This window comes from Dendropsophus ebraccatus, chromosome 2 (assembly GCF_027789765.1).
Source record: "Dendropsophus ebraccatus isolate aDenEbr1 chromosome 2, aDenEbr1.pat, whole genome shotgun sequence".
Taxonomy (NCBI): Eukaryota; Metazoa; Chordata; class Amphibia; order Anura; family Hylidae; genus Dendropsophus; species Dendropsophus ebraccatus.
In genome coordinates this window covers 32,862,735-33,006,913 of record NC_091455.1, presented here as the reverse complement: position 1 = coordinate 33,006,913, position 144,179 = coordinate 32,862,735, and the positions used below count along the sequence as shown (strand labels likewise).

General features: G+C 44.3%; 3 protein-coding genes across 5 annotated transcripts in view; 1 reads left to right on the top strand and 2 right to left on the bottom strand.

Moving 5' to 3' along the window:
- The window catches only part of LOC138784118 (neural-cadherin-like), a 42,281-nt gene extending 619 nt beyond the window's left edge, over nucleotides 1-41,662 (bottom strand). The window contains exons 1-33 of the mRNA XM_069959633.1: nucleotides 41,005-41,662; nucleotides 35,135-35,329; nucleotides 32,997-33,222; nucleotides 31,646-31,850; nucleotides 30,431-30,542; nucleotides 29,654-29,903; nucleotides 28,969-29,111; nucleotides 28,704-28,876; nucleotides 28,156-28,324; nucleotides 27,420-27,590; nucleotides 27,160-27,332; nucleotides 26,857-27,024; nucleotides 26,080-26,329; nucleotides 24,507-24,634; nucleotides 23,094-23,280; nucleotides 22,739-22,882; nucleotides 19,732-20,015; nucleotides 18,011-19,628; nucleotides 16,286-16,376; nucleotides 15,313-15,497; nucleotides 14,824-15,062; nucleotides 14,409-14,686; nucleotides 14,108-14,322; nucleotides 12,416-12,543; nucleotides 11,605-11,729; nucleotides 11,382-11,505; nucleotides 9,986-10,166; nucleotides 9,740-9,906; nucleotides 8,607-8,871; nucleotides 7,110-7,290; nucleotides 5,655-5,908; nucleotides 5,102-5,247; nucleotides 3,232-3,291 (exon numbers count right to left, since the gene is read on the bottom strand). Of these exons, the coding sequence (XP_069815734.1) occupies nucleotides 3,232-3,291; nucleotides 5,102-5,247; nucleotides 5,655-5,908; nucleotides 7,110-7,290; nucleotides 8,607-8,871; nucleotides 9,740-9,906; nucleotides 9,986-10,166; nucleotides 11,382-11,505; nucleotides 11,605-11,729; nucleotides 12,416-12,543; nucleotides 14,108-14,322; nucleotides 14,409-14,686; nucleotides 14,824-15,062; nucleotides 15,313-15,497; nucleotides 16,286-16,376; nucleotides 18,011-19,628; nucleotides 19,732-20,015; nucleotides 22,739-22,882; nucleotides 23,094-23,280; nucleotides 24,507-24,634; nucleotides 26,080-26,329; nucleotides 26,857-27,024; nucleotides 27,160-27,332; nucleotides 27,420-27,590; nucleotides 28,156-28,324; nucleotides 28,704-28,876; nucleotides 28,969-29,111; nucleotides 29,654-29,903; nucleotides 30,431-30,542; nucleotides 31,646-31,850; nucleotides 32,997-33,222; nucleotides 35,135-35,329; nucleotides 41,005-41,662 (7,893 nt within the window). The remainder of the gene's footprint in view (nucleotides 1-3,231; nucleotides 3,292-5,101; nucleotides 5,248-5,654; nucleotides 5,909-7,109; nucleotides 7,291-8,606; nucleotides 8,872-9,739; nucleotides 9,907-9,985; nucleotides 10,167-11,381; nucleotides 11,506-11,604; nucleotides 11,730-12,415; nucleotides 12,544-14,107; nucleotides 14,323-14,408; nucleotides 14,687-14,823; nucleotides 15,063-15,312; nucleotides 15,498-16,285; nucleotides 16,377-18,010; nucleotides 19,629-19,731; nucleotides 20,016-22,738; nucleotides 22,883-23,093; nucleotides 23,281-24,506; nucleotides 24,635-26,079; nucleotides 26,330-26,856; nucleotides 27,025-27,159; nucleotides 27,333-27,419; nucleotides 27,591-28,155; nucleotides 28,325-28,703; nucleotides 28,877-28,968; nucleotides 29,112-29,653; nucleotides 29,904-30,430; nucleotides 30,543-31,645; nucleotides 31,851-32,996; nucleotides 33,223-35,134; nucleotides 35,330-41,004) is intronic.
- Nucleotides 41,663-49,703: 8,041 nt separating this feature from the next.
- On the bottom strand, nucleotides 49,704-130,680 carry DPY19L4 (dpy-19 like 4). 3 transcript variants are annotated; one of them, XM_069959869.1, is made up of 20 exons: nucleotides 130,428-130,680; nucleotides 75,176-75,343; nucleotides 74,200-74,313; nucleotides 70,022-70,146; nucleotides 67,924-68,014; nucleotides 67,061-67,182; nucleotides 65,044-65,189; nucleotides 64,162-64,285; nucleotides 63,447-63,497; nucleotides 62,674-62,805; nucleotides 61,584-61,682; nucleotides 59,117-59,190; nucleotides 58,867-59,025; nucleotides 57,879-57,998; nucleotides 56,945-57,065; nucleotides 55,416-55,472; nucleotides 54,974-55,056; nucleotides 54,514-54,646; nucleotides 53,304-53,462; nucleotides 49,704-51,185 (listed from the first exon to the last, which is right to left on the bottom strand). In XM_069959869.1, exons 1-20 carry the CDS (start codon nucleotides 130,501-130,503, stop codon nucleotides 51,021-51,023), a joined length of 2,319 nt encoding a protein of 772 aa, XP_069815970.1. In that variant the 5' UTR covers nucleotides 130,504-130,680; the 3' UTR covers nucleotides 49,704-51,020. The 3 variants fall into 3 exon arrangements, with proteins under 3 accessions (XP_069815970.1, XP_069815968.1, XP_069815971.1); XM_069959867.1 differs by having other exon boundaries at nucleotides 63,447-63,581; nucleotides 130,428-130,679; XM_069959870.1 differs by lacking the exon at nucleotides 130,428-130,680 and adding an exon at nucleotides 75,972-76,043 and having other exon boundaries at nucleotides 63,447-63,581.
- Nucleotides 130,681-131,532: 852 nt separating this feature from the next.
- LOC138783074 (GSK-3-binding protein-like) lies at nucleotides 131,533-135,955 on the top strand. The gene has a single exon (XM_069957300.1). It carries the CDS (start codon nucleotides 131,597-131,599, stop codon nucleotides 132,110-132,112), a length of 516 nt encoding a protein of 171 aa, XP_069813401.1. The 5' UTR covers nucleotides 131,533-131,596; the 3' UTR covers nucleotides 132,113-135,955.
- Nucleotides 135,956-144,179: the final 8,224 nt, after the last annotated feature.

Here is a 144,179-nt window from a genome sequence, read left to right as displayed (position 1 = left end):
GTGTGGTATTACAGTTCAGTTCCATTGAAGTGACTGGAGCTGAACTGTAATAAATCCTCGATAACTCCTTTAAATCAGACGCGTTTAGCATTACTGTCATTTATAAAAACTGTTGACATGTTGCCCAGTTGTGTTGAAAGTTTAGATTGCCCTGAGACCCACTGCGATCTGAAGTTATTGCCAGGTGTAGTGCCCGGCAGCATGCTCCGCTCTGTGGTCAGCTGTTCAATCCGACTGATTGTAGGAGCCGGGCTTCATAGACTATAATGCTGCGTTTACACTATACGATAATTGGCCCGATTGTACGATTAACGATGTCGGAGTAACGATTTTTTTTCACAACGGTACGATATATCGTACGGAAATTTGTTTTGCGATCGCTTAAGCCTATCTCACACATTGGTTAAATCGGCAAACTACTGTTTACACAGAACAATCTGCGAATTTTTTACGAATGACGATTTTAGAACATGTTGCAAGATCAAAATGAACGATTTGTCATTTGATCGTTCGCAGCGTTTACACGTACGATTATCGTTCGAATTTAATGGTTATCGTGCAAATTCGCACAATAATCGTTCTGTGTAAACGCAGCATAATGGTGTCTGACACCTGCAATCAGTTGGATCGGGCAGCCGGCCGGGGATCTTGATCACAGCGGGTGTCAGCACTGAGACACAGTGCGAGCTAAACTTTTAACATGTCTGGGTAAAATCTCAAAAGTTTATATAAATGATAATTCTTCCAGACTATCAAACATATATTACTGGGAGCTCCTGATTTACCTGAGAACACACAGGGAACTAGTAAACAGTTCACATCATAATAAGTTGCATTGCTCATCCGGATCCTGAGTTACACTCTGTACTATAATCCACAGCTACATTAACAATTCGGCAGGCCTCAGAGCTGTAATCTTTTAGCATAATACAAAGGTTATCTGGAAGGGGTTGGGTTGGGGGTGCTTAGCTGCTATACTAGGGGCTTCATGGGGAAATATCATGGGCTGCATGGAGGGTTAACTGCAATACAAGGGCTTAATGGGGGGTTAACTGCAATACTAAGGGCTTCATGGAGGGTTAACTGCAATACAAGGGGCTTTATGGGGGTTAACTACAATAAAAGGGGCTTCATGAGGGTTAACTGCAATATTAAGGGCTTCATGGGGGGTTAACTGCAATACTAGGGACATCATTGGGGGTTGTATTAGGTACTTAACTCCAACCTCATCCATAACCCCGCCCCCATACAACCAAAGCTCAACCCCTGCAGGATCATGAAAAAATGGTTTTGCCTGAAGACATTCCCTGGCAGAAGAAAAGTTGGAGACTGTTGGGAGGTCTTAGAGGGGACCCCCTTTGTAATATGTATACAGGGTTTAATTTTAAGAGCTAAATCTTAAGGGTGTTTTCACACACACACATAGGATCCGCAGCAGATTTGATGGCGCAGATTTGATGCTGTGTTCAGTTATTTAGATCTAATCTGCTGTGGATCCGCAGCAAAAAATACGCTGCGATACGGTGTGTGTGAAGCTACTCTAAAAGAGATTTTGCAATTTATAAAGTTTATTTTACAAGTGAAACTAAGAACCTTTATATCCCGATATAATACAAGATTATATAGGCTGCTGTGAAGTAAAGATATGCTGAAAGGGGTTATCCAACATGGCCACTTTCTTCCAGAGACAGCACCACTCTTGTCTCCAGGTCAGGTGTGGTTTTCAATTAAGCTCCATTCACTTCAATGGAACTGAGTAATGCTGCGTTTACACGGAACGATAATTCGCCCGATCGTACGATTAACGATTTCCAAGTAATTTTTTTTATAACGATCAGCGTTTAGGCGGAACGATATATCGTACGGAAAATTCGTTTTGCGATCGCTTAAGCCTATATCGTACATAGGAAAAATCGATGAACGACTGTTTACACGGAACGATCTGCGAATTTTTTGCAAACGACGATTTTAGAACATGTTGTAAGATCAAAATGAACGATTTCTCGCTCGTCATTCGATCATTCGCTGCGTTTACACGTGCAATTACCGTTCAAATTCGATTGTTATCGTACAAATTTGCACAATAATCGTTCCGTGTAAACGCAGCATAAGGGTCCGTTTACACACACAGATTATCTGCCAGATTTTTGCAGCCAAAACCAGAAATGGATTTGAACAAAAGAGAAATCTCAGTCTTTCCTTTATGACCTGTTCCCTGTTTATAGTCTATTCCTAACTTTGGTTGCAAAAATCTGTCAATCTGTCAGATAATCTGTGTGTGTAAACGGACCCTTACAAAACCTGCACCCAAACTGGAGACAAGAGTGGTGCTGTCTCTGGAAGAAAGTGGCCATGTTTTTGTAGCGCTGGATAACCCCTTTAAAGGGAACCTGTCATCGCAGACGTGGGCACAGAGCCCGCCCAACCCCCCGGGTGCAGCCCCAAGATATTTACCCTTTCCGGTGAGTCCCGCTCCTGGAGCCGGTCCCGGGACAAAGATATCAGCGCCTGAAGCTGTGCCCGCGCGCTGCAGAAATGAGTCGGATGCCCATAGAGAATGACGGCTTCATTCATTCTCTATGAGCATCGGACTCATCTGAGGTAATTTGCATAATACAGGGCGCATGGCTTCGGGCGCTGATATCTTCGGCTCCAGGAGCGGGACTTGCCGGAAAGGGTAAGTATCCGGGGGCTGCACCGCGGGGTCGGGCAGACACTGTGCCCGCGTCTCTGGTGACAGGTTCCCTTTAAAGCTGAATGTTGAAATGTTGTTGCCATAGAGGCCTACATCCTATATAATAGCATGGACATAGTAAAGTGCTCCCTTTCGTGATTCATTTCCAGGTAAGACCATGAGATGAGGTCATCACCTGACTTGTCCTGTGTATCCAGACTTGTTTGTATATGCAGAGCATTGTTCTGATGGAATACACCAAGTCTGTGCCAGTCTCTGCCAGCAGTTATTTATCATGTCCCCAGAGTTAGGGTGACACACGCTTGCACGCGCTCTTATATCCATAGCTGCTGTGTGCTCACCTGCTCACTCAGGACTGGCTCACTGTCAGGGGACCGAGTCACAGCAAAAGCATGAAAAATGGCTGCCTGCAGAGACCGGCAAACTCGCATTTTCTGCCGGGATTGTGGGAAAAGTGCTCCCCTGAAACATAAAATAAAGCCGTGTTGTAGCAGGGTCATGTAGCTGGCTGGTGACATGTAGAAGTATATACTTACTATGACTTTTGTGCCTTTGTTGTTTACTGCTCCACTTATTCTGTCCGCTTTCTTCCAGCGCTGCAAATAACAATAGAATCAATGGGGGAGATTTATCAAACATGGTGTAAAGTGAAGCTGGCTCAGTTGCCCCTAGCAACCAATCAGATTCCACTTTTTATTTTCCAAAGAGTCTGTGAGGAATGACAGGTGGAATCTGATTGGTTGCTAGGGGCGACTGAGCCAGTTTCACTTTACACCATGTTTGATAAATCTCCCCCAATGGGTTTTCGCTTCTCATGCTTCATCATGTAACAATATAAATGGGTTCTCTAACAGGAAGAAGTCAGTGGGCCTTAGTGGCTTATTAAAGGGGGGTTCCATCCACAGGATAAGCTGTAAATATCCAATAAATTACAGGTTCCACCTCTCTGTATTGAGGGCTTTGCCATTGGCCTGAAGGTGGTTAGGAAGCCAAATACAGCTGATCAGAGTGCTGTACAAAGTGCATGTAACTCCCATACAGCTTGAGGCTGCGTTCACACTACGTATATTTCAGTCAGTATTGCAACCAAAACCAGGAGTGGATTAAAAACACAGAAAGGATCTGTTCACACAATGTTGAAATTGAGTGGATGGCCGCCATATAACAGTAAATAACCGCCATTATTTCAATATAACAGCCGTTGTTCTAAAATAACAGCAAATATTTGCCATTAAATGACGGCCATCCACTCAATTTCAACATTGTGTGAACAGATCCTTTCTGTGTTTTTAATCCACTCCTGGTTTTGGTTGCAATACTGACTGAAATATACATATACTGACTGAAATATACGTAGTGTGAACACAGCCCGAGGCTGCGTTTACACTATATATATATTTCAGTCAGTATATTTCAGTCAGTATTGCAACCAAAACCAGGAGTGGATTAAAATAAGAGACCTCAGTATGTAAAGAAGGTGGTAGTGTGAAGGTATATATTCAGTAGGGGACGAAGACTAAATGTGGCCTAAATAGTGGAGCCTGGGTTGTGGCCTGGTTTGGACTGTGCTGGGATAGTGGGAGAGTGGGTCTCTGAAAGTCAGGTCTGTAGTAACAAATCCAACCATTTAACAATACCAAACACAGGGTGTGAGAGTAAAAAACAGTCGCCAGATAGACGGCAGGAAGTATCAGACCAATGGGGACCTGTTTAAAGGCGAAAATCAAAACAGAAAGTGCCAGAGATTTGTAATTTACTTCTATTTAAAAAATATCCAGTCTTCCACTACTTATCAGCTGCTGTATGTCCTGCAGGAAGTGGTGTATTCTTTCCAGTCTGACACACTGCTCTCTGCTGTCACCTCTGTCCGTGTCAGGAACTGTCCAGACCAGGAGAGGTTTACTATGAGGATTTGCTGCTGCTCTGATAGTTCCTCTCATGGACAGAGGTGGCAGCAGAGAGCTCTGTGTCAGACTGGAAAGAATAAATCACTTCCTGCAGGACATACAGCAGCTGACCAATACTGGAAGTCTGGAGATTTTTAAATAAGTAAATTACAAATCTCTGAAGTTTCTGACACCAGTTGATTTGAAAGAATTTTTTTAAAAATTATGGCACTATAGAGGTCTCCCCCCACTAGGGATGAGCGAAACGAACCTGAACTATCGGCTTCTCCACAGAGGGGCAGACAGCGGGAATCATACGAACCCGAACCTCAGACGGTTCGCTCATCCCTACCCCCCACTACTGAGGGAAATACTAGACTTTACACCACAAGCATCATAAGCCGAGCTGATGCCATATACTGTTGAAAAGTAGATCCACACTATAACAACCCATATATATATAAAATGTGATATGTACATGATAATGCTGGAGTTTTTATTGCTGTGCTGGGCTCTGTACCTGGTCATGGTCTCCTTCATTATAATTTATAGCAGTCCTCCGGATGTCCTCCCAGCTCTCGTGCTCAGCCGGTATATGGTAAACGCCCCCTTTCCGGAACTTAGACCGTCCCCACTGACTCCATACTGTATAGGAGACCAACAAAGCTGCAACAAGATGATGATTTTTGAGGATGTAACTTTTTAATTATCTGGGTTCACCCCTTAGTAAATCCGGACGGGGCCTAATTTAAGATCGGTGTACGGGTACAACAGTCGTAATAAATGTCACCCAAAGTGTATAATATATATAAATAAAAATACCATAGCTATATATACAGGTAGACCACTGCTTTTAGAGCAGAGTGGCAGAGTGGTGGTCGGTAACCTAGACACCGAGCTGTCAACAATAGGAAGGAAAAACAGAATATCAGAGACAACTTTGCTAGATGATTATGTTAACAAAAATAAATTACCAGATGAATCCTATAACTATGTTAGTTGAGGTGGGACTAGCCCTTTAAGCAGAGAAGAAAACAATCTTATAAAGAAGAGGAAAATGTCTGATACATTACCTATGAAGATTAGAAGGCACATACTGATGGCTAGTATGGATCCTGAGCTCAGGCCTATGGCTTTTCCTGTCCTGGCCGAGTTGCTCTCACAGCTCCTTCCCTTGTAGCCGTCCTTGCATTGGCAGACATACTTATGTTGGGATTGCACTACACAAGTGCCTCCATTTCGACAGCTCCACCTTGTGCATGGTGACGGGTGACACTGCTTCTGTCCTGTCACATTGTTCATCACTTCAACCTTGTCTTCCGGACATCTGAACAGCCAAATAATCATATGGTTTGAGGAACTCAACAAATGTTGCCAGGGGTGTAGCTGGGATTCATGGGGCCCCATAACAAAAAAACGGTACGGGCCCCTACACACAACACAAAGCACTATATATATAATATATATAGGCTTGGTGACTAAAAAATAAAATCTTTTGTGGCCTGAGGCAGAATTCTGTCGGCAGCCACAAGAGTGACATGCAGAGCAGAGAGCCAATGGCTGCTTGCTCTGTCAGTCCACTGTATTTAAAGAGGATGTACCACCAGGTACATCCTCTTGAATTTAACACACCGATAGAACGTTCTATCCAGCGGCACCGGGCCGAGCTGAAGCCCTGGAGGTCGGCCGGCCCGCCCCCAGTGGGAGGGAATTCCCTCCCCTCTATGACGCGACTCAATTAGAATCAATGGAGCCCTTATGGTTAAACACATAGGTGCAGGAGAAGACTACTTTCTGCTTAACCCCTTATGTACTGCAGTGTGTAAGTGACCCAAAGTTCACTTACATGCTGCAACACAAAAAAGGGTTAAAAAGCAGAAGACATGGAGTTCTCTGCTTCATTGCCTGTGCACTGATAACCCATGACCTCTACATGAAGCTCTGAGAACAGAGGTCAGGGGTTATCAGAGCAGTGAAACAGAGATCTCCTTGTCTTCTCCTTTTTAACCCTTTTTTGTGTTGCAGCATGTAAGTCAACCTTGGGTCGCTTACACACCGCAGTATATAATGGGTTAAGGAGAAGGACACAGGACGGCTCTTATCTTCCCTGTGCATCCCCGGGTCCCCCTGCTGCACGGGTCTCATAGCAGCTGCCTGGCCTGCCTCTATGGTAGCTACGCCTCTGAATGTTGCCTCAAGAGATCCCCATAACATATACGAAGTTGGATATGTTGTAAAGCAGCAAAAATAAGTGTCAGCCAATGAATATCAGAAGCTGCAGATTGGCCCATGTCATTGCCTATAAGAAGATCTAAAATCCTGTCCAAGTATCAGTTTCCTTTTACTTAGGTTTTATTCCATGAACCTGTCTACACCTTCAGGGCAGGGAGAAGAAGAAACTGTGGCCCTTCTGGTGTAAAAAAGCTATGTTTCCCATCATGCCTGGACAGCCAAAGCTTTGGTTTTCCCCATTGTACTTTATGGGGTATTTGACCCCCCTATTGTTATGATGCTGAGATATCACATACTTGCATTTATACTTTCTCCATAAATCTATGCAGTTGAGATGAGATTGACAAGGTTGGTTCCTGCAAACCTCCGAGTGACATCCGCTGTTTATCCCCTCGGAACTGACCGCGGTACTGTACTCATTTTCCTCTCCGCCTATTGGCAGCAAGTAGCCATTAATCCACACGTCACGCAGACAACCTGTGGACAAACAATTATATGGATGTGTTCTAGACTAGAAGCATGTTAGCTTGTGTGCTACAATGGTAAATTCACGACTGCTGGATAAAAGACACACTTATGCAGATTTGTAAATTATGTCTATTGAAAAATAAATGAAGCCTTCCAGTACTTATCAGCTACTGTATGTCCTGCAGGAAGTGAAGTGTTCTTTCCAGTCTGACACAGTGCTCTCTGCTGCCACGGAATACGTGACTTTTTCCCATGCATACAGAAGCTAATAAGAACTAATAACTACTTTTTTTTAATAGAAGTAATTTACAATATAATTTTCTTTTACTGGTTAATTTAAAAAAAAAACAAAAAAAACCCAGAATGGCCCTTTAAAGAAAGCCTACTTACAAGTAGCCAACAATAGTAATGGTGCGTTTACACAGACAGATTTATCTGACAGATCTTTGAAGCCAAAGCCAGGAACAGACTATAAACAGGGATCAGGTCATAAAGGAAAGACTGGGATCTATCCTCTTTTCAAATCCATTCCTGGCTTTGGCTTCCAAAATCTGTCAGATAAAACTTTCTGTGTAAACGCACCCTTAATTTGGGCAATTAATATGCATATTATATTGGAAATGATATGTGTGTGTTTATATATATATATATATATATATATATATATATATATATATATACACACACACACACACACACATACTTTTTTTTTTTTTTTTTTTTTCTGAACCCATAATATCTTTTCAATCATTTATGTTCTTGGGAATGGGCTAATAGCACTAGGGCCTAAAGGTGTTATTATATCAGCAGTATTTAGTACATCACTGGCATTGCCACCATACAGAGCTATCATGTAAGGCTGGGTTCACACTATGTTTTTACAATCCGTTCTTGTCAACTGTTTTTGCAAAAAAAAAAAACGGATGAAAAAACAGATGCATTTGTGTGCATCCGTTTTGATCCGCTCTTCCATTGGCTTGCATTATAAAAAAGTATGAACCAAAAAGTATCCATTTTTCTAACGTACACAAAAATGTGGTCGACTACGTTTTTGTGTACGTTAAAACAAATGGATATGTTTTGTTCCTTTTTTTAAAATGGAAGTCAATGGAAAATCGGATCAAAATGGATGCGCACAAATGTGTCAGTTTTTTGCAAAAAACGGATGAAAAAAATGGATTGTAAAAATGTAGTGTGAACCCAGCCTAACCATGGGGTCTACTTTCTGAAATTCAAAAACCAGACAGTAGTTTCCATGAGTGTAAAACACTAAGTGGATCCACTACAGGTGTATAGAATTATTATATCACCACGCTGGCGCTCACCTTGGAAATCATTCTCTGCTTGCTGTGGTAAGCTGTTTCCTAGCAAAACATTGGATGGGTCTACATCAAACAGCTTGTTTTTTCCAATAGTTGATGTTACTTCTCGCACTCCGCCACCTCTTTCAATCCGCAGGGTGAACATGTTGTCATAACGCTCTAGGCTCACCAGCGTCCATTGCCCATGATCTATCCGGATGTGAGGCAGTCTGGTCATAAGGTTTCGTTCTCCGAAATTAAATCGAATGGCAAAATGTCCCTCAGCCACCTGAAAGATATAGGAGCTCAATGCTGCGTTTACACGAAACGATAATTGGCCCGATCATACGATTAACGATGTCGGAGTAACGATTTTTTTCATAACGGTCAGCGTTTAGACGGTACGATATATCGTACGGAAATTCGTTTTGCGATCTTTTTGCGATCGCTTAAGCCTCTCTCACACATTGGTTAAATCGGCGAACGACTGTTTACACGGAACGATCTGTGAATTTTTAGAACATGTTGCAAGATTAAAATGAATGATTTCTCGTTAGTCGTTTGATCGTTCGCAGCGTTTACACGTACGATTATCTACCTGTACGATTATCGTTCGAATTCGATAGTTATCGGGCGAATTCGCACGATAATCATTCCATGTAAACGCAGCATAAGATGGTCTTAGGTAAAGCATTAGCAGTCAACATATATATAGGGTACGTTCCCATGGATTAGTACATGAGAACTTGAGGTGCTTTAAGACGGAGCGTTTATCGTTTGAATTTGCACGATAACTATCGCATTTGAGCGATAATTGTTCCTTGTAAACACAGCGAACGATCAAGCGACGAGCGAGAAATCGTTCATTTTGATCTTTCAACATGTTCTCAAATCGTCGTTGATCGTTCGCAAAAAATTTGCAGATTGTTCAGTGTAAACAGTCTTTCAACAATTTGACCTATGTGTGAGATAGGCTTAAGTGATCGCAAAACGATTCTCCGTACGATGTATCGTTCCGTCTAAACGCTGATCGTTATAAAAAACACATCGTTCATTTAAAATCGTTAATCGTACGATCGGGCGAATTATCGCTCTGTCTAAAAGGACCAATACTCATATCAACTGTGTTTGATTGATGGGCGTCTGACTGCACCCACCTCCAACCGCAAGAATGAAGATCTGTCTTTAGACACCAGATGGAGAATAGTGGAGGAAGCCGTTCGTGTACGGACCAGGAGTTGTATATGAGTAATGTGCGGGCTAAGAGAATGGTGCATCACCAAATGGATCCAACTCCCTCTTTCGAAGCTCCATTCCTGCAACACTAACAAATAAAGGAATGACATCAGCAGGGATATTGTATGTCATTATATAATGCTATTCCGCTCATGGCCATGGCTTACCTGTATCACAATGTTCTCCAGAAAATCCTGGATGGCAGTCACACTTAGCCGAGTTCCATTCACTTCTACAGAATCCATGTCCTCCACAATGGGGCGATCCAGTCGCCCTGCAGTGATCGTCTAATGTAGAGCAGCCGGCAGCACTATTTACTGAGTCTATGGGCTGCTCTAAGTCATAGACCTGAGGAAATACATACAGTAGAATTGTTTATACTACTAATCCAATCCTCCAATAGTCATGCCCTGTATATAGTTATACCAAAAATATATTATTTTGGCTAATATTAGTACAAAACAGAATATTTTCACAAAATTCACCTATAAAATGTATACAATATGGGGGAGATTTATCAAACATGGTGTAAAGAGGAACTGGCTCAGTTGCCCCTAGCAACCAATCAGATTCCACCTTTCATTTTTCAGAGAGTCTGTGAGGAATAAAAAGTGGAATCTGATTGGTTACTAGGGGCAACTGAGCCAGTTTCACTTTACACCATGTTTGATAAATCTCCCCCTATATGCTCAGTTAAAGAAAATCTATATGTTCTATATCATGCTCAGATATAGGAAGTGCATAGGCATGCATGCCTCCTCCCTCCTCTTCCCTGTTTTGACTGATTGACACATAGGGGGGCATTTATTAAGTCCGGCGTTTTTTACGCCGGACTTAAAAATACCCCCGCAGCTCCGGCGCTACGGAGATTTATGTAGAGGCGGACTGCCTCTACATAAATCCCGTGCGCACCGCCGAAAACCTACGCCAGCTGAGGACTGGAGTAGGTTTTCGGCGTATATTTGGGCGGAACGGATGGTAAATCGCGCGGACTCTGAGTCCGCGCCCTCTGTTCCGCCCACTGCACGCCCCCTTTCCGCCCCCCCTGGCATACTCGGCGGAAAGTGCCGATTTGCGAATATTTTATTCACAAATCTGCCATTTGCGTATAAAAAAATACGCAAATCAGCACTTTCCGACGAAAATCATCAGTTCGCAGGATTATACATGTGGCCCATAGGGTTCACTGCTGTATATCAACCATGCAGGGCAGGAGCAGGTGGGGTAGGGAGGAGGCATGCATGTTGCTGCTCAGCAATACTACTTGTGCTCTGAGCAGGGTATAGAGTTGATAGATTTTCTTTCAAGGTACATGTCACAGAAACCACCACATGATGCTTTTGTCTTCTATGGGGTTGGACTGGATTGGGGTTGGACGGAATTGTTGCCAAATCACCAGTTCTCTTCCCTTGGAGCGGCTTTGGTAGGCATTAACCCCTGCTTATCAGGGACCTGACTTTGTGGAGATGTTCTGACCCAGTCATCATCATAATTTGGCTCTTGCATAGTTGCTCAGATCTGTATGATTTCTAGTCTGGATCAGACTGGACTACTTCATCTTACTTTGCTATCAACTTGGAGATTCCTGATGCAGCCAATAAAGCCTTTGAAATGTATAGAAGGATGAATGCCAGCCGGAAAGAGCTTTACTCCACCAAGTTGTAGGGGCTGATAAACGGTGATGAACCTAGGTAGACAACAAATTTTTTTTTTTACACAGTGTGTATATATATATATATATATATATATATATATTTGTGTGGGTAACTTATATATTTATAACCACCTCTTTTTTCCAGGTGTTTCTCCTGAAACTTCGCACCATGAGCGATCTCCAGGTATATCATAGGAGGCCCCTGCTCCATTCACCAATGCTTTTTCTGAACAGTGATCAAGGATCATCTTCACTTTCTAACACAAATATAAGAAAGTTAAAGGGGTACTCCAGAGAATAAAAATTCTTTTAAATCAACTGGTGTCATAAAGTTATATAAATTTGTAATTTGCTTCTATTTAAAAATCTTCCAGTACAAATCTTCAAGTCTTCCAGTACTTATGAGCTGCTGTTTGTCCTGGTAGAGGTGGGATATTCTTTTTAGTTTGACACAGTGCTCTCTGCTGCCAACTCTGTCTGTGTCAGGAACTGTCCAGAGCAAGAGAGGTTTTCCATGGGGATTTTCTTATTGTTCTGCGCAGTTCCTGACATGGACTGAGGTGGCAGCAGAGAGCACAGTGTCAGACTGAAAAGAATACACCAGCTGTCTGTTCCTTCTGTCTAAGTGACTAACACAAAGTTGTTCTATTTGTCTACAGTGTTGTAAACCTGCTGCTACTACTTCTACCCTTACCTCTCCCACTTGGAAGTGGCTGCTTGCTTGAAATAGTGCTGAGGCTGCTGGAATCACAGGACTTTATAAACTAGACAGTTTCCTTTACAGAAAGCAGAACAGTTTCCAATTCCTTGTTTGGTAACTGTCTATTCCAGGGATAGAAAACCTTTGGTCCTCCAGCTGTTGCGAAACTACAATTCCCATTATAGCTACAGCCAAAGCTCTAATCAATCAATCAATCTATCTATCTATCTGATGTTTTCATACCTTTCCATTGCTCACGATCTTTAAGTTATGCCACTGGCGATCCGACACATCTATCTTCTTGTTAAACTTCAGAATGAGGGATCCAGAGCCATGATTAATAGCCAAGGAAGGTGATCCATTCTGAAGCTCTATATCACATAAACAGATATTATCCTCAGACAGTGTATAAGTATTGTGCATTATTTATCAATGTCTGCATTATATGGAAAATTGTTCTTCAAAAAACACATCTGGATGGAATTCAACCTATGATTTCTGATCCGTAATGTAACAATACCATATGGGGTGTGCAACGCAATATGACTACAATTGTACCGGGGTTCGATTCCCCGTACGTGCCAACTAGACATTGCCTTACACAAATACGGAGGAACTACTGAAGGGGTTTTCTCTGGGGGAAGTGATGAAACTTTTCTTCTATAATATTCAGTAATTCATTGCATGATCTGTCACTAGTGTTGAGCGGATCTATTTAACTGGTCAGGTTCGACAATGTTCTCCGAACCCGAATATTCGGCCTTCAATTCCCTGCGACTGCATGAGTTGGATGCAGCCCTAGGGAGTTCTGGAAAACATGGATATAGCCATGAGTTCATCTATCTATGTACTTACTCTATGAACCTGTTTAAGATGTTCCCACATTGGCTTTTTTTTAGTAGTTTGATGAACATCTTTTAGAAGCCAAATAATGGGATGATTATAAAAATAACGTACGGCCTTATAAAATGACATCCATTCTTTGGTGTCTAAGAAGACAGGTGTCAAACGGACAAGAAAAGCTGGTGTGGGAACATAACCATACACTGTTCTCATTCGGTTAACAGTGTCATCTAGGCGGGGCTTCACGGCACTTGAACCCCATCTCCTGGCTGGGGAGAGGGCCCAACTGCTATAAAGCCCCACGTAGGTAACACTGTCCACCAATAAAATGAAGCGATTTTAGGGCAAAAAGAAGACACAGACAAGTGTTATACAGGTTTATATCAAATGTGCAGTAACTAAGTGTGTAGATGTTGCGGAGAACCACACATAGAGTAAGGGGGTAACAGTATCACTTTAAATCAATGGGCTTCCCTTATAATGCATGGACATCTCAGGTAGTGTTATGCAGAACTGTTTGGGTTCGGTCTATGGCTTTATCCATGTTTTCCTGGCAGCGCTAGGGCAAGATACAACTTCTCCAGCTGCTCCAGGGAATGAAATGCTGAGTGTTTGGGTTCAGAGAATGTAGCCAAACCCGAAAGGTTTGACAGGTCCGCTCAACACTGATCTCAGGTTCTTTAGAGTAGAAGTTTATTTACGATTTGCTGTAGCTACTAGATGAGGGTCACCCCATATCTATAGATCATGAATGGCATGCCAATTTGTATTGTGTTGCATAGACATTTACCAAATCCTTCTCTCCTACATTTGGAGGTATAATCTAGTGTGGATTTCCACAAATAGCTCTTTAAGCATCCACGCAATGATACACAATGAGGCTATGTTCACATAACAGGAAAATAATGTCCGCCTTTCTGGACGGCAGTCATTTAACGGCAAAAGATGGCCGCAAATAATGAACATGAACATTTATTTGTGGCCGTCAATATCAATTGACCATCTTCTGGTGCTAAAATGACGTCCATCTCTTTCCCGTTGTGGGAACATAGCCTGATGAAGATATCTCATGAACAAAGCTGACAGTCTCACCTACAGCAATGAAATCTTCCGACTCGCCGCGGTTTTGGGATGCCATAGGACCATTGTAGAGTAGAAGTCCATCAGCTTCTTCAGTGATGAAATCCAAGGAGATCTGACTTTCAAAGCAGAGGAACAGTGGAGGAAACCAGGCGAAGCCTTGTCCTGTAAATGAGCGTTTTGTTTGCTGACATGCTGGTCCATGGTAGGCAGGGGGGCATTCACATCTGGCAAACAAAGAAGATGGGCTAATACCCTAGACCTATTAATAGCAATAGAACATGAATGTCATCAGGCATGCTCAATACAGTACCTATATCCAAGTTCTGTGTCTACACAGATGCCCCCATTAAAACAGGGATTGGTTGGATATGAAGAGCAGGAAAGGTGCTGATGTTCTCGAGAAGCACAGGAACAGTGGACATGGGTCCCAATGGTCACTGACCCAAAGGCAACGCTGTCAGTCCGGACCATTGTTGGGAGATGCTTATACACATGTCTAAGGACGCATCCAGTCTTGTGGTTGCACTGTGCAGTTCTGCACTCCTCTTCTCCAATCTGGGTCACCTGGACGCCCATTGCTGATTCTAACTGTGGAGAATATGGAGTTAGTAAAGCTGCCACATTAATCTATATACATGAAATATAGGTCTACTTATGGAATAATAAAATTGAACGTTGAGAAAACATTGAGATTCATGGACTTAGATACAATGTTTACATGAGACCTTGTCCCGATGCAGAGCCACAATGCCGTTTAACTTTCCAGGTTGGTCATAGGGTAGTCCGGAAATGGAAATCCAAACGTCTGTGGAGTTGGACAGATCTGGAACATTCAGTACACTAAAGAGATGGACATCGTCTTCTGTGCAGGACATGATTTCCGATAAGAGGTTCTTCATCTGCTCGTATTTACTCATCATCATCATCCCTTGTGTCTGGTCTATGAACTGTTCTGCACTGATACCTGGAGCAACAAGAAAGAAGGCTATCGACTCTTCAGCTGTAAATAATGGCATCAAATTCAATTGGTTTTCCCCTTTTCTCTGTCCAGGCATGATGGAAGGCCATGAGTTTGACACCCCTGGTCTATATCCCTGGCCCATGGCCCTTCATCATGCTTGGACAGACAAAATGAAAAACTGCTGGCAAAGACCTTTCAGATGACCACAATCCCCTCTTTTTCACACAATGTTTTCATATGGGACTACACCTACCTCGTAATCTTATGGCAATAGCATTGTTGACTTCTTCTTCAGTTATGGCTATTAGCAAGACTTTGACAGTGGAGACCACATCCGGCCACACTCCATCCGTCACTCTCACTCTGACCTTATAAACACCAGGCATGGCCCCTTCTCGTAGGGTCAGCATACCAGAGGAATCATGGACAGAAAAGATCCTGCCAGGTTAAAAGGAAAACTATTACAAAGATATAGTTTTTAACAGTAGAATATTAAAAGTAAGGGCAAACACTGGGTCTAATAAGATATGCCGCAGGTCTGGCTTCGGAATCCTCCGACAAATAGCAGTCATAGCTGGCTACTTTTCATTCTCAAGTTTTTTCACGCCAATGCAGAGGACATAAGTGACCGCCCATGTAAGTCCACCAGAGTAAATATGACTATAGTGAAGGTCCATTTACACAGAAAGATTATCTGACAGATTATCTGCCAAAGATTTGAAGCCAAAGCCAGAAACAGACTATAAACAGAGATCAGGTCATAAAGCAAAGCCTGAGATTTCTCCTCTTTTCAAATCCATTCCTGGCGTTGGCTTCAAATTTTGGCAGATAATCTGTCTGTGTAAATGGACCCTAATATAGTAAACTATAGGTTATTATAAAAGGGACACATGGAGCACCGACAGGATTCTGGAGCTACTAGAATAGCACAGCAGATATGCTGGAAGATCTGTTACTAGAGAAGAGCACAACTCCAGCATATTAAGGTCCTATCGGATGTAGCCCTAAGGCTGCCTGGAAAACACGGATATAGCCATAGGTCATAGGCTGTATAAATGTTTTCTCAGACCCCCTAGGGCTGCATCTGACTTCTTCAACCACCGCCATTTAAATTTTAAATAATCGGAATCAAGCATGTTTGAGTTGTTCTCATCTCGATCTGTAACATGTATCCCAATGTCTTACCCCCATGCATGGTAGACTCAGTTAGGGCATCTTATATTTACCTTGATTTACTTTCCAGATAATACATTTTGTGCTCCCAGTCATCTAGGTCTGGTGCTGGAACCTTTCCAAGGATTACTGTAGGAAGTATACCTGCATACAAGACATGACAAACTCTCATCACTGTATCTGAGATCTATGATGTTCAACCAGTGAACAAATCTAAGACCAATTCAATCCAAGTCCATAATATTTAACATTGTAAACAACATGAAGACCTGTTGAGAATTTGTGCAAACGTAATAAAACAAGACGCGTAGATGTAATGGTAGACGGTTGCATTGTTAGTGATAGAAGAGGCCAGAAAATAAATTTGTTGGGCAGAATATTTTGTAGGAGCCAAACCTCACACCTATAATAGCCACATACAAGGCCAAATCTAACTTTTCTAAACACTGAAATGTGCCCACCCTTATCGAAAATCATAGTTAAGTGTACAGCAGTGCCTGCAAAGTGTACTGTACACCTCTATAATAGTCCCAGTCATGACTGTCTTGCATTCTACCTCTGTATCCAGCTAACATTTGCAGGTCAAGACACCAATGAAGGTAACAGTGGAGAATAAGGCTATGTTCACACTTGGTTTAACAGCATCCATTGCATAGCAACGGACGCTGTTAAACTGCAGGCCACCAGGCTTCATTCAGGACGTTCCTTCAGCTAATACCTCTGTATCGGCTGCAGGAACGTTCTTCTTTTAACAATCAATTAACCATTCACTTCAATGTAATATGCATCAGATGTCGTATGAACATAGACTAACAGCGTATTTGTGACAACATACTGCCCTCAGTGACCCTAATCTGCTGCCTGAGGCGAGTTACAAATCTCACCTCATGCCATGTATGGCCCTGGCCACATATAAAAATGAGGTGGCTCCATATGCTTGTGGATCTCCTGTTAGGTCCATTAGAGTAGGACCATTGGTAGTGCAGGACCCCTTGACCCAAAAACTCTCTTATCACAAAAAGGTCACCACAACCAAGCAGAAAACCTATCTATCTATCTATCTATCTATCTATCTATCTATCTATCTATCTATCTAGTATACAAATAGTTCGCAGCACTCGGTTGCATGCAGGTGGGTGCCAGCTAGAGTACCAGGATCCGCTGGTGCTTGGCTGAATATGTAACAAATTGTAGCAGCACACCGATGCTTTAGTGAAAACAAAAAGTGATTTATTCCATGAATAAACAGCAGCTGCTGTTGTTCTTGATTCATGGAATAAATCACTTTTTGTTTTCACTAAAGCATCGGAGTGCCGCTACAATTTGTTACATATCTATCTATCTATCTATCTACACAACGAAAGTTCCAAGCACTCCAGCATAAGTGAAAAAAGTAGTGGTTTATTGTAAAGAAAAATTACAAGGATGCTTGTCTACAAGCATCCTTGTAATTTTTCTTTACAATAAACCACTACTTTTTTCACTTATGCTGGAGTGCTTGGAACTTTCGTTGTGTATCTGGGGATCCCTCCTGCCAAGGGACTTGCATCCTACAGCACCCGCTACAGTTTTTAAGAAGTGCGACTCCGACTTCTCCTCTATCTATCTATCTATCTATCTATCTATCTCCTATCTATCTATCTATCTATCTATCTATCTATCTATCTCCTATCTATCTATCTCCTATCATCTGTCTGTCTGTCTGTCTATCTATCTATTCTTTTCTACCTAAAACGAAACAACTGAAGTTAGGCCATCTAGCACTTGTGTTACATTACCCTTATATATGTAGACAGTACAATCCATGAGTCCAGCCGAATGAGGGTGATCATTTCTGTCTCCGATCAGGATTGTTAAGGTATTGGTGGATGTCAGGGGGGGGCTTCCACTATCAGTTATTATGATTGGTAAATAAAAAACTTTTTGCAGCTCCCTGTCAAAACTCCGGAGAGCGGTGATCATGGCGCTCCCATTGTGGAAATCCGTTAGAGTGAAGTCATTGGTGTCTCGGGGATCAGTCAGTAAGTAGAAGGCAAACGGAGGGCCGTTTTCTGTTGTGTCATTGTCTACTGCATATAACAGTGTGGACGTCTTGTTTATTTGCACGACATGTGGATACTCTGTATTTTCCCAAATCATGGGGCTGTATTGAGACTCAAATCCAGGAGCATTGTCATTGATATCTTTAAGGCTAAGGAAGATGGTTGCACTTCCTGTAAGGGCTGGCTCGCCCATGTCAGTGGCCAATACTAGCATCCGGTGGTAGGGAGAGGTTTCCCTATCTAATGGACTGGAGACCACAATATAACCATCATCAAGAAGTGAGAACAGATTCCTAGGATTAGAAGAATTCAAGATGTGGTAGGAGAATATTCCATTCAGTCCTGAATCAAGATCCATGGCCGATATCTGGGTCACTGTGGTGCCAACTGGAACATCTTCAGACAATGGGGCAACATCATAAAAATGTGGGTAGAACACGGGGGCATTGTCGTTTGAGTCTTCGACATGAATAATGCAGTAGGCGACATTAAAGAAGTCCATGTCTTCTACTTTTATGGTGAGATTAAAGGCTCTCTCATGGGGTTTTTCATAATCCATTTTCTTCCTAAGTCGGATGATTCCCCGTTTGTGGATTTTATCTGTTTCTATAAAAAATTTGCGGTCATCATCTCCTCCAATAATACTGAACACCATCATTGCATTCTCTCCTTCGTCATTGTCCCAGGCTTGTAGAACGATCACTTCACTGTTTATACCGGAACTTTCCAGAACCAAGGCCGTGTAAATCTTCTGGGTGAAAACTGGTGCGTGGTCGTTCACATCTGATACTATAATGGTGGCAGTGCCAGTCCCGGTTAGTCCTCCTCCATCCCTTGCTTCTACCACAATCAGGTATCTGTCCTCCTTCTCTCTATCCAAAGACCCCAATACAGTATATATGGAGCCAGTAGATGGATGAATGGCAAACAAATTAAGGTTGATGTCATTCTTGACATTTTGGACTATGCTGTAGGTCAGAATGGCGTTCTTTCCAGCTTTTGGATCATCCAGGTCTAATGCTGTCATCTCCATGACTGTGGTATCTGCTGGCGAGTTCTCTGGGATGTATCCCGTGAAACAGCCATCATATGTGCAAAGGAACACCGGTTGGTTGTCGTTGACATCTTTAATATCAATAATCACGTCAGAAAAACCTGTCAGCCCTTCGCCATTCTCATCGGTGGCAAGAACGAGGAAACGCCATGTAGAGCGTTGTTCTCGGTCTAGCGCCTTGTGCATGAATATTTTTCCATTGAATTGGTCAATGACAAACTCGTTGTTGGCACCCTGTCCATGTAAGGTATATCGGAGGGCACTTTGATCGGCTTCGTGGTCAGGATCTGTAGCTGAAACCTGCATAGAATTTATAAGAGAGAATATATACTCAGTTTCTCAATGAAGTTTGAGTTACAAAGTTACCAATGACCCCCTTGAACCCCTCAAACTCAATGCGTACCTGCAGCACAAGCACCGGGAGATCTGTCAGTTCCTCTAGAATACTGTCATGATATTCGCTCTGTGTAAAAACAGGAGGCTCATCATTGAGGTTGATCACATTGATCACAACATGGGTATGATTCTCCCACTTTCCATCTGATGCCACCAGCCTGAGCTCAAACTGTGTGTCCTGCTCATAGTTCAGACTCTGCGTGATGAATATTCTTCCAATCTCTGGTTCCACATCAAATATTCCTTTGGCATTCCCACTGGTGATTTGATATCGTAGTTTGGCATTGGCTCCTGCATTGAAAAACACTTCATATTAACCAAAGATCTTTAAAAAATCTACATAACATACAGTCATTGTCCACAGGAGGGCCTGTCGACCCAAAACAACAATCATGATAACACTGCTGTAGATATTTATTAGTTGCAGTCATAACATTTCCTGACTACAACTTGTAGTCAGAAGATTTTGTAGTGACAAGATTTTCGGTAACCTGTATATTTTGGGTCTTTTTTCCTACTTTTTTCTGCAAATGTTAAAGGGTTGTGTCATTAAAAAAACTATGCACAAACTTAAGTAAAATTAAACATATTTCAAAAGTACAATCATGTTAGATATTGCCCTGTCAAGAGATATAGACTTGCTAATACTCCATGCACCTGCATTATTCCTAACCTGTTGCCCTTGGTTATGACCCACTAAGGTGAGACAGACATGCTGAGTTTAACTGTAATCTTTAGGAAGAACTGGCAGTTAGTCTCCACTGAGCCTGCAAAAAAGGGGGGTTGTGGGAAAGTGTTTGCTCTGTTATATGGCAACAGCAGGGTCACAGTTCAGAAAGGAAACCAGGAAGTGATTAAATCCATGGGGGAGAAAAACAGTACATGGATGTAAGTTACTTCACTAAAAACAGCATGTTTGTTTTCCTTTACATATACACTACTATTCAAAAGTTTGGGGTCACATTGAAATGTCCTTATTTTTTAAGGAAAAGCACTGTACTTTTTAATGAAGATAACTTTAAACCAGTCCTAACTTTAAACAAATACACTCTATACAATGTGGTAAATGACTATTCTAGCTGCAAATGTCTGGTTTTTGGTGCAATATTTACATAGGTGTATAGAGGCCCATTTCCAGCAACTATCACTCCAGTGTTTTAATGATAAAATGTGTTTGCTCATTGGCTCAGAAGGCTAATTGATGATTAGAAAACCCTTGTGCAGTCATGTTCACACATCTGAAAACAGACTAGCTCGTTACAGAAGCTACAAAACTGACCTTTCTTTGAGCAGATTGTGTTTCTGGAGCATCACATTTGTGGGGTCAATTAAACGCTCAAAACGGCCAGAAAAAAAGAACTTTCATCTGAAACTCGACAGTCTATTCTTGTTCTTAGAAATGAAGGCTATTCCATGCGAGAAATTGCTAAGAAATTGAAGATTTCCTACAACGGTGTGTACTACTCCCTTCAGAGGACAGCACAAACAGGCTCTAACCAGAGTAGAAAAAGAAGTGGGAGGCCACGTTGCACAACTAAGCAAGAAGATAAGCACATTAGAGTCTCTAGTTTGAGAAACAGACGCCTCACAGGTCCCCAACTGGCATCTTCATTAAATAGTACCCGCAAAACACCAGTGTCAACATCTACAGTGAAGAGGCGGCTGCAGGATTTTGGGCTTCAGGGCAGAGTGGCAAAGAAAAAGCCATATCTGAGACTGGCCAATAAAAGAAAAAGATTAAGATGGGCAAAAGAACACAGACATTGGACAGAGGAAGACTGGAAAAAAGTGTTGTGGACGGATGAATCCAAGTTTGAGGTGTTTGGATCACAAAGAAGAACATTTGTGAGACGCAGAACAAATGAAAAGATGCTGGATGAATGCCTGACGCCATCTGTTATACATGGTGGAGGTAATGTGATGGTCTGGGGTTGCTTTGGTGCTGGTAAGGTGGGAGATTTGTACAGGGTAAAAGGGATTCTGAATAAGGAAGGCGATCACTCTGCAACGCCATGCCATACCCAGTGGACAGCGCTTGATTGGAGCCAATTTCATCCTACAACAGGACAATGACCCTAAACACACCTCCAAATTGTGCAAGAACTATTTACAGCAGAAGCAGCAGCTGGTATTCTATCATAGGTAATGGAGCGGCCAGCGCAGTCACCAGATCACCACCCCATTGAGCTGTTGTGGGAGCAGCTTGACCATATGGTACGCCAGAAGTGCCCATCCAACCAATCCAACTTGTGGGAGCTGCTTCTAGAAGCGTGGGGGGCAATTTCTCCAGCTTACCCCAACAGATTAATAGCTAGAATGCCAAAGGTGTGCAATGCTGTAATTGCTGCAAAAGGAGGATTCTTTGACAAAAGCAAAGTTTGATGTAAAAACAATGTTATTTCAAATACAAATGATTATTTCTAACCTTGTCAATGTCTTGACTCTATTTTCTATTCATTTCACAACGTATGGTGGTAAAGAAGTGTGACTTTTCATGGAAAACACAAAATTGTTTGGGTGACCCCAAACTTTTGAACGGTAGTGTATGTATATGGTACTCGGTTTCTACACTAGGCTCAGTGCTCTCTGCTGCCACCTCTGTCCATGTCAGGAACTGTCCAGAGCAGTAGAGGTTGTCTATGGGGATTTGTTACTACTCTGAATAGTTCCTTCCTGACATGGACAGAGGTGGCAGCAGAGAGCACTGTGTCAGACTGGAAAGCATACACCGCTTCCTGCAGGACATACAGCAGCTGATAAGCACTGGAAGACTGGAGATTTTTAAATAAAAAAGATTTACAAATCTACAAAACTTTCTTATACCAGTTGATTTGATTTTCTAAACCAGACAACCCCTTAAAGTTATGATGCATTTCTGGAGGTGCGTAGTACTTTGCACATATCCAATCTAAGAGGGATTCATTGTGTCACATGACCAAATTTGTAAAAAAAAAAAAAAAAACAACAACAACAACCAAAAGACTGGCAAATTGAACAAAAAACAAAGAAGTTACCTTCATCTTCATCAATAGCGCTTACAGTCATTACAACATATCCCACATCCTTATCTTCTTCCACACTGGTCTCATACTTCTGCTGTGGGAACATTGGAGCATTGTCATTGACATCACTTACAAATATCCTCACATAGGCCGTATCTAAGGAGAAGACAGATCACAAGTCATTCTTTATGTTTAGGTGTCCATCTCATTGGGACATGTTCACATTTCATCAAGCGCATATTGTTCGTTGTGCTGTCTAGGCATGATGGGAGTTGTAGTTTTGCAACAGCTGGGGAGCCTAGGTTCCTTACCCATGGTCTAGTGGAAGTGTGGGGCATGTTTTGCTGTACATTTCTGCTGTCCTTACCTGTGTTGGGATGTCCTTGCATCCCTGGCCGAGCGGACTCTGTGGAGTCCTGGGACTGAACCTCGATCAGATAAGACGCTTGTTTCTCCCGGTCAAACAAAGTTGCTGTGTATATAACTCCCGTCTCAGGTTCAATTGTGAAATGTTGATAGTCTTCATTGACATCTTTCAGTATCCTGTATTGAACCTGCGCATAGCAAATGGTAATTTACTAATCGATGGAAACACAACATGGACATCCTGAGCTGAAGACCCCTCCACGACATCTATATGCTCTAATACAATGTATAGACAGGAGATGTATTGATTAGAGATGAGCATGACTAAAGCATGCTCGAGAAGAAGTTGGATGCAGCCCTAAAGGAGTCATAAGCCATAGGCGGCATTCATATTTTCCCAGACTCCCTAGGGTTGCATCCAACTTCTTCAGCCACCGGTTTAAAAATTCCAAATGATTGGACTCCAGCAAACTCAAGTTAATGGGACAACTTCTTTAAAGGGAACCTGTCACCTTGTAAATGCTGCCTAAGCTATCGGCATCATGTTATGGAGCAGAAGGAGCTGAAAAGATTGATATATATCTTTATGGGAAAAGTTTCAGTATAACTTGTAATTTATTGATAGAAATTTCTGATGTTTCCAGGCTAAAGAGTCCAGTCCATTGAGCGACACCGCCCACTGGACTCCTTAACACAGAATGATCAGGGATTTCAATCAAGTTATTCTAAATCTTTTTCAATAAAGATATATATCAATCTGCTCAGTTCTTCCTGCTCTATAACATGATGGGGATAGATTAGATAGCATTGTCTTGGTGACAGGTTCCCTTTAAAGAGGATGTACCACCTGGTACATCCTCTTTAACCTGAACCCAATGATCGATTGGCGCCGGCACGGGAAAGCTGGTTCCGCGGTCTGTTTTTTGGACCACCGCCCGGTTCCCGTGCACGGCGCCTTTCGATCCAGTGGTACCGGCCGGTGCTGAAGCACTGGAGGTCGGCCGGGCCGCCCCCAGTGGGAGGGAATTCCCTCCCCTGTATGACGCGGCTCGCTTAGAATGAATGGAGCCGCGTCATACAGGGGAGGGAATTCCTTCTTACTGGGGGCGGCCCGGCCTGCCTCCAGTGCTTCAGCACCGTCCGGTACCGCTGGATCGAATGGCGCCGTACACGGGAATCGGGCCTCGGTCAGAAAAATGGACAGCGGCACCGACTTCCCCGTGCCGGCGCCGATCGATCCGAGGGTTCAGGTTAAAGAGGATGTACCGGGTGGTACATCCTCTTAAAGTTTTAACCAGTAATAAAGGCATAGTACACCCTCAAACATTACATTGATTTCCCTACACAGTAGTCAGATATTATTGGATAGTCTTATTCATATGAAGTCTCATTTCCTGCTAGAACAATTAAGGACCTTTCCGTGAAGTCCAGAGTCTTGATCGGTAGCTCTAACTTCTCCTATTGATGAACCAATCTCTGCTCCTTCTGGTAAAGTCACTTCATAAGAGGAAGATGTGAAGAATGGGACATTGTCATTGACATCTGTAAAAGAAGAGGTAGGGAACAAATATCAGGAGCAAGTTTACCAGCTCATCATACAACCAGGTACATAAGCAGAAAGGCAACAGGGTTAAAACTACCTCCTCGCTGATGTGTACACTCACATATCACATCTGATGTCCAATCCATAGCAGACACACTTCTGGGGTTAGCCACTCATTCAAGGGGTTATCCAGGCTTTTAAAAAAAACCATGGCCACTTTTTTCCAGAAACAGCACCATTCCTGAACTCAGTTTGGGTGGTGGTGCTGTTTTTGCAAAAAAAATTAGCTGTGTGTTTTCTTATCTTGGATAACCCCTTTAACTATTCAATGCTAAGCATTGTAAATTGTGTACTTGTCTACATTACTGATACCGTATGCAGGGATAGCCTTGAGCCATTACTGGCTTTATGCAAACTTTGCCTAAACTTGGGCATTAAGATAAATTAATGGCCATTTTTCTACTGATCTTTTTTTTTAATTTGTTTCCTGAATGCAAAATTAAGCAACTTTTTATATTATCCTCATTAAAACAAATTTCCTATTGTTTCGCTGCTACTCAAAGAAAGATAGAACACCAACTGGGAATACAGACATAAGGTAGAGAATCCTTGGAGGAGTCCAGGGAGTCAATTTTTTTTTTTATACAAATGAGAAACTTCCAAAGTGTAAGGAGACAGATTAGTTTTATTATGAAATTGTTGGTTAACCCAGTTTATCACTTCTATGGATGGAGAAGTTGGGAATTTCCACCTCTGAGCTACAGCAAGCCTGGTGGCTAGAAGAATGTGATGAACTACAGTTCTATGAGTGGGGGGGATTTTCTTTCAATTCTAAGTCTTAAATGTTTACAAGTATGTAAAGTGTTCCATCTTCCATATATAGAACCTCTCACTCCAGCCTCCAAGACTTCTCTTGTGCTGCACCAGTTCTGCACCCAAAGACCTCAGACTCATACCCAATACTCAATGTTTCAAGCGTGCCCTGAAGACTCATCTCTTCAGGCTTGCTTATAACATTCCCTAAACTTGTTTCCCCTTCTGCTGTATCCTCACTTTCTACTATATCTCCGACTGTTCCAAGCACTTTATACGTTTCTCCCGTAACAAGACATTGGCGTGTAACTGGCTTGTCCAGCTCCTTCTATGTACAATGGCTGGACCAGGGGCAAATAAAGCACTTGTGCCTCGTGTTACCCCCAGTTTATAATCTGTATACTCTTGCGAGCTGGTATCATATTTATGATGTATTTTTATTTATTCTAATTTAATTTTATTTCATGTAATTGTAACCTCTTTACTGTGTATAAAAGAAAAAAAGTGCTGCAGAATCTGTTGGCACTATACAAATAAATATTATTATTATTTTATTATTATTTTGCACACCTGAAATTCCTTAATTTGTGAAACACCTAAAAACTAACCGTAAGACTCTAGAACCACTCACCAGTCACATTGACATAAACGGTTGTAAAGGAAGCCAAAGGAACAGTGGCCACGTTCTGAGCTCTAATCCTCAAAGTAAAGAACTTGGTCCCTTCATAATCCAGCGGTTCAGAAACAAGTATGGACGCTGAGCCATCAGCTCTGTTAGGCTTCAGGTAGAAGCGGATGGGGTTATTTGTCTCTGGTACAAGGCCTTCCTCCATGTTGTATGTGACTCGAGGATCGTCCAGCAGAGAAGTAGCTTTCACAGTCTACAACAAATACAGAGAGTACATATACACGGTGGATAACGCATCCCATAAAGTTTATATGAACCCACTGACATTACATTTGTAAGGCTTTTGCTTTCTCTTTTTTATGATGTGTGTGTTATATATGGGCAGATTAAAGCAATTGTCTATTTTTGAAACTTTTTTTTTTTTAATTCAAAATCTGCATAAATTACCCATGAAGTAGAATTTCTTTCTGGAGGACGCAGCATGTCAGTGCATTACATGAACAGCCTACTTATTTTTAATGGATCTGGTGTATTGCTTCTTTTTTCCTGTGGCGGCGCTACAGTGTAATTGAACGCTTGTTGCCAGGTTGCCCTGCAGATTACAGATGATCACTGGGCTCCCAGTGGTGGGACATTCTCCCAGATATCAACCTATCTTGAGGAACCCTCTAAACTAAAAGGGATTGTAATGTGTGTAGGTGAATGAAGGCCATCGATATACAGAGTCAAAATGTTATTATATGTTTTCTTAATGGAAAAGCCAACATGATCACTACATACCACAATCTTTGAATCAGGAGTAATATTTTCTGGGATGGAGATCCAATATCTTGCCTGATCCCACTGAGGAGGTTGGTTGAGAACATTAGTGATGGTCACTGAGAGCTCCACACTAGAACTTCGGTTGCCTCCATCTGTAGCAATGATTTGTCGAGTGATATGAGAAATCTAGATGGGAAGCATCATATATGTTAGTCCTAGCCTGTTCATACTTCATACCCTTTATACAGAATGAGATGCAAAACCAGTTGGGTGGTACAGTTTTAGAGACCCATTTTACTAAACTAGTGCAGTCATATTAACCTGGGATATTGGATAGCTGACATAAACCCATCCAGTGCTGGGGTTGATCTGGAAATACTCTGGCTGTTGCGCTAGTATTGTGTATGTAATGGCAGCATTGACTCCCTGGTCATCATCTACGGCAGCAACACGAAGGAAACTTGTACCGACAGGGGTGTCTTCACGGAGGAAATCTAGAATGGAGAATATGGAGAGAATGTACATATAAGATTTGTCTGATAAGACCCACTCTATGCCATCAGCCATTGGAGTCCACTCACATTGGTAACGGCTGTTCTCAAATTTGGGGTCATTGTCGTTGAGATCAGCCACAAAAATAGTCATTTGGCAAACGCCGATCAAAGGCTCTTGAGCTTGATCTGTGGCAGTCACTGAGATGGTATATTCCCGCTGCTTCTCCCGGTCAAAGCTCTGAGTGGTAGTGATCACACCTACACATAGCAAAGGAAACATTTAATATGGAGTGACCCCATTCACATCATGTTTTACTGATATGACCAAGAAATAGGTCAGATATTGGCAAAAAGGTGTACTGACTAGGGATGAGCGGATTTACAGTAAGTGATTCACTTCGCTAAGCTTGGCTGTCAGCTTGTCAGATGGCTGCCTTTAAACTCTGAGCCGCTCCGCTTCAGGTGCCTGGAAAAGCTGGATCTAGTCCTAGTAAACTGGGAGAAGTTTCCGAGGACTAGCACAATCAGTTCAAAGTCAGTCGGGTGACAAGCCAACAACCAAACCTAGCGATCCGCTAGTGCTGTAAATTCGCTATTAGTACAGTCAGCATCCCGGCCTCATATCCTGATGTATACTTTGGCCATATTGTAAAATGTGATGTGAATAGGCCCTAAGTTTTTCACAAAAATTGCATGAATTCTGTATACAATAGTCTGAGAGCAAATCGAATTTGAAATTAAAATACTTTTTCTTTTTATTTCGATTATTTTGTTATGTTCTACAAATCATTTTGAATCTGCATTAGCCATAAGTTTATTTTACCTGTATAAGCATCAATAGTAAACGCTGGGCTTGCACCTTCTCTATGCATTAATCCATACTTCACTTCTCCATTCAATCCTGTATCTGCATCATGAGCTTCAACTTGTAAGACAAAGGTACCCGGAGGTTGGTTCTCCAAAATCCATGAATTCTCACTGTATTGAAAACACTATGAAAATATAAAAGGCATATAAAATATAGAAATAGAAAACTGTATAAAAACAAAACAAAAAAAAATAAGAAGAACTACAATATGAGTTTTTGAGAACAAAAAAAGGAACCTTAGGGTGCCCCAGACACAGATTTTTCATGTGTTTGCGGCTTTTTATACTCATCAGACGTCTTCTTTCTTCACCAGAGCCGGCACACTAAGCTTGATGTGTGCCGCGCTCTGGATCCTGAAATGTTCTCTCAGCCAATCAGCAGGTGAGGCAGGGCACTGCAGCAACTGCTGATTGGCTGATTGATAGAAGAAAGACGCCAGACACAGAAAGGGTAAATTTAACTTTAGTAGTTTTTGCCCATAGAAATACACGTGTTCCGCTCACCTCTCTGAAGACTGGCTTGTTGTTATTAACATCATTGATCCCTACAATTACTTGGGTAAAACTGCTCAAAGCTGACGGGCCCCCCGAGGAGTTATCATCCACCGCAGAGATGTTCAGTATATACTGAGTCCTCATCAACCTTGGCAATGGGGATTTGCGAAGCTTTAAAATACCTTCAGGACACAATAACCGGTTATAAAAATGAATCTTTATAGTAAAGCGGTATTCTTATTTTTGGATTTGCTTGGAAACTGTAGTTTTCTACCTTTCTGGCTATCCAACTCAAAGTTTCCCTCTTCATTTCCTTCAACAATGAAGTACGATACATTGTCTCCATCAGGATCCTTTGCATGGACTGTAGCCACCAAGGTGTTTGGTCCGGCGTCTTCTGACAAGAAAGTGTTATATCTAAAAATGATAACATTGATCGTGACTGCCATATCCTAGATGACTAGACTCAAGTAACCACAGTATATGTTTTTGTTCTGTGGAGGAACATAAAGAAAGGTCTACGAGGTTAACATATAGCTGCTGGTGGTTACCAAATGGACCCTCTTTTGGCAACTATTGGGTGTACAGTAGAGATAAATGAACCTTGAGCACGTTCGTGTTCATCGGAACCTGAGCATGTGGCATTTGACTACTGGTGGCTGACGAAGTTGGAGGCACCCCTAAGGCTGCCTCCAACTTCTGTAGCCATCGGTAATCAAAGGCCGTATGCTCAGGTTCAGATGAACACGAGCATGCTCAAGGTTGGCTCCTCGCTACTCTATGGGAAGTTTTGGATTACTTTAGCTCTCAGTTCACTGGTCATGGTTTGCACCCAACCTAAAAAGTAGATAATGTGGCACCACAATTGACTCCCAAAGTAGTTTGAATACAAACCAGGATTGGATATAACCAGCGCACATGGAATCAGTATTGCTTCTTTTCACTAAACAGATTCTTACACATTTTGGGAGAAGACAGGCGCTTCATCATTGACATTGGACATCCGTAGACGCACAGAAGCTGTTCCTGTATGCGGAGGGTTTCCTTTGTCTACAGCTATCACTACAAACTCATACATGTGATTGGCTTGCTCGTAGTTAAGTTTCTGGCTGGACAGGATGACTCCTTGCGGTGTGATGGAAAAATCTGAGCTCTGGACGAAGTAAGAAATCTCTGCATTGCTCCCGGAGTCACAGTCCCGCGCTGTAACTAATATACAAACAGCATGATAGATGTTAGGAACTTATGTTACCTACAAGAGATGAGCGAACCTTGAGTATGCTTGGGTTCTTCTAAACCCGAACGCTCTGCTTTTGATGACCATTGTATGAAGCACTATGGAGTCCTGGAAAACATAGATACAGAATATGGCCTATGGCTGCATCCATGTTTTCCAAGCAGTCTTTAGGGGCGTTCACAAATTCCATGATTACAGTCTGTACACGGAAGATGTGCTATGAACTGATCATTCATTATGATTCATTATGATCCCTGGAGCACCAAAACCGTTTAAATCTTCCGTAATCATGGGATGTGTAAATGCCCACTTAGGACTGCATCCAACTCCTTCAGCCACTGGTAATCAAATGCAGAGCTTTCAGGTTGTGAAGACCTAGGACATGGTCAAGGGGGGCTCATCCCTATCACCTACAGATACATCATAAATTCAGGAATTTATGGATCGGTAGGAATAGATGTACGGAGTGATGTTCAATATTCGATGTAAAACATTGTACCTTGTAAGATAGATGTGCCCACAGGAATGTCTTCCAAAATGCTGTCCTGGCTGTAAATCGACTTATGGAACTCAGGGGAGCAGTCATTGTCATCAGTGATATGAATCATGACCTGAGTATTACGATATATAAAAGATGAAACTATGAGACAACCTTAATAAAGCCAATAGACTCTAAAATCCCTATAGAGAGTGAGTTACTCACATAGTTATGCAGGCTCCACAAATTCTTTTACTTTCCCTTGCAGTGGCAAATTTCTTTCAGCCACCCAGTGCCGAAACAAAAAATCATCCAACCCCGATTAAAAGGGGTTGTTGGCAGTGTAACATCAACAAAGGGAGCAAATAGGGGGAAAAAAAAGTACTGTAACCAAAAAATATAAGAATAATTGAAAACAGTACCAACCAAAGTGAAGTGATGGTGCCTGGCTCCTTGCTGATCTCCACTTCCTGGGAAGCCAATCATAGGATGAGGCAGGTCATCGCAGTGGTCAATGATTGGTGGAGCAGGCATTTCTCTTGTGTCAAGACGTGTATAAGGAAGTGGAGATCCGTGAGGACCTAGGCAACTTCAGATTGGAAGTAGTGTATTCAGTTTAGAAAGTACTTTTTTTTTTGTTAAATAATCTATGCCATTTTTTTTTTTAATTTCCTGCCAACAACCTCTTTAAATCTGGAAGTGTATCCTTTTAATTTTGGGAAAACTGCACTGGCCTAGGCGGCCGAAACCCAGTCTGACCCCTTTTTAATTTTGTCCTACCTTGTTACCCTTTTGACTAAAGTTTCAATCAAAAACCAGTAGAGCATATAGCAACATTTTTCTTTTTTGAGCCTCAAATTAGGTTGAGACACTAGCACCTCTCCCAATGTAATTTGTGCCATACGGCATATGACCATACGACTGGTGTGGTGCTCTTGGAGGAGGTTTCCTGGTCGTTTTATTTCTTTTATTAATAAGTGATGAGAACCAGAACTGGACTCTGTATTGTTAGCAGCAAGGAGTGGGATTTTAGCCCCCGGGTCACGATTAGGGAATAGAGAGGAATAACGACATCAGACTCTTCTTTCCTTTGAGTGAAAACCAGGCATTATTTTAATACTTTCTATAGAGCCACCACCGGTCCAATCCCTTATCTCTCCATTCCCTGATTAGAGCCCCCTCTTTCCCCAGTGATCTAAAGAGGGTTCTCCAGTTAACCCCTAATCTGCCCGGTACCTCAGTAACACTGCTGAGTTCACTATCGGCTTCCAGAGCTTTCACCAACAAGTGATAAAGATGATGTCCGCTCTCATAATCCACAGCATGTGTCAGGCTCAGCTCCCCGCTCTCTTGGTTAATAGTGAACAGGCCACTTGGATTCATCAGTAAGGTGTAGGTGATAGATTTGCCTTGAAAGGATACGGCCTCCACAACTGCCATTCTACAAAAAAAAAAGCCAATGATTTAGCATTAGGGCAATTTATTTTGCAAAAGTCCAGCAATATTCACAGAGCGAGCGCTTACATGCAGGCATAGAGGCATTAGTAAGGAACACCCTGTGGGATTTTTCTAATTTGCATAAAATTTCTACAGCTTATATCTCTGCTGGAGCAATGGATTGAAATAAGAGTTATATCATCTGATTCAGGGTAAGGAGCCCTTAGTGGAGTTTACCAACTGCTACTGTGGTTGGGTCCACCCTATAAAGGAGGTGGGGCACCCCAAAAGGCAGGGCAAGTACCTGGGCATCAGTGTAGAGTGCAATATCCCACCCTCCCCCATCTACCTATTACACTTCCACTCTGTGCCATCTGTGAAACTGCAGTAGCGGCCGGATAATCTTTCAGGCCGCAGAGTTCTGATGTGGGCGCATTCGTGCGCGCCCGCATCAGAACACTCCACTGCACGCTATTGAGCGAGCGGCCGGATACACTCGCTCCACAGTGTGCACTGACATGTCAGTTGTTTGCAGTGCCGCAAGAGATCCCGGGTGGAGCGTATACTATGTGTATACTCTCCAGCATGGATCCCATAGAAGAATAGGCAACATATCTTTTCGCAAAAAGTTTAAACAACGGCCGTACTTTTACAAAAAGATACGTTGTGTGAACATAGCCATAGGCTGCATCCAACTTCTCCATGCCGAGCTTTTGGATGAACGTTGCTGAGCTCAAACTTTCATCAAGTTCACTGAACAACGGTCACTGCAAAAGGTCCAATCAGCCAACAGATGTACATTTTCCCATTCTTCAGCTGATTATTGACCCTTTTACACGGCCGATATAAGGAACGAGCACAACTATGAAAGCTCATTAGGCCAATAATCAGCCCGTGTAAAAAGGGCCTTAAAGGGGTTGTCTTAGATTGGAAAAACATTGCTGCTTTTTCAGAAGCAGCACCTCTCTTACATACAGTTTGGGTGTGGTTATGCAGCTCAGCTCCATTGACGTGAATTGAGATGATTTGTAATACCACACACAACCTGAGGACAGGGGTGGCATTGTTTTTGGACAACCACTTTAAGCTTTTATTCCAATGGGGCTCCTGGATCTCCCTGACAACAACCTAAGCAGAGGTTTCTACTTACTTTTCCCCAATAGCTGTGTTTTCAGGGACAAATAGGCTGTACGTCATATTGGTAAATTGTGGTGGCCGTAATCCAACTAGGATTGAGATAGAGGCGTAAGGACTCTTTTTTCCATGTTTGTCAGTGGCCTGAACTGTCAGGGCATATTCCTTGTTCCATATTAATGGTAATCCAGTTGTACTGATGACTCCAGAATCTTTATCCACTTCAAAGCGCTGGTCGGCACCTTAAAACAATGATAAAAGACGAAATACCACAGCATGTCATTTTTATTAAAGTGTACCTTAAAGTGAAACTGACAGAGATGTAGAGACATGCCAGAAGTGTTGGTTGGGGTCCGGGTGATGAGACCCCCAGCAGTCACTGAAATAAGCGTCCTATTAGACTAAGCGATTTTTCGCTTTCGACAATTACCAATAAATAATTATAAAACAAGCGCTTGTGGGAACAAACTGAAATCATTCATCATAACACAGAGAATGATAGTCGTTAGTTACCATCATAATTATGATCGTTACAACGATTGTTTACTCCTTCTGATTCCAGCGAACAAACGAACAATGTGTACTTACATTGAACAATTAGCGAACAATTAAAGGGGTTGTCCAGGGAAAAAAAAAATCTTTCAAATCAACTGGGGTCAGAAAGTTATATAGATTTGTAATTTACTTCTATTTAAAAATCTGAACTATTCCCATACTTATCAGCTGCTGTATGTCCTGCAGGAAGTGTTGTTTATTTACATTCAGAAACAGTGCTCTCTGCTGACATCTCTGGCCGAGTCGGGAACTGTCCTGAGCAGGAGAGGTTTTCTATGTGGATTTGCTGCTGCTCAGGACAGTTCCTGACTCGGCCAGATATGTCAGCAGAGAGCACTGTTTCTGAATGTAAATAAACAACACTTCCTGCAGGACATACAGCAGCTTATAAGTATGGGAAGACTTGAGATTTTTAAACAGAAGTAAATTACAAATTTATATAAAACTTTCTGACACCAGTTGATTTAAAAGAAATTTTTTTTCGCTGGACAACCCCTTTAACTATGATTTTATCATCAAAAGATGTGATCAATAAAACAAACGACTTCTCGTTAAGCCTCTATTTCACGGGGCGATGTGGAGAGCAAGTGAGCGCCGACCTGTTAGGTCAGCGCTCGCTTGCTCCTCGTTCCCCCGCCCTCTGCTGGTGCTATTACAGGCACTGACAGTGAGCAAGGAGGAGCAGGTGAGCTGTGGGGGAGCAGCCCATAGGAGTCGCGGTCTGCTGCTGCCGCTCCTATTGCACAGAGCAACGGCAGCAGATTGTTAACATCGTGGATGTCAGCTGATCTTTGTCTTCTATTACATTGAATAATTATCGGCCTTAATGGTCGGTATCGGACGAATACGGACGATAATCGCTTTGTGTGATAGGGCCTTTAGTCATTTGATCGTTGCCTGCATACACATGGAAAGATCGTTTAAATTCGAACAATATAACGATTTTCGTCACACTATAATCGTCCCATATAATAAGGTTCTGAAGGGGCAGAAACAATAAACACTTAGAGGGAGATTTATCAAACTGGTGTAAAGTAGAATTGGCCCAGTTGCCCCTAGCAACCAATCAGATTCCACTTTTCATTCTTTACAGATTCTTAGGAAAATGGAAGGTGGAATCTGATTGGTTGCTAGGGGCAACTAAGACAATTCTACTTTACACCAGCTTGATAAATCTTCCCCATAGACTCTCCACCTAAACCTCACCAATCAATACTTCTGACATATCAAAAGAACCGGTGGCGATATTCAGAGGTGGATTTACCATAGGCCCTGGGCTGTTTACCAAGGCTGGGCCCCGCATCCCACTAGCGTGGTGTTCATAGCACAGGATAGATAATATTATGTCTTGATTTGTGCAAAATTGCGGTAAAAAAACAGCAATTTTTTGCAAATCATGGCAGAAGTGTAGGCAGGAACAATACACCACTGAAAGTACAAGTGTGTTTGGGTGGCCATGGGCCCCTAGGAGCTCAGGGCCCCAGGCTACCGCCCGAAAAGGACCTATTATAATCCAATACTGGCAATATATGAGGATTATATGAGATATAAAGAAATGAGTGCATGTAAAAGTAGCTTTTTAGCTCAGTCTTCTGTTACCTTCCATTAGATGGTATGATATGCCGCCCCCGGAGCTCTCGTCGTTGTAGTAATGGGCTAATAACTGGTATACAAAAGTGCCTTTTGGTGCTTCAGGGTCAACACAAGCCAGGTAAGGGAATGGGTACATGGTCCACTCCAAGCTCTCCTCTCTGGGGACCACAATAGTAATGTGGCACAAATACCAGTCACCATCTGCAAGCAAAAATAAATACACAAAAACTGATAAATTAACATAAAATCACAAAAAAGTTAGAAAGTTGTAATCACGGGTGGACCTATACAAGATGAGTAGGTGACTATGGTTTCCAGTGACAGACAGACTGGTTATGCTGGGTTCACATCTGTGTCAGAGATTCCACTTAGGGACCCCAACATAGAGTCCATTCAAGAGCAGTAAATAGAGCTGGTTGCTCTGCCCAACAGACACCAACAGATCCACAAAGACCCATTAACTTAAATTTGATCGGTCTGACTTCATTTTACGTGGACAAAAATATTGATTTCTATGTCCTTTTGGTCTGTTTATTTGACTGAATTCTGCAATGGAGGCCCTGACGCACATGTGAACAACGCCTTAAAGGGGTACTCCAGAGACAAAATTATTTTGAAAAATTAACTGGTTCTTAAAAGTTATACAGATTTGTAAATGACTTCTTTTCAAACAAACTCAAGTCTTACAGCTACTGTATGTGCTGCAGGAAGTGATGTATTCTTTCCAGTCTGACACAGTGCTCTCTGCTGCCACCCCTGTCCATGTCAGGAACTGTTCAGAGCAGAAAAGGGATTTGCTACTTATCTGGACAGTTCCTGACATGGACAGAGGTGGCAGCAGAGAGCACTGTGTCAGACCAGAAAGAATACATCACTTCCTGCAGGACATACAGCGGCTGATAAGTACTGGGAGAGGGGAGTTTTTTTTATATATATATACTGTATATATAAAGTAATTTACAAATCTGTATAGTTTGAAAACCATTGTTTTTCCCAGAATACCACCTTGTACACATACTAAATGTATCTTGAATAGAAAGGCTCCATACATCAAAGCCACAGTATAGACATATAGACATTGTTTTTTTCTGTATTCTGCGAATGGAAAGAAAGGATTGACATTATGGCCATCATATAGATGTAGTATCCTTGCTGCTAGGCTCTGTGCAAAAAATCCTGCTGACTCAACACATACTCATCCACTACGTCCCAATCCAACGGGACCAAACTGGAAAACTTCCCAAAACATTACTTGTACTCTTTGGTCATGTTTCTTTTCAGGATGCAATTTGCCAAGAATATCAAAGAATTACTCATTATGTTAAAGTTGGAGTAATCCATAAAAAAATTTGACAATTTTTTTTTTTTTGACTGAGTCTAAATAGGACTCAGTGTAGTTTGCCATGTGGGGAACAGAAGTTAGAAATATGAGAACCCTGATGGACTATTCTATACTTCCCACTTTTCTCCCTAGGACTCTCTTACCACTCTCCTAGGAGAATAGGATTCCGGCTCTAGATCAGAGGAACATATACCTAGATTTTTCATTTAGCGGTATAATAGGTTGCAGTGCTCAGAGCATATGGGGATCTTTATGACAAAAGGGACCAACAAAAGCAACCGGACGGGGAAAATCTTCTTTAATCCCATAGAGTCTGAAATGAGTCAGATTGAAGCCCTCCTATTCATTTCAGGAGAAAACCATTTCTTCCTTTCTCCGGAGAATGACCGGCCTGCAGCATGGAGGGTCCCAGGATTAGTGAATTTAATAGGAGCCAGATCCAAGGAGTGTCTAAGCTCTTGAGCATGGCTGATTTTCTCCTTTATTGTGACCACCGGGCCTGTCTGCACTTGGCTGGCTGGATATCCTGCCAATGAGTCTTATTGAAAGAATAATTAAAGTAAGCCTGAGTTACCGCATGGGGACAAAGTCACGTTCTGCTGTTTATTCACGCACACAGCTCCACAATAGGATTTATCACTGCCGCCAATGGTCAGGGCTGAGAGGTTTTCTTTGGTTGACATCAGTTCGCATTACTTCACCTATTTACGCTCTTGATCGACAGGACTTTAGCTCTTCACATTCCTTAGACTAATTTAATACTTAAAGGGGCAGTCTAGTTTAGGATACACATTCTTAAAGGGACAGTCCAGTTGCTTTATTTATTCATTTTTTTAAACATCAAAATATTGAGTCATACTCACGTCACTGATCCCCACTGCTTCTGCTCTGACACTTTCCCACCAGTCTCTGTATTTTCGGCTCGATCGTGGTACCAATGTGAGAATGTTGCATTCTTGGGGCACCATGTTTCCAATGGTATTCTCACTAACCACAAATCACCTTTCCTAGATATAGGATTTTTATTTTTTGGTTGAGTATCTGTAAAACTAACTTGTCAGTTGGGTGGGAACCTTATTGCAAAATAACGTGCGAATGCTAGACTGCTTTTTTTTCTAGCCTTTTTTCTGCCATTATTTTTGCTGTTTTTGACTTTATGTGTGAATGATCTTTTTTTTGTGGTTTAGGCGTTTTTGTGTGCTGTACTTATTTTCCTCTGCCATCATATGACCTAGCTGCTGGACCAGAAAAGGTGACAATAGCGCCACAAAACAAAACAAAATACACCCTTTTGTCCCCACAAGCTGACAAAAACTTGTAGTCAAAGGTGAAATCTGGCAAAATCTTTTATTATAGTATTGTATTACCCCTCCAAAATCACCAATATACACTTATTACGGGAAATGCTTATAATGAGCTTTTTTCCCTGCACTTACTACTGCATCAAGGCTTCACTTCCTGGATAACATGGTGATGTCACTTCCTGGATAACATGGTGATGTCACTTCCAGGATAACATGGTGATGTCACTTCCTGGATAACATGGCGATGTCACTTCCTGGATAACATGGTGATGTCACGACCCGACTCCCAGAGCTGTGCGGGCTGTGGCTGCTGGAGAGGATGATGTCAGAGGGATGCTCAGTGTCCCTCCTGTGTCCCTCAGTGTCCCCCTGCCATCATCCTCTCCAGCAGCCACAGCCCGCACAGCTCTGGGAGTCGGGTCGTGACATCACCAAGTTATCCAGAAAGGAAAGTGACATCACCATGTTATCCAGGAAGTGAAGCCTTGATGCAGTAGTAAGTGTAGGGAAAAAAACACTTTATAAACATTTCTCGTAATAAGTGTATATTGGTGATTTGAGGGGCAATACAATACTTTTTGCCGGACTTCACCTTCAAAGGGGTACTCCAGTGAAAATGTTTTCTTTTCAAATCAACTGGTACCTAAAAGTTATATAGATTTGTAATTTACTTCTATTTAAAAATCTCAAATCTTCCAGTACTTTTCAGCTGTTGTATGTCTTGCAGGAAGTGGTGAATGCTTTCCAGACACACTGCTCTCTGCTGCCATGTTAGGAACTGTCCAGAGCAGCAACAAATCCCCATAGAAAACCTCTACTGCTCTGGACAGTTCCTGACATAAACAGAGGTGGCAGCAGAGAGCACTATGTCAGACTGGAAAGAATACACCACTTCCTGCAGGGCATACAGAAGCTAATAAGTACTGGAAGACATGAGATTTTTTTAAAAATAGAAGTAGAATTTTTTTTTTTCCTGAGATACCGCTTGGCTTGAACCTCTCCCAATTAGCTCCCAAAAAGAAAGAGAGAGAGAACTGTGTTAGACTGGAAAGAATACACCACTCCTGCAGCATTTTTTTAAAAAAAACCTGTTTAATTATAGAGGGCTCATCCTTACAAGAGCTTCTATCAACCAAAGCAAGAAGCAGCTATAAAGAGCTTCTCTCCTTCTGGATGTCCATGTTCTACACACACTGCCCATTTATCTAACAGGGAACTAATTGTGTAATGCTACATTTGTCCTATGGAGGCGCTGTAGGAAAACTGAACCCTTGCTGCTGGGTTCTCCCACTGATGAAACCCTTTGATCAGCCTATAGGTTTGGATTTATATATCTCCGCTATTAATTACTATAGCAATACATGTTATTGATACTTCCTGATGGAGTACACTGTTGGCCATGTTGAGCTTTGAATAATCCATATTAATTCATTGCTATTATGGAATAACCCAATACTAGTGCCCTGTGGTGTCCATCCCTGGTGAAGTGCTTTATCAATGGTTACACAACTCAAACAACCTTGAACTACATTGGTCACTGTCAGACCTTCCCTACAGGCAGATGCCCTGTCAATACCCGATCATCAGGGCTGCACATACACTTAGGTGACGTGCTACAACACAGGGTGCAGGGGGGAAAGGGAAAGGTGAGAAGTTCATTCAGGAAACAAAGTGTTGGGGAAAATCAAGGATTTTTTTAAGTTTTTTTTTTTTTTATGAATTATTAGGAATATAAGAATTTTTCATTATCCACAGCCATTGTGCAATTGAGTAAGTGCATAACTAAACTGGTTTCTGTGCCCGAGAAAACTTATTTTACATACCCTTTTTAGTTATTTCAAGTTAATTGGGGAAGGTCAAAGTGGTACTCCAGCAAAAAAAAACAATTCCTTCAAATTAACTGGTGCCAGAGATTTGTAATTTACTTCAATAAAAAAATCTTAAAGGGGTACTCTAGCGAAAATCTTTGACTTTCAAATCAACTGGTTTCAGAAAGTTATATAGATTTGTAATTTACTTCTATTTAAAAATCTCCAGTATTCCCATACTTATTAGCTGCTGTATGCTCTGCAGGAAGTGGTGTATTCTTTTCAGTCTGACATAGTGCTCTCTGCTGCCACCTTTGTCCATGTCAATGAACTGTCCAGAGCAGAAGAGGTTTTCTATGGGGATTTGCTACTGCTCTGGACAGTTCCTGACATGGACAGAGGTGGCAGCAGAGAGCATTGTGTTAGACTGAAAGAATACACCACTTCCTGCAGGACATACAGCAGCTGATAAGTGAAACTTTTTAATACAGGTGAATTACAAATCTCTTGCACTTTCTGACCCCAGTTGATTTTATAGATCCCCCCCCCCCCAGCTGGAGTACCCCTTTTAACCTTTCGGGATTTTCACATTTTTGGATAGTGCATTGCGAATAAAAAATTTTCTGAGGAATGTGAAGGTTGAACTGGTCCAACATTTCTCCTTTTTGACTTGTGATGCAGGTGTGGATTATTTAGGGTGGGTGCTCCGACATAACCTGTGATGGCCAAGCTTCATAGGAAAAAACTGCTATCATGGTGCTATCCAAACACCCTGATATCTGAATGTGAATGGATTCCTGGTACCCACTAGAATAGGGATGGGGAACCTTTGGTCCTCCAGCTGTTGCAAAACTACAACTCCCAGCAGCCTGGACAGCATTTGGCTGTCCAGGCATGATGGGAATTGTAGTTGTGCAACAGCTGGAGGGCCAAAGGTTCCCCATCCCCGCACTGGAAGATGTATTGAAGCTGGAGCAGCCAGAAGTATTCTCTGCCCTTTTGTGATGATAAATATTTTTATAGTTACGGTCATGAAAGTGACTGCAATGTTCCAGCGAGTGGCGTAATTATAGGGGGTCACCGTGGTTGGTGTTACCCCTATAGGCACCCGCTGCCACATCAGGCTGTGACATACAGGATCCAGCATTGTGTACCACAGCTCATTCAAGAGCCTGATGTATTTAGTCTAACCAGGCACAGCTACTTTCTTGCAAAAACAGTGCCACCCCTGTCCTCAGGGTGTGTGTGGTATAACAACTCACCTCTATTCACTTCAATGGAACTGAGCTGCAAAACCACATCCAAACTGAGGACAGGTTGATGCTGTTTGTGGAAGATAGCCGCCATGTTTTTCTAAGTCCCTTTATTGAGATTGTATAGACTGGATACACAATAAGCAGTGATTTAATGTCTGTTCCTTACCTTGCTCCAGATTATGCACTTTCACTTGTATCTCCGTCTGTCCACCTTGCAATTTATGGGTTAGATACAACCGCCCGGAACCGCTTTCTATCCTCACCGGGGGGTTGGAGGGCCAGCTGATTTCAAACCATTTACCCCGATACCTTCTATCTGGGATGGTAAAGATGGTCTCTCCAAGGGCGCCCCCTGCAGGAACCCTCACAGTGTAGGATGAAGATATAGCCTGGGGGTAAATGGAGCGAACAGGTCTATACTTGGAGATACGAAAGGACAGCAAAGGAAAGCTGGATAAACTAGGACTTGGTTTTGGTTGTAAAAATATGGGGTACGCAGTGGAAAAAATTGGAATTTTTGGTGGCAGCTCTGGAATAGAAAGTTGCCTTGAAGATTTTGGCACATTGGAGGAGATGCCTTGGATGTCTACATTTCTCTTCTTGCAGCCCCTCTTAGTCAATCGTCTTGTGCCATCAACATGTATTCCGTCATTGGTAAAATTACCACTCGTCTTTGGAGCTTGCCCTTGATACCCCATATTTTCTCCATCTTCAGAGGGGCAAATCAGGACCCCCGGGTCGAATCCGGTTACTCTGCCAGGATCTTGCTTCAACAATCTTGGTAGCTGAGTGTTTCTAGCCTGACATTCAATGACAAGAAGCATCAGGAAGGTATAAAAGCTTGTAATGCAATAATGTGCTTTGCGGCATCTTACTGATCCTGGGCAGAGAAGCATCATTAGAGCACACAGTCCTCAGCATGGAGTCATTGGTCTGTGGAGCTCCAGCCTCTGGCAGATGCAATGTGAGAGCTCTGAGCTCCTGTCCTGCTGCTCCATAGTGTCAGGACACTCCCCCCACTCAATGACAATGTATACCCCCATAGCAGGGCAGGTAGAATTACTAGAAGTATGGGCAGGTGCCCTCCTGACACAGCACTGGCATCACTTATAAAGCGATTCATAACCAATGTGAATATTATGTTACATTTATATTGTTACTAATCTATGTCACAGAAAAATATATGATCAGTTAAGAGGAGACTTTCTTCTTTTGGATTTAGATTTTATCAAAGTTTTTAAACAGAAAACACAAAAGACTCTAATGCAAAGAGAACATAACAACCACACAGGAAAAACACTGAACCAATGTACCAGAGACAATGGAAATCAAGCAATGAAACATATAAAACACCAACAGATCATGTATTGAGGATTTCCTTAGTATTTCAAAGGTGATATAATTATACTTGTGCATCAGGTATTATCACAGGTATTTTTTTTATAGGATATCCTCAAAACATGACCATTAGAGATGAGCGAATAGTAAAATATTCGATAATTCGAAATTCTATTAGAATAACTCCCGATATTCGTATGTTTGAACAAAGATCGAATGCAATTATACTTGATGGGAGAAAAATCCTTGGGACCTGGAAATCAATATTCGACCACTAGGAGGTCACCAAGTGCCCAATGAAACCTCAGGAAATGATTCCAACACCTCTGGATGCATATGGGACCATGTCTGGGGGCATCTAACACTAGTGATGAGCGAACATCCCAATTTTCCCAAGTGTACGCCAAAGATTCACAAACAAATTATGAACGTAAAGTAAAAGTGTACGTTTCGGTCTAGCAGTACGCACTTGCGTACATATCAGGTCAGGTGCAGTGTAAAATACGTAATAACAAAATTAATGATAACTACAAATCTGTAGTAGCAAGATAACAGGTATTATCCCACATTCACAGTATACAGCTGTATACCGGATATATAATTGGTTTTTACAATAGTAAAATGAAAGAGCCGTTTAACTCCTTTACAGGACGCAGACTGCACAAATCAGTAGTAGCAATATAACAGCTTTTATCCCACAATCACAGTATACAGTATATATCAGTGGGTATCTGAACACACTATCTGAACACACTGCCTGTCTCACAAGAGCTTCTAAATATATGGTTTTAATACTTTTAGCACTAACAAGGGCTTTTGGGGGTCCCTTCCTACCTAACTTCACCTCAAAGCTTTCTCTCCCTGGTGAACAGCCTGTCCCTCTCTAGCTCCAACCAGCAAGTGACACGAATCAGAAATTTACTATTCTTATATTCAGGAGGTGACGTAGTTTAGCCAGCCAATCACAGTTAGAGGTTTTCTGTTAAGTCCTGCCTATTCCTAGTGCCTGTCCCTCCCCCCCCCCTGCATGTTTATTAGCTGGAAAAAAGTGCCAGGGGATGTGGGAGCGCGAATCGAACTTTTACTGCGTTTTCGTTTGAATATTTGAACGAAAACGAATGGTTCGAATAGCGTAGTATTCGATCAAATACTATTCGCTCATCACTAATTACCAATTGGTGGGCCATGAGGATTGGAATTGAGAAGCATTGCTCCAGACCAAAGCTTCAAGGAGCTTCAAGGAGGATGGCTCTGGGTCTCCACAGTAAAAACATGACTTGGGTATACTTGGTTTGTGCAGTGGTTACGTACAGTAGGTGGTATGCATCAAAGTAACATTCACATGATGCCAGGATCCAACTTAACCTGGCAGACCATTGCCCAGAGAATCAGAGAATGTTTTCCAGGACTCCTAGGGCTCCATCCAACTTTTTCAGCCACCGGTAGCCAAATGCCGAACAATCGGGTTGGCAATATCCATGTTTTCCTGGACTCCCTATGGCTGCATCCAACTTCTTTAGCCACTGCTATTCAAATGTAGTGATGATCGCATTTACAGTATCAAAGAAGCAAAGCAAAGGAGGTGGCTGAGGGAAAAGACGTCCACTCACCTCCCCGATTCCAGCAGGGGGTACCACATCGCGGCACTCAGGTGTCCGATGCGGGCCCGAGATCTGACATCTCAGGTCCGCTCAGCCAGTCAGTGAAGGAGGCGGGAACCGTTTCAAGTCCGCTCAGATCCCGCCTCTGTCACTGACTGGCTGAGCGGACCTGAGACGTATCATCTCGGGCCCGCGTCAGACACCAGGAAGCGGCCGTGAACCGGGGACCGGAGCGCCGCGATGTGGGACCCGCCGCTGGAATCGGGGAGGTGAGTGGACGTCTTTTCCCTCCCCAGTCCTAGCAAAAAAGTGCCCCCCGCTGGAGTACCCCTTTAAGGACTTAAAGAGAACCTGTCATCACTTTTATGTGGCCTGGGGGGTTCTCCCCATCTCTGGGGATGGCCCCAATGACTCATGATTTAGGCAAGCAATGACAGTTTCTCTTTAAAGAGGTTGAACCATATCAGTCTGCATTTTTCTAGAAACTGCGCTCTTTGTATTCATGGACTCTACAACTCAGTCCAATATGCTGAGCTGCAATACCACACTAAGCCAATGGTCGAGGGGGCGCCAAAAACAATTTCTATCTATAAAATACACTAATGGTGCGATTACACACACAGATTTATCTGACAGACAGAAGTCAAAGCCAGGAATGGATTTAAAAAGAGGAGAAATCTCAGTCTTTTCTTTAGGACATCTTCCCTGTTTATGGTCGGCTCCTGGCTTTGGCTTCAAAAATCTTTCAGATAAATCTCTCTCTGTTAATGCACCATAAGGGTGGTATTACACGGGAGATTCCAGATTCTATCAAACGATCAACGTTTTCTTGACGGTCGTTTAATTGTTGTCTATTACATGTAACGATTATTGTTCCAATCCAAACGATCTAACGATTTTTTGAACAATAATCATCCCGTGTAATACACTACTATAACATTACGTCATCTCCCTTGATACACCCATAAGAATCAATATTTATAACATTAGGACGTCAAACAGCCAATCAAATTAACCCAAGGAATCTGCCGACATTAGATATGTCATACATTCCTTTCCCAGGACACAATATGGAGGCCAATGATTCCCCCCCCCCCCGACTATATGGACTATCCACGCTGACATTGTAATAATCCCTGAAATAAAAGGAGTTACAAGTAATTCTGTCATCTTGGTCCTAAGAACCCGTTGAAATCTGCTGTACAATATACGTAATAACCGACTCCTCAATTTGTGTCCATTATGGGGAATCTGATATAGGATATTAAGAGGAAATTAAATTCTCAGTTACCAAAATAAGCCCATAATGTCCGACGTACAGAGGCCGATCATGTCTAGCAAATAGGATTAGGAATGTCAGGACGGCAATGATGATGACAGCAGGACACATTAGTGGAGGAAGGGAAGGAGCTGCCATGAAAGCGTTACCTGATGTGATAACATTGTGATAGTGACGCCATTGGAGCTTAAGAGGTGGGAACCTGGGCTGTATATGACAGATGTCTCCACATTATACGAGCTGCTGGTTAGGACACGGACCTGGTTACACTATCCGTGCACACTGCATACCCATCGGTCCATGCTTGAGCATTCTGTCGGAGATATATGTCAGGTCAGTGGAGCCTAACAGGTATATATAGATATAGTATACATATTTCTATATAATATACAGTATTAATATACTATATATATATATATAGCTATATAAACACCAGCCAGACCCCTTCTTTTAAAGGGAGTGGTGGTCAGTAACAGAAAGCTTGCTAAATTAATATATTTGCAAAAGAATTTAATGATGAGCCTTACAGTTATAAAATAAAATTTCTTTCAAATCAACTGGTGTCAGAAAGTTATATAGATTTGTAATTTACTTCTATTTAAAAAAATCTCAAGTCTTCCAGTACTTATCAGCTGCTGTATATTTTGCAGGAAGTGGTGTATTCTCTCCAGTCTGACACAGAGCTCTCTGCTGCCACCTCTGTCCATGTCAGGAACTGTCCAGAGCAGAAGCAAATCCCCATAGAAAACCTCTCCTGCTCTTCAGACTGGAAAGATTACATCACTTCCTGCAGGCCATACAGCAGCTGATAAGTACTGGAAGACTGGAGATTTTTAATTGGAAGTAAATTACAAATCTCTGACACTAGTTTATCTGAAATATTTTTTTTTCACTGGACCTTTAATAAGTTGTGATGGGAATATCCCTTTAAGCTGGCCATGAAGTTCAGAAAAATTTCAGGCTACCTGTGGCATACACTGTGTTGTGTCATGTCCCACCCTGTATTATACCTGAGTATCATGCAGAACACATTACGCAGTGTTGTGCCCAAATTGCCGGTAGCGTTCCTTTAATTGTGAAAAGAAAACCAAATAAACAGACGAAGCGTTGTGCAATCACTTATATAAACCTCAAGACTTCTTAGGTCGGGTACATAAACCAGCAGAACTGCAGGGTAGAGAAAACATCTTGTTTATTAGCAACACGTCCATGTTTTTCTAGTTTTGCAAGGCAGATGTGTGTGTCACATTCACAGGTTCTCACATCTACAAGTGCTGACTTTACTTTGGCAAAAAACTTTGGTTCTAAGACGAATACAGTAGAAGTACAGTTATCATCCAACAAAGCCTAAAGTAACAATCAGGAAAACTAACATAAGGGGGTCAAATTTGTGGCCCTCCAGCTGTTACAAAACTACAATTCCCATCATGCCTGGCTTTAGATTCGGCTGTCCAGGCATGATGGGAATTGTAGTTTTGCAACAGCTGGAGGGCCGCGAGTTTGACACCTGTGATCTGACAGCCACATAAACACCTTATGATAAAGGTAACAGACACATAGACAGGAAGTGCTGCCCCCTACTGATCAGATATGGAAGTGCTATTCTGTGAGTGGGCAATTAATATAAAACTTTAAAAATCCAAATCTGTGACATATAAAGTAGTTTTCCTTAGCGGCTCCCATTTTTCAGGATTCCTGGCTGTTGGTGGTTATGGGCAATGGCTGCACTACTTCCTTTGCAGATTTCATATATCTCCCCCCAACTCTTAAAAACTGCACTGTATGAACAAGGTCTATGTATGCAGAATAAAAAATGTGTGCAAGTGTGACCTAACGAATTCACCATAAGGCTATGTTCAAACACTGTATATTTTCATAAAACCACGGCCGTTATACAACAGCTGTGATTTATACGTCAATAAACGTGCCATTGCTGCCTATGGGATCTCGGGCGGAGCGTATACACATAGTATACGCTCCGGCCGGGATCCCTGACGTCAGTTTTCTGCTATAGAAAACCATGTTAGCGCACACTATGGAGCAAGCGGCTGGTTTTGATGTGGGTGCGCCCAAATGCGCCCGCATCAAAACTCTGCGGACAAAAAGATCATCCGGCTGGTACTGCACTATGTACTCTTACATGGTGTGCACATAGTCTAACACTGCTTACTGGGCATGGGGTCTTAGTAAATGGACTAGTGGGTTCCAGGCTAGGTTCACACACAGCATTTTGGTCAAGACTTTAACCCAAACCAGACCAAAACACTATGGGGGGTGTATTTATCCTTGTGAAAGGAACGATTTAGGGTTGCCCATAGCAACCAGATTCCAACTTTTAGTTTCATTTTATAAAAAAAAAATAAAAACTAGAATTTGATTGCTATGGGCAACAGATCCTCTGCAAGCTTTCCATTATAGTTTTCCTTTGTGTTGGTTAAAAACACTGACCGAATATTATAGAGCAGTTGCCCATAGCAACCAATTAGATTTGAACTTTAATTTTTTTTTAAAGGGCTCTAAAAATGAAAGCTGGAATGATTGGTTGCTATGGGAAACTGCTCACTGTTCCTTTGCACAAGGTTTGATAAATCTGTCCCATGTGTGTTATCCCAAGCTTAGTGTTCAGACAAGGGGCCCTTGGAGTCTTATGTAAAAATGGTCTCAAAGCCCCTATAACAGCTTTGGCTGTCCAGGCATGATAGAAAATGTAGTTTTGTAACAGCTTTGGCTGTCCAGGCATGATGAGAATTGTAGTTTTGTAACAGCTGGAGGGCCTGAGTTTGACGCCCGTGCTATAGAGGCCTCAGTGGAAACCTACCAGTTACCATTACAGGTGTATGGGGAAAGGGGGTCATTCTATGTGATGGCCGAGACCTGCTGAGATCTGAAGATACAGCGTGGCAGTGTACCCCACCTGGCTGGGCAGAGAGACCGACTCTTCTGCTTCACAGACTATCACTATTCTTTTTTCTTTTTTTTATTCCTTATTTGGACATTAGTATGGGGGCAGCCATCTTGTTTTTAACACCAGTTAGAGATATGCTTTACGGCCCACCCCATGGACAGAGGTAACAAAAGACAGGAGGTGTCCCATTAACATGAACGGGAAAATGTCTTGTCTACATGAAAATCACTTTAAATACAACTATTGTCATGTTATGCCATATTCGGTCATAGCAGTTGCATCAAGGCAGCGGTACAGCCTTAATTAGAGGTTCGAGTCCATCCGAATCCAAACATTCGCCATTTGATTAGCGGTGGCTGCTGAACTTGGATAAAGCTCTAAGGTTGTCTGGAAAACATGGATACAGCCAATGACTATATCCATGTTTTCCACATAGCCTTAGGGCTTTATCCAACTTCAGCAGCCACCGCTAATCAAATGCCGAAAGTTCGGGTTCGGATGGACTCGAGCATGCTCCAGGTTCGCTCATCTTTAGCCTTAATACATTCAAAACCACAATGATTATATCCATGTATATCATCTCCTGCTCTATAACACGATTCCAACAGATTGAACTACATTTAATAGGGATTTAAATACATTCGACGATCCTATGACAAAACCGAAATACAAGATGTGATATCACATCAGATTAGTGGGGTCATCAATATATCAGTGAGGTGCTGACACCCATCAACTGTTTGCCAGAGCTGTGCCACCAGCATTCACGGTGAAATGGAGCTGAAGGCAGACAGCTCCATACATTGTGTAGTTTCCAAATAGAGTTACTGCAGCTCAGCTGTAATTCACTTTCATAGTATCTGAGCTAAGGCTACACACCTTGGCCACAACACCTTCCTGCTTTGTATCGCTGTGTACGTAGGCACCATGGCTTTGGCAAACAGCTGATCGCGTGGGTGTTGGCACCTCATCAATCTGATATTGATGATTTATCCTGAGGATAGGTCTTCAATAAATTTTGCAATAACCACCAGCTTATAGTCTACCATTTCACTATGGGACAACCATGGGGGCCCGGACCTGTCTGTTTTAGCAATTTTTTTATTCCCCATGTAATACTAAGGATCTTGCATAAATCTCTGCCCTGTGCAATCTCTCTGGTATTCCTCCAGGAAATGTATTTAAAAAGAAAACCTGTGTGTCATTTCCTCTTTTAAATAGATTTTGGGAAAAGCGCCTGGCAGTTTTCTCACATGTAGTTCCATTTCATACCTATAAATATACCAGCCATAAAAAAAACATGGTACCGTTTAAAGTGACTCTATACCCACAATCTGACCCCCCCAAACCATTTGTACCTGCAGATAGCTGCTTTTAATCCAAGATCTGTCCTGGGGTCCGTTCGGCAGGGGATGCAGTTATTGTCCTAAAAAACTACTTTTTAAACTTGCAGCCCCGTGCTCTATGGCCGTGGCTTACATTGTGTATGCATAAGGCTGGCACAACCTCTCTGTCCCTCCTCCCCACCCTCCACAAAATTAGAAATGATCCAGGCAGATTGTCTCCTGTGTGAACATTGTACAGGTGCCTTAACGATTCAGCCCATGTTCAGTATTCACACAGCTGCCGAATAGTAGGAAATCTGCCTGGAGCGTTCCTAATGATGAGGAGGGTGGGGAGGAGGGACAGAGAGGTTGTGCCAGCCTAATGCATACACAATGTAAGCCACGGCTATAGGGCACAGATTCGCTTTAACATCCAAAAAAAACATGGTGGTGCTTTTTTGTGCATAAAAGCTTCCAAAGACTTGAATATTCAAGCAAGGACATGATATGCATAAAACACGTATAATATGCCTGAAAAAAAATGTAAAAAAACCCCAAAACACTAAAACATACAAAGGGGGACATGTATCATCGGGTGTTTCGGGGGTATTCGGCGGAAATTGCCGATTTGCGCAATATTTTATTCGCAAATGGCCGATTTGCTAATAAAATAATCGCAAATCGGCACTTTCCGCCGGTGGGGCGGGGAGGGTGTGTGAAGGGGGCGGAACGGAGGGCGCGGACTCAGAGTCCGCGCGATTCACCATCCATTCCGCAAAAAGATACGTCGAAAACCTACTCCAGTCCTCAGCTGGTGTAGGTTTTCGGCTGTGCGCACCACAGCGCACGGGATTTATGTAGAGGCAGACCGCCTCTACATAAATCCCCGTAGCGCCGGAGATGCGGGGACATTTATAAGTCCGGCGTAAAAAATGCCGGACTTAATAAATGTCCCCCAAAGTCTTAGGGCGTTGTGCTCTCTGCTGCCATCTCTTTTAATTTTAGGAACTGTCCAGAGCAGGAGGTTTTCTATAGGGGATTTCTACTGCTCTGGACAGTTCCTGACATGGACAGAGGTGGCAGCAGAGCGCACTGTGTCAGACTGGAAAGAATACACCACTTCCTACAGGACATACGGCACTTGATAAGTACTGGAAGACTTAAGATTTTTTTTTTTAAAAAAGAAGTAATTTACAAATCTGCATACCTTCCTGACCCCAACTGATTGAAATGTATCCCTTTAAGGATTTCCTTGTAAAACAAGTATACTTTTGAGCCTCAAAATTACATGGAGAATACAGGTATTGACTAAAACAGACGTATCAGGAGGGATGACCTATCCTCTTTATGTGAAGTGATCACCAGTATAGACCAGTAAACTGACATGACCCACTTTGTTTTACTGGCAAAATAACACAAAACACTGTTGTTCACACTTTCATAGTTCCATCCATACAATGCGAAACATTTTATCACCAATAAAATAAATTGTAAAAATGAAATAAAATAAAAATGGAGGTCCTTTAAAGCTTATGTGAAGCGCAATGAAGAGATCAGGACCGTCTTTGGACTCTTCCGGGTTATGACCTTTCGAATGACCCCACAAGCTCCTCAGTGCAGACAGGGCCCTTCATAGATCCAATGATTGCATCTGGTATTAGACCCGTCCGGAGAGGAAGATTGGCGCAACGCAGAAATCACATGGGCAGTCCTCCAATGTAAGGAGTCTGGCTTTCAGTATTGGAAAGATATGATTGTGTTGATTTTGTATACAAAGTACGATCTGTTCCAGAACACTCGGGTGAAATAGTTCACATAGGGAGAATAGTTCATTTTGATTTCATGGCAGAATCGTCCATATTTAGAGTAGGCGTAGACATCCCCGTCTTCAGTCACCACCTGGTCAGTATAGGGAACACATATGTGAATGAGCACAGTCTCATAGAACCTCATTGGTGTTACAGGCTAGGTGTAAAATGTGCAACTTGGGAGGAGGAAAACTTTTTTTTTTTTTCTTTTTTCTTTTCAAGCAATGCTCAATGGAAAGTGGGAAAAAAGGTATGCACATACAGTGAAGGAAATAATTATTTCATCCCTTGCTGATTGTGTAAGTTTGCTTACTGACATGACCAGTCTATAATTTTATGGGAAGGTTAATTTTAACAGCGAGAAATAGAATATCAAACATAAAATCCAGAAAATTGTATAAATTATATAAATTTATTTGCATATTGCAGAGAGAAATAAGTATTTGATTGAGTGTTGCAAAACTACAACTCCTACCATGCTTGGACAGCCAAAGCCTAAGCTTTGGGTGTCCAGGCATGATGGGACTTGTAGTTTTGAAACAGTTGGAGAGCCAAGGTTCTCTTCCCCTGCATTAAGAGTTCTGGCTCAGGGTGCGTTTACACAGAAAGATTTATCTGACAGATTTTGGAAGCCAAAGCCAGGAATGGATTTGAAAAGAGGAGAAATCTCTGGTTTGCTTTATGACCTGATCCCTTTTTATAGTCTGTTCCTGGCTTTGGCTTCAAAGATCTGTCAGATAAATCTGTCTGTGTAAACGCACCATAATACAGACCAGTTAGACGCTCCTAATCCACTTGTTACCTGCATTAAAGACAGCTGTCTTGCATTGTCACCCGTATAAAAGACTCCTGTCCTCAGACTCTAACCTCAACAACATGGGCAAGACGAAAGCGCTTTCTAAGGATGTCAGGGTCAAGATCATAGACCTGCACAAGGCTGGAATGGGCTACAAAACCATACGTAAGATGCTGGGTGAGAAGATGCTTGGTGCAATAGTAAGAAAATAAAAAAAATCCAAAATGACTGTCGATAAACATCGATCTGGGGCTCCATGCAAAATCTCACCTCGAGGGGTATCCTGGATCATGAGGAAGGCGAGAGATCAGGCTAAAACTACACAGGGGAAACTTGTAAATGATCTCAAGGCAGCTGGGACCACGGTCACCAAGAAAACCACTGGTTACATAGTAAGCCGTAATGGATTAAAATCCTGCAGTGTCCGCAAAGTCCGACTGCTCTAGAAGGCACATGTGCAGGCCCTCTGAAGTTTGCCAATGCTGGGGTCAGATGAGACAAAATGAGCTCTTTTAATGTCTTTTTATACTGAAATATACGTATAGACTAAGGGTACTATTACACGGAACAATAATCGGCCGATTATCACTCCGTGTGATAAATACAACGATCATCGGCTGATCATTGATATAGGTTTGAACCTATAATTGTCAGGCGCCGACCGCGCACTGCTACGTGTAATAGCGGTGCGTGGCCAGCGACTGACGATATACTTTACCTATCCAGGCTGCAGGGCTCCTCTTGCGCTCTTCTTCTCCCTGGGTCCCGCGTGCTCCAGCTTCAGAGCGGCCTGTCTGAGCTGTCCGGGACCGCCGCGGACAGTGATTGGCTGAGCGGCCTGTCAGCTGAGACAGGCCGCTCTGAAGCTGGAGCGCGTGGGACCTGGGGAGAAGACCGCAAGAGGAGCCCTGCAGCCTGGATAGGTAATGTATAAAGTTAAGCAAGGGCTGCAAGGACAGCAGTAACGATGTTCCTGCAGCCCTTGTTAAACGATAATCGGGCCGTTTAATAGGCCCAGTAAACGAGCGCCGATCTAGCAGATCGAATCTCGTTTACAGTTATTATCGGGCCTTCATCGGCCTGTGTAATTCTACCCTTACTCAACTTGCCGTGTTTGGAGGAAGAGAAATGCTGCCTATGACCCAAAGAACACTGTCCCCACTGTCAAGCATGGCAGTGGAAATATTATGTTTTAGGAGTCGGGTCGTGACATCACCCTGTTATCCAGGAAGTGACATCACCCTGTTATCCAGGAAGTGACATCACCATGTTATCCAGGAAGAAAGCACTTTATAAGCATTTCCTGTAATAAGTATATATTGGTAATTTGTATAACTTTTGGGGGGCAATACAATACTTTAATAAACATTTTCCGCCGGACTTCTCCTTTAACCTATAATATAAGAAACTTACATGGTCATTTGCAACATCAAGAAGATCTTTAACTCTGCAGCCGTTCATTCCGGCCACCTCATTGCAGATGGAATCCTCAATCACCACATAGCTGGCTTTATAGGAGGTGAGTATCTTATAGATGTCCTCTGCTGACCTCATACTGTAGATCTGATACATCTGTAGGAAACAAACAATAGTTATTTCATCTATTACATTATTCAAGGTCACATTCAGTTGTGAATGGACGGTGGGGGGGAGGCTAAGGGTGGAATTACAAGGGACAATTATTGTTCAAAAAATCGTTAGATTGTTCGGATTTGAACTATAATCGTTTTCTGTTTCATGTTGATCGTTTGTTAGAATCTGGACCTATTTTCATCGTTCAGAAATTGCTTGAACATCGCTTGGTGTAATAACACGTCGTTCAATCATTCCCTGGTCTATCAGCCAGAAAAGAACAAGAACGACCGTGAGTAACGATCATCGTGTAATAGGGTGAACGATTAAGATTGTTTGTTCGCCGAAAAATCGTCTTGTTTAATACCACCCTTAGTAGGCTCATCTTGGTGAAACCCACATAGTGACTAGTAGGTGGCTGGCTCCGCTTATCTAAAAGCTGTGAAAATCAAACATGACCGGTCAAATTCCTCCCAAATGGGTCTGTCAGTGATCCACCCTATTGTTACTGGGGTATAAACATAATAGTCATGGCCAGGTTATCTGCAGTGGCCCTCATATACTATTACAGCAAAACCACAAAGTGTGCTGGCTCCATCTAGTGGGCAAACGCAGAAAAACACTTTCCAAACTTATAGGTTATGTTATTACAGTCATTTTTTATACAATATGTGCACTGACGGACACTTTTTTTCCTATTAGATTAAAAATGTCCTTTTCAATACTTTTTTTTTTTTTTTTTTTTACTGCCTTTCTGTATGTATTTTACAGTGTTTGAACCCAGACCAAAGCATTAAACATTTAAATAGGTCTTAAGTATAAATTAAATTATATTAAATGATTTAACTGGTTGTCCCATCAAGTCACTGGGGAATGGGATTACCCGAATAACCAAGATTTTAAAATGCAGGCACCCCAACAGGAACTGTCCCGTCTCACAGACACAGCAACCATCCCTATGTGACATCCACTTGCCCTATTAGGGTATATAGCCAGAGAGGGTCTTCATAGGAAAAAAACCTTAACATTTGCAAATAAATTTGGTAATTACATTTTCATTCCTCCTCATTAGGTCTTCATCATTGTAAACCGGTAAGCTGGTCACCATCCATCCTGTACATAGTTTTATAGCACCCATAAGCTGAGGGCTTCCAGCAAACACTGCTGTAAGGGGAGCCTGACTTCTGGGGAGAGAGAAAGAAACATAAGTGTCAGGGTTGCATACAGCCTGAGTCTACTTAGGATAGAGACTGCCATAGGACCCTTCTATAGAGAGGCCAGGTGTGGGTATGCTTCAGGTAGGTACAGAATACACTGTTCTGCTCGTGTTATGCATTGTTGGAGTTCAGAAGACAATAGCAACAACAGACAACATTCCTATCAGTATGGGGGGTCTCTACCTATGTGTATGGGGGGGGGGGGGGTCTCTTCCTATGTGTATGGGGGTCTCTTCCTATGTGTATGGGGGTCTAAAGACCCTTTATTTGCCCTGGAGATAATACACCACTTACTTTATCCAGTTCATGAGCTCAAGAGTGTCAGACTCATAGTGTTCCTCCAGTTCTGACAATTCGCTCACTATCTTGGGTAGAAACTATGGAACATACAATAAAATGTTAGTGGTCAAATGATGGTATTGTGACCCCAAACCACAGGGTCACATGTTAACATTATCAGCGGGAGTAAGACCCTGTCTAATACACATTATGGCAGTGTGTTACATCCAGGTGACCACTTGTAGGCATAACACAAGACCTAGAAGGAGACCAGCGTGCCAGTCCGCCTCCCCATAGCTATTTGTAGAGGCTGTATATGCATCTCAAGTGATGACCATGATGGCACAGGGCATCACTGCCACATCTGCTGAGTACCCTGACAGTGATCAGATATTGCTAGCCTATACTACAGACATGAAGCACAATGTGCAGCGCCGTTCTGTAATCTTTTTCCTACCTCTCTCCATAAACTGAAACCGATCACAGTGGGGACAGCGGCACTTAACACAAAAGCCTGAGGAGAAAACAAAAAGAAATTCCAGACATTGTGATATGTGTCGTATTTTGAATAAAGTGACAACTGTAAGATTAATCATTCTGGCCACCTATGCCAAAATCAGATCTTAAAGAGTCACTGTCGTATTTTTTTTTTTTGCAGAAATCAATAGTCCAGGCGATTTTAAGAAACTTTGTAATTGGGTTTATTAGCCAAATCTGCCATTATCTGCATGTAAAAAGCCTTTTCCCAGGTCCCCCCCTCCTTCCTCTTTTTCATCCACTCTGAAAAATCTGAAAATTGTGACTTGTTGCAGGAGACGTCCCCTGTCTGCTCTAGGGAGAGGGGAGGGGGGAGGAGGAAGGAGGGAGTTAGCCGCAGCAGAAAGCAGATAACAGAGGATTACAGGCAGGGAGCTGGGTGACAGCTGTAATCTGAGCTCAGACAGGTCACTGGTGATGGTCAGAACAGATATCCCTTGAGGGATTTGTAGATTAACTCTTTGTTGTCCTGTTTTGGTCTTTTCTTTAGCTCTCTCCATAGGAGAACAATGAAGACAAGGGGGAGAGCTTCAAACTGCTTTTTCATGATAAAAATGCATTTTTCGGATAATTAACCCAATTACAAAGTTTCTTAAAATCGCCTGGACTATTGATTTCTGCAAAAAAAAATTCACGACAGTGACACTTTAAAGCATACCTGTGGTCTTAAAAAACAAAACAAAAAAAAAACACCTTTCCATGTGTCCTGTGATGACATTGTGATGGGTGGGTAGTAGAACCCAACCCACTTATAGAGAGAAGAGCACAGACCTGGAACACCACAGAGCCCCGGCAGGGGAGTGGCCAGGAACACCACAGAGCCCGGGCAGGGGATGGGGCAGGAACACAACAGAGCCGGGCAGGGGATGGGGCAGGAACACAACAGAGCCCGGGCAGGGGATGGGGCAGGAACACAACAGAGCCCGGGCAGGAAAGTGGCCAGTAACACAACAGAGCCCGGGCAGGGGAGAGGCCAGGAACACAGAAAATCTGGGCAGAACCGTGGCCCAAGACACACAAGATCTAGGTAGAGGCATAGTCTGGGACCTAGGAAGCTGGAGTTGGTCCACTTCCGCCTCCGTTGCAGGTTCAGTCATAATTAGTGGACAAAATAGCGCAGGCTAAGGTATTGTACTATTCTTTCTGTTAAAATGTTCTGCCCCTTCTTTCCTAACACCCCACAAGTAAAACCCCACTCTGCTTAGACTGAAAGGTCGAATGTTACATAAAGCTTATATTTCAGTGCTGGATTTAAAAAAAAAAAAAAAAGAGTTATATCTCCTGATTGAGAGTAGGAAGCCCTATTGTATTTAATTAGGAGAGGAATCAGCCATACATACTCGGCATTATTATGGTTAATTGTAAATAATAACTGGGTAGTACATAAATGGATGGCGCCCAGAGGTTTGCGGCAAATCTCCATTGCATGCTATACATGTGTAGACTTACCAGCACAACTGGATGTACACTTTTCAGACGAATCCACCTAAAGAGCGTTAACCAAAGTTCTGGGGAACAAACGCCAAAGGCAGCGAGAACACAGACATAAGGCGTCCACATGTACTTCATTCTGAAACAAATACAACACATTTCAGTCTGATTTATAGGCAACATTCACAGGATATCTGAGCAGATCTGCCATTCAGGAGATTCCTACACTGCTGTGCTTGGAACATATAGAAGTGAGATACAGCTGGAAAGACAGGGAGAGAAGGGATTGGGAGGGATGAGAGGGATTTTGTCACTATGGCCAGGGAGGGGGTGGATGAAAGCAACAACGTTGTGATCCAGTGCTGGGTCCCGCATCGTGCTGCTTCGGTCCCCATTCCCCAGCTGTTTCCTGCCCTATGATTCAGCATGAGACAGGACCCTGCTACAGCCACTGAATGGCTAAGCGAGCTTAAAATGTCATGTCTCAGGCCAGGTAATAGCCGGGGAACGGAGTAGCATGACACGGGATCCAGCACTGAGACCGCGGAGGCAAGTGGACGTTGTTGCTTTCATCCACCTCCTTCTTGGCCATAGGGGAAAAAAAAGCCCTCCTTCCCGGCGTACCCCTTTAAACAAGTGATGTTTGGGCAACCTGATTTTTAAAGGGGGAACCAAAAAAGAAAATGATTAAAAGGGGTTATCTAGGATTACTAAAAGCACAGCTACTTTGTTGCAACAGCATCACCCCTGTCCTCAGGTCATGTGTGGTATTGCAGATCAGCTCCATTCACTTCAATGGATCCAAGCTGAAAAATAACACCCACATCTATATCTCCTGTACACCCATGCAACACAGGGTCAGGCAAGTATATAGACAGACAAACATTTATTGATTGCTTTTGATTATTATTTTTTTTAATTGTTCCTATGCGGTAACAAAAAGACTTCTCACCCCTCAAAGGCCATGGCCAGTAAACCAAGGATAAGACTTTGGATGACATGGTAAATGACCTCTGGCCTTTCACCAACTCGTCCATCCTCTGGGGTACCATTACATGTGACTGGATCACCACTGTGTGCAAGAACAACATACTTGTTAGTGTAAAGAAATAAGAACATGACATACTGAAATGAAGTTGTATCAGACTCAGATCAGGACATTCTGGTACAGATCGTGCAGGAAGCCCTAAGCTATATAGAGCATTTCAGAAGGGCTTTCTTTTTTTTATATAGTGCAGCATAGACTATTGTTATAGAAAAACATAGGGGGAGATTTCTCAAACATGGTGTAAAGTGAAACTGGCTCAGTTGCCCCTAGCAACCAATCAGATTCCACCTTTCATTTTCCAAAGAGTCCGTGAGAAATGAAAGGTGGAATTTGATTGGTTGCTAGGGGCAACTGAGCCAGTTTCACTGTACACCATGTCTGATAAATCTCCCCCATAGTTCTTGCATATGCACGTGGCTGGCATGCATTGGATGTCTGCCATCTTGATTCCTATTTTCCCTCTGATATGGTTTCCTCTTGCTGCCTTCATTTCCCATGATGCATCTGACTTTGCACAGAGGAAGGGTGCAGAGTCAACAAGTGATAGATCAGTGAAATAAATCTTCTGCCCCCAGACTCACATTATAAGTAGTATATAAGATGCAGCTACAGTCTTCTTTTCTCCCTGTTACTGTAGCTTTTACAAAAGGACATCAGTGTCAGGCTCCATAGCATTGGACACATAACAGAGGCAGGCGGCGTGATCAGATGAAACAGATATAGCTGGTAGGGGAGGCATCTAGTATCTACCTAGGAGGATCAGATTATGTGATCCTGCAGTTCACAGCAAAAACTACTTCCTGTACACATAACACCCAGTAATTTTCTGGAAGGTCAGACTGATGGTCACATGACCCAGCTACAATAATGAAACGTAGAGAGGATGACTTACCGAAACCTTCTAAATATTCCCTGGGATATAGAGAATGTGCATATAAGTAAAACCAGGATGTAAAAGGGTAAAAGTGAAGACTGCGTGAGCCGTAAGAGACAGTCCTGAGACGGCGGCTGGAAGGATTCCTGACACAGCAGCCAGTTCACTGTGAAGTTCCTGCATCACAAGGCAAACAGATAATGCAATAAAGAAGCAAGAACAAACTAAACAATCAAGTAGAGGAAAATGTAGACTAAATGTAACTCACTTGGTCATATTAAGTCCAAATTTTACTTCCAGAGACTTCAGGATTTGATGGTTTTCTTTATGAGGAACCACGGTCTGAGGAATAAGAGTAATATATACTTACACATACTGTATATGCCCAATAGCATTCATAGCCTTTGTGGTGAGTGTAGCACCACCTAGTGGAGAATAAACAATGTGCTCGCTTTAGCCCATTCCTACACTTAAAGGTGAAGTCCGGCAGATCATAAAATCTGCCAGCCGGCGGGGGAGAAATTGATTACAAGTACTAACTTACCTCTCTCTGTGCCAACGGTGAGCGGCGGGACAAGCCGCAGGACTCCCACCGGAAGGAATTTCCAGAGTTTTTATGACATTACGACTCCGGAAAAAGGCCTGTTCTGGCTGTTGGACTGGCCGCTCAACCAATTAGTGACTGGAGCAGCGAGTCCGTGAGCTGGGTCTTACATGTCAGCTCCGGAGATTTCAGCGGGGTACCGTGGCCGATCCTGACGCTCACCGCAGGCACGGGGAGAGGTAAGTGAGCACTTTCCTCTTCCCCCCGCCAGCTGCAGGATTTTATAATTCGCCAGACTTCTACTTTAAGGGTGCGTTCACACATACAGGATCTGTAGCAGATTTGATGGCGCAGATTTGAAGCTGCAGATTCAAAGCAAATCAATTCCGGGCCATCAAATCTTACGCAGATCTGTTGCAGATCTGCTGCAGATTCTAATCTGCACCATCAAATCTGCTGCAGATCCTGTACGTGTGAACGCACCCTAAAGGGGTTATGCAGGATTAGAAAAGCATAATTGGTTTCTTCCAGAAAGAGAATTACTCATGTTGTGTGTGATATTGCATCTTATTTCTTTTGAAATTAATGGAGCTAAGTTGTAATACCGCACACAACCTTAAGACAGGGGTGGTGCTGTTTTTGGAAGAAAGTAGCAATTTTTCTCCAATCCTGGACAACCCTCTTAAAAGGGATAAAACAAGTTAAAATAACCTATCCTCCCTCAGGATTGGGCATGAATATAAGATCATTGGTCCCCCCAATCTCAAAAATGGGGTCTGGAGTATTTGTTATGAATGGAGCAGTGAGTCACCAGGGGTGTCCAGCAGCAGCTTATCCCCCTCTCTATTATAAACATATGCACGCTCGGCTGACAGCTATCTTATATATATAGCCAACTTAAAGGTGATGGCAAAAGACATGTCCAGGTGATCATTCTGGTTGCTTAGGAAATAATATGTTGCTGATAATACTAGTGACTGTCTATCCAAGGTCTGTTACACCATGACCTCTCTCTTTCTCAAACTTAATTTCTCTAAAACTGAACTTCTTGTATTCCCTGCCTCTAATCAACCTAAACCCGACATCTCCCTCTCAGTCTGTGGTACTAGCATAACTCCTGTGCATCAAGCTCGATGTCTGGGGGTTATGCTAGACTCTGATCTATCCTTCACTCCCTATATCCAAGTTCTTGCACGCTCCTGTCATCTTCATCTCAAAAACATCTCCAGAATCCGGCCATATCTCACCAGCGACACTGCTCAGACTCTGACTGTCGCCCTGATCCATTCCCGTCTTGACTACTGTAACTCCCTACTAATCGGTCTTCCTCTCTCTAACTTCTCCCCTCTCCAGTCTATCCTGAACGCAGCAGCCAGGCTCATCTTCTTCTCCAGCCGTTATACTGATGTCTCCCCTCTGTGCCAGTCACTGCACTGGTTACCCATTAAATACAGAATACAGTTCAAACCCCTCACCCATAAAGCTCTCCACAACTCTGCCCCTCCATACATCTCCTCCCTCATCACCACCAACCATCCCTCCCGTGCTCTGCGTTACACTAACACCTTCCTTAATCAGAATCTAACACTACCGCCTCCAAGACTTCTCTCGTGCTGCACCGGTAACGCTTTACCTAAAGACCTCCGACTCATTCCCAACACTCATTTTAAAGCGTGCCCTAAAGACTCATCTCTTCAGGCGCGCTTATAACCTTTGCTAATCTCGTCTTCCTCTCTGCTATCCCTTCTCCATCCACTCTATCACTTCCTTGGTGCCATGTAATTTGTACCTGAAACAAGACAGCGGAGTGTGACTGGCTCGCCCAATCACCTATAGGCACTTGGCGACTATGTACAATGACTGGAACATTGGAAAAATAAAGCACTTACTGCCTCTTGTGTCACCGCCAGTCATCCTAGTCTGTAAGCTCATCATTGTTATTTTATTTATTGTATAGTTTATTGTATAATGTATTATAACTATTACCTACATTGTACTTATATATTAAAAAAAAAAAAAAAAAAAGCGCTGCGGAATCTGTTGACGCTATACAAATAAATAATAATTATTATTATATTCTCTGTTACAAGGCACCTGCATAGTCCGTGGCCCATAATGTCACCCCCAATCCAGTCCATGGACTGTGCATGGTAATCCAGTGACCATAGACCTTTAACTTTACAGTACTTACCCTTATTAAAAAGTGCAAGGATACTGCAATTGTAAATGCCAGGTAGAAGTACATTATCTTCATTACTTTCGCTCTGAAGGTGCCCCTCTTCACGCTGATCTGAGGGAATAAAAGGACATTAATCAATATTCATGATTTTTTTTTCCATCTACAATTGTGCACAGGAACATTCAGTTAATAATTTGCCATCTTCATTCCTGTATCTGGCTGTGTCTTTATACAACCCGGGCAAGATAGGAAGCCTCCCTTACTGATGTGTAAGAGACACTGCCTACTAAGCAAACATCACCAGCTAATAGGGGAGATATCTAATTCTTTGCAGTGAGAAGGTGTCAGCCATTACTGCTGTGGTGTTGTATATAATGCCACACAGCTAACTTGTCCATTGGCTGTGACTGCTATCACATCCCAGTGCCATGCAGATGAAGAAGACTGACTTGCAGCAATACCAGTCACAGCCACATGGTGGTGCTGTAATCTGTGTGGATTCTGCATGGGGTAGTCTGGATTTTAATTAGTCTCAATCAATGAGGCTAGCCCCTGTACTTCTGGAAATCCATAGCAAAGCATGCTGGGAATCCAAGGATGGATATACACTCATACTAACCTCAGGCACTTTTAAGGGAATGTGGAATTTAAATGAGGTCTCAAGCACTTGTGGAATTTATTATCCTTCCTGTAAAAGATTCACAAAGCTATACAAACACTGCACGGAGTACTCAGAGTGTCTGTATACAGATGGGAGAGGGAAACGGATACTGAGCCCTTCTTATATGTGGTCTATGGAAGATGATATTACAGGTGGCCAGCTTCTCAGCTGTCATAAAGCATAGAAAAACACACATTAGACAAAAACACAAATTACATAATGATGGCCTTTTATTAAAGAGTCACTATGGAAAAAAAAGAATTGTCCTACTATCTCATTACTCATTGTGTGCAGTAATGAGTGAGCTGGGGAGAGAGGTAGGGGACTAAAACACCCAAAACAGAACAGATCAAAACTTTAGACATGTTAAAATGTTTTTATGGGTTTTTTTTTTAAAGTGATACTTTAAACGGTATCTGCTAAAAGCAAAACAATCCTTACCTGGAGGCTTTTGGCGATCATTGAACCTACTACAAGGCTTAATAGAGGAGAGGTCAGCAGCGCAGAGTTTTCAAACTGGAGTAAATATCCCAAAAATACAGAGAACAAGTACATTTTACGTACTTCATGCACCTGCAGGAAGAAAATTATAGCTAAATAATAAATATTTATAGTACATTTCGTGTATATATATATATATATATATATATATATATATATATATATATGTTTATTTGCATAAAAATGAATCCCCTTCCCTCTCTCCACTGCTGGAGGCAATGTAAAAGAATATATGGTGCCACCCTCTTAGTGTACAGACTGCAGGGTGCAATGTGTGTCTTCTCAGCCATTTGCATATAGTTCATATTGCTGCTGCCCCCTATGGGTTTGGCATACACCTTACACCTACTGACTTGTCTTCATAGGGACATGACAGAACAGTGAATTATTATATATACTATAGGGGAGATTTATCAGACTGGTGTAAAGTAGAATTTGCTCAGTTGCCCCTAGCAACCAATCAGATTCCACATTTCATCCTTCACAGATTCCTTGGAAAATGAAAGGTGGAATCTGATTGGTTGCTACTTATTGGGCATCTGAGCCAGTTCTACTTTACACCAGTTTGATAAATCTCCTACATACATACATATAATATATACGTGTGTTTGGGGTATAAACTCCCACTTTCACCTTATATTGGAGTGCTGTCTCTTCTTCATCTTTATAGGATATATATTATATGTCCTAGATTCTGTTATGTTATAGTTTACCTTCTCCTTCTTTACTAGAGAGAGCCCGTCCAGCAGACACAAGGATAAGGCCTGTATAAAAAGCAGGTAATGGCTGTACTCCCACATCATTATGAAAGTATATGTAGATGCACACATTAGCAGGTAGCAGAACCTCTGAAAAAACAATACATAAAAGTCATATATGAGATGAATAGAGGTCACTTCCCTCTTCTGGACCTTTATTCTCTGAAGTGCAGCTACAAATAGTGCTCTGGATGACCTGTCATATGTATAGCATATATATAATATATCTTATATATATAATATCTTATATATATAATATCTTATATATATATATATATATATATATATATATATATATATATATATACACACACTGTAGCCCATTGATTTGAGTGGTCACTGTCTAATGCTTTAATTTACCCTTAGGTGGTGCTGTAGGAAAATGGAACATTTATTACCAGCTTAAAGTCGATCACTAGGCAATGAGCAATGGCTGTGTACCCCCATGCCGCTGCCTTCTTCCAACCAAATGTATGTGTGTGAGTTAAAGGGAAACCAGAGGGCAGAGTCACCCTGTATAACTTTTTGACACCAGTTGATTTATAAACATTTTTTTTGGGCGGACTACCCCTTTAACTTTCTAGACTCCAGAACAGCAAATATACATTGGTATACAAGGATTTATGAGCTAGGAGACACCTCAGGATGTCTACAAGCCTGTCGCCCTTACCTCTGCAGACAAATTACTGTTGTTCCTTAAAAACCCTGTAAGGGCCGCTACTTGGCATGCAAAGTATGGAAGAGCCCAGTTCTCTCTTAGCGGAATAGAATCATCCATCCGTGTGGTGTCTGTCCTGTAATAAAGTGTGAGACAGCAAAACATACAGGTCATTATCCTGAAGAATCCCCCCACCTTATACTTTACTGTTAAAACTTTATTGGTCTTATAAAGTTATTTACAATGTGTTATCTGCGATATGAAATCCCTATCTATGTGCCTGCAACCCACTACTAAGAACGGACAAGGGGGAATGGGGCAAATCCTGTGAATGAGGAACTCTTGGAAAGGTACCGATTCCTTGCCGGATAGTCTTCAGGGCAAGGCTTCTTGGGAAAAGTATGTAAAATAGCTTCCCTCCAGAAACAGGAAAATGCTCAACAGTGCCGCCTATAGGTAGGTACCATCTCAGTAATGTTTAACCCTTTTATGAACACTAACCCACGTATAGGCAGCACGGTTTTGGACTTCATTCTTATCCGTACAGTACAGAAGGGTTCTGGTTAGCAGTGCATAGTATCGATATGGGATTGACAATATAGTTGGCTACAGTGTCAAACGGTGGGGGTCTGATCACTGGGACCCCTACTAGTCACACTCACCCCAAGTGAACGGAGCAGCAGTGCACACACTCTTCCTCTGCTACATTCACTTGTGTGTGTGTGCGCACTGCTTTTCCGTTCACTTGGGGTGAGTATAACCAGTAGGGGTCCCAGTGATCAGACCCCCATCGGTCAGACACTTACCCCTATCTTGTGTTTAGAGAGTAAGTTTTCATCATGGTATAGCCCCTTTAAGGACAGTGTGTATGCAAATGTTAATTGCTGATTGTACCTATTAATAATAAACCAGGCAGCGGTCAGCATCCCAGCCAGCCAGGTCCCGCTCATTATCCAGCTGGTGACAAACAGGGCACTTATATAGATCCCCTGCAGGCCAAATATGATCCCAATGTAAAAATACACAGGATCCACAACACCCTACAAATAGAAAGACAAAAAGGTGGTGAGGAGCACAATACAGAAGGGTTTTATGTGCAGAAGGATACACAATCAGCTATGAGAAAAGTATAGTTCTGTCCTGGAAGCCTAGACAATTACCTAATGGCTACGGGCACCTTTTTTTTAAAATTTATTTATTGTTGCATTCTAGTATCCCCTGATACAAAATGAAACAACTTTCTATGTAATCTTCAGCCTGTCACCGCCCGAGACAAGTTTGTCTCGGAAGCGACGGCAGCTGCGACCAGCAGGGGACACCAGAGACATCGGAGAAGAAAACCGGGGAAGAGTGGAGAGGTAAGCATAAAAGCATGGGCTCTTGTTATTTTTCACATGTCTGCAACGTACTTAAAGAGTGGACAGGGAGGAGAGAAACCCTGGAGGGCAGCTCTCACATGCTGTAGATAGAGAGTAGAGCAGATCCTAAGAAGTCCACAAGAGAGAATCACATAGGTTGTGACAGCACAGCAAACTGCAGACAATGTAGAAAAGAAACTAAGCAACATTTTTTTATTGAGATCTATGGAGGTTAAATGTTTTTACCATCATAATAAGTGGGAATAAAAAATAAAAAAAAATAAAAAAAAGTTTCTCAAAAGGTGTCAATGGCCTTTAAAGGGATAGAAGCATCTAACCTTATAATATGTCCCTATAGCACACAGGGCGCTGAGGCTGTAGACAACTTTCTTACCATGATTCTTGGAGATGTTTTTAGAACTTTGTTGTTTATTAGATATGTAAATGAGGTGGTTTGGTGCACTGGGGGAGGGAGTGCACCAATCCGCTTCAGTCAGCCCACCCCTTCTAATGAGTATTGGGGTGGCGCTCTGCAGTGACGTCACTCCATCGCTCATCACTGCAGAGCGCAAGATGAATATTCCTTAGAAGGGGAGGGGTGGTACAATGCACTGGGGGTGGTTGTCCCACCCCCAGCATTCCAAGCCACCTCATTTACAAATCTGATAAACAAAGTACCCGAAAATGGCGCAACATGTGCTATAGGGACATATCAGCAGGTTAGATGCTTCTAACCTGCTGATAGATTCCCTTTAAGGAAAGAAGCAATGTAATCATAATCTGACTAGATGACTGCACTATGCTTCCCGACACTACGCTTAGCCTTCACATTGGGGACCTGGGAACCTGGACATTTATGTAACTATTAGATACAATGGAGATTATTTAATCATTGTAAAACAACCTGAGACATTATGTATGAACCTATTAACCTCCAGAGATAGATACTATGGGGGAGATTTATCAACCCTGGTGTAAAGTGAAACTGGCTCAGTTGCCCCTAGCAACCAATCAGATTCCACCTTTCATTTTCCAAAGAGTCTGTGAGGAATGAAAAATGGAATCTGCTTGGTTGCTAGGGGCAACTGAGCCAGTTTCACTTTACACCATGGGGAAAATTTATCAAACATGGTGTAAAGTGAAACTGGCTCAGTTGCCCCTAGCAACCAATCAGATTCCACTTTTCATTCCTCACAGACTCTTTGGAAAATGAATGGTGGAATCTGATTGGTTGCTAGGGGCAACTGAGCCAGTTTCACTTTACACCATGTTTCATAAATCTCCCCCTATATTACTATATAGACACAAAAGTGTTATTTATAGGTTTTTAAGGGTTTATCAAGGACTAGAAAAAAAGCCAGCTAGTGTGTGTGATATAACAACTGTGTGATATAACAACTCACCTCTATTCCCTTCAATGCAACTAAGCTGCAATACCTCAAACAACCTGAGAACAAAGAGTGGCACTGTTTCTGAAAGAGCCTGAATAACCTCCTTTAAAATCACTTGACCCTGGGTTGTATTGAACCACTGGATCTGGATATATGGTTTACCTGACTTCCAGACATATGATAGAGGGCGCTGGCAATAAGTTCTGGGTACAGAGTCATCTGCTGCACAGCATTAATAGTCTTCATAGGGACAGTCCTATTATTGTACGCCAGCTCAAATATACCTGGAATGAACAGAAACAGAAGAGATAACTCAGCATTTCTATACCGTCCATTTTGAAACAGAAGAGATAACTCAGAATTTCTATACCGTCCATTTTGAAAGAAATTTTTGGGAACTTCAGAATACACTTAAAGGGGTAATGCGGCGGTAAAGAATTATTCACAGACTAACACACATTACAAAGTAATACAACTTTGTAATGTATGTTATGTCTGTGAATGGCCCCCTTCCCCGTGTCCCACCACCCCCACCCGTGTTCCCCGGAAGAGTGGTGCGCTATACTCACCTGTCACGTGCCGACACCAGTCTCCGATCTTCAGCGAGTGACGTCTTCTTCGGGCGGCCGGCGAACAGCTCCGACTGTCCCGAATGCCGGCCGCCCTCTGCAGCGTCATCCGATGCTCAGCGGCGATTGGCTGAGCATAACTGTGCTCGGCCAATCGCGGCTGAGTACAGTTGTGACGCGGCGGAGGGGGGACGGGCGGCAGCGACACGGCCGTCCGTCCGAAGATGACGTTTGGCACAAGATGGCGGACAGCCCTCGACACGGATCAGGTAATGTATAATGCACCACACTTCCGGGTACACGGGTGGGGGTGGTGGGACACGGGGAACGGGGCGATTCACAGACATAACATACATTACAAAGTTGTATAACTTTGTAATGTGTGTTATTCTGTGAATAATTTCTGAGCGCCGCACTACCCCTTTAAAGAACAAAAAAAAAATCACACTCCTTTACCTCTTTCAAATGACGGCGCCCGCAGCATGTCCTTATAAAAGGAATAGTAAACAGCTCCGTCCCCCTGGAATGTGATTTCCCGCTCAAGATCCTAAACAAAGAGAATATGATAGGGGATTATCTCTAAATCCTCAGTACACAATACTTGGCAAAAAATAAAAATCTGACACTATGCTTCTACAAGTCTAATAGATCCAGTCCTCTCATGTCCCCAACACAACTGCAAAAGCATGTATACTTAAAGGGGTACTCCGGCAAAAATCTTTTTCTGTCAAAGGAACTAGTTTCAGAAAGGTATATAGATTTTTAATTTACTTCTATTTAAAAATCTTCAGTCTTCCAGTACTTATCAGCTGCTGTATGCCCTGCAGGACAGTGCTCTCTGCCGCCAACTCTGTCCATGTCAGGAATTTTCCAGAGCAGGAGAGGTTTTTTCATGGGGATTTGCTCCTGCTCTGGACAGTTCCTGACATGGACAGAGGTGGCAGCAGAGAGCACTGTCTCAGACTGGAAAGAATACACCACTTTCTGCAGGACATACAGCAGCTGATAAGCATGGGAAAACTTGAGATTTTTAAATAAAAGTAATTTACAAATCTATATAACCAGTTGATTTGAAAGAAAAAGATTTTTCACTGGAGTACCCCTTTAAAGGGGTAGTCTCGTCATGTCCCACAAAGCACTGGAAGCATAAAACCATCATTACGGTCATTACTCTCCTACCTATAACCATATAGTTAGAGAGAGGTTTTTAAGTTGTTTCAGGTAAGAATACATCTCACATTATCATTAGACCTGAAGCAACTTTCAGCTTTATAAACTGTATTGTGGCTAAAGTGTTAAATATGTGGACTAGTGTGACCACTTCCTGCAGCACTTCCTGCACATCCTGCGCAACACGCCACCTTGTGTGACACCCATTATACACATAATACTCTAGTCTGCCCGGCTTCTTGCTTGTGTCTTCCCCTAACATGGCTCTGCAGCTATCTAATGCTCTGTTCTCACAGGCGTCATGGATCATGGGACCTTCTTTAATTACAGCCATGATGGATCATTTGGATTATAATGGAGCTGTCCGGTGGCCAATTTTTTATTTTGACAAGAATGGATGGCCTGAAGACTACACCCTGACAGAAAGGCCAAAGCCAGTGTAACCAGAGCCTTCCAGAGACTGTTTGATACAGCAAACCATTACTATATAGTCTAATAGAGAAAGCATCTGTAGAAAACCCAGGACGTCCATCCATTATATGGACAGCACAGCTATTATAGTTATTATTGTGTAATACTTTATTTCACCTGTGGTGGTGCTGTTAGGAAACTGAACACTTGTTGTTGGGCTGTCCTAGTGATTGCAGTCAATTGCCGGTGGTCTCAGTAGTGGGATAGCCTGTGATTAAAGGGAATGTGCCACCTACATTCTACTAAAACTTGTTATTTTGTTCTAATCTGTTTCTATTTATATTTCACTATTTGGATATTGTTATGGGGGCTGCCATCTTGCCTGGGCTGTTCTTAACAGCATTTAGTGACATGCTTTACAGCAAGACTCATGGACATAGACAACAATAGACAGAGTCTGCCCCTTGAGATGAATGTAAAACATAACCGAGCGTACTCTGTGACCTTTGAAGAGGTCATTCCAAAGGGAGCTGCTATTGTCTCCTCTTTCTACTGGTGTCACATGACGCTGTAAAGATTACTTTACAGCAGCCTCCTCTTATCACCACAGACAAAACAGGAAGTCACCAAAATTCTTTATAAATATGTGGAACATAAAAACATTATTTACACAACAAGTTATTTTCTGCTGACACATTCCCTTTAAGGGCCCTGTACAAGGACTGTTCCTAAAAACGCTTATTCGTCCGATAATGGCATGAAGACGTCCAATTTTTTACAGGATCCTATACAGACATGGGGTTTGTATTGTAATGGTCCCCTATAATACTGTCTGTCAGATTATCATTTGGGGTTTTCTTTTATTGGGTAGAGTAGCTTACGATACTATTCTACCCATCAGAGAGAACAGGAACATGATGGAGCCATGACCCTAGTGACACTAGAGCCCTACATTGTAAAGAAGACCTCTTACCCTGCGGCTGGAAAACCAGAACTTGCGCTCATGATAGGTGGACAGGTAGACTGCATACATCATGCCGCTCGTAGCCGTTACGAGACAACCGACAAAAAGCTTTGCAACCCGCTGCAATGTAACACCTAGAAAAAGAAAGAAGGCATGACATGTTTAAAGTGTACCTGTACTTCCCAAATAATGTTACATCAACCCTTCAGAGCGGTGACGGGTAGAGCCCACAAAGGACTTCCTTTCCTTCTCAGGCCAATCCGAGGACAGCACCTGCTCCTCTCTGCTATGCCATGACATCATGCCGGATAGAGTGAAGTTCAAATTATATACCAACATCCTGGCGTTGGTTTTTAAACATAGCCTAGCGACATTAGTATCAGCCATAGGTGTGATGTGCAGCAGCTCCTTTCTCTCCATGACGTATTTTATTTTTCTCCCTTTTCTGAGCAGTTGGCACTCCCCTTCACAAGACCCACATGACCCAAATTAGCAGGAGACACCTGTGCTCACATGTCAGTACCTCCTATTTTTCCCATTCTATCTGCAGCAGTAATGGTGAGTGCTATACCATATTCATACTTGTGTTGTTTGGGGGCAACCTTCTCTGCTGGTGTTGCTGGCTGGGTTTTGGGGGGGCACTTTGGGTTTGGTCCTATGACACTGGGGTTGTGGGGCCATTCCATGGCCTCCCTTCCCTGCTTGTGCACGCTTTGCGGGGTTGGCGGTCGCTGACCGACACAGTGTGGAGTTAGCATAGGGATCCACGTGAACAAGGAGACCGGCACGTGGTACATGGGGCAATATGGTTTGATCAAATTATATACCAACATACTGGCGTTGGTTTTTAAATATAGCCGAGAGGCATTAGTGTCAGCCATAGGTGTGATGTGCAGCAGCTCCTTTCTCTCCATGTCGCAGTGCCCAATTTATCATTTGCGACTTTAAAAAGTTGCACAAACAGGTGCAGATCTACACTTAGTCAGTACCAGGTGAATATGCTGGCGCAGTTATACTCCTTAGTAAAAGTCCTATCTCTGTTTGATGTGTTCTGTCTTGATTTCTCTGCTGTTAGAGACAGAATTGCTTGGAAACGAGACACCTAGTGGCCATGACTTCAGATTTTTTTTTTCTTTTTCCCGAGGCGTTTCCTGAGAATTTTTTTTTTTTTTTTGGGAGGGGGGGATTAGATAATTTACAAACATGTTAGGAATCACATGGGCTATTACATGGATGGAAATAATAATCGGTACCAGTTTTGCCCTCAGTTTGGGTGTGGGTTTTGAAGCTCATTTCCATTGAAATGAATGGAGGTGATTTGTAATACCACACACAACCAGAGGACAGGGGTGGCACTGTTTTGCAAAAAAGTAGCTGTGTATTTTCCGATCCTGGGTAACCTCTTTAAAATGTTTTTTTAGGAGATCCTGAATCTATAGCACCAGAGCTTAAGTGAAGACACAAAAAAAGTACATTGCAATACCGTCTGATGATACTCTCACAATACTTTGCTTCCTCCATCTACATAGGTGTCTGGGATTGGGGTTTATTTCAGGTTATACAAAGAATTATGCAACTATACCAGCTATTTCACACCTGAGCAGAGACAGACAATGGTGCGGAGGATGGGAAACAGAGATGTGAGAATTTACCAGAGATGAAGGTTCTGGAAATACCCAGATAATGTATGCTACACCCACACTGCCGACCACTGCAGATTGTATTCAGCAGGCTGCGATATAAGCCAGCATTTCAGGGTTCCTCTTAAAGAATACGGTTCAGTTCTCGTACTTCCAGAGCGTTATCTCCTCTATATACAACCAATCCCTTATTTCAGACATCTGTTTTACTGTACAGATGAGTATATGGCCATCTAATATAAAGTCACTCATCAGGTAAGGTTTAGGGGTATAAAGTTTTACCTGAAACAGAAGTAAGGACTGGTAAAGTTCCCCTTTAAGAAACCTTCTAGGTCATACATCAGTTGACAGTTTATATCATGTGACAGCAAACTGTTTGCTTAACATGTAAATATTTTGCTTACAGGCAAAGTGATGTGTATATCTGTGTATACACCATCTCAGCTACATGCAAAGTCTGCTGATCTACCTGTATTATAGCTTCATGTCTGCTTCAGGGAATCCTGGGTGACAACAAACATGGCTGGGGTCTGGGGGTGACTAATTTACCTAATAACACAGTGGGTGGGGGGGCACCAGTGCCAATTGTGAGTCTGAGAAGGCCGGAATGGCGGCTATGTCACTTTTCTACAAAGAGATAATACTATGAAAAGCTCCACCGAAACCTAAAGGAGAACTCCGGCCATTTTTAAAATCTATAAACTGGCAGAGGCAGGGGGAGAATCTGATAACAAGTACTAACTTACCTCTCCCTGTGCCTGCGGTGAGTGGCGGTACCCCTGCCGGGCTCCGGGATCTCCGGCACGGACATGTCACGGCCTGGCAGCTCAGTCAGTCAATGACTAGGGTGGGACACCGCTCCAGTCACTGATTGGCTGAGCGGCCAGTCCATCAGCTGGAAAAAAAACACGGGAAAAAAAACCTTCTGGCAGGGGTCCCTAGGCCGGTCCCACCGCTCACTGCAGGCACTGGGAGAGGTAAGTTCGTACTTCTTATCTAATTCTCCCCTGCCTCTGCCGGATTTAAAAAACGTCCGGACTTCTCCTTTAGAGAGGTTATCCCCTATTCACCGATTTCAAGAACAGAGGTTAACTGAGTGGTGGAGCATGTACCCTGCCCCTCTATTACCTCATGGTGGGCAACTGTCCTCTATTCCCGTGACCAAGAGGGGTACCACCGATTAGCTTGTTATAATGTGGATTGAGTATAATCCCTTTAAGAATTTTTACGTGACACATATATAGGACATATTGCTTCTAGCCTAGAGTTATGTGTTCTTATCTACTAATGTTATAATTACAATATCATTGTGCATCTTCTCCCCCATAGGGACATATTGTAGCTGTAGCGTCCAAGGATTTTACAATCAAAGTCACTATGGAGCCCTAAGCTTCTCAACTGGCCACTAACTGAATAAGACTGGCTCCTATAGTGGGCTAAGCCTGGATTCTACTAAATGTTGTATATGGCATTATATTGGTGCACGTATAAAGCCGGTGGCATCCTGCAGCTTAGGTTTATAAGGGCAACAAATAGATCTTCTAATATTGAGGTCTGTCCGCCATGACAAAGCCTCTTTATAGTATTAGTTTCCTATTAACTGCTGGAGAATAAAAAGCTGGATGTCTACAGCTCGGACAAGTCCCGGGCACCTACATATGATACAATAGGTGGTCTGTATCTGCACGGGAAGGTCCTGCGTAACTTGAGAGACCTGAACTTTACCTTCTTCAATGGCCCAGGCTACAAGAAGAAGGAAGAAGGTTTAGAAAAGGAGGGGGGGTGACCCACAGATGTAACTACAAGGAATGGACTTCAGGATGTATAGGGTTACACGGGACAGGGGGGTCAGGAAGAACCAGGAGAAGAGCTGTATCAGAGAAAATCTACCTGTTTGCCCTATAGGGCTAAAGGGGTACTCCAGCAAAGAGGTTTTTCTTTCAAATCAACTGGTTTCAGAAAGTTATACAGATTTGTAATTGACGTCTATTTAAAAATTTCAAGTCTTCCCGTACTTATCAGCTGCTGTATGTCCTGCAGGAGGTTGTGTATTCTTTCCAGTCTGACACAATGCTCTCTGCTGCCACCTCTGTCAATGTCAGGAACTTTTCAGGGCAGTAGTAAATCCCAATAGAAATCCTCTACTGCTCTGGACAAATCATGACTGAAAATAAAATCCTACAGGACATACAGTAGCTGATAAGTATTGGAAGACTTGAGATTTTTAAATAGAATTAAATTACTAAATTTATATAATTTTCTGAAACCAGTTGATTTTTATTGGACTACCCCTTTAACCCTGTAAGGGGCACTAAAGCTGGTGCCCGAGACAAACATCCCTGGGCATAACAGCCCCATAGGGAATTTATGCGGAGTCTATTACATACAAGTACTATACATTATATGATATAAGACATCTCCTTACAGTCAGTGGTATATATATATATATATATATATATATATATATATATACACACACACACACACACATATATATATATATCTATCATAGATCAGATTTTCCTGTACAGAAGGAAGTCATCTTACATTTTGAAGATTTTCCTGCTTTTCCGGTAACCTTGGTTTGGTCACTTTCTTTGGCATCCTGGGTTTCTGAGAAAGAAGTCGTTCTCCTCTGCCTCAGCTCATCTCCTTGTGAACCTTAAAGTTAAAGAGATCAGTATCAGATCATCCTGATATAGGAAATAATAACACAAAGTCACTGGCATCAACAAAATGCCCTTAAAGGGGCAAAATTATTTCTTTCAAATCAACTGGTCCCATCAAGTGCCAGAGAATTGTGATTTAGCTCTTAATAAAAACAAACAAACAAACAAACAAACAAGTCTTCTAGTACTTAGCAGCTGCTGTATGTCCTGCAGGAAGTGGTGTGTTCTCTCCAGTCTGACACATTGCTCCCTGCTGCCACCTCTGTCCGAGACAGGAACTGTCCAGAGCAGCAGCAAATTCCCATAAAAAAAAAAACCTCTCCTGCTATCCAGACTGGAAAGAATACACCACTTCTTGCAGAACATACAGCAGCTGATAAGTACTTGATATTTTTAATAGAAGTAAATTACAAATCTCTGGCACCAGTTGATTTAAAAGAATTTTAAAGTGTTCCTGACATTAGGAAAAAAAAACTTTTTGACACATTGCAGAGACAAGTCAAAAGTTTAGATCAGCCGCAGTCTTAAGGCCCTATTACACGGATAGATTATCGGGCGATAATTGTCCCGTGTAATAGAAGGCAACGATCAGCCGACATGAATGATGTTGACTGATCTTTGCTGTTGTTTGTCTTTCAACATTTTGAAAGACAAACAACTGAGCAGTGATCTGCTGCCGTCACTCCGTGGAATAGGAGCGGCGGCAGCAGATCCCCGCTATCCTCAGATCTCGGCCATCTCTCTGCCACCTGTTTTATAATGACCGGGACACTGCTTATGTAAGGAAAGGAAGTGATGCCATATAATGCAGTATACTAGCCGTGTAACATGTCTATACACCTGCTTGTACTCACCGTCATCCTCCATTGTAATACAGCCCGAGAGGCTATAAAGCAGCCTGGTCAATGGGTGTCCTGCAGACCTGGTGAGTACTGTTTGCCTATGGAGTCCAGCATGAGCTGACAGTGTGCTCACAACATTCAGGGATACAGCGGTATATGGCTTACCATCAGACTGCAGACCTGAAACACATTATACATCCATTGTATACACACACGGGTAGCATAGTCATCAGCATTGTCTGTGTATAAAGTTTCTAAAAACTGACAACCCCAAGTAAGGCTGCATTCAGACATGGCAGAATGGTCGGAAGTTTGTATCCTGGAATATTCCGGTAAAATCGGAGACGACTTCGCGACAAAGCAGTAAATGATAAGATACACAATGGGACCTAAGGATACGTTCACACACTGCGGATACAGGTCTACGTATGTAAAATCAACCCACACAGCGTGAGCGTTCGCACCCTTAAGCTCCCATAGGGGGCGTCACCCAGCTTTCCCAGGCTCCTGATAAGAATCCTACCAATAAACCAATCCTACTATAAAGCCTGAAGTCAAAAAACATTTGGAAGGAAGAGGCCGGAGCGGAAAAGTCAAAGACGCATCTATAAAGGAGAAGAGGCAAAGAAAAGCAACGAAAAACACTAAAAGGGAAAGTCCTGAAAGCCACAACCCCCCTGATGTGATGGAGTTACTGTAGCTGACACTTGGAGGGAGTTCTCATCCACCTCATATACAGTAAGCAGCCAGCAATGTCACCCAGGATAAGAGTCTGTGCAGATCTACACCCCCTGCTGCCCCCCATTACCAGCTGCAAGTGCTGCTCCCCCTGCTGCTGCTGCAGCGATCACTCCGCACTCCGCACGCCTGCCGCCTCCATTCACAGCCAGAGAAGCAGGAAGTAGGCGGCGGTAATCAATTACCGAGCGGGGATGGGGACGCTCATTCTGAAAAGGTTCTATGCCTGAGAGCGGAGCGCCGATGCAGTGCAGCCTGTATACTGATACAGCGCGGACAGTCACTATGTATTACAAACCTTTGCAGGCTATCAGTAAAGCCAATGGAAAAAAAAAGTTTTTATGCGGTTTTGCAGCGATTTCGCCAGATGTGCTTTAAACTAGCGCCACTTTCCCCTGAAATCGCAGCTAAAAACGCATCAAAACGATATGTCTGAATGCAGCCTGACTAGTTTGTCTCCCAATATAGACGCAAAACTAAGTTATTAGACAAGATGTCAGCACAGCCCTAAGGTTATGTTCACCAGAAGAAAAAAAAAATAGAAAAACTAATGGTTTTAAAGTAATGAAAAAAACCTTTTGATAGGTTTTTGTACAATGTTATTGGTCAGGGTCTGAGTGTTCACAATGAGCTTAAAGGGAACCTGTCACCCCCTGTGTCGGGGTGACAGGCTCCCGACCCCCACTACAGCCCCCTACACTCACCTGATCCCGCCGGGTCCCTCTTCTGGATCCGGTCAGGTCACGGAGATCTCAGCCGCTGCAGCCCGGCGCGTGCGCTCCTCAGATGAGTCCAACACTTATAGAGAATGACGGAGCGTTGGACTCATCTCTCAGCGCACGCGCCGGGCTGCAGCGGCTGAGATCTCCGTGACCCGACCGGATCCAGAAGCGGGACCCGGCGGGATCAGGTGAGTATAGGGGGCTGTAGCAGGGGGTCGGGAGCCTGTCACCCCGGCGTGGGGGGGGGGATTTGGGTGACAGGTTCCCTTTAAAGCCCCCCCCCCAAAGTAAGGGTCCATTTACACAGAAAGATTATCTGCCAAAGATTTGAAGCCGAAGCCAGAAACAGACTATAAACAGAGATCAGGTCATAAAGCAAAGCCTGAGTTGTCTCCTCTTTTCAAATCCATTCCTGGCTTTGGCTTCAAATCCATGGCAGATAATCTTTCTGTGTAAATAACCCTAATACCTAGCAAAGTTTTATTTGGAAGCATGCCCACCGAACAGAACACCAGGGCATGCAGCTGTGATTCTTTTTAGACCGCTGCTATCATCCCCTACCTTCACCCTCCATTACATTGCGCTCCTGATCACTTCTGTGGCTCCCGTAGATCCCGCTCAGCCAATCAGTGCGCTGTCCTGCCGCAGCCACTGATTGGCTGAGCGGGATCTACGGGAGCCACAGAAGCAGGCCAGAGCACTGACCACTAAAGTATTCACCGGGCCGCAGTGGGTTAAAGGGGACTGGGTTTACATACTCGCTGCAGAGGGAAAAATCAGCTGCGAGTACAGAAACCCATACAAACTGACAATGCCGGGAATCACAGCGAATTTCACTGCAAACTTACAGCGTGAAATCTGCAGCGATTCCGGTATATGTGAACCCACCCTTAAAAGAGTATTCTGCTCAAACACAACTTTTCATATATTGCTGCCCATAGTGAGACTAACAATTCCTTCCAAACTTGTTATTATCTATTCTGTCTCCTTCTCCCAGTTCTGAGCTGCTGCTTTCTGCTGAAGATACAAAAATCTGTGTGTGAGCTTTTCTTTCTGTCTCCCCCTCCTCCCCGCTCCCTTCTGAGACAGATGATGTAAACAAGTCTCCCACTGTGATAATCCCTCCCAGCATTACAAAGTTGCAGATAGGGACTTGTTTACATCAGCCATCTCAGAAGGGAGGGGGGACAGACAGAAAGGCTCACACAGATTTTTGTGTCTTCAGTAGAAAGCAGCAGCTCAGAACTGGGGGAAGGAGACTGAATGATAACACGTAGGGAAGGACTTGTTAGTCTCACCGTATCAACAGCACCATATCAAAAGTTATGTTTGAGTGGAATACCCCTTTAATGTTGCCGGCATTATATAAATTGAGGAAGGAAGGGGGTTATGTTCACCAAATTACCCAGAAAGTACCCTGATTGTGAACATGAGGTTTACATCGTGTGTACGTGACCTCTGTAAAAACTTTTCTGCAGCGTCCTGGATGCAATGGGTGGTGGCTGCCACCGAGGCCAGGACTAGAAAAGCTCTGACTAGTTTAACTACTCTATAAAATCCGCACATCCAGCAGTCCAGTGATTTACTGTTACTATGTAGAACTCTCATAAAACAATATCCATGGCTGGTCAAGAAAACACTTGAACTATGAACTGTATTGTAGGATGTAACAATAGCGTCATTTCTTTAACCTCGTACAGCTGCAGCCACTTCTGACCTGTAGGCTGTGTTCACACATTGCAATTTTGCCAAGATTCTGCTGTGATTTCAGCACCACCCCTGTCCTCAGGTTGTGTGTGGTATTACAGTTCAGCTCCATGCACTGAGGACAGGAGAGGTGTGGCTTATGAAAGAAAGCAGGCATATTTCTCTAAGCCTGGATAACCCCTTAAGGGCTTAGTCCAAACCGTGGTCAATCTAACATCCAGCCTTACATCCATACCTCCTAACTGTCCCGGCGGGACAGTTCTGATTTTGGGGTCATGTCCCGCCGACCCGGGACAGCCCCCATGTGTCCCGTTAGCCCCCCCCCCAAGCCTAGCCCTCGCACCCAGTTACACTAGCAGAGCAGGAGACATCGGCTTCCTGCTGTGGCAAAATTCTTGTGGCCGAAGGTGTCATTCTGCCTCCGGCCACAAGAGGCCGCTCTCTCCCCCATAGCTTCGGCACATGAGTGACGTCACTCATGTACACAGAGCAGAGAGAAGAGACGCTGGAGGACAGAGGAGCTCAGCTGAGGTGAGTATATGGCTTTTTTTTGTTGTTTTACTGTACAGGGAGCATTGTCCACATGGGAGAGAGGAGTACTACCTACCAGGGAGCAATGGCCACCTGAGGGGGGGGGCTTACTACCAGGGGGCAATGGCTACCTGAGGGGGGCTTATTACCAGGGGGCAATGGCTACCTGAGGGAGCTTACTACCAGGGGGCAATGGCCATCTGAGGGGGGGGGGGCTTACTACCAGGGGGCAATGGCTACCTGAGGGCGGGGGGGAGGGGGGCTTACTACCATAGGGCAATGACAGCTGCATACTGCTCCACAACTACAACCCCCAGCCTGTCCTGACAGCTGCATACTGCTCCACAACTACAACCCCCAGCATGTCCTGACAGCTGCATGCTGCTCCACAACTACAACCCCCAGTATGTCCTGACAGCTGCATACTGCTCCACAACTACAACCCCCAGCATGTCCTGACAGCTGCATACTGCTCCACAACTACAACCCCCAGCATGTCCTGACAGCTGCATACTGCTCCACAACTACAACCCCCAGCATGTCCTGACAGCTGCATACTGTTACCTGAGGGGGGGTGTACTACCATGGGGCAATGACAGCTGCATACTGCTCCACAACAACAACCCCCAGCATGTCCTGACAGCTGCATACTGCTCCACAACTACAACCCCCAGCATGTCCTGACAGCTGCATACTGCTCCACAACTACAACCCCCAGCATGTCCTGACAGCTGCATACTGCTACCTGAGGGGGTCTTACTACCATGGGGCAATGACAGCTGCATACTGCTCCACAACTACAACCCCCAGCATGTCCTGACAGCTGCATACTGCTCCACAACTACAACCCCCAGCATGTCCTGACAGCTGCATACTGCTACCTGAGGGGGTCTTACTACCATGGGGCAATGACAGCTGCATACTGCTCCACAACTACAACCCCCAGCATGTCCTGACAGCTGCATACAGCTCCACAACTACAACCCCCAGCATGTCCTGACAGCTGCATACTGCTACCTGAGGGGGTCTTACTACCATGGGGCAATGACAGCTGCATACTGCTCCACAACTACAACCCCCAGCATGTCCTGACAGCTGCATACTGCTCCACAACTACAACCCCCAGCATGTCCTGACAGCTGCATACTGCTACCTGAGGGGGTCTTACTACCATGGGGCAATGACAGCTGTATACTGCTCCACAACTACAACCCCCAGCATGTCCTGACAGCTGCATACTGCTACCTGAGGGGGGCTTACTACCATGGGGCAATGACAGCTGCATACTGCTCCACAACTACAACCCCCAGCATGTCCTGACAGCTGCATACTGCTCCACAACTATAACCCCCAGCATGTCCTTACAGCTGCATACTGCTCCACAACTACAACCCCCAGCATGTCCTCACAGCTGCATACTGCTCCATAACTACAACCCCCAGCATGTCCTGACAGCTGCATACTGCTCCACAACTATAACCCCCAGCATGTCCTGACAGCTGCATACTGCTCCATAACTACAATCCCCAGCATGTCCTCACAGCTGCATACTGCTCCACAACTACAACCCCCAGCATGTCCTGGCAGCTGCATACTGCTCCACAACTATAACCCCCAGCATGTCCTCACAGCTGCATACTGCTCCATAACTACAACCCCCCAGCATGTCCTGACAGCTGCATACTGCTCCACAACCCCAACTGCAGCCCTTCAGATGTTGCAAAACTACAACTCCCATCAGGCCTGGATATCTAAATCTTTCTCTGTCCAGGCTACTACCAGGGGATAGAGAGTTTTAGCTACTATATAGGGAAGACACCGGGGTCATACTACTATATGAGGGCACAGAGGTGGCTTATCTACTATATGAGGGCACAGAGGTGGCTTATCTACTATATGAGGGCACAGAGGTGGCTTATCTACTATATGAGGGCACAGAGGTGGCTTATCTACTATATGAGGGCACAGAGGGGCCTAAGTACTATTTGAGGGTCCACAGTAGGCCTAAACCCTACAGGGTGGCAAAGAGTAAGCACTGTTACAGTGCAAAGCAATATAGATGGGGACTTTGTATAGATGGTGAGGATGGTGCAAAAGCAAAAAGCCTAAAATATTTGTCTGGCATTTCTTCAGGGACGAGGCATTGCCAGGAGTGGTTTTCATGATGGACTGTACAAGATGGAGAAGAGGAGAAAAAGTGAGCTATTCCGATCAGAGAAGACGCCCCCTGTGAGTCACTGAATGTAGCTGTAATGTAATCACGTATATGGTGTTAAGTATATGGTAGAAAGAGCCTGTGCACCATTTGTATCTACCTCTATGTGGGTCAGTGTATGGGGAGATACTGGTCTTTGTATAGTGGATGTTGTGTAGTAATGGTATGGGGGTATAAGTCACAATGTGGTGATAATATTTGTTTTTTTATATAATGGTAATAGGTGATGTGGATATGAGAGTGTGGCTATGGGGGCATGGTTATGGGGGGCGTGGCTATAGGGGGCGTGGCGCATTGCCGTGACTGTCCCTCTTTCCTCCCAGCAAAAGTTGGGAGGTATGCTTACATCACTTCCTGTTTCCTGTCCCATGTGCTGGGGCTGCCTGCTGTATGTCTGTCTGTCTATGGCTGTGCTCCTTCCTGCCTGCAGGTGGCAGCAGTTTAAAGGAAAGTCAGCCTGCTCCACATTGTAAAGGATAAACACTGCACTGGTACCTCTAGGGACTAAGCTCCCGCAGCAGTGAAAGGAAAGCAGTCTGTCGTCTACCAGGGCCCCTGTCCTGTAATGTAATACAGCCGCCATACGGTTAAATTTCCCATTGCTCCTTCACCTTTCATTAATGTAAAGCTTGTTTGGATATTAAGAAAGAGAGAGTGGAAGGAGGGAGAGCTAATGTAACTGAAGTCTGACCAGGGAGACATCGAAGAGCAGATTAGAACAATTAAAGGGGAACTCCGGATAAGGAAAACTTGTTTTCTATTAAAAGTACATTAAAAGTTATATAGATGTGTCTATACAATGTATGGCTGGGTTCACACTACGTATATTTCAGTCAGTATTGTGGTCCTCATATTGCAACCAAAACCAGGAGTGGATTGAAAACACAGAAAAGTCTGTCCGCAAATGGCAAATATTTACTGTTATCTTAAAACAACGGCTGTTATATTGAAATAATGGCAGTTATTTACCCTTATATGACGGCCATCCACTCAATTTCAACATTGTGTGAACAGATCCTTTCTGTGTTTTTAATCCACTCCTGGCTTTGGTTGCAATATGAGGACCACAATACTGACTGAAATATATGTAGTGTGAACCCAGCCTATTACTGTATCTGTACGGTTCTGCCATACTGGTAGCTGATAGAAATCCAGGAAGTGGAAAAAATGGCCTCTGTGCCAATCCACATTGTCTCCTGCTCCCCCTGCTATCCCCCCTTAGGAGACAAATTTTCCATGCCTCTGTCCCACATTGTGTGTGTTTGCTGAGGACAGGCTGATGATGCAGAGAGGGGGCAGGGCGTGATTCACCATCTCTGACCGGCCAGAAGCAGGTGTTTCAGCTTCGCTGATTTTGCAAAAGTCTACAGAGAAATTAGGGCTGTGTTCACACATGTTGGAGTGTCATTGCAGTACTGCAGCATCTGCACAAAAATGATGCAGTAACACAAGTAGATAATGCTAAACAGCAGAGAGGATAAGAGCCGGCACTGCCAATCCCACCTGCACAAAAAACAAGGCATAAACAGTATATCCCATGGAAGATAATATTGCATAAAGTCCTTTTTGTGGGAATCAACTTCAAAGATAAAAGATGCTTGATCATAATATGTGTGTGGAAAGGAAAAGGAAAAAGTTCTTTGCTTTATTCCAATATCAGCATTACAGGTAGAGAATACAGTGTGCTGTGTTGTGTTACAGGTAGAGAATACAGTGTGCTGTGTGGTGTTACAGGTAGAGAATACAGCGTGCTGTGTGGTGTTACAGGTAGAGAATACAGTGCGCTGTGTGGTGTTACAGGTAGAGAATACGGTGTGGTGTTACAGGTAGAGAATACAGTGTGCTGTGTGGTGTTACAGGTAGAGAATACAGTGTGCTGTGTGGTGTTACAGGTAGAGAATACAGCGTGCTGTGTGGTGTTACAGGCAGAGAATACAGCGTGCTGTGTGGTGTTACAGGTAGAGAATACAGCGCTGTGTGGTGTTACAGGTAGAGAATACAGTGTGCTGTGTGGTGTTACAGGTAGAGAATACAGTGTGCTGTGTGGTGTTACAGGTAGAGAATACAGCGTGCTGTGTGGTGTTACAGGTAGAGAATACGGTGTGGTGTTACAGGTAGTAACTGTGTGCTGTGAGGGTGGGACCACAATGAAATGATAAAGTACTGCAAATAATTCAGTAACACAATGAAACTGCAATGTGTGAACACAGCCTAGATGTTCTGCAACAGCTTTGGGCGGGGAATAGGCAGGGTGGGGGACTGTGATGGAACAGCTGAGGGAAAGCATTGCATTCTGGAACCTGTAGTACTGAGTACATCTGCTCAACCAGGAAATACAGAAACACAAAACAGAACAAACCACCCAAAACAAATGGATTTTTGGTAGTTTCAAAACTGGGATAGATAGGAAAATAATGTTATATGCTTCTGCAGAATTTTCATTTTTTTTTTACCTCTACCCGGAGTTCCCATTTAAAAGTTTTATAGTCCTGTGCCCCCTCCCCCAATACACATCAGATGGGGCTTCTCCTGATCCCTGAGCTTCAAGGGACCTTAACCTTCATGGACAATAATCTGTTTGTGTAATAACTCATGTTGAAAGGCAATAATTAAAGGGGTACTCCCCCCAAGAGCTAAAAAAATGAAATGCTCCCAAACCTAGCTGTGCTTACTCACCAAGTCCCCCTGAGTATTTTGAGCCGTCTCCCATCTTTCTAGCTGCTGCCGTTCCTGAGTTACAAGTTTTTCTAAAAGCCAATCTATATCCAAGATAGGAAACTACATTTCCCATCATGCAATGCTTCTGCCTGATGATGGTGAAGTAGCAGAGCTGAGACAATGAAGGAGATGATGACAGTGTAGCAGAGCTGAGATGGCGGTGTCGGTGTAGAAAAGCTGAGTTGGAAGAGACGTTGTAGCAGAGCTGAGTTGGGGATGACAGTGTAGCAGAGCTGAGTTGCGGGGGACGGCGTAGCAGAGCCGAGTTGGGGGGACGGCGTAGCAGAGCTGAGTTGGGGGGGGCGGCGTAGCAGAGCTGAGTTGGGGGGGACGGCGTAGCAGAGCTGAGTTGGGGGGGACAGTGTAGCAGAGACGAGGACAATTGGGGGGCGGAGCTTGCTGCGGGCGATGGGGGCGGAGTTTGCCGCAGGCGATCGCGGGGGCGGAGCTTGCCACGGGCGATGGGGGGTCGGAGCTTGCCGTGGGCGCTCGCGGGGGGCAGAACTTGCCGCGGGCGATCGCGGGGGGGGGGGGTGCAGAGCTTACCGCGGGGGGAGGGGGGTGCCGCGGGTGAGTGCCGGGGCTATGCCTCGGGTGAGTGAGGGATGCCACGGGTGATGGGGGGGGGGCGGCTGGTTGTGGGCCAGGGGGCTGTGTGCTGCGGGTGAGTGCTGCCGGGAGGCTCTGGACACACGGGGTGAGCTCTGGGCTGGGGGTGACCGGGTGGCTGCTGTTAGAGAGGGAGACAGTCACAGCTGCGCTGATCACTGTCTCCCTCTCTAACAGCAGCCACCGCATCAGTGTTCTCAGTCACTTCACTGTGCTGGGACTGAGGACACGTGATGCCGACACGGAGGGTGGGGGCCAGGAGCAGGGAGCGTGTCGGTGTGGACTGAGGTCTGATGATTCTCTGCAATCCATGGGGGTCAATGCAGCTGGATAACAGCAAAACTGTGCAGAATCCGTAATAACTGTGTATTGGAAAGATGGAAAGCTACGGGTGGGCAGCGTATTAATGGAAAAATTATTTTGGGGGGAATACCCCTTTAACCGACATGATCGTTGTCTTTCAGCATGTTCTGCTGCCTATTGCTCCATGCGATATGAGTAGTAACAGCAGACCACTGCTTTCTTCTATGGGCCATCTGGACAATCTAAGGATGGTCTAGGCAGCCTTCCGCTGAATTACCGCTCAGTGACTATATATTCTGAGAGTGGAAGGGCTATTTAACAGGTAGGTTTCTAATTCTGTGGTTTAAACTTTGAGAGCGGGGTCACAGCTCAGTGATGATACATTCAGGAACTGCTGCAGGGACTGGGGACACTGGGTTTTAGCTAAGTGATAGGTCCTGAAACTGGGTTACTGCTTAGTGGTGATACATTCAGGAACTGCTGCATTAAATAGTCCCCATACAAGCTGACATGAAAATTATAGTAGCAAATCCCCATAGACAACCTCTCCTGCTCTGGACAGTTCCTGACAAGGACAGAAGTGGCAGCAGAGAGCACCATGTCAGATTGGAAAGAATACACAATTTCCTAAAGGTATACAGAAGCTGATAAGTACTGGAAGACTTGAGATTTTTAAATAGAACTAAATTACTAATTTATATCACTTTCTGGCACCAGCCCTCTTTTCTTCTCTACCTATCTGTATGCTCCTTTCTCTTTATAAGTTCTTCTCCACCACTCACAGGAGACATCACACCTCCTGTAGGAAGTCATCACATGGGGAGAGAAAGTACACACCCACACTTAGTGAGTCTTACCTAAGTCTTGGTGGAGAGAGGACGCAGAAAAAGTTGGTCCCTGCTGTAGTTCAGCTGTGCCCTGGCTCTGCTAGGTCCCCACCTAGTCAGTGTGTAGTCTAGTCGGTGGTAGTGAACAGCCGCACATGGGAGACGCAGACAGGTTTCTTGAAAGCAGCACTTCTACACACAATGAAGTGTTGAGCTACTCAAGAGAGGAAAAGTCAGAGAACACCCCAACCCCTGCCGAGAACACGTCTAAAGTGCAGGACAGTATCCTGATAACCAGAGGAACTGATCCGGATAGAGCAAAGTTGCTAGAAGCCTACGTACTCTATCTCGCAGCGCAGGTGTCACCAGGGAATTCTGACCACTGTGCTTAACAAGGTCTGGGGCTTGTGTCACCCTGGTATTACGGGTCACCCAACACTGTAGGTGAAAAGGTAGTATAACGACAGCTAAGGTCGAAACACAGGCACAAGTATACTTTTACTTTTACAGGACTCAGTGATTATTGCTCCGGTACATACACAGTAGATACCACATGCTTGGGCCATCTCTCCTTTCTGTGGGTGGCGGTACCGGACCACAGTGATTAGTACCCAAGGGACCCCCTCCTAGCCCGGCAGGTCACCAACCACCGGGGAAAAGGTATAGCTCGCCACTCTAAACTAAAAGCAGCTGTGCCTCCATACCTGTGTGCCTAACTGGCACTGGCGTCACGACAGAATAACATTTGGCTGAGCTATACTTCGACCAATCACCACATGGGGCGTCACAGATCACCATCTGGCAAGTGACCGATCGACCGCCCACATGGGCGTGCACCACACTAGGTTTCTGTAATATGAAAATTTATAGTTCTATCTCTGCTTGCTCGCAAAGATAAGTCACAGCAGCACAAACAACCTGATACTCCTGGTTTCCGCCAGGGTGCAGTGCTGAGACTTTGGCGTGCTTTTGGTAGAGGCTTCCCACGCTTTTGAGCAGTTTTCCCGCGGTTTGGCTGACGGCGATTTGAAAGTAAATGCAGAACACAGTCCTGGACTTGCGGCACTTATCTTCAGGGCAATAGGAGGTTTGGTACTTAGTACTTTGCGACTTGCGTTCGTAATAAGGAGCACACAGTTCTTGGCAATCCTTATACAGTGAATCACACAGCATACACTGTTCTTTAAGGTAGCGACAATAGACAGCAACAAGGCTTGTATCCTGTTTGTGATGCCAATTCTGTGGTGACCCCCTGGGGTGTTATGTCGGAGGTACGGCCGGTCACTTGCTAGATGGTAAGGTGTGATGCCAGTCCGGTGGTGGTTGTCCAAGATGCAGCCGGGCCCAGTGATGTTGTATTGTGACGCCAGTGCCGGTTGGGCACAAAGGTATGGTGGCACACCTGCTTTTAGTTTAGAGGGCCCGTTGTACCTTGTTCCCCTGTGCAGAGTGTCCTGCCGGACTGCTACGGGGACCCTTGGGATGTGATCACGGTGGGCCGGAGTGGTGTAGTGACCCTTCCGGGTTATCGGAGCTGTCACCCACAGAAAGGGGAAATGTCCTAAGAATGTGGTATACACTGTGTTGGTGTGAGGTGAAGAATCACAGAGTCTCTTTAGCATAAATAATCTTGTTTTTACTTGGAAAGTACTTGTGTGCAGCAAGTTATACAGCTTTCCCTGGATAGGGTACGTTTCTATCGAGAAAGCACTTGATAATACAGCAACCAGATCTGTGATAGGAATACAGCGAAGAGTACAGTCATGCTGACTAGCTGAGTAGCGTGTTGAAATATACAAGGAATCAGAGTAGCAGAGAGGAGGATGTCATGAGAGTCCCAACCCAAGTAGTACTGTGCTCTGCCGGGATGTTGGAGGATTAGGTAGAAGAATACTTAGAAGAAGAAGAGAATACTTGTGCTCGTGTATTGACCTTTGGGTCTTCACACCACCTAATGCCCTACCAGTATCGGGGGACCAGTCCTAGTGGGTGACACAAGGTCCCAGACCTTGTTACCTGGGATGAGCGGAATGCTGAGGATTTCCTGCTGACAACCATGCTGCAAGATAGAGTTCCTAGGCTCTTAGCAACTTTGCTCTATCCGGATTAGTTCCTAGCTTCTTTGGCTTTTGTGGAGACTGTTCTGCATTGTGACTCTCCTAGTCCACGGAGTGGGTTGAGCTTATCTCTGACTTGTCCTCTCGTGTAGGAGCTTAACACAGCATAGTGTTGTGTATGGTAAACTGAGGAGAAACTGCTAGTTGTGTCTTGTCTTGCTTCCTACCCATACAGGAACCTGACTAAGACTGACTCTTTAAGGTAGGGGGACCTGGCAGAGGGCCTGGGCCCAAATAGGACCGCTGTAGGGAGCTGTCTAGCTTGCGTCCTTCCCCTACAACGTCCAAACCAAAAGACTTGTGCACTTCCTCTACCCATGTGACTTCCTTCCTTAGCGTATCTAAAGTGCGCTGTAAGTGGGTAAAGTGTGCATTAGAAGAAGTAAAGTGAGAGATCATATGATAGAAGAAGACATCCCCATAGGTTCACAGAGCCATGTGACACACAAATAAACATACTTGTGCAGTATCTAAATACACATACGTATAAGAGCGACATCTAGTGGCAAAACTTCATCACCACTCATCACCACTTTTGAACAATAAGTACAGGCTTTTGCGTAGGATGTAACTAATAGCAATACCCGTGGTGGGACACCACACACTGTCACCCACAGAAAGGGGAAATAACCCAAGGAACGTTTGTGTACTGTGTTGGTGCGGGGTGACAAAACACAAAGTCTCTTTATTATAAATAAGGTCTGCTTTACTTTAGAAAACACTTATGTGCAGCAGGTCATACAGCTTTGCCTTGAAACAATACTTCACACTTAATAATGTAGATGTGTAATCAGCTGATTACAGGACCAGAAGTCGAATCCACACCAGAGTATAGTAAGCGCAGAAGTATATAAATTTGCACGCAGCAGTGCAGCCAGGAATCATCCAAAAGTAGATGGCGTAGTAAGCATATGTTCTTTATTGTTATTGCAACGCGTTTCGGCCCTATTTCATCTAACATGGGTCTTTATCAAGCATACAAAACAGACACTGCATGGAAAATATATAGGCACTATATATTTTCCATGCAGTGTCTGTTTTGTATGCTTGATAAAGGCCCATGTTAGATGAAATAGGGCCGAAACGCGTTGCAATAACAATAAAGAACATATGCTTACTACGCCATCTACTTTTGGATGATTCCTGGCTGCACTGCTGCGTGCAAATTTATATACTTCTGCGCTTACTATACTATGGTGTGGATTCGACTTCTGGTCCTGTAATCAGCTGATTACACATCTACATTTGCTTCTCCCACCGTTGGTGGTGACGTCCCCCAGTACAGCTGCGGAGTATATTCTTTCATGCTACATATAGAGTTGTGCCTAATTTTTGCACAACCTACCCAGGTGAGTGGATTCCTGAAAAATGTTGTTGTCCATTCACCTGGCTATCTTTTATTGCTCGAGGAAGCGCCCCCTGTCTCCCTTTTTCTCATCACACTTAATAAGACACTTGATAAGTTAGACCCAGATCTGTAGTGAACAGGGAAGGAGTAGTACAGTTGTGTGGACTGTGTTGCGTGCTGAGAGTATAGTCAGAGGAGTAGAGAGGAGGATGTTGTGAGAGTCCCAACCCATTTAGTACTTTGCTCTGCCGGGATGTTGGAGGATGAGGTAGAAGAATACTTGAGAAGAAAGAGAATACAGTGGTACCTTGGTTTAGAAGTAACTAGGTTTAAGAGCGTTTTGGTTTAAGAGCTCACAGTTTTTCGAAATTGTGACTTGGTTTAAGAGCATTGCTTTGGTTTAAGAGCTCCCTGTACTGGGTGGGAGCACAAGTGGGGGAGGGACATGGTCTGCATAACGGGGTCTACAGCTCTGTACTCTAACCCAGGAAGTCTCCCTCACCTTCCAAATCATAGCAGATCCACTTCAGGCTGGGGCTTGCATCAGGGGACAGGACTGTGAAGGTAATCTCTTTATAGCTGTAATCCCTCTCTCCCCAGACATAGAGTGCTGCTATACTGTGCCCACATCTGCCATGCTCATTCCTTCATGCTCCCTGCAGTCTCTGTCAGTCCTTGTGTGCCCCATCCTCTCCATTACTGTACAATAATTTATAATATCACATATTTGGCTGTTTCTGAATGTTTTTTTCATTTGTTTTACATGTTATTCAGAATAATAAATCATTATTTTTGGGGTGTGGAACCAATTGTTTGCATTTGAATGATTTCTTATGGGAAAATTTGCTTTGGTTTAAGAGTGGATTTGGATTACAAGTATGGTCCCGGAACAAATTATGCTCGTAATCCAAGGCACCACTGTACTTGTGTCTGTGTTTTGACCTCTAGGGACCTGTCCTAGTGGGTGACACAAGCCCCAGACTTCTAGGACTGTGCTGTCTTGCTTCCTCACTGCCCAGGAACCTGACTAAGACTGAGCTACACTTTCACTACCCAGGTGACTTCTTGTCTCCAGCCCCTGTAAGGTGTGCTGTGAGTGGGTGAAAGGAGAGTGTGAGAAAAGAGAAAGATAGGGATAGGTAGAGAAGAGAGCGAACTCTCATTGTCTCATAGATCCATGTGCTACAACAACAAAAAACAGTAACACATCAGTAACTACAGTATAGCTGTGCAATACTGACATCTAGTGGTGGACAATAAAATAACCTCAAAATATGCTCAGTGTCCCCCTGCCATCATTGTGACATCACCATTTTATCCAGGAAGTGAAGCCTTGATGCAGTAGTAGTGCAGGGAAAAAGCTCTTTATAAGCATTTCCTGTGTAATAAGTGTATATTGGTGATTGGTATAACTTTTGGGGGGCAATACAATACTTTAATAAACACTTGTTAAGGTGGGCATCAGCTTAAAACTTTTTTTTCCCTTCATGATCTACACTTGTTTTTTGCATCAAAAACTGCATAAAAACCACCTGATTAAAACCTAGACATGTAAATGCAGCTTAAAGGGGAATTCCAGGCTTTGTATAAAATTGCACAACAACAGGGAATGGGAAGACATGGAATAATTAGGGTATGTGCACACTATGCATAATACGACGTAAAATCTGTTGTGGAATCCGCCGCTTGCGGACTGTGACACAAGCGCGCGTCTCTGCCTGTGTCATAGACTCCATTCTATGCATGGATGGATTCCGTCGTCCGTCTAATGAATGAACGTGTTCAGAAAATACACACTGGAGAGAAGCCGTTTTTATGTTCAGAATGTGGGAAATGTTTTACGCAGAAATCAAAATTTAATCTACATCTGAAAGTTCACCCAGTTTTTTTTTAGGAGGACAGGGCTTTTCAAACCAAGATTAGATAAAGAGACCTGTAGTTGATATGTGCCACATTGTACGGCCTTCAGTAATCAGCATTTGTTTATTATGTTTATTTATTTATTATTCAACATTTCTAAGTTCATCAAACTATAGCTGCACACAAGCTTTGACCATGTGTTGGTTTTTATATAGATGTATTATTGACAAGGATAAATCACTCATACTGCCCCTTGAAATCAAACCCCACATACTGTATGGTAATAAGGCTGGGCTGCACTTTGCAAGTTATGGGTTGAAGTTTAGTTTGCAATCCACCACTGAAAACCATCGATCCTAGCATAGCTCAAGCACTACTCTACTGAAACTGCATTAACCACAGGCTCGCGCCATTAGGCTATGTTCACACACTCTATCTTTTCGTAAAAGTACGGCCGTTGTTGCAATCGGCAACAACGGCCGTACTTTTTACGAATAGATACACGTCCTGTTTCTTTATGGGATCCCGGCCGGAGCGTATACACATTGGGGGAGATTTATCAAAGGGTGTAAAATTTAGACTGGTGCAAACTGCCCACAGCAACCAATCACAGCTCAGCTTTAGGCAGTGCTGAAAGGAAAGAGGAGCTGTGATTGGTTGCTGTGGGCAGTTTGCACCAGTCTAAATTTTACACCCTTTGATAAATCTCCCCCATAGTATACGCTCTGGCCGGGATCACTCGCAGTTCTGGCCGGGTCACAGAACGGCCAGTCTCTTACGCCATGTGAACATGGCCTTACTCTGTTCCCTACATGTCAAATCAATTTTAATATTTAATTAAAAAATAAAAAGATTTTACTCTCAACAATAAATGAAAGAAAGTTGCAAAGTATTAGTAGTCTTGAAATTATTCTTGATTTCACCAGTAGATGGCATTGTGGTCCTGTTTGCAGGATCAAAGGGTAAAAAAGAATAACTCATGTAGTGTTAGTATTTTAGCACTAGAGGTCACTGTTGCATTCATACAGAGTACTAGAAGATCACTGAAGACAGAAGAAGATTATGATCGTGGATAACAAGTAAACATTTTTCTTTTTAGCAGAAGAGAGAAAAACATACAAGGAGCTATATAGGTGTACTATTCATTGTAGAACAGTCATGTTCACTCTGTTATGGATTTTACTACCTAAATACTGAATAATAAACACATTTATTTATTTATTTTTTTGTAAATTTAATCTACATAATGCACAGCAGAACATCCACACTGAATCTGCATGATGTGTTGTGGATTCTCTGCTATGGATTTCAGCATTTTCATTTTGATATGCTCTAATTACAGTATCGGTTGTTCTGTGTTAGTGAAGACTTCAGAAGAGAAGGATTTAGGGAAGTGAATCCTGACACCTTATCTCACTGGGATGATGCAGCAACTGGAACTTGTTCGGGTTCCATTTGTGCATAGTCAGTATCTGCCCAATGGTGGTCTGACTTTGCTCTCCGGTTCCAGGTGCTATAATGTGGGCTCTTGCTTACGGACATTAGGATTGCTATTATTGTTGCTTCATGGCAGTTTTGTTACATCCACTTTTTCACTGGTCTAAGGGCCCTATTACACCGGACGATTATCGTTCGCATAATCGTTATTGATTAACGATCTCAAACGACCCCTATTGGGAAAGACCTGAAAACGTTCACTCATTTCCATGGAACGATAATCGTTACTTATGATCGTATTTGCGATCGATTTTTCTTTGCTATTTCTTCGCTATTGTGTTCGTATCTATTGCGAATGACTGAACGACGTCTTATTCAATGCGAACGATTTGCGAATGAGCAACGATAAAGATAGGTCCAGGTCTTATAAAGCGATCAACGATTTTTCGTTCTGTCATTAATCGTTAACTGCATTTCAACCGAATGATTATCGTTTAGATTCGAACGATTTAACGATAATCTGAACGATGATCGTCCGGTGGAATAGGGCCCTAACACAGAACCTGTTTAGCAAAATTTATCAAGCAATTTGCTAACTGTGCTAAGGGTTTCTTTAATAGTAATGGTAACGGCTTGCTAGAAGACCAAATAATGGGAACTTGCTCCAAAGCCGCATAGGAAATCAATTATTATCCCAACACCACAAAATATAATTTCATGTCATTTTAATTAACCCGCTAACCAGGAGTTCACATCCTAGTTGCAGAAGTCAATGTGGAGCCTAGAATACAGCTATAGGTGTATAAACAGTGTTTATTCTACTTTTTGACCACTAGATGTCCTCGTAGTAAGCTTCTTACCTCAATACTGAGAGATTAAAGGGGTACTCCAGCGTGGGGGCACTTTTGCGCTCGGACCGGGGAGGAGGTGGCCAAGGGAAAAGACGTCCACTCACCTTCCCGGTTCCAGCGGCGGGTCCCGCATCGCGGCACTCCGGTTCCCGGGCGCTTCCTGGTGTCTGATGCGGGCCAGAGACGTGACGTCTCAGGTCCGCTCAGCCAGTCAGGTCAGTCAGCCAGGCGGGATCTGAGCAGACTTGAAACGGATCCTGTCTCCTTCACTGACTGGCTGAGCGGACCTGAGACGTCACGTCTCGGGCCCGCATCAGACACCAGGAAGCGGCCGGGAACCGGGCACCGGAGCGCCGCGATGCGGGAGCCGCCGCTGGAACCGGGGAGGTGAGTGGACATCTTTTCCCTCGGCCACCTCCTCCCCGATCCCAGCAAAAAAGTGCCCCCCCCCCCTCGCTGGAGTACCCCTTTATAGGGGTTGTTCAGCGAAATTTGTATTGTTTCAAATCAACTGGTGTCAGAAAGTTAAATAGATTTGTAATTTACTTCTACTTAAAAATCTCAAGTCTTCCTATACTTAGCTGCTGTATGTCCTGCAGGAAGTGTTGTTTATTTACATTCAGACACAGTGCTCTCTGTTGACATTTCTGGCCGAGACAGGAACTGTCCAGAGCAGGAGAGGTTTTCTATGGGGATTTGCTACTATTCTGGATAGTTCCTGACTCGGCCAAAGATGTCAGCAGAGAGCACTGTTTCTGAATGAAAATAAACAACACTTCCTGCAGGACATACAGCAGCTGATAAGTATGGGAAGACTGTAGATTTTTTAAATAGAAGTAATTTACAAATCTATATAACTTTCTGACACCAGTTGATTTGAAAAAAAAAAAAAAATTCCGCTGGACAACCCCTTTAACATTGTAACCTAGCAAGTATCAGCCTAGATCAATACTGTTATAAACCATTGTAACAATATAATTGACTTCCTGGGTAAACTATTTTTGTTGTAGTCTCCTGTAAAACCACCAGTAATAGCAGCATTAACAGAAACATTTGCTTCTCTCCTTAGATAGATGCATATAGTCTGCTGATTTGTACCTAAAGCGCACAGAGAGCTGAGGATGAGGGTCATTTTCTTACTTCCTTAGAGCCCCGTATGCCGTAGACTAGATGTATCTAACCTGCTGAAAGTTAGCTACATCACCTGTCAACATGAACTGTAGTGCTGGACAAGCCCTGCTCCCAGCAGTTACATATCACTAGTGCTGGAGTATTCTTTCCAGACAGACACAGTGCTCTTTGCTGCCACCTCTGTCCATGACATGAACTGGGTTTTCTATGGGGATTTGCTACTGCTCTGGACAGTTCCTGACATGGACAGAGGTGGCAACAGAGAGCAGTGTGTCAGACTGGAAAGAATACACCACTTCCTGCAGGACATACAGCAGCTGATAAGTACTGGAAGACTGGAGATTTTTTTTTATTTGAAAACTTTTTTTTCTGGAGTACCCCTCCTATACATGTGAACGCACCCTTAAAAATCATTTGACATATCCTAGGATGAGCCAAGAGAAGACCATGCTAAGCGTTTTCTATCCCTGGTCTGTACCACATGGGTGGAGCATCAAGACCCCATCCAATCAAAACTTTTAAAGGGTAAAGTTACCCTTTAAGGCATCATTCACTGCTGAGCTATTTGGTGAGTTTGCTGTATGTGCAATAGGACCCCCCAACAATGAGCAGATCATGAGGGTCTCCTACTACTGATAAACTCATCAGATGTGATGGAGTCAGAGGTGCACCTTTGCAGCCACTCTAAGTGACCACCTTTAAGAACTCAGAATTCTCTCATAGAGTATTTTTTTAAACCAGGCCACAATGTGCACTGTGTAAACTAGGCCATAGGAATACACCAATGAATTCCTGCCGCTTCTTAGTCACCATGATACCACAACAACTATTTCCTGTAAAACAAAGCTTTCTGTTTTTCCCCTGTAAACTATTCCAGCTATGCCATTAACAGCCTGTAGTGTAGAGGCGGCCATACACATCAGACATGTAGGCCAGAGCCGCAGATTTCTGCAAGACCTGTTTGCATATAGGGGGAGATTTATCAAACATGGTGTAAAGTGAAACTGGCTCAGTTGCCCCTAGCAACCAATCAGATTCCACCTGTCATTCCTCACAGACTCTTTGGAAAATGAAAGGTGGAATCTGATTGGTTGCTAGGGGCAACTGAGCCGGTTTCACTTTACACCATGTTTGATAAATCTCCCCCATAATGTATATGAGGGGGTCCCTTATTTCTCACCTTTGGCAGATGTCATAGCATTTGACTGACAGCTATCTAAAGAATACTGCCGCCTTAAGAAAATGGTCTTCAGCACGTACGCTCCACATATTCTTCATACTGTACATAGCACCAATAACCACTATCACCTAGAACACCTTGTACATTGCTGTATGGGGAAAACATTCCTGAGTTGTTTCTCCCGCTCTTGTTTTTCGGTATCTGACACTGTTTTTATAGCCTCTCCGTCACAGCATTTCCAAGAAAGCTTCACAATCAATGGCTGTACCTTCTAGGTGACTACCTGAGGGTGTTATCTCCCCCGGCCTCTCCCAGCGTGCAGACTGTACAGCACAGAATCTTATCGCTGGCTGATAGTGGCCCTTTCATAGTACATCACAGACTTTCCTTTTCTTACTACTGGACACATTAAAATAAATAAGTGAACATTAAAGGTTATGGGTACTATGAGCAGTATGTTTTTCACAGAAATACGTGCGTTTTTGGCTAAGGAGTGCGTTCACACTTACAGGATCCGCAGATTTGATTTGCTTTGAATCTGGAACTTCAAATCTGCTGCGGATCCTGTACGTGTGAACGCACCCTAAAAAACTATTTTGTTTTGTATTAGGGTGCATTGCAAGCTAAAGAAAGCACCAAGACCATGTTCACATGGTGCGTTTGTTTGTTGGGTATTTTTGCAGTGTCCTGGTACTGGTCTACCTGCTATAGGTTGTAGTATGGCTGCACTGTCACTATAGTTCTTTATGGATGTCGTGCTTTTACACATATCAAACATGTATTAGTAACATGGTAACATAGTTAATAAGGTTGAAGGAAGACAAAAGTCCATTAGGTTCAACATAAAGAAACCCTACTGTGTTGATCCAGAGGAAGGCAAAATACGGCGTAATGTGCATACACTGGGGTGTATAGCTGTGCACTGATTAAAGGGAAAGATCTAACCTGCTGATAGCTCCTTAATGTGCACAGGGGGTTGAGGATGAAGGTAAGTTTCTTACCTTCATCCTTGGTTACATTTCCATGCTATTAGGAGTTAAATTCCTATGCTAATTAGCCATTTTGGTGCACTGGGGGCGGGACTACCATCCCCAGTGCACTGCTCCGCTGATATTCACTAGAAGAAGCAGGCTGGCCAGGGGCGGACCCGTCTCCAGTGCACTAAAATTGCTAAATAGTATAAGGATTAAACTCCTATTTGCATGGAAATGTCACTGAAGATCAAGGAAAGAAACTTCCTCAGTGCCCTGAACACGTTAGATACTTTTCAGGTTAGATACTATCAGCAGGTTAGATACTTTTAACCTGCTGATAGTTTCCCTTTGTGCTGCCACCTCTGGTAAGGTGTATGAGGAGTAGGTCACATAACCTTTCCCAGCGAATCCCTCTTTCAAGTTCTGTGGAAGGAGTTCCCAAGTCCAACCCTCTATACCTCAAGGGATGGAATCGATCACTACAGATTGAAGTCAGTCTGACTAAGAAATGATAAGGAGGTCTAGTCTAGTCTGGTCAGTGATAGGCCATAATCACACATGTTTGAACCTCCTCAGACCTTATGCTCTGTCATATGCTCTGTCCAGGCATGATGGGAATTGTAGTTTTGCTACAGCTGGAGGGCCGAAGGTTCCCCATCCCTGGCTTATACAAACATAAAAGCATCGCCTTTGTATAAAATAATAAAACATGCTGCGACTTTGTTATAAACCCCCAAGGTGTCACCGCACAGAAGCAGTTTATTACAGTCCAGCGGGAGCAGCGCTGCGCCATATCAGCCTATGGTAAACAAGCCGGCCTATGAATAAGTCATACATACAAATGTGTACAAGAGGCAACGTCGGGAGGCTGAAAGTCTATTTCTGTACAAATAAATGGAGGCAGATGCATAACATTCACGTTACATAAACACGTCTATTATTAATGAAGAACCACTGAGTACACATGTAAATAATGCATCCAAGATTGGATCCATGGGTAAAAGTGCTGGGAACGTCTGCAGTATGCAAGGAATCTAAAATATTGTACTTCTTCGATACTGGCGATTAGATTGGAACTGGCAGAAGAAAAACTAGGTTAGGTTGGGTTCACACTACGTTTTTGCAATCTGTTTTTGTCATCCGTTTTTACAACAAGACAAATGGAAAACGGATACATTTGTGTGCATCAGTTTGGTTCTGTTTTTCAATTGATTTCAATTATAAAAAAAATGGATCAAAATGCATTCTTTTTTTAATGTATACAAAAACATAGGTGACCAAATTTTTGTGTATGTTAAAAAAAAAGGATGCGTTTTGAACCATTTTTTTTTTTTTTTTATACTGAAAGTCAATGGAAAAAACTGATCAAAACAGATGCACACAAAGGCATACTTTTTTTTCAGTCTTTTTCATCCGTTTTTGCAGAAAAAACTGATTGCAATAACGTAGTGTGAACCCAACCTTACTGTTTTATTTTGTGTTCCCATTCACCATTTTCACTTCATTGAAGCAGGGAATGTGGTGGCTTTTGATTGACACTTAGGCTATGTTCACACTACGTAAAAAACACACAATTACGGCCGGTTTTATGAATTACGGCCGGGTTTTTTATGTAGTGTGAACCCGGCCTAAGGCTGGGTTCACACTACGTTTTTGCAACCCGTTTTTTTTTCATCCGTTTTTTTTAAAACCGATGGAAAAACGGATCAAAATGGAAGCACACAATTGCATCTGTTTTTCCATACTTTTTTTTTTTTTTTGCAAAAATGGATTGCAAAAACATAGTGTGAACCCAGTCTTACAGGGGGGAAATACATCAATAAACCAAACTATCCTCGCTGTTGATGAATAGTAAATCTATTGCTCACTGTGACCTAGTAACAGTATGTTCCCGTATAGTGTGATGCAAATTAATAAAAATATGGGTGTGTGTCACTACAAGCAAAGACCTGACCATGTTCAGGGTGCAGCTAGAAGTTTACATTTCCCTGCGTTTATCAGGCAGGAATGGCCGTCCAATGCTGAACTATGAGTCAACAACTTCTCCTTCTATTCTTTCGCCCCAAAGGTGTTTGTCAAGAATTCCTGTTTCATAACCATTGATGCTTGTTGCTGGGATGCCCCTTTAATAGGGGGTATAGCAATGTTCCTAAATAGAAGTATTATGGCATGCTAGTGGTCCGCCTGCTCCCCATCCAGCAACCTGATTGTTGGATAAACATATTAGTGAATGTGGGACAAGACCAAATCCCCCGTATATAATTACAAGTTGTCAGCACATTCCATTTCTGACGTTTGACAAGGAATATGGATTGACAATCCCGTGTGATTATATGAAGACTCTTTCATCAGATGAGGGATGAAGTTACATAGTGAGGTATGCACTGACATTCAGGGGACAGCAAGTGCAACCAGAAACACTATATATGTATGTGAGAGAGTGTGTATATTTATACAGTGGTTCCTTAACATACGATATCAATTGGTTCCAGGACGACCATTGAATGTTAAGACCAAAACTCTATGGAAAACTGGTAATTGGTTCTGAAGCCCCAAAAATATCATCCCAAAATGAGAAAACAATTTAAAGGGGTTATCCAGCGCTACAAAAAGCCACTTTTCCCCCTACTGTTGTCTCCAATTCAGTTGCGGTTTGCAATTAAGCTCCATTTACTTCAATGGAACTGAGTTTCAAAACCCCACCCAAACTGGAGACAACAGTAGGGGGAAAGTGGCCATGTTTTTGTAACACTGGATAAGCCCTTTAAAGGAAAATAAGCAGATAACTAAAAAAGATAAAGCAAGTCCTTACATATAACAGTCAGAAGGAGCTAATGGGGACTGTGTATTACTTTCTATGTAGAGGACTGGAGCATTTTCAGGGTCTTGTACAGTTCCATCAGGGTACCGGAAAAATAAAATGAAGTCGCCCTCACCTGGTGCCCAAAGGGGTGACTTATTCTGGCGCAGGTAAAGAGCAGTGCAGGACATGTAGTATCAGGCTATGTTCACATAACGTATAATTTCATAAAAAATTATTGCGAAAATATATGTTACCTCTCCATCTATGGGATCCTAGCCGGAGCGTATACACTCAGGCCGAGATCCCTAGCGGCGCCGCAAACAACTGACATGTCGGTTTTTTGCGGCCACTATTCAGTAAATAGCGGCCGCAGAAAACCATGTCAGTGCACACTGTGGAGCGAGCAGCTCCGGCCGTACGCTCCATAGCGTGCAGTGGAGAGTTCTGATGCGGGCGTGCACGGATGCGCCTGCATCAGAACCCTGCGGCCGAAAAGATCATCCGGCCTGTACTGCAATACCGGACGGATGATCTTTTGAGAGACCAGCCGTTCTGTGACCCAGCTGGGTCCCGGAACAGCCGGTCTCTTACTGCATGTGAACATGGCCTCACACTGTACTGTATAGAGGTGCTATTCAGTGCGTGCACTTCAGGAATACTGGGGATTTACTAGTAAAATGGCCACTCTCATTGGTCGATCATCTAGTTATTCACATGTTCCGCAAATCTGGACTGTCAGAGGTCTGTGTGGTCACAAGACAAAAATGGGGAAGGGGGGTGTTCAGCCTGGACCAATCAGGAAGTGAGAATTGGAGCTGTGCAGGAAGGCAGTGACAGAAACTTCTATATATAACAGTGTGACTAGCTGAGTGTAAGTGCAGGCACATTATAGCAGAAATGGAGAGGATGGGAAACACAAGGGCTGAAAGAGACAGCAGGGAGCAGGAAGGAATGAGCAGGGCATATCTGGGCACATACATGCAGCACTATCTGTCCGGGGTTACAGCTATGGAGAGATTACCACCACAGTCCTGTTCCCTGATGTTAACCCCAGCCTGAAGTGGATCTGCTACGATTTGGAAGATGAGGGAGACTTCCTGGGTCAGAGTACAGGGCTGTAGACCCCGGTATACAGGCAATACCCCTCCTGCCCTCCCCCTTCTACCCAGTACAGGGAGCTCTTAAACCAAAGCAATGCTCTTAAACCAAGTCATAATTTTGAAAAACTGTGAGCTCTTCTTGCAAAACACTCTCAATCCAAGTTACTCTTAAACCAAGGTACCACTGTATATAATTTTCATATACATATATGTATATATATGAAAATCAAAGATTTCCTTTGTATGCGGCATATATAAATATATATATATATATATATATATATATATATATATACATATGACATATTGCATGTTTGTACTGTACGTAGTAACCCTCTTATTTACAGTGACCTATATCCTCCAGGGTCTGCTACAGGTGTATGTGGCCTCTTGGGCAACAGAATTCCCTGTTTATTACAACCTTGTCTTCACAAAAATACACAGCAAGTTTGCCCAGCTTGCTGTAATTGTCTTCGAGCTCAGTCATTTTTGGTACTAACATCTTGAGAACCACTTTCCACTGAACCCATCTGGCAGTGCCTGAAATGATCAGGTATACAGCTATCCACAGACATGTTATACCACAGCAGTCTTGTTCAATTAATAAGCAAATTGTCTGGTCTTTTCTCATGTTGCGTCTTTTCGACTTGCTAGAAACGCTCCTTCAGCCAATAATTGGCCTATGTGAAAGTGTCAGCGATCAAAGTGTCGGCCTACAATACCTTGCCTGCAGATTATATTATACCCTGATACTATTTATGCTTCATTCCTTGCATTTGTTGCCTGGTACCTGTTATGCTACTCCTCGTTTTGACCCCTTACCTGTTTTCTGCCAACAAATTTATCCTAATTATTTTGGGACCACTGGAAAAATCCATGACTCCTTTCAGGGGTTAAAATTATATTGTCACCCCCTTTCCATATGAGGAGTTCTCAGTCCCCTTCTTAAAAGGAACCAATCAGCCCAGTTGGGCTGATATGGTTCCCAGGAGTGCTGTATAAAGCTCCTGCAGCAGCCGCGGCACGTACCGGCCGCAGCTGCTTCAGGAGCTTTATACTGGAGGAAAACCGCTCGGAAGGATGATTGACAGGCAGAGAGGCCAGAAAAGGACCTCTCTGCCTGTCAATTATCCCCTCTGAGCGCGCTGACAGGCAGAGAGCAGTGACTACACATTGGCAGGGAGCCGCCCAGATGACTACCTCCCCGCCTCTGCCTATCATGCGCCCAGGGAATAAAACTCGTTTTTCTCCGGTACCAGCCGCGGCTGCTGCATAAGCTTTATACAGCGCTTCTGGGAACCATATCAGGGCCCCAGGCTACCGCCCAAAATTGACCTATTGTACTCCGCTACTGGCCCCATCCCTTTTGCAGCGTCATGAGAATGAGCCTACCTAGAAGCATAGTCCCCACCCTCCTAGTGACAGCCAGATTAGAGGGGGGGGGGGTTAGGCATCAAGGTCAGCCCATTACAATGGCTGCGGAGGGTGCAGGGCCTAGACCCCCGATGATGTCACAGAGGGGTCGACAGGGGGGTGACAATATAACCTTAAGTGTCAAGGAGGAGGGGATTTCTTAGACTAAATACCCCGATCTAGCACAAAACCAACTGCAGCTCAGAGAGTCTCTAGAGAGAAGTGTACCACCTGGAAAAGAAAAGATGGCGATGACTAGGTAGTGTTCCTTTAAACAATAGGTACAGAGTAATACCTAGCTCTCTCTGTGCAGGTTTAGGTTCAGGGCTTAGTGTACATAGGTTTGAATGCAGTTCCCGTGACTATATAATTACCCGGCTTTGTTGTATAAACAAATATTGCCTCACCTCAACCTCATCTTTAATGATGGCAAAAAAAAAAAAAAAGTCCTGAAATTCTCCTGAGCTGCCCTCACACACCCAAGGATTGCATAAAGCTGCGGGAAATAATCACCTCCTCTGCTTCACTTACATACAGATATGTTTGACGATGACAAAGCAATTCATTCATGACGGTAAAAAGACAAGGAAGTCACCTTCCCGGCCAGCGATTTCTACATGTGTGTGCAAATAAACTACGTTTATGGATGAATTCCTTCCTGTATAAGTAATAGTGGCCATTTCCTCCACTATCTGGAAGCTGCTGGGCCCTGATGGAAAATGTCTACCGGCTTAAGCTCCGTCTTACAATCATGGGCCATTTATAGCACTACTGACCGCAGAGGTGGCAGAGGGGTCATGGGAGTAACGTCAAATGATTCCCATAGCATTAAAACCAATAGCAGGTGAAGTGAATAATATTGCTTATCTGGTGACTATGGTGCCTATCAAGGAGTGTGATATATTAAACTGGTATTGCCATCTGGGGTAGTTATGCCCTATCCACAGTATGCATTTGACAGGATCATGGGGGTGGGGGTGCGTTCTGACCACTGGGGACCCCGCCAGAGTAAGAATCTAAGCTAATCTGATGGGTGAATGCACTTGCACATGGTCTGGAAAATAGAAGGTACCATAGGTAGGTACTATGAGAAGATAGCAAGCAGGCAATGGTAGTATGATACGCTGAGCAATGTTTTGCTGGGAAAGTTTGCATCCTGCCATTCAGGATCCATACACTGTGTAACATAAATGTTCATGGTAGCAACATTCACAGAAGTGGCCTTATTCAGGGAAGATTGTTCAGTAATAGAGATGAGCAAACCTTGAGCGTGCTCGGGTTCACTCCGAACCCACTCCAGCCCTAGGGTTGCCTAGAAAACATAGTTTTCATGTTTTCCTGGACTTCCTAGAGCTGCATCCAACTTCTTTAGCCACCGATAATCAAATCTCACACACTTGGGTTCGGAATATGAAAGAATTTAAGATGTGGTCTCCAAATTCTTCAGATCCCAATATGACTGAGCATCAATGGGTGCTAACGTCTTGGTGCCGTATACCACAGGATACCATCAAAGGTCTTGTGGAGTCCAGGCCTCAGTAGTTCGCATGAAGAGCATCTACACAATATAAGTCTTTATTGTTACAGCTAATCTGTGCATAGTTCATACTGTATATTCTGTTTGAAAGTAAATGGGGGGGGGGGGGGTTGTCAGGACGAATTTGGCCAGCGGGGGTACCCATACCTTTATATCCTATTAGAGAGTCCAAATGAAAAAAAATTCTCAATGGAGTAAAGCAGACAAGTGCTAAATGATCTTTCTGCTGTTGGGGATGGAGATGGCGCCCAGCACAGAATCATGGATGTGGTTGCTTCTATATCCATAATGATTCTGTTCTGAAGCTGCAGGAGTTAAATAGCTGCCGGTGTCATAATCCTGGATTAACACGCTTGCTTCTGTCTCTGTTCCTACTGTTTGCAAACATGATCAGCGCTCCGCTCAGCAGCCAGCCTTCCCAACCAGTAGCCGTCTTCTCTCAGAGATCAGATATTACCTGACTCACGCTATATTGTTCCTAGTTAAAGACGGAAACTAGGTCACAGTTGGCCGTCCACCATTGGCGGCACATCTGCTCTTTCTATGTATGTCAATACTAATATTAGTCAGAATGACATTTGCACTGTGTCATCCTGTTACTGATATTGTTTTATTCTATTGTCAAGTAAGTCACAGGCCACTGCATACTGAATCACATGACATCTCATGGTTATTGTATTAGCCTTTATTTATAGAGTACAGATATGTGATTCATGGCTACAAAGAGAGTTGATTTCCTCGCATTAGTTTACGCTCTATTGGAGATCACAGTTTGAGGCTCATGATAGGGTCATTTTGCAAAGATTGGCAAGATGGGGCTTTATGGGCCACAACTGCCCTCGGGGACGCACCTACAGTCATCATTCATCATATTTAGTGTTGGGGGTCTAGCACCATCTTGGCAGCATCAATGGATGGATCAATGGAGCATCCTACCTATGCTGCCCACCTTGATTCCCTGCCTTCATAATATATCATTGCAATAATTCTAGTAAATACTGATTGTAGCCCCTTGGATTGCTATGATACAGAACTTGAATTATCAGTTGCTTTGGATGAATAGCGATAGGCGCCGATACAAAATATTTCATCTGGGAAATTTCCCAATGGATTCTCCAAGTGTTGATCCGATGACTCCTTCTTCATACATCATGTATTAGCTCTCTACATACATGAGTGTAATAGTTGTCCTTTCTCCAGTATCCAAGGACTTCTTAACCCAGGATAACAAACATCCACTGGCAAACTCTTAAAAAGCCATTTAAAGGGATATTCCTATCTCAAGACATTATTCCTATCCATAGGAGAGATGATAACAAGATGACTGATGGGGGTGTGACTGGTGGGGGTCCAACCACCAATCTTAAGAACAGAGATAAAACAGCCCCCCCATGAATGAACATGTGCGACCAGTGATCGGTTAACTCCTGTTCACTCTCTAGGTCGGCAATGTTAGGAAGATTTGTAAAGAATAAATGGAAGAAGAAGGCGTTACACTTAGGTATATTTAAAGAGGTTGTCCACCCTAAACTAACTTGTCCCCTATACACAGGATAGGGGGCAAGTATGAGATTGTGGGGGCGGGGGGGGTCCGACCTCCGCAGCTGTATTCATAACAAAGGAGCTGGGGGGCAATCTGGAGACCGGCAAGGGGTATGGAGGTCGGACCCCCCACAATCTCATACTTGCCCCCTATCCTGTGTATAGGGGACAAGTTAGTTTAGGGTGGACAACCTCTTAAAGCAATAATGTACTTTGTAATATCCTTATTTGCATTCAGGGTAATAACTACTATTGTGCAGGGTGTTTTTCTTTGCTCAGGTCCAGGTAATGTCACTGTTCCATATGATTCACATCTGTTTCACTTCCTGAATGATTCTGATTTCCTCCAAACTATCAGCCCTCAATAGCATTTCACTCATTGTCTTACCTTTAATAGGATCACACTCTGATTAAACATCCCAGCTTCTTATGCAGTGTCCCAGAACACGCAGACTACTACTCCTATTATGGCCATTTCTCTTGCTGTGTCAATGCCTGTTCTGGTAAGTGTTTGCACTGCAACTGCTGCTGGTTTTCCCCTAGTATTCTCTGGTATTGTGCATTCTCATGTGTATTCTCATGTATTCCTGTATATTATTACAGTGTACAGTGGTATGCAAGGCTGTTGATCACGTGACCTGTAACCATGGTTCCTCCAATGGCCGACTGGTTCTGGCCAGGAGCAACCATGTGACCTCCCACTTCCTCCTAACAAGTTAGTCTTCCCCCTGCTTCCAAGCAAGGAGGATGTGTGTCGTCTCTCTCCTGCCTCAGAGGAGTTGGGCTTCTTCTCTGCAGCCTCTTCACCATAAGAAGAGTGACTGATTCTGCTGCTGTATTCAAGTCTTCGGCTGTATCTGCCTGCTCAAGTGACCGGATTCTTCTCTCTCATCTGGGTGTCATTCCGTTATCTCTCCTCATCGCTGCAAGGATTCACAGCAAGTATTACTCTCAAGCTAATCCACCCAGCAACGCTATTTCTCTCATACTCCTACTCCCATCATCCGGCACGTATTCTCACAGCCTATGCAGCACCACTCCTGCTTTATTTGTCAAAGCCTGCTATATACCCGGTTGCATCCGGACAGAACTGTTGCTACTAGTTACTTCATCTATAATAAAACCGCTGTTACTGAACCCTGGCATTGGTGTCCACTAACTGGTGCCCTGACTAAGTGCAGCGAGGAATCGCATGCCCATCATCACCCGCAGATTCCTCAGACCGGCCCTACAGCTGTGCTGCCCTCAGGCCTATACCGTGACAAGTATACACCCTGCAGCTGCCCCGGTCATTGCCCGCTCATAACACCAGCACTGCGGAAGTGGCCCCCAGGGGCCAGGGCATCGCATTTGGCGTCACGAACAGGATTCACCCGCCACGCGGTGTATGAGATCTATAGTTTATTATCGTCTCCAGAGACTTTGCTAAAATTGCCATGGGAGTTCTGATAACTGAGTCGCTGCACGGCTGGCACTGTACACAAAATGGCCGTTTCTTGCTGTTATTTCTACCTGCGCCATCCCCCAGTGACGAGGGGGTTAACTGCCATGCGGCCGAGAAGCGGGAATTGCTTGGCGCCATTGATAATGACTGTGTCTCTCCTGATTGGCCGGCCGCTTCCACTGACGTCATTGTTGCTGGGCAGACTTTGGAGCCTGATCCTCCAGCCTGGCGCTCCTCCCCTTCCTGCTACAAGTTCCGGCCAGTGGAACGCAAGATGGCGGCCTATGAAGAGCACCCGCCTGCAGCCCCAGCGCTTGTGATGCCTACACTGCCTGAGAGTCTGCCTCTGCTCAATCCTGCGTGCCTGCTAATGCCGCTACCCTCCGACAGCGATATCAGTTGGGGCTCTACACCAGTCTCCAACGGTCCGGAGGAAGAGCCTGTCTCCATCGCCAGCGTCTCGCCGGGATCTCGTTGCTCCAGCACTCCCGAGGTTGCCTTCTCCACAGGAGGATCGACCTCGCCAGAAAACTATGGATCCGTGAGTACCGGGGTTCCGGGCGCCCCTCTTCCTGCCTCTAGCCAGGGGGATAACTTTAAGGCCACCTGCTACGCCAGTCCCTGGAGGCTCCCCGGGCCCGGGACACCATCCCTGCCTCAGTGGGTGTTTGGGGATGACCCGGTTATCAAGAAGTTGGCGGATGAGATCAAGCAGGCCCTAACCTTGCTACCTCCGGTGGCTAAAGCCCCCCTCACCATGGCTACTACGGTGACTCCCCCTACCACTGCCGTGGCTAAAGCTGCGACCACCACCACTACCTACCATGTGGCCCCTACTGTCTCTCCTGTGACCACCGTGACCCCTAGCCTCGTGGTCACCACCGCAGCAGATGATGCTCCTGCTCCGGCTTCCTCCCGGTATTATCCCTGGGAGAAAAAGAGGGGTGCCACTTGGGGTCCTCCAGGACATTTCTGTTAAATGTCCTCCCAAGGGCTGAGTTCTATGACTGTGTTTTTTTTGTGTGCTGTTTCACCATTTAGTTCATGCAACGTTCAAGGTTCGTGCCTGGTCCTCCTGACCAAGTTCCCTGTACTAACCAGCCATGAGCTGATGGACACTTACAGTAACAAAAGGTTCTCTAGTGCCTGTCCCAGAGCCTTTTACATGGACGATGTCTAATTGCCTAAAAGAGACTCTACCTAACAGAGACACTTAACCCATTCCTTCCTAATGCACTTTCCTGTGATTGTGTGTTCCACACAGGGTATTATTGCACTTATTTCATTATTGCATTTTTTTTTTTTCTACCATTGCATTCCAGTGTTATCAAAGTCTTTGTATTTCCTCCTCTGAGTAAGCACAAGGTTACATAGATTGCCTCAGAGTAGAGTGCCTCTTTTGTAAAACAGTATATTTTCCAGTGTCTAAGACAGATAGCTCCTCCTCTGAGTAAGAGAAGTCAGTATATATATATACCTCAGAGAAAGTCCAGTTTATGTAGGAGTGTATTTTCTCAGCCAGTCTCATTATTGTGTATTATTATCATATCTATAGCTGGAAAAATTTAGTTGAGCCAGTTCGTATTCAGATTTTTTCTCAGATTTTCATTCAGATTTCTCTCAGGTTTCATTCAGATTCATGTGAGCCAGTTCTCCTCAAGACCTCGCAGTATTTGTTGTCTTTTGTATTTCCCTTCCTTTTGTCTCCAGTGTTTGTTCACCTCTGTCTTGTCCCAACACAGTAGTAATCACACATAGTCTTACTTAACATTCACACTGGTCCATACATATTGCACCTTGGATACCCTTTCGTGTGTTTGGCCTATTGAGTAATTGTGTTGTATGATTGACCGGTATGTAAGGGGCCCCCATGTATGTTTGCTTTTATTATTTTGTTCTTTTCTCTTCCAGGTATCCAAGACATTTCACAAACACGCCAAGGTAGTACACAGGTCTTCACAGTTCTCTTTTCCAGTCGGGTAACACATTTAACAGAAAACCTACTGTCTAACTGGCTGGAATATTGAGGGTCACCCGCCAGCAGTTAAGTTGTCCTGGCTTACACGTCAGATGGTTCACGCACTAGCTACCTGGTCGCCAGAGTACGTTAGGCACCCCTAGGTGAAGTCCTGCCACTAGGGTTTCTCATTCTCTCTCTTCTCACCTGTGCCTTGGGCGTGGGAAACACACACCTCATCACACTCACTCTCATCATTCATTCCTGTTGTTTGATTGTCCAGTCTATTCATGTTTGCTGCCTTCTAGATTCGCCGAGGTCGGCTCAAATTTGCTAGGGAGGTATGCAGTGTCCCAGAACACGCAGACTACTACTCCTATTATGGCCATTTCTCTTGCTGTGTCAATGCCTGTTCTGGTAAGTGTTTGCACTGCAACTGCTGCTGGTTTTCCCCTAGTATTCTCTGGTATTGTGCATTCTCATGTGTATTCTCATGTATTCCTGTATATTATTACAGTGTACAGTGGTATGCAAGGCTGTTGATCACGTGACCTGTAACCATGGTTCCTCCAATGGCCGACTGGTTCTGGCCAGGAGCAACCATGTGACCTCCCACTTCCTCCTAACAAGTTAGTCTTCCCCCTGCTTCCAAGCAAGGAGGATGTGTGTCGTCTCTCTCCTGCCTCAGAGGAGTTGGGCTTCTTCTCTGCAGCCTCTTCACCATAAGAAGAGTGACTGATTCTGCTGCTGTATTCAAGTCTTCGGCTGTATCTGCCTGCTCAAGTGACCGGATTCTTCTCTCTCATCTGGGTGTCATTCCGTTATCTCTCCTCATCGCTGCAAGGATTCACAGCAAGTATTACTCTCAAGCTAATCCACCCAGCAACGCTATTTCTCTCATACTCCTACTCCCATCATCCGGCACGTATTCTCACAGCCTATGCAGCACCACTCCTGCTTTATTTGTCAAAGCCTGCTATATACCCGGTTGCATCCGGACAGAACTGTTGCTACTAGTTACTTCATCTATAATAAAACCGCTGTTACTGAACCCTGGCATTGGTGTCCACTAACTGGTGCCCTGACTAAGTGCAGCGAGGAATCGCATGCCCATCATCACCCGCAGATTCCTCAGACCGGCCCTACAGCTGTGCTGCCCTCAGGCCTATACCGTGACAAGTATACACCCTGCAGCTGCCCCGGTCATTGCCCGCTCATAACACCAGCACTGCGGAAGTGGCCCCCAGGGGCCAGGGCATCGCACTTACACAACTGAGGACTCTTCTAGAACGCTGAGATGTCTGGCACGCTTAAGGCATCTAAATGGTGTGATGAAATGCCATTTTTATGAGCTGTCGCTGAACCTTTCTTAAAGGGGTATTCCAAGTTAAAGCACAGGATGTGGCATAAATGTCAGATTGCGTAGGCCCAAACACTGGGGCCCCTGCGGTCTGAATGGAACCTGAGTGTTTGTTTTGAGTGGAGTGGCACATAAATTCCATTCATTCATCTGTGGCAGAGATAGCTGAGAACAGTGTTCACGGGGTCTAGTTTTTGAAATTGTGGTGGTGGGGAGTTCCTGTATAAGAGATGGCCAAGAGCACTGCTGTGCAAAGAAGAATGATGACACCCATTTACGTTAACTAACGGCACACTTCCCCCATTCTGAGCAGTTGGACCCCTCTGATCATTATGTTATTGTGCTGCTTTGCCAAGACGTCAACCCCACTAAATATGAGAATCCATACTTATTTAGGTACTACGAGGTGTAACTGTGGGCTAAATCTGTAATAGTGCCTATCAACTATTGACTGTCTTTTACCATATACCGTAGTCCTTTTCATGTAGCAGGTGGATCCTCCCCTCCCCAAATTCAACAACTTATATTAGTTATAACATTGCACTATTATGTGAAAAAGCCTTGTGACCTGAAGGGGCACCAGCCCACAATGTACTTTCCAATCTCTATTCAGTGTTATAGAGTTTCTATTGCCTGGCGTGTCACCTCTGTTTTTTTGGTCCACTGAAGCACCTTATTCTACAGGCCTCCATCCATGTTCTGCCATCATTTATCTCACCCGCCTGCCGTCCGTCCTTCCCATACTCAGGAACATTCAACATGGCAGAACGTTCCTGTGTTCTCTCCCGAAACAAAGGGATGAGACAGTGATTTTGCTCCTATCTCCATCAGCATCATCTGTTGGTGGACGGTTGAGAGAGCCCATACACCTAATAATAATAATAATAATAATAATAATAATAATAAAAAATAATAATAATTCAAATCAACTGGTGTCAGAAAGTTCCAGAGATTTGTAATTTACTTCTATTGTCATACTGGCAGTCTATGGGAGGGCTCGTGCGCCTCCTCTCTCTGTGCCTCTCCACTTGGAAGAATTGACATGTCAATTCTTCCATGCGGAGAGAGGAGGCGCACGAGCCTCCCATAGACTGCCAGTATGACACAGAGGCTGGCGGGATTCTGCGGCGGAGAATTCTGCCAGTTTTACTCTGTGTGAACTGGCCCTTACTACTAGACAAAATAACTTTATTACTATTGCATAGCATCTCAGTATGGTGGGCAATGGAACTATGACATGGACTATTGAACACTAACTCTAACAAAGGGTCAGTACCACATGGCGTTTTTCACATTGGTTGGTTGTTTCATTGGTTCCTAGGAGTTATTGTGTACACAGTAAATCATTGGGACATGTAATACCAGCATTCAGCCATGGCTGTGATAGAGCCGATAGCCGCGTCTATGGAGCACTCATTTCCTTTCTATATACTATTCCCTGCTCAGTCATTTTCTCTATTGACTCAGGTTATTGACTCACAGCTTTCACAGTAGTTATGTGATTCTTTTACTGGCCAACTTAGTAGATTACAGATGCCACTCAGCCAATAAACAAGCCACTACGCTTCTTGTTTCTATGGATTACTAACAAAGAACAAACAACACTATGATGGGGATTGCGGTTTCAGCAAAGGAAGCTTATTCTTTGTATGATGACAAATTACACACATTTGCTATATACTTTCTGGGTCAGTTCACGGCTTGCTGTCATTGAATGGAATCCTTTATTATCCTTGCTTCTATCACATGACTGGGACACTGGAAGTAAACAATGAAAGTTCTTACTGGATGACTGTAAGCTGAGATCTGTAAGGAAGTGATACTGTAAGAAGGCTATGATCTCTTGTGAGAGTACCGTGCCACCAAAATATCCCCCCGCATATATCTAATTCCTGGACCGGTTGTCACGCCAAGCCAAAAATGTCATTAGGCTTTGTATGGTTAAAGGTGGTTACTGTACCTTTATATGTGACCTATTAGGACATATGAGTGTCAAGGAGGTGTCTGAGCTAACAAGTGGTGGGTTTAGTGGACCCCACATTTATTTGAATGGAGGCATATAAGAGTATATTTCCCTTGTAGTGGTTTAATGTCTCAAAACCATTGCTATTAAACCATTCCTCTTATTGAAAAAAAAAATTGACATGTCCTAGGTACAGTATATAATCAAAAAGTCCAACAGCACCAAGGAAGTCAGACCAATGTAACCACAGTAGAGAGTAGACGCACCATGGGAACCATGCAATCTCAAATGCAGACGTATGGAACTTGAAGAGAAGAGGGTCCAAAAGCATCCATAATGGGATCAAAACCAAGTCCAGTACAGAAAATGCAACGTTTCGACCCCTGAGGTTCTTTGTCACAGGGATATGTCAAAAGTTTTGATTGGTCAGGGTCTCACTGCTGAGACCCTCAGTGATCAAGAAAAAAAGGGGAGCAGAATATGTTAGCATGCTTCACTATTACTGTCAGTCATCCCTGTGCAGCGGCCCCTGGGCAGAGATTGCTGCGAGCCAAGGAGTGAAATGCACTACCACACTCTTAAGGCCCTGTTAAGGCCCGTATTTGGCCGATTATCGGCCGTTAATCGCTTGGTGTAATAGCTAGTTTTAAAAGCTAACGATGCACAATGTCGGCTGATCCTGAACATGTTGAAAACAAAAGTCTGCTTGCCGTCGCTCCGTGTAATAGGAGTGGTGGCAGCAGACCGCCGCTATCTCCAATAGGCTCCCTTCGCAGCTCCCCACGGTCCTCCCACTCTTACCTGCTTCCAGTTGGCACATGTAATAGCACTGGCTATTACAGGTCGGCGCTCGCTTGGCCCTCCAGATTGGCCCGTGTATTAGGGCCTTTAGGCTATGTTTACACACTGTGCTATTTTCAAAAAGTTTTGATTGCCAAACAACGGCCGATGTTCAATGCATTGTGTAAAAAGAACAGCCATTGTTCCATTGACTTCCATGCATTTCTTTTCAAAAATAGTACAGTGTGTGAACATAGCCTAAAAGTGTATCATCACTTCAAAAATCTTTTGACATGTCATAGAGACATATCAAAATTTTTGATCGGTCCAGGTCCAAGCGTTCGGATGTTTTTACAAGTTTTTGAAAGTGAAAATCAATGTAGTTTCCGCATCTAAAAACCACATGGCATGTGAACATGTCCTTAGCGAAGGCCGAAAACTACAACTCAGTTTAAGCAACAAGGGGTTAGTATAAGGGACTTGTCAGAAGAGCTGACTCTTTATGTAATTGCCCTTTGGCAGAAAAGAATGCGCTATATATAGACAGGACAAGAGGCGGATATAGTTTAACTACAGGAACCAACTATGCAGAATTATTCATACCATCAGTGAGTACAAAAAAAAAACTTTTCGCTGATGATACATACCATTGGTTTCATCTGAGAAAAGTCAAGTGATAATTCCCCCCTCCCCCCCCATTGGATTTGTTAGGGGCCTTGTGCTTTGTGTTGTACTATATATCACCCATAGTGAGTTACATCAGGTCACAATGATTGATGACAGAGGTTGTTGTTCTCAGCGTGGAAAACCTACAGCAACATTTGTACCAAAACAAGTCTGCCTCCCAGGTGGCGGTTGTGATAGTGAGTAATCTGCCCGAGGAAACCCGAGAGCTGTTTACTGAGGAGACGTCACAGGATGTCGGTCACCTTGTTCTTGCCGGTTGTGTCAGCTTCCCTTTTCATTCATATTGCCACATTTGTTTTCTTGATGTGATGAGATAATTGACTTGTTTGTGACTCTGCAGAAGCCAATGTGTTGATTGCAAACCCTGACTTAATGACATTACCTTTAAAGGGGATTAAAAGGGACAAATCCTCCTAGAGAACAAAGAGGTATAAACCCTTTAATTCATACCAGGAAGCCAGAGTGCTATGTGTAGGAGACTAGAGAACGGGGCATTCACAGACAAACACAGTATAGATGTAAATGTAAAGCATGGTTATATATATATAATCCCCTGTGCTGCCCCCATAGTAATAATTCCCCCCCCTGCTCTGCCCCATAGTAAAAAAAACGAACCCTATGCTGTCCCCATATTAATAATCCCCCCTGTGCTCTTCCCCCCATTGTAACAATCTCCATCACCCTGTGCTTTCCCCATAGTAAAAATCCCCCCCATGCTTTCCCCATATTAATAATCCCCCCCCCCCGCATTGCCAAACACACACACACACACACACACACACAAAGAAAACAACATTATACTCACCTTCATACATACAGCAGGTCCCTGTTTCCTCTTCTCCTTCAGCCTGCGAGGACCAGGCCGCCGCCCCTACACACATTTTTTCCCTCCAGCAGGCGCATTGATGGAGTTAGAAGATGTGTGAGGGGGCCAGGCAGGCAGTCGGGAAAGGTGAAGGGGCGGGCAGCCGGGGGCTTTGCGCAGCAAAGTGAGGTCCGGGGGGTGCCACCATTGCCTCCTGTGCGGTCGCCCGGCCCGCCCGCCTCTAGAAACGGCCATGCTGTTAAGGCCCTATTACATGAAACGATTGTCAATCGTGTAATTGTCTTGTGTAATAGAAGACAACAATCAGTCGATATGAACGATGTCGTTTGCCCTTTGACAAAATAGGAGCGGCAGCAGCAGACCACTGCTATCTGCTATGGGCTGCCTGGACAATCTAACTATCACCTGGTCAGCCCCCCGCACCTCCCCGTGGCCCCCTCTGCACTCACCTTCTCGCTGCCGGCGCTATTACACGCAGCAGGGAAAGAGGAGCAGTTTAGTCCATACGCAGATTGGGTGTTTTGGAGCATGTATTGAAGTGTGATTGTGTGTATTGTAGTGTGTGTGTATTGTAGTGTGAATATGTGTATTGGAGTGTAATTGTGTGCATCATAGTGTGACTATGTGTACTGTAGTGTGATTGCATCATAGTGGCTGTTCGGTTCAGGATCTCCATAAACCCTGCTGACGCCTACATTAGTCTGTGCTTACTTTTACATCTGTCTATCATGTAAATGACCGGGCGGCCACACTACCATTATCTCTGCTCCTCCAGGGATCATACAGCTGGGGCCTGCACTTACATCATCTCCTCTGAGATATTATCACTTCTTCCTGTTGTTTACAAACCATCCAATATAGAAACACCAGCTCCATAAAAATAACTGGGAAGCGAATAATATTTTCCAGCATGTAACTTCACTATTTTTCTAGCGCATACCCAACTATTAATACAGCGCACAAACAAGGTAAAAGATTCAATGGGCATTTACACAATGAAGGTATTCTACCAGTGGTCCCAAGGGCAGAGGCTAATGTCATGTCGTAAGGGATATATAACTGCTGATGTCCACACAGCGCTCAGTATATACTTCTCCCCAGTTTACTATTTTCATCAGCATTTCTGTCTTTACCAACAGGATGCGGCACTCTGCTTCCGGGATAGGATTACAAGGTCAGAGCACACTGGGTTTGTCTTAGGGACTAGTATTGCAACCTTCTGTCATTCTGAAATTGCTGTGCTATGTGGAAAATGACAGAAAGAGGAACGGAAGGAAAGAGGAAAGCAAAAATATCCTAAAACCAAACTGTATGTAGAGCAAACAGATCAATAGTCCATATAAAAGTATATAAAAATTAAGTTGCAGTTAGAAATTCTGCTAATAGGCTTGTAGTTTCTTCACTCAACTATGCAACATTTCAGCCCCATACTAGCCCTAATGTGGGGATGGAACGTTGCTTCTATGGAAATATGAGTAAACACGGCTTCTTGAAGTGTTACAATGTTGTTCCAGAACATATATACAGTGAAACCCCTCCAAAAGACTACTTATCTAGACCGGATTTCATATGACGGCCACCAACATTATACCAAGTGGGGGAAGACCATCCCCTGTAGATAGATAGATAGATAGATAGATAGATAGATAGATAGATATGTGGTACGAACTCCCAGGGGCGGACACAGATTGGAAAGGGCCCCTGTGCAAAAAATGTGTCTGGGCCCCCATAACCTATTCATTTCTCCACCTTTCTGCCTTAATGGCACACACATATGTATGGCCGGGTATCCGGTACATGTGTCCTGGTTTCTCGGGAGGGCCTTACAGCACAGATGCCAGGGCCCACTAGAGGACTGTACTGCTGACCTGGTCCCATCCTGCACTGATGTATCTGAGACCACAACTCTCGGAATAACAATAACTACAACTCTGAGAATGCCTTACACTTATGAAGCTCTCAGAGAATGATGGGAGTTGTAGTTTCTGAGAGCACAACCACTTGAGTTGTCTGCTCATTTGTACTTTAAATCCCAGCACATCCTGAGGACTTTAGACTGCAGTAAATGCTGGGAGTTGTAGTGTTTGCAGCTGTTGTACTTGGAGGGTTCTAGATGCATTATACACTGGATACTGTGTGGGGATGTGACCCCAGAACAGCACTTATAGCAGGGGTGGGGAACCTTTTCCATGTCGAGGGCCGGTCGGGCATTAATAAAATCATTCGAGGGCCGCATACCGTGTGCGGCAGTTAGTAGCGTGGGTTTGCAGCACCCGGGGCAAGGCAAAGTATTGTTCCCCTAGTTCCCCTGCTATTGTAGTTAACCCCCAGTGATGCCCTGCTATTGTAGTTAACCCCCCAGTGATGCCCCTTGTAGTCTAGTTAACCCCCATCAGTCATTTCCCTGGTAGCCTAGTTAACCCCCATCAGTCATGTCCCAGGTGGCCTAGTTAACCCCCATCAGTCATGTCCCAGGTGGCCTAGTTAACCCCCCCAGTGATGCCTCTGGTAGGCCTAGTTAACCCCCATCAGTCATTTCCCTGGTAGCCTAGTTAACCCCCATCAGTCATGTCCCAGGTGGCCTAGTTAACCCCCATCAGTCATGTCCCAGGTGGCCTAGTTAACCCCCATCAGTCATGTCCCAGGTGGCCTAGTTAACCCCCATCAGGCATGTCCCTGGTGGCCTAGTTAACCCCCATCAGGCATGTCCCTGGTGGCCTAGTTAACCCCCATCAGGCATGTCCCAGGTGGCCTAGTTAACCCCCATCAGGCATGTCCCTGGTGGCCTAGTTAACCCCCATCAGTCATGTCCCAGGTGGCCTAGTTAACCCCCATCAGTCATGTCGCAGGTGGCCTAGTTAACCCCCATCAGGCATGTCCCTGGTGGCCTAGTTAACCCCCATCAGGAATGTCCCTGGTGGCCTAGTTAACCCCCATCAGGCATGTCCCTGGTGGCCTAGTTAACCCCCATCAGGCATGTCCCTGGTGGCCTAGTTAACCCCCATCAGGCATGTCCCTGGTGGCCTAGTTAACCCCCATCAGGCATGTCCCTGGTGGCCTATTTAATCCTCCATCAGGCATATCCCTGGTGGCCTAGTTAACTTCCATCAGGCATGTCCCTGGTGGCCTAGTTAACCCCCATCAGGCATGTCCCTGGTGGCCTAGTTAACCCCCATCAGGCATGTCCCTGGTGGCCTAGTTAACCCCCATCAGGCATGTCCCTGGTGGCCTAGTTAACCCCCATCAGGCATGTCCCTGGTGGCCTAGTTAACCCCCATCAGACATGTCCCTGGTGGCCTAGTTAACCCCCATCAGGCATGTCCCTGGTGGCCTAGTTAACCCCCATCAGGCATGTCCCTGGTGGCCTAGTTAACCCCCATCAGGCATGTCCCTGGTGGCCTAGTTAACCCCCAAATAAAAAAAATAAACATCCCACTCACCTTACCTCCGCTCCCACGCTGCCCATGTCCTCTTCTGTCCCAGGTCCTCTGTGCAGGTCTTCTCCTGCAGGCGGCGCGCGATGAAATGACGTCATCGCCCGCGGCCCGCAGGAGACTGAAGACACGCGCCGCTCTGCTGGGGAAGAAGCCGGCATAGACAGCATCCTCCTGTGGCCGGCAGCTGTCACAGACACCGGAGGATGTTGTGTATGCCGCCTCCTTCCTCCTCCAGAGCGGCGCACATCACAGGGGAGCTGCGGGCCGCGGGCCGCATCGGGAGGTCTCAGGGGCCGGATGCGGCCCGCGGGCCGGAGGTTCCCCACCCCTGACTTATAGGGTATAGAACAAATGGGCCCTTAATCACTGTTGAGGCACAGGTGGGATACATGTACTGTATGTGGCTGCACAGGTGGGAGACATATACTGTATGTGGCTGCACAGGTGGGATACATGTACTGTATGTGGCTGCACAGGTGGGATACATGTACTGTATATGGCTGCACAGGTGGAAGACATGTACTGTATGTGGCTGCTTAGGGGGAGATGAAAAAGAAGAACAACCATGCAGCAGGGAGAGGGGGGCACAGATATTGGAAAAAAAGGCATAAACTTACAATCAAACATCAGCATCTTACATAGTCCACTCTTACAACTTCCAGCAGCCTGACAGACACACTGACAATAATCACTCGTTGTCAGAGCTGCTGCTGTTGCTCCTCTTCACAGTCCCGTCCCTGGCAGGACCCCTCCAGCCCCTGTCACCACATGCTCTCTCTCCTCTCCTCCTCACACAAGGTATGTTGGACAGTAGAGTACAGGGGAAAGGGGGGTGTCAGCAGCAGCAACGTGCAGGATGAGAGAGGAGAACCAGCCCCGGCTGGGCACAGCATCCAGTGACTAAGTGGGCCCCCCAGGAGCAGGGGGCCTGCACTTCCCGGGTGGGCCCACTACAGACATGTGCCATGGTGAGCTGACACTTTAGAGTCTGAGATTGGCGGGCCCCCTCTATTGGCCTGCTTCCCTGTGCGGCTGCACAAGTGATATGTCCGCCTCTGTGAACTCCGTTGCTTGACCGGTCACTTACTAGGTTGCTATGGGTGATGCCACTTCTGTGGTGGTTGGTCGGCTTCGTACAGCTCAGCCAATAATGGTACTGTCGTGACACCAGTACTAACCCAGCACAGAGGTTTGGTGTTACAGTGTTACACCTGCTTTGAGTTGTGCCTGGCTGTATTGATCCTCAATGGTCAGTGACCTGCCGGGTTGAGATGGGTCCCTTGGGCTCTTGTCACAGTGGTCCAGAGTGGGGAGATGACCCACCTGGACTGTCGGTACCGTCACCCACAGAAAGGGGAAAATAAATCACCCAAGAAAGGTGTAGCCGGTATGTGTAGGTGCTGGTGCAATGATCACTGAATCCCAGAAGAATAAATAAAATGACTTTACTGATAGTCTCGCTTTGGTCTATCCCAGTCAGTTCCTCTGCCTTAGGATACCCTGCACTTTCAAGAGAGGTTCACGGCGTGGGCTGGGGTGATCTCTGACTTGTCCTCCTGTAGGGTTTTAACACTGCATAGTGTCGGTAACTAAAGTCTTGGAAGGGAAAGTATCTGGGTTCCCCATACACGTGTGTCTCGGATCACTAACACAACTCAACAGGAATGTCCCAGACAGGGAACCTGGCAGAGCCAGGCCCTGGCTAAGTTCAGCAGGAATGCCTGTTCTGTGTGTATCCTACAACTCTGAAAATCAGAGGGAAACTGACGCTACACTTCTTCTCCCCAAGTGACTACTTCCTACAGGGTATGTAAGCATCCCTGTGAGTGGTGAAGAGAGTGTGCATAGAAAGAAGCTGAGAGATAGGTAGAGAAGAAAGAAGTATCTCCACTGGTCCACATAATCACAGAATACAAAGAAACAGTAACCCTTTTTAGACATAGAATACTGACATCTGGCGATGTCACCACCTTACTTTGAGTACAAGGCTTTTGCGACAGGTGCCAGAAAACAAACACCTGTGGTGGGACACCGTAGATAGATAGATGATTGATAGATAGATACTGTAGATAGATAGATAAATAAATAAATAAATAAATAAATAGATAAGCTCTGTAGCCCCTACATTTAGGGATTGTCCTATTCCTACTTATCCCTCTAATGCCTGCCTATAAAGGGTTCAATAGTAGAATTGTAAAAGTGCTGTATATACAATTCCACTATATACAAGAAAAGGCAATAGAAGCTGGAATATTACCAGGATATGCTCTATGCCATCAGAATGGGATTAGTGCTAAAAATCCCATTTTCCAGTTTATAAAATCATCTTTGGTGAGTTCAGCCAACTATCTACCTGTGTCCTCTATGGAGAGGCCAGCATTAAAGCAAATGTATCACTATCTTTAATAAACAAAATTTCAGTAAAGCCTGATCGACACAGCCGCGCAGACTGTAACAGTGCCGTCCATTCCTCATACTACTGTGCCCAGTTGACAAGATCTTCTTCCCCCATTTGCTAGTTTGGTGCACTGGAGGTGGCCCCAGCAACCTTTGCACCGATATTTTCTTCTCTCTGTGACACACTGCCTTTGGAATCAAGTAGACAGCACGTCACCAAAGGGAGGAGAGATCGGTTTGCTGGAGGTTCTGGGCCCACCTCCAGTGCACCAAACACAGCACATACAAAATGGAGGAGATCTTGTGAGCTGGGCAGCGGTATGAGGAATGGACGTCGCTGTCATAATCTGGCTGTACTGAAATTTCTAAAGTCTACCTGTCATACAAAACCTTTGACATGTCATAGAATTTAAAATTTTTAGTGTTCAAATATGTACAGGTCTGGAAAACAAGCTGGGGAAGGACCACTGCTTGTCTAAACAGTGCACATGTGCCTCAATGATCCAAAGTCACACATGTGCACTGATTAGACAAGTGATGAATAGGAGAAATCCGGCCCAGGGGCGTTCCTAATGATCAGGAGGAGAAAGGGGAGAAGAAAGGAGGGGTGTCGCAGGCCTAGGGCACAGACACGCTAGGCCACACCACATTGATTAGGCTGCTGCAGATTAAAAGATCATTTTTTACCCTAACCAAGGGACAAGGCGCATTTTAAAACACAACTCAGGGGGAAAATGCCTTCCATTGGGGGTCCCGCGGCCGCTCCAGCTGCTCACTGTGGGCAAGGGGAGAGGTAAGATCCTGCCTTAGCCAGATTTTATAAATCGCTGGACTTCTCCTTTAAGGACCTGGCATAGCAGTGTCCTGTGCTGCGACAGTCCTTGAACCTCCACCACTAGCAGAGTAAGTAGAGTAGAACTGAGGCGTCATGTCATGGTTCTGCCTGGACTGAATTGCCACTCACCAGGTGGAGGAAAATCTACAGTGCCTCATACTGAACATCTGCTGACAGGTGGCATGTTGGATTAAGATATGATTGTATAAATATAGTTTTCAATTTACAATATTTTTGTCCACAGCTACAGGTATTTACTGGGAGTAGTAGAATTGAATGGATAAAAGAGGTAACAAAGCATATTTGTACCTGACAAACAACAAGTCATGTGCCTGGACTTCTAGGAGAACATGGCCTGAAATGCATGACCTCCCCATGCTCTGTCCCTCCCAATAAAGAGCAATTTTTAAAGAAATATATATATATAATCTTTGATAAGAAACCATTACCATGGTACTAGTAAGGGGGAGTGTGCAGGGAGTAACGTGCTGTAGACTCCACGTGAGGGCTGTGGACCGTGTACGCTGCCGTTACTTGTTTACTTGGAAAACTATGATAAGAGTTTACTGTCCTTTACTTTCATGGAAGTGATATAGGTGGAAATAACTTTCCAAGAAGGCATGTTATACATTCCGCACACTGTACTGCAATACTCACTCTGCTGTTACAGCAGGTCAAATCATGACTAAACGCTCTTACATAACAAGGGGGCTCGGGTTACCCAACATATCAGCAACTAGACCTTTTACTTTTATACAAGTTTTTTTTTTTTTGCAGAAGATTACAGATATACTTAATAGAAGATAGATAATAGATAGATAGATAGATAGATAGATAGATAGATAGATAGATAGATAGATAGATAGGAGATAGATTGATTGATACAATATAGATAGATAGATTATAGGTAGGTAGGTAGTTAGGAGATAGATAGATAGATAGATAGATAGATGATAGCTAGATTGATTGATACAATATAGATAGATAGATTATAGGTAGGTAGGAGATAGATAGATGGATAGATAGATAGATAGATAGATAGATAGATAGATAGATAGATAGATAGATAGATAGGAGATAGATAGATAGATAGATAGGAGATAGATAGATAGATAGATAGATAGATAGATAGATAGATAGGAGATAGATAGATAGATAGATAGATAGATAGATAGATAGATAATTTTTATTTATATAGCGCCAACAGATTCCGCAGCACTTTACAATTCTGGGGTACATACATGAACAAAAAATAGACATTACAGAGATACATATAATTATCCATACATGAGGAGTGAGATCCCTGCTCGCATGCATGAGCTTACAGACTATCAGGAGGGGGTGCAAGACAAAATGGCAGAGGGGCAAAGTGCATCATTGTTCTTATGGTCCGGCCATAGATAGATAGATAGATAGATAGATAGATAGATAGATAGATAGATAATGGGAGATAGATAGAAGATAGACAGATGATAGATAGATAGATAGATAGATAGATAGATAGATAGATAGATAGACAGACAGATGATAGATAGATAGATATATAGATAGATAGATAGAAGATAGACAGATGATAGATAGATAGATAGATAGATAGATAATAGATAGATAGATAGATAGATAGATAGATAGATAGATAGATAGGAGATAGATAGATAGATAGATAGATAGATAGATAGATAGATAGGAGATGGATAGATAATAGATAGATAGATAGATAGATAGATAGATAGATACGAAAAATTGCCATACACTCTTTATGTTATTTCGGTTATAATATGTAACAATGATATATTACCGCTTAATGCGCTTATCATCACGATTTGTACAGTTTTACCCCTCTATTTTTTGCACTTTATTGTCACTAATTGCTTACTGGCTTGATGTGTATAAAATCCCCCCACAGAGGGGTGTGTGTTCACTGCTTGAGAAAGGCTCATATTGCTTGAGCTGAAACGTTGCAATTCCTCACATGGGTAAATAAATCACTTTTTTTCATTGCAATTGTGGTGTGCTGCGGTATATTTTTGATTTAGATAGATAGATAGATAGATAAATAAATAAATAAATAGGAGATAGATAAATAATTGTAAACATTTTTGGTGTCTGGCATTTCTATCAGGAGAAGCAGAGAAGGTTGGGCAGTCCTGCCATTGCTATACATCAGGTTTCATCAGACATAATGGATTGCAGTGTTAGTAAGAGTTATGTTTTCTCATTGAGATCTTTTGTTGCACAATGTTTCATGTTTACACAGACACAAGGACTGAAGAACCTGTCATTGTTGTTACATGAACGTTATCATGCGTCTAGTAAGTGGTTGCACAGGATTTTCTGCCAGCAGATCCTGTTTAGAGCAATGTCAGCCATAACATATGTCCCCAAGAGATATTCATTTCTGGCAGCTCTTCCAGTCACACCTCCTGTACCTACACTCATCTACTGGAAGTGTTTTTTTTTTTGTTTTTGTTTTTTTAAAACATAAGCAAAACAACAACCCTTATATAGGGGCATAGCAGGGGTGACTCTCATATTCCTTTCCTTAGGATAGGCCATTGATATGTGATGTGTGAGTTCTGGCTGACAGCAGCCTCATCCATCAGATGAATGAAGGGACCGCAGTGCTCAAGCCTAGGCCCTCAATACTGCAGCCTCTTCAATAAGCTGATCGACATGGCTGCTATAAATCAGGCCCTCATGGATCAAATATAAGTGGCTTCTCCTATGAATAGGCTGAAATCTAGACCTAAAGACTTTTTTTTAAATTAACCTGAATAATTACCTGCTTATACAGCAAGTATCATGAAAATTATAGTAGATCCTTGTTAGGGCCTGTTTGGCGGATAATAGCCCATTGTGATGGGGCCCTAAAGGTCCTAGAGATATGTCAACAGTTTTGATCAGTCAGGGTCTGGGTGTACTATAGATACAGTGGGGACTAACCTGTATATGAGGGCACAGACGGGGCAAGGCAGATGTGGAGGATGATGATGGAGCATGATTGAGGAGCCTGAAATATTTTTCTGACATTCTATGGGGATGACTTATGGCTAAGAGAAGTCCTCATGATGGCCCAGGCCAGATGGAGAAGAAAAAGAAAAGTGAGAATCTCTGGAGAAGATGCCCCCTGTGATTCACTCAAAGGAGACTCCTTCTGTGAGTCATTGGCTGTAACTTCACTATAATCACCTATGGTGTGCAGGGTCTGTGTGGAGCTGATATCTGCTGCTCTGGTCACTGTATGAGGTGATATTGGACTTTGGGTTGGTCGGGGGGGGTCACAATCAAAAGTTTGCTATAGGGCCTAGCCATTTGTAGTTATGCCCCTGGAAATAAGGCCACAGAAAGAGGCACTTTTGCCTCGTCCAAGCCTCTGGTCCACTTAAGTACCTGCAGGAAAATCAGTCCCACAGTGAAGAGAAGATTTTGCCTCATGGGGCCCCTGAACCTGATCCAGCTACCCTGCTACTAGCAAATTATTCTTCATTATATTCCAGTTACTGCTTTTGCTACAGGTCATAACTGGTCCTTAAACATGGGGAAATCATGGTATATGGGGTTAGGAGGTTTTGCCCAAAACTGCAGTAGTTTTAAATCCACCCAGGGGAAAATGGCACTCAGGAGAGCTAACAGTTCCTCAAGGACTCTCTTCTGCTACTTCTTTCTCTAAATTAATGCTTAATTTTGTTTCCAAAAATCTCATTCCAGCATTCTGCATCATTGAAACAGCTACTGACAAAAAGTATGGATTACACATTGGGTCAGCAACACCATCCTCCCAGATGACATCACAGAGGAACTACAAGACCCAGCTAACCTGGAACATACCATCAGTACCCCCCTTGAGCACTTTACCCCTGTGCGGTCCCTCTGGCCTCCAACCTAGTTGCTGAAATCCTGATAAGGAAGAAGCTGAGCACAGGATCTGCTTGAAGTTCCAGGACCACAGCCAGATTCACATCCCAGTTTCAGAGATGATGTTGTACACAGGAGAATATCAAGTCAACCAAGTTCATGCGAGGCCATTGGCCGCACCAGCATGGTCGACTGCACCCCCCCCCCCCCCCTCCCCATCCCGCACCAGAGCCAAGCAGGTCACATTGGCCTAGGACATCATTAGGCACACCAGTCTAAATAAGGACAGATCTCAGTTTTAGGACCCTGCCTTGATTTCTACTGAAAGTCCCACTGAAATACTCGGGTGACTCATGCCACCCACACTGAGATCCATTTCAAGATCCCTCACTGTGTATATAAATAAAGTTATTTTATAGAAACGTCTCCTATGTGTTACAACCATACAACCTTTAGGTATAACCTGCACATTACTCATATTTGTTAGCATAATATATAGAGAAGTGATGATTATTCTGTGTGCAGTCTATCTGTGAGAGTGGCTCTATGTCCCGGCTCAGCTATGCCGGGTTGAATTTCAACATAAGTGGTACGACCTGTATCCCATAATTCACATGCCTGACCGCAGTCTGCCAAGATGGTGCTACAGCTGCACCCTCACAGCTTCTATTTTGTTATGCTGCCTGAAATAGCCTTTATAGCATAGGGCCCTGACTCAGGAAACTGACACATGTTTGGGTTTCGGCAACAGGGAAATCTTAAGGACTCTTTGTTAGCTTTGATGAAATTGACTTCTTTGTATTCAGCGTCTCAAAAACTACTTACCTTAGACATTTATAAAGAGTCAACCAAATGTAAAGAGTGACATCCCCCATAGAAACCACATTCTAGGCTATAAAATACTATAATACTAGATGTTTACTATATACTATATACAACATTAACACTAGCCCTGATGGGTAGATCAATTATTCTTTCTGGTCGTATCTATGATAGGGGATGGGGTTGCTCCTGTAGGTTTGGTTTCATATATAGAAATGTTGCATGGAGAATGACAGTCATCTCTAGGCTACCATGCTGCACAATCCCAATGCCTGATCTGACCTGATCATACATGGACTCCACCCCTGTAAAAGTGGTCATAGATGTAACAGTAAGCATTAGCAATACAACTGTTAAAGGGCTTGTCCCATCATTACAACCTATGAATAGGGAGATAAGTGTCTGAACTGCTAAGACCCCTCCAGTTCAATCTTATGTGGACAGCACCACTCCATGTATTCTCTATGGTCACTGAGTACAGTGCCCAACTATCTCCGGCAGCCTCCGCAGAGAACGAACAGGACAGTGGTGTGCACCTATAACAGTCACCCTCTTGTGGTGGGAGACTTGAGTTCCCATGCTTAAAGCGAATCTACCATCAGGTACATCTTTTTTCAACCTTAGCTGCTTAACACTGATGTGGGGAACCCCGGTGGCGTGGTCCTTTTTTTAAAACGCCACCTGATTCCAGTGCTAGACGCCATTTTTTTCCTGGGCACCGCCCCTCCCCGGAGCACGGGGAGCAGGCCCCCCCCCCCCCCCCCCAGGGTAACCATATCCCCTCCCATCTGTGACACGGCTCCCTTGATTCTAAGGGAGGTTTCCTGATACTGGGGGGCTGCGGACCTGCCCCTAGTGCTCCGAGCAAGTGTTTAGGAAAAGACCGCCGCTGAGCGGCTAAGGTTAAAAAAATATGATGTACCTGATAGTACATTCACTTTAAGATTAACAGGGGACTCAGTCGTTGGACTTTGCCGGAAACTGTCTACTCTGTGTTGCAGGGTTAGAGAGGAAACCAGAAAGTGATTAGATCCATTGGGAAGAAGAACAGTACAGAGATGTAAGTTCTTAGTACTTAAAGCGTAACTGTCATTTCAGGGTAATTTTTCTGAAAACATTAAATATCAACAGTACAAGCGATTTTAAGAAACTCTGTAATAGGTTTTATGTACTAAAAGAGTTTCCTTCTGTACTGAAAAAGCAATCTCCCAGCCTCCCCCCTCACATCAAATGAAGCCGGATTTCTGTCTCCATTATGTGGCTATGGAGAGGGGAGGGGCTGTTAGGAGTGACTGAGCACTGAGCAGTCCTGCACAGCACAACACCCTGCAATCTTCTCTCAGTAAGTTCATAGATAAGCACTGACCTTTCTGACACCTGAATTTAGCGTTTTAGGTGCCCAGAGAGTCTACAAACAGCTGACCTTCATGTCACCTCTTCCTGCTCCCTCATCTCCCTCAGCCCCTCCCCCCTTCATAGGCTTACAAAGGAAAGAGCAGAGCCCGTCTTCACTGGCTTCTCTGTAATGAAGACGTGTTTGCCTGATAATGCACAGATAAGAAGTCAGGGGGGGAGGCTGAAAGATTGCTTCTTGAGTACAGAAGGAGGCTTTTTTGGCTGATAAAACCTATTACAGAGTTTCTTAAAATCGCTTATACTACTGATTTCTGCAATAAAAAAAACATGACAGTTACGCTTTAACTAAAAACATATGTGGATGTGTAATCAGCCGATTACAGGACCAGGAGTCAAGTCCACACCAGATGTCGTAATCGCAGAAGTACCACAATATGCGCACAGCGGGGCAGCTAAAGATCATCCAATGGTAGATGACATGGTAAACATATACTCTTTATTGCAACACGTTTCTGCCTTATAACATCTAACATAGGCCTTTTTCAAGTTGCTAAGTTATGGGGAGCTGACTAGAACCAATACACATTTGCCAGCCATTGGATTCGATAGATATCCAACAGACAAAAAAGAAGACTGTTCTAGCTGCAGTGTCACCATATGCCCCCGGTACAGGCTCTACGCACATTGCTCCATCCAGGATATTTATATGGCTTTGCCCCATGCAGAGCTGATAGCTAAATTACAGGCTTGTTTTTAATAAGCTCCAATAACTTGTAAGTGTCATGGTCATGTGATTTATGAGCTCCGTTATATATTGCATTATCTTTTAAAGGGGATAATAGCCTTGAATTGACAAGGTTGGAATATCAAGGCTGATATGTTCCATGTAGTGTTTGCAGCTGCATCTGGCCCATCCATGTGAATGAGGCCTGCAGAAATCCATGCACCTGCTGCAGAAACAACTGTATTGATATACAATACTATACACAATGGATTTTTCAGTTTCGTACATTTTTGCAACAAACCCTAAATTCTGACCTGAAATCATTGTCCGAAGCAGAGAACCCCTTTAAGGGCAGAGGGGTCTATTTACTACATTGGGAGCTTTTCGGATTTTTATTTTCAGGACATTCTTTCTAAAAGGAATCACTGACACTAAGGTTGTGCTGAATCTGCCCCAAGCTGTATAATAGCCAGAATGTAATCTCAAGCCAGGGAGAAGATTGATGTTGGTCACCTGCTGCTTACAGACAGAATCCATCCAGTGAGTCCTGCGGAGCTTACAGCTTGTTACCGATAAATCACTCAAGTGTCTGTCTCTGGAATCACTTTTCCAGGAAAACATTACAGAGCGACTTCTGCTTTATACACATAACGTCCATCGGAACACGCAGTGAGACATACCTTGGTGGGGCTCTGGTGGCTGAGCTGTCGTCTACTGAGATTTACCTTCTGGGCCTTGTGCAGTCCTGTGGGACAGGCTGCTACTGTGGAAATAAAGGCTAAAAGTACTAAACGTTACATAAAAAGCACAGTTACAATGCTGAGAGGGCTTATTCCTGGCGATTTGCAGAGCAAAGTTGTATCATCTTACATGGATAATTCTACTATGGTAGTTGGCAGTATACACCTCTTAGCTGGCCGCTATCTCTCCTGGTCCCTCCATATACTGGCCACTCTGCCAATCCCTCCATACACTGGCCATTCTGCCAATCCCTCCATACACTGGCCACTCTACCAATCCCTCCATACACTGGCCACTCTCCTGACCCCTCCATACACTGGCCACTCTCCTGACCCCTCCATACACTGGCCACTCTCCTGACCCCTCCATACACTGGCCACTCTCCTGACCCCTCCATACACTGGCCACTCTCCTGACCCCTCCATACACTGGCCACTCTCCTGACCCCTCCATACACTGGCCACTCTCCTGACCCCTCCATACACTGGCCACTCTCCTGACCCCTCCATACACTGGCCACTCTCCTGACCCCTCCATATACTGGCCACTCTCCTGACCCCTCCATACACTGGCCACTCTCCCAGTCCCTCCATACACTGGCCACTCTCCCAGTCCCTCCATACACTGGCCACTCTGCCAATCCCTCTATACACTGGCCACTCTCCTGACCCCTCCATACACTGGCCACTCTCCTGACCCCTCCATACACTGGCCACTCTCCCAGTCCCTCCATACACTGGCCACTCTGCCAATCCCTCTATACACTGGCCACTCTCCTGACCCCTCCATACACTGGCCACTCTCCTGACCCCTCCATACACTGGCCACTCTCCTGACCCCTCCATACACTGGCCACTCTCCTGACCCCTCCATACACTGGCCACTCTCCTGACCCCTCCATACACTGGCCACTCTCCTGACCCCTCCATACACTGGCCACTCTCCCAGTCCCTCCATACACTGGCCACTCTCCCAGTCCCTCCATACACTGGCCACTCTCCTGACCCCTCCATACACTGGCCACTCTCCTGACCCCTCCATACACTGGTCGGGCTATGAAATACAATCTCTAGTCTCAGTGGTCTCTGCTCACATATAAAGTGTTACCCCGGGGGGCAGTGATTGGCTTCAATATTAGGTTTACTGTGTTCGGGGGACACCAGAGTGGTGGTCAGCAGAGGGGCCAACGTGCCAATACAATCCTTAGCCACATCACAGCTCACTTACACAAATGGGCTAGAACTTCCTTCCCACTATGGGAAACTGTGCCCTCAGGATTAGAAGCGGCTGTATAGAGTGGGAGGACTGGTGACCTATCCTAGCAATGTGCCACTAGTGACTGCAATAAGACTAGGGGGAACTTAGCCAACATCATGATTAAATTGGGTTTCATTCACATGGATCCTGAATACAACAATAGCACCCGGGAAGATTTATACATTTTCATAAGGATTCCAGTGCAGATTGTGAGAAATCCACATCCCATTGTTTTCACTGTAGGTCACCTGACCTTAATGTGTTGGGGGGGGGGGGGGAATTAGTGACTTGTATAAATTCCTTGTGGAAACTGCACAAACCTGGACGATTATCAGCTCCACTGAACGGACTAATTCCTCCCCATCACAAACATCCACGTTTTTCCACGTGAAAAAGATGTCACAATATTTGTGTTGGATCAAGTACAACAGACTTTGGACCGAGCCTGGGGAGACGCGTTCCCCTTCCTCATCCTAAAAATATCCAGAGGATGTCGGTGGAGATAGGGGTCCAGCATGATGGAAAATCACTGCCCAACCCCTTTGTTCTGAGAAAGATAAGCTGTTGTCAGAGCTCTCTGGCTGCGGCTTACCCCTCCCCATAGAGAACACAAGAATGCCCTGCTGTGCCAAACATTCCTGTATATGGGGAGGACGGGCAGCGGAAGGGAGATATAACTAACAGCTGTGAGTTATTGAAGGTGTATGACCAGCTTGGCGGTGGAGAGAAGCAGCAGGCATGTTCGATTTTCACTTCCCAACCCTATTGTTCTGTTAGAGATAAGCTTCTGCTAGAGCTTCCTGGCACCCCACAGGCTAAATGTCCATCCAACATTTATATAACGTGTATGTGAGACAGCTAGCAGCTGCACGATTTATCGATGATCGTAACTCATTTGCGGCCACAGACGGTCAAAGGTCGCTAGATGTAAAAAGACCCTTATTTCTCTTAGAACAGAAGGATCAGGCAGTTCAAATCCAACACGACTGATGAGTCTCTCCCCGACGTAGAGTCAGGAGCCTTTGTCTTTCCATACTGTTGCAAAACTACAACTCCCATCAGACCCAGGAAGTTTAAAGAGACTGTCAGTAGCTTTATGCTGTTCTAAGGGTTGTATATACTATTGACAGAGAAGCTGAACAGAATCATGTATCACTTACATTGTACTGTGCAGCTGATCCAAAGATCTCCTCCTGAATAACCCGGACAGTACGTAGTCCTCTCTATTATGTGCATGAGCCCAGTAGTCCTGGATATTCATGAGCACCAGCACACTCAGCCTGCCAGCTGCTTATTGGCAGTTGTCTATTTATACTGTCAATCAACATCTGGAGGCTGTGGCGCAGAACTGAGCCTATTCTCCTGCATATCAGGAGAACGGCATAAGTAATGCACCAATACATTCGGTCACTAGTTTAGACTTCTTAAAAATGACTTGTACTATTGATTTCTGCAAAAAAAATTAAAGGACGGGTACACTTTAAGTTTTGCAGCGGCTGAAGAGTCATGGGTTGGGAATGGTTGGCCGGGCAGTGGGTGACCATTGTCTAAGGAATAGGGACCTTTGGCCTTCCAGCTGTTGCAAAACTACAATTCCCATCATGCCTGGGCAGCCAAAGGCTGCCCAGGCATGATGGGAATTGTAGTTTTGCAATGATGTATGGCACACAGTGTGCTCAGGGCTTGAGGCAGCTATGTTCCCTGCACTGTGTACACACTTGGCTCCAAATCTGTAGCGTTGTCACGCGTCTCATGAAAACAAAGCAAACATGGAGGCAGCCGAGCTGTTTCTGCAGTTGTGCAGAGCTGTGTCTGTCTCCAGGTTACGGGCGGGTCACGCGCACCAGCCGCTCCTCCCCCTCCCGCGCAACGTGTTGTGACTGACGCTTTGTGTCTGTGAATCGAGCCCCGGCCACGCCCCCTCTCTCTCTCTCTCTCTCTGCTTCTCAACTGACAGACACACCAAAACAAGGTGACGTCACTAACGTACGAGCCGCTTCAAAAAAAAGACTAGGGGCGGAGCCAGAAGCTGTAAAAGACAAAGGGGGGGAACCCGCGATGGACTCGCCCGCTTGTTTTTATTTACGTTTATAGGAAAGCGCATGAAAGATATAACAGGCAGCGGTACCGGGTAGTGATTGATTCGTGTTATGGCGGATAGGTAAAAAATAGAGCGCAAAGGCGGTTAATGAATAGTGTTTTGGAAAACAAGACCTCCCTTTGAGTTGTAAATGGTTCGTTCCAAGCGAAGGTCTACGTCACCCATTGTTTACAAACCCAGCAGGGCCGGTAGGAGCCGGGCGGAGGTGACTGCGCTCTTCTCTCAAGCATGCCGTGCCGCAAGGAGAGCTTCCTGCTGCTGGAGCAGTCGGTCACCGTGGACTCCAAGGAGGTGGACTCCCTGGTCGCCCGCATCGGTGAAGCCCTGCAGCTCAATGCCCACCGGGCGCCCACCTCGTGCAGCATGGCCCTGAAACCTCCCCCGACCATCACCCGGCCGCCGGCCGCCATGTGCTCGTGTGTGCGGGGCAGGACTACACCATACCGGGTATGCACCCCGAGGGGGGCCGGGCGCTACCATCACCAGCACACGGGGGGCGCCAGGCACTGCCTGGGGGGCACCAAGCAGCTGTGTGGCCGGGGCTGGGTGCGAGGAAGCTGCAGGAAGCATGTGGGGCAGGAGGAGGAGGACGGAGACGGGGAGGACCCGCACCAGCTGCTGCAGGAGCTCCTGCTCTCCGGGAACCTCATCAAGGAAGCCGTGCGGAGGCTGCACCTGACCGGGGAGAGCACCGGCACAGCGCCCTGCAAGGTGCCCGAGGCCCCCGAGACCCTGGTGCAGTGAGAGGGGCTGTGCCAAGGCTACCACCCGTGCCACCCTGCCCCTGTACAGAGACACTGAGAGGGGGCTGTGCCAAGGCTACCACCCTGCCCCTATACAGAGACCCTGAGAGGAGGCTGTGCCAAGGCTACCACCCTGCCCCTATACAGAGACCCTGAGAGGAGGCTGTGCCAAGGCTACCACCCTGCCCCCATACAGAGACCCTGAGAGGAGGCTGTGCCAAGGCTACCACCCTACCCCTGTACAGAGACCCTGAGAGGAGGCTGTGCCAAGGCTACCACCCTGCCCCTATACAGAGACCCTGAGAGGAGGCTGTGCCAAGGCTACCACCCTGCCCCTATACAGAGACCCTGAGAGGAGGCTGTGCCAAGGCTACCACCCTGCCCCTGTACAGAGACCCTGAGAGGAGGCTGTGCCAAGGCTACCACCCTGCCCCTGTACAGAGACCCTGAGAGGAGGCTGTGCCAAGGCTACCACCCTGCCCCTGTACAGAGACCCTGAGAGGAGGCTGTGCCAAGGCTACCACCCTGCCCCTATACAGAGACCCTGAGAGGAGGCTGTGCCAAGGCTACCACCCTGCCCCTATACAGAGACCCTGAGAGGGGGCTGTGCCAAGGCTACCACCCTGCCCCCATACAGAGACCCTGAGAGGAGGCTGTGCCAAGGCTACCACCCTGCCCCCATACAGAGACCCTTAGAGGAGGCTGTGCCAAGGCTACCACCATGCCCCTATACAGAGACCCTGAGAGGGCGCTGTGCCAAGGCTACCACCCTGCCCCTATACAGAGACCCTGAGAGGAGGCTGTGCCAAGGCTACCACCCTGCCCCTATACAGAGACCCTGAGAGGGGGCTGTGCCAAGGCTACCACCATGCCCCTATACAGAGACCCTGAGAGGAGGCTGTGCCAAGGCTACCACCCTACCCCTATACAGAGACCCTGAGAGGAGGCTGTGCCAAGGCTACCACCCTACCCCTATACAGAGACCCTGAGAGGGGGCTGTGCCAAGGCTACCACCATGCCCCTATACAGAGACCCTGAGAGGAGGCTGTGCCAAGGCTATCACCATGCCCCCATACAGAGACACTGAGAGGGGGCTCCATCACTGGTGGCCAAGGCTTACCACTAACACTGTGCAGCAAGAGAGAAGGCTCCATCACTGGTGGCTGTGCCAAGGCTTACCACCCATGCCACCCTGCCCCTATACAGAGATCCTGTGCAGCAAGAGAGAGGGGGCTCCATCACTGGTGGCTGTGCCAAGGCTTATTATCTGTGCCACCCTGCCCCAATAAGAGAATGCCCTGCAGGAACCTGGATCTGTCATGCAGTGTTGCTAGCAGACATGGGCGCCGTCCCTACAACGACCCAGTGGGCATATCAGTGCTAGTTCTCTGAACATGCTGCCACATTGACATCAATGGTACTCGCCACCTTACCTTTATTGGAGCACCACTAAATATCGGTACCGGCTGTGACCTGCTCTAATGTACAGTCCGCTGGTCCAGTGGAGAAGTGACATCACTAGGGTCCGTTCTTCCAGTGGAGAAGTGACATCACTAGGGTCCGTTCTTCCTGTAGAGTGATCACTATAGTGACTTTCTACTCCCCCAGAGTAGTTGGGAGAGCTGGACGACAAACCCTCATTTTCCCGATCAAAGATTCCTCTCTGGAGCCCCTAATAAATGACACCTCAGCCAAAAAGATCATTCTTCAGTGACATCATCATCCGCTCCCTGATGACATCATCAGTTATCACCACCCCAGATTTGCTCTTCTCACCAGCCGACTCTTCAGTCTATAAGGCGCACCGCACAGTGGATTGTCATTGTGACCCCTCACCGTGATTATGTGCAATTCTACAATGAGCCGCTTGCATGTCCTGGAGTTTGGTCCTCTCTTTCCCCTTGTTTACAAGACACTTAAAGGGTTTCCCAAACTTTTGAAATTTGAACAATGGACAGGAATCTCTTTATTTTTGAATTTTTTTTTTTTTTTTTTTTTCCCCCTAGAAATTAATTTTTTTAGTTTTGTTCTAAGCAGTGTAGCCGGCTATGTTTAGAAGTGTTCCGGGCACCGGATTGGTGTGCCAGTCATGTCATCCCGAGGGATCCTGGGCGGGGTGGAGGGGGGGGGGGGGAACATGTCGATTCACATATGTTTTCCTTATTTGGTGTTACGTAATTGTTCTCGGCTTCTTGTTTACAGTTTAGTGAGCGGGCGCGGGCTGGTGCTTGGATATGATTATTGTTTTGCCTGGCATAGCTTGTTGGCACTGCCTGCGAAGGTCAGATATTTTTTTTTTTTTTCTTTTCTTGGCTCGATCAGTGGTGCAGCCTGAGATAACCCTTTAATATGACAAGTCCAATGTGAACCTGGCCACACATGTGCTGCAGCCACATAGCCTCATAGAATATTTAATTTAGTATTTTTTTTGGTTTATTTGGGGATGGGGGGTTCATGGCACAGCCTCTTATTGGGGTATAGGGTCGTACTACGAAGTCTGGATACATCTGGATTATCGGTTCATGATGTGAAATGTGGTTGGACACGTTGGAACATATAAATTGTATTTTTTTTTTTTTTTCTCTTCTTGGTCTGTAATGCGTCCCATTGTTCTCACAACGTATAACACCTAAGGGCTGGATTTACTATAACAGAGCTATATCTGTTCTGATTTTTTTTCTTTTTTCTTCCCCTCTTAGTCATGGCTTTGTTTTAGAGGTTAGGCTTATTTATACACGACCATATAATGCTGTTATAATCTACAAGGGGTCTGATCACACAGGGCAGGATATCTGCAGCCTTTGTATACCAATGCATTTGAAGTCTGTGGTCGTGTTCACATACGTTGCCGTCTTATTGCAGCACTGCAGCGTTTTCATTAGAATGACCATAAGAGCTCTGCATAACCTGTCATTGTTGCAGAACTACAACACCCATCATGCTCTGTCGCCTCTGGCAATGACCCTATTTCCTAACCATCTTTTGACAAGGACCACAGTACTTGTGTGTCTCTAAACTACATCCCCCATTGTGCCAGGGCATGGTAGGAGTGGTAGTTTTCCAAATGCTAAAGTGACACAGGGTGAGAATGGTGATACTGTGATTTGATATTGTTGTGGCATACAGATAAAGGTTCTTAAGAACATAGCTGCTTTCTTCCAAACACAGCGCCACATTTGTCCTCAGGTTGTGTGTGGTATCACAACATGGCTACATTCACTTCAGCAGAACAGAGCTGCAATACCACACCCAAACTGATGACAAGAGTGGCGCTGTTTTAAAAGGAAGCAGCTATGTTTTCCTTATTCTGAATAATCCCTTTAATTCTCTGATACGTAGATACTAGACCCAGTGGGCGTCCGTATTTAGTCTCTGTACAGAATTGATGCAGATGGGGGTAGCTGGCTGTACTGCACTATATCACTAAATAGATCAAGACAATACATTCTGGAGGGGTTATAATGATCGCCTTTTTGCTTATTACGTGCTTCTAAAATGTGAAAGAGGGTTGGTGGTCCCTTATGATGAATGGACGGATACCCTCACTGACTGGTGCTCCCACTCATGGTCCTACAAGACGCATCAACGCTATGAATGGTATTGTTCAGACCTGACTTTTTTTTGTTGTTGTTTCTTTTGGCTCTTGGTTTTGGATGCTCTGTACAGATTCGGGCCATGCATTTAAGCTAATGAAACATAAACTTGAACCAATGGTCGTCTCTGGTTTTGTGAAGGCCGTAGGAAAGTGTACCCTTCGTACCGAAGTGACAATGATTTGTGTTCCTGGAGTTTCAGGAGTTTATGAATAAAAAATGTGTACAATAAACCTTTCTTTTTATATACACGTTTTTTTTGTGTGTGTGGGTTTCATTCATTCATTTCCCTGCAGTTTCTGCTTCCTGAATTTGGCTAATTTTGAGCAGAATACGGGGCGCTCTACTACCCTGCCAGAGCCGTCGTGGCTAACGTATATGGCTGCAGGTGGACCTGGACAGGGGCAAGTGCAGTCTGTAGTGATCAGTGAATCACAAGCACACTGGTGTAGCTCACAAGTGTGTGCACTAGCTCAGTGTAGAAGAGCGTCCTAAAAATTTTAAGGCTGAATTCACACGTCTGTGATGTATGGAGCGTGTACGGACTGTATCCTGCAAACTGGAGCTCCCGGCATCATAATCGTGTCGCTGTGATCTCTGAAACGGGTTAATCTCCATGCACCTTTACGGACATGGGGAGGGGGGGTTTAGATTTATCAAACTGGTGCAAAGTAGAACAGGCCCAGTTGCCCCTAGCAACCAATCAGATTCCACCTTGCATTTTCCAAGGAATCTGTGAGGAATGAAAGTGTAATCTGACTGGTTGCTAGGGGCAACTAAGCCAGTTCTACTTTACATCCTTTTGATAAATCTCCCCCCACGGACTATATATCACAGACGTGTGAATGTGGCCTAAGGGCCGTATTACACGGAGTGATGATCTGCCCGATTCGGCAGATTATCGCTCCGCGTAATAAAGGCAATGATCAGCCGAAGAACTAATCCATCGATTGTCACGTGAACTTGCTTAAAAAAAAAAAAAAAAAAAATGTAGTGGTGCGCGGCCAACAGCTGATGACGGTGTAAAATAATAATGTCGGCAGCTTTTTTCCCTGTGTTCCAGACTCCCTGGTGTCTGGCGTCAGTGACAGGTCGTTCAGCCAATCACTGTCCCATCTTGGCCTGAGCAGCCTGTCACTGAAAAGACAGAGCCACAAAGGTCAGCGGTGAGCAGGGAACTTTTTTCTGGGAGAGGTAAACTGCAGCCGAAGCTGTCTGTGGCTGTGTCTTAGGGTCCGTTTACACAGAAAGATTATCTGCCAAAGATTTGAAGCCAAAGCCAGGAATGGATTTGAAAAGAGGAGAAATCTCAGTCTTTCCTTTATGACTTGATCTCTGTTTATAGTCTGTTCCTTGCTTTTGGCTTCAAATCTTTGGCAGATAATCTTTCCGTGTAAATGGACCCTAACACCTCTCCATAGAGAACTGATGGCCAAAAGCGTTAAGCCGTCCATTAGGTGTACGGCCACATTTAGAAACCATGAAGTGTTCTCTATTTAGTCCAGAGATGGGGAACTTGCAACCTTTTTAGTTGTTGAAAAACTACAGTCCCTATTGTGTCTAGACCGCCAAAGCTTTAGCTATCAAGACGTTATGGGAATTGTAGTTTTCCAGTAGCCGGGCTCCCACATCTATGATTTAGTTTCTATCTGTGTATAGTCATCCTTGTATTTATATACATGTTCATTGGTGCCACCTTTTGATGTCTGTGTAGTCGTATAATGGAATCATCCCTGGGTCAGGCCACCTCGTCATGTGTTTGCACATAATGGTGAGGCTGGATTAATGCCTCTGTGCGATTGTCACTACTTGGATGTGACATCATGTGGATAATGCTATGGTGGTCATGGCTGTGTTGTGATCCATCACAAATTCCCTCCAACCACAGATCCTACTGTATGTGTGCGACATTGAGTGTCGTTGATGTGATAGATGTGGAACCCTGTATCAGGTACTGGCATGTGTCACTGTGTATACTGTTTCCTAACAGATAACAAAAAGCGCTGTGAACCCCTAGATGTAAGCCTAGTCTGACTAGTTATAAAGTATGATCCACCTACATGTGTGATTTGTACTTCTGGTTATACCACCATTGACCTACACAGTTGAGTATTTTCTAGCTAATGTAAGCCCATGCCTTAGGCCGCAGCCTGTAGTTTTGACAACAGGCCGTGCACACTGTCACGTCCTCCACCCTCTTAAAAGAAAACACATACACCACGCTCTGCTGAGAACATCTGGCTTTCTTGTTTGGCGGAGGGGGATGGAGGTGAGGACAGAAGACAAATGGTCCCGGCCTCTTTCTCACACTGTTCTTACCACCGCCTCAGAGCCGGCTCTGTGAGATGCACATTCCTTGTACTGATTCCTAGGATTAATGGCAGTCTGCAGTGTGTGTACAGCTCAGGGAGGCCATTGTGACATACATTGTATAAGAGAGCCAGTGCTATATAATGGCCGGTCTGCTGCGCTCTGCACACAATGCTGTTGTCTCGGGCCTATAACAGCAGCTGTGTGTGAATATATTTATGTATATAGCTATGTTCTATTACCATTTTTTTTGCATTTATGCTGTTTAATCATATTAAAAAAAAAATTTTTTAAATTAATGTGCAAGAAATTCTGGCATTGACATTACAGGCTGCCATTGTGAGTGGAGGGCATTTGGAATTTTTTTGAAAAGTATACGTAGTACACGTGTGTCCTAATGAAGGTGCAGTAAAGGGGTTTTTAGAGTAACCAGAGTCTTGGAAAATTCCTTTTAATGGTTCATAGTTCCGGATCATTGTCCTATTTTCTGGGACTTTTTCACCAGAAGCCATTAGTGGTTTTCTCACTACTGCCAATTTGCTAGTTGCCAGGAACCTGGAGTGTTAAACTGTTTCCATTGGGAAGAGGGGAGATAAGCCGCTGCCAGGTAACATTGGCTGTGACTTATTTACCTGAAGGGGGGAAAAAAGGCAACTGAAATCCAACATGTCCAATCAATCTCTCCCTGACATCTGTTGGAGAGTCATGAGGCAGTTAGACAGTCTGCCTTTCCTGCTGAAATTGGCACGTTTGACTGGCTGCTCCCTAATAGACACTACTCAAAAAAATAAAGGGAACACTCAAATAGCTAGCATTGTTCTGAATTAGGAGGAAGCCAGGCCCAACCGCAACAGCATATGGTCTCAAGACCAAGAGGTCTGAAGATCTCATCTTGGTACCTAATGGCAGTCAGGCTACCTCTGGCGAGCACATGCTGTGCGGCCCTCCAAAGAAATGCCACCGCACACCATTACTGACCCAGGCAGTAATCGCTCTCCACAGCGTCTCCAGACTCGTGCTCAGTGTGAACTTGCTTTTATCTGAAGAGAGTAGGCGAATTTGCCAATCCTGGTGTTCTCTGGCAAATGTCAAGCATCCTGCACCGTGTTGGGCTGTAAGCTCAACCCCCATCTGTGGACGTCCGGCCCTCATACCATCCTCATGGTGTTGATTTCTAATTGTGCAGACACATGCACATCTGTGGCCTGCTGGAGGTCAGTTTGCAGGGCTCTGGCAGAGCTCCTCCTGTTCCTCCTTGCACAGAGGCGGAGGTAGCTGCTGGGTTGTTGCCCTCCTACGGCCTTTTCCATGTCTCTTGGTGTACTGGCCCGTCTCCTGGTATAGCCTTTTGACACTACGACAGACACAACAAACCTTCTTACCACAGCTCGCATTGATGTGCCATCCTGGATGAGCTGCACTACCTGAGCCACTTGTATGGGTTGTAGAGTCCGTCTCATGCTACCACGAGTGTGAAAGCACCACCAAAATTTAAAAAAGTGACCAAAACATCCACCAGAAAGCATAGGTATTGAGAAGTGGTCTGTGGTCTCCATCTGCAGAACCAGTCCTTTATTGTGTCTTGCTAATTGTATGTGAAATCAATTTGTCTTCTATTAAATGTGCAGTGCCATGAATGTTGAATAGATAGGTGTGTCCCACCTCTGGGCCCTCGATCTCTGGCTTGGTGCCAGATGTGGGACCTGCATGCATCAGATAGTTGCAGCATATTCTGTGGTCACACAGCATGAGCGTCATCTACAGTAGAGGTTACTAGAGATGAGTGAACGTCAAACACCAGAACCTGAGTGTGCGGCATTTGATTAGTGGTGGCTGAAGAAGTTGGATGCAGCCCTAGGGAGTCCTGGAAGATATGTACAGAGCCTATAGCCTATGGCTGTATCCATGTTTTCCAGGTGACCTTAGGGCTACGTCCAACTGATTTAGCCAATGGTAATCAAATGCTGAGAGTTTGGGTTCGGATGAGCCCAAACATGCTCGATGTTCTCTCATCTGTAGAGGTCACATATGGCCATAGGTTGTAAGCATGTTTTTCCGGCAGCCTTAGGGCTGTAACCGCCACTAATCAAATCCCGAACGTTCAAGTATGTGAGGTGTAAAACACTATATTAAAGGGGTATTCCGTCCTGGACCCCTTTTTATTGCAATGCTCTCAAAGGGGTTGGGTGAAAACAATAGCATCCCCTTACCTCCTTGGCTCCATTGCTTCTGTCCACATTGCTCTACACGGCCGCTTCCTGGTCTTGAGACTTGACGTTGCAGGCCCGTTCAGCCATTCAGCCGCTGTAATGGTGTCCTATCACGTCTCAAGAAAGCGGCTGCGTACAAGAGGACAGGAGCAGCAGAATGTGGACGGAAGCGTTGGAGCTGAGGAAGTAAGTGGATGCTATTGTTTTCACCCACCCCTTCCCTGGGCATTGCAAAAAAAAGGGTCCTGGCAGGAATACCCCTTAAAACCTACTTTTTGGCTATTCATGCTCAGTGCATGGCCATTAAAAACAGTTTAACTCTCCCTGCGCTGCAAAGGCAAGTATCTCTGTATACGGCACACATATATTTATCGGCCATAGTCTCTGAAGCCTACACATAATAGATGTAGGTTACAGTCTTACAGCCCTTAGTATTAGGCCGAGATCAAGGACCAGTTGGTATGGTCCCTGATCATGTGACTGCTGTGAGAACAGATCACCACCATAAAACCTTTAAATATGTTAAAGGAATTATTCAAGATTAGAAAAAGCACAGCTACTTTCTTGCAAAAACAGTGCCACCTCTGTTCTCAGGCTGTGTGTGGAACTGAGTTGCAAAACCCCAGAGGTGCTGCTTTTGGAAGAAAGTGGCCATATTTTTCTAAGCCTGGACAACCCCTTAAAAGGGGTACTCCAACATCAGGTAAAAAATATAAACATGTTGCAGAAGCATTTAGTATTGCTTAACTGTCTTAGTTCTGTATATTGTGGCTTTACTACCTAGTTGAGCAGTACAGTACTTCAAATACCATTTTTTTCCTTAGCTTTCCCTTACAGTCCGCCCACTCCCCTCACCCCCCCCCCAGCACCATTGCTAGTTCCCTATCTAAAGCTGCTGCAGAACATCTTATTTCCCTGCCCCCTCTAATTTACTGTGCCAGTGTCCTCCAATCATTGTTTCCCAATCTTTATCCCTACTACAACTCCCATCATGAACTCTCAGCAGATGGGGGTTGTAGTTATTAATACAGCCCGTCCTCAACCTAGTTAGAAATAAGAGGGCACAATCTAAGGAAATATACTAAGAGTAGTAGATGCTTGGAACAAACTTCCAGCAGATGCGGTAGGTAAATCCACAGTAAGTGAATGTAAACCTGCCTGAGATGAACGTATATCTATATTAAGATAATCATGAAGGATATGCTATAAAAGCTGTAGCCCTTGTTTGTTTCTGATCCTGACGGTTCTCTTTTACAGCGCCAGGTCTGCGCTGGAGCTGCGGCCATTGCTGCGAATGTTATTACGTGTGCAGCCATAAAGCGGCTTGGGTGCGCTCACACCATCTGCTGCTAACTAGATATGTATTATAATGAAGGCAATAAATTACAATCAATAAGGAGAATGGAACGGCGCTTGCATTTAATGCACAGCTATATCCCACTGATGTTCTGAGCTGGATAACACAGGAGCAAATGCTGTTGGCTAAATCTGTTCACTTAACCATGCAGTTCAGTTCATTAGGAGGCCATTAAGTATGCCGCATGATGGCAGCATGGAAGTTTACTACCAGCTACGTGTGCCCACATCTGAAGGTCATTTGGAGGTCAGTTCCTGCCATGGTCGCTGCTAGTCTAGATTATTCTTCAAAGCTTTTTCTTTTCTTACGGTAGTTTTTTACTTGCAGATAAAGTGCTTATGAGCTGCCTGGAATAAGGGAATGTCCGAGATCTCTAATCCCCGCGACAGATGCGCCCACCCTGACCACAGCCGGAGATGAGCTGCAACAGGCATGGTTCTAATGGTGCAAGTAAGCTACACCAATGCTTTGATAATTGCATTGCATTACCAGCATCATCTCTTAATAGGTTAACATGAAAGTTTTCTCTGATTTACTGGCAGCTAATAGGAAGATAAATAGGGATAGTTGTATAAAAGCAATAAAACAACTTATACCTGTCTCTTAGTTGATGGCTGTTTGCAAAATTATAAAATCATGTTTTCCTTCTAAGCTCAAGTGTCAGCATGCAAGCCCAGCATGCAAGCCCACTCCCTCCCTTCCACACCCCTCCTGTCCTGCATAATTGATGCCCTCAGGAATGGCTTTGGATCTATGTGGGCCCCTGGGACACAGAGCCACAGCAGGCCCCTTTGTGGAGTAAATCATATGGCCTCATTATTAGAGGGTCTGAGCAGAGGTTGGGGGTGGGGGAGATTAAGGGCCTCTGCTCAGACCCTCTACTAGGGACAGTAGACTACGGATTGCTACTCAGTGAGTTTCTTTCTTTTACTTTACAGGGTAAAATAAAGAGGACTGGACTACTTCGGAAGGAAAACTATAACTTTTTTATATAATAAAAAGGGTCAACAAGGATTCTCTGGGGAGTTTTATTTCAATAAAGATCTTTTGTTGTGTTTTTATTACTTATTTTTGGCTTAGTAGTGGAAGCCATCTAATTACTAATTGGCATTCATTATTAAGGCAGGGCTTAGCATTACACTACCCCCCTTCCCCCCCCACACACCACACACACACACTTATTACCCCAGTACTCACCGCCACCAGGGGTACCGGGAAGAGCTAGACACTGACAGGCCTGGAGCATCAAAAAATGATGATCAGGACTGGGCAGCAGCAGGCTGGTAGTATTGGGCTGGTAAGACACAAAATAAATCGCCCTTGCAGGCGGCTGCTTTCATATCTGGCTGGTTATAGAAAATAGAGTGGACCCGGTGCATTAGTTTAATAAATAAATAAAAATGCATGGGATCCCTTCTATTATTGCAAGCCTACTAATGCCAGCCTGCTGCCGCCCAGTTCTGTTCATCATTTTCTGACGCTCCAGGCCTGACGGTATCTGGCTCTTCCTGGTACCCCTGGTGGTGGTGGGTATCAGGGTAATAAGTGGAAGTAAGTGTTAGCTCTTCTACCAGCTAACGCTAAGCCCGGCTTAGTATGGTACGAGGGCGATGTGGGACCTAGAACATTGCAAATGACATTGCAAAAAGCTATATACTGAGAGGTATTACAGCTGTATACTGAGAGTTATATCCAACACATGCCCTCTAGGCACCACAAGCTCCTATACTTGGTTAAATGTTGGCTACACTTTGGTATCATGGAAATATTTTGTGAAGAGAACAATTCCCAGTGAGACTAGTCTGGGCTGCCACACTGCCCATTGCCCATCTGTGTATGGTGTATGTGAGGTGAGCAAACGCTACCGCTAGCTATTACCTGCCAGCCAGCTCTCCTGCATGGAACCATTGTCCATCAACCGAGAGACAGGGAGAGCCCACACAGCAGTACTAAAGTTATGCTCCAGCCAGTAATGGAAATATAGTATATAGCAATGGGTAAAATAACGCAACCACAAATACCAGTGCTGGAGCCAATGTCCCGGTTCAGTATCATGGCACGTGTGAATCCATAATCCTTAATCTGATGGTTTGTAAAGAGGGAATGTAAATGATGTGTTTTGCTGGTGAAGAAGTGAAAGGCCATGTTTGTTTAGTAAGTTCCCACTACTAATCCAGCCAGTAAATATCTCTGAGATTGTGGCCTGACATAACATGGGAGTTAATCATTGCATCTCGCTTACTAGTTAGAAAGTTCTTGTTTTCAACTTATTCAAGGTGAAAGTCAAACACTTCCTGAATGGCTAATAAAGGGCACGTTCCTGACAATGTGATCTCATACCTAGACAACACAATCATTAGAAGTTAATAAAAAACAACTACCATATTATTTAAAGGGTCACAGCTCTTCTGACATGTACATACCAGGCACACACAGGCCTGTGCGTACGGCAGCAGTTTTGAGGAGGTCAGCATTTTAAAGCAATTGTATCTTCACGTACATTTGCTTTAAGTTTTGCACATGGATAGAATGGCGCCGGCGCTGGGAAGCCGAGGTCCTTTTTTGAACCACGGCCCGGTTCCCATGTACGGCGCTGTT

What these genes read in the sequence shown, in the direction of transcription:
- LOC138783074 (XM_069957300.1), top strand. Translation starts at nt 131,597, where the DNA reads ATGCCGTGCCGCAAGGAGAGCTTCCTGCTGCTGGAGCAGTCGGTCACC.
- DPY19L4 (XM_069959867.1), bottom strand. Translation starts at nt 130,503, where the DNA reads ATGCACATAATAGAGAGGACTACGTACTGTCCGGGTTATTCAGGAGGA. An exon ending in GGAATATTTAGAAGGTTTCG is followed by an intron (nt 57,999 to 58,866) that starts GTAAGTCATCCT and finishes TCTTGCACACAG; the next exon opens with TGGTGATCCAGTCACATGTA. An exon ending in CTGGCCATGGCCTTTGAGGG is followed by an intron (nt 57,066 to 57,878) that starts GTGAGAAGTCTT and finishes TATTTGTTTCAG; the next exon opens with AATGAAGTACATGTGGACGC.